Source organism: Acanthochromis polyacanthus, chromosome 16, assembly GCF_021347895.1.
Source record: "Acanthochromis polyacanthus isolate Apoly-LR-REF ecotype Palm Island chromosome 16, KAUST_Apoly_ChrSc, whole genome shotgun sequence".
NCBI classification, from domain to species: Eukaryota; Metazoa; Chordata; class Actinopteri; family Pomacentridae; genus Acanthochromis; species Acanthochromis polyacanthus.
In genome coordinates this window covers 855,560-999,738 of record NC_067128.1, presented here as the reverse complement: position 1 = coordinate 999,738, position 144,179 = coordinate 855,560, and the positions used below count along the sequence as shown (strand labels likewise).

The window sequence follows — 144,179 nt, the reverse complement described above, 5'->3', positions numbered from 1 at the left end:
ATACAAGTACAGAGAACATACATGTACAGAGAACATACAAGTACAGAGAACATACAAGTACAGAGAACTTACATGTACAGAGAACTTACATGTACAGAGAACATACATGTACAGAGAACATACATGTACAGAGAACATACAAGTACAGAGAACATACATGTACAGAGAACTTACATGTACAGAGAACATACAAGTACAGAGAACATACATGTGCAGAGAACTTACATGTACAGAGAACATACATGTACAGAGAACATACATGTACAGAGAACTTACATGTACAGAGAACATACAAGTACAGAGAACATACATGTGCAGAGAACATACATGTACAGAGAACATACAAGTACAGAGAACATACATGTACAGAGAACATACATGTACAGAGAACATACATGTACAGAGAACTTACATGTACAGAGAACTTACATGTACAGAGAACATACATGTACAGAGAACATACAAGTACAGAGAACATACATGTGCAGAGAACTTACATGTACAGAGAACATACAAGTACAGAGAACATACAAGTACAGAGAACATACATGTACAGAGAACATACATGTACAGAGAACATACAAGTACAGAGAACATACATGTACAGAGAACATACATGTACAGAGAACATACAAGTACAGAGAACATACATGTACAGAGAACATACATGTACAGAGAACATACATGTGCAGAGAACATACATGCACAGAGAACATACAAGTACAGAGAACATACATGTACAGAGAACATACATGTACAGAGAACATACAAGTACAGAGAACATACATGTACAGAGAACATACATGTACAGAGAACATACATGTGCAGAGAACATACATGCACAGAGAACATACATGTACAGAGAACATACATGTACAGAGAACATACATGTGCAGAGAACATACATGCACAGAGAACATACAAGTACAGAGAACATACATGTACAGAGAACATACATGTACAGAGAACATACATGTACAGAGAACATACATGTACAGTGCTGGTAAAACACAGTCACCACCTTGTACTCTTTAAATTTTTATTGATTATTGAAAATTAAATCATGGTCAACAAAATGTAGGTCAATCTATAATTGAGGGACTTCTGAAGTTCATGTTCTATATCTGCATACATTTTTATTAAAAGTAAAAAACTAATGTTTTTATGTTCATTATGATCACGTCTTTACAAATTAATAACTATTTATTATGGAAACAATCACTTATTAATAAAAAATGATTGAATATCACTAAAATATCAACTAAATAACATCTGAGTTCAACACCAACCACCTTCTAATGAGCTAAACAATAATAAAATGAGGTGATTCACAAATAGTTTGGACTGTGTTCTTTTATTAAGGTGAGATGACTCAAAAATTGTCCAAATTGATCCATAATTCCAGAAAATTAGTCCAGAATGACGTGAAATTTGTCCTAAATGACTCAGAAATGATCCCAAAGACACAAAAATGATCCGAAATAATGAGAAAAGGTCCAAGCTGACATAAAACTTGTTAAAAACAACAAGAAAACTGTCCAAAATTACTCAAAAATTGTCTATAATTGAGGGATTTCTTAAGTCCATGCATATATCTGCATACATTTTTATTAAAATTCAAAAAATAAATGTTTTTATGTTCATTAATATCATGTCTTTACAAATTCCATCATTATTTATTATGGGAACAATCATTTATTAATAAAATGACTGGATATCACTAAAATGTCAACTAAATAACGTCTGAATTTAATACCAGCCACCTTCTAATGAGCTAAACCATTTTTTAATGAAGATATTCTCTTATTCAGAGTTTTGATGATGGAAGTGGTCGGTCTAAAGTGTCCCTTCAGTGTTTGTTTGTGGTGAGATGTGGAGACTGTGAAGGCCGTAACATGTGATTTATACCATTTCTATCAAAGCATCCAGTGGCCCTGATGCCCTGTGGATGAGGAGACCAGGACAGAGATGTTTCATCAGAGACAGACTGAGGATTCACAGTGAGCCTTCACTCTGAGGGAACAAATGGACCCAAAGCACGTTTAAATCATCTGTTTAATGCACTGACAGCACAAATGTCTGGATTTCTGTCTTCATCCACATGAGAAAGATCCCCACAGTGCAGCAGTTTGCAGAAAACACACAAAAAATCCATAATCATCCATAAAAGCCTATCACCTCACAACAGGTGTGTTTTAAAGGTGGACTGTCAACAGGACAGCTGCATCAGTATCTGTACCCTACATGAAGCAGTAAACCAACCGGAGAACCAGAGGAAGTGGAACATGCAGACAGTGGAACATACGCCCCACAGAGGCTCCAAAAACCTGAGCGGTCCTCCAGCCCCCTCCAAGCGTATTTCTGTTCTGCTGCTGAATAATGGATGAGCCGCAGACACAGAGGAGAGACGTCCTCTGGTGACGGACTGCAGCTTTTGTTTTCACTAAAGCACCAGAGTTTTCTCAACACTTTCCTCCTTTGTGTCAGAAACACGCTAAAACACGCTGAAACAAAACCAGCCTGAAAAATCATCTCCTTAAAGTAATGCAACAATGAGCATTACACGCACTGTAAAAAATATTCAGTGGAATATGGGTCACAAAACAGAGCGTAGCTTAACATAAAAAAGAAACATGCCCAATTCATGGATGTGTGTTTGTGTAAAATAAACACACCGTTTTTACGTCATTTGAATGGTCTGAACATTAGTTTATACTCCTACAGTTGGAATCATGGATGTTTTATTTTTATTTTTAAGGTGATCTGAACTGGTTTCGCTAGATAGTAGGTAGGGACAGTGGGAGTCTCGTTCATCCATTAATGCGCGTCACTAATTAGATGACTTCATTGTTTTGAAGGACTCTGTACAATTGAGAGAGATGGCCGCCAGGCTCTCAATTGTACAGAGTCCTTCAAAAAAATCCTGGATCCAGATGGTGATCCGGATCACCTCCAAAATCTAATCAACTCTTACTTTTGCTCTTCTGGACATTCTGTAAAAATTTGGTGAAAATCCGTCCATGACTTTTTGAGTTATGCTGTTAACAGACAAACAGACAGACAGACAGACAGACAAACAGATGGCCTGGCAGAGGTCTGCGCTCTCTGAGTGCTTTTCTAGTTAAACAGTCGGATTCTCCTGGTCCGCAAAAGTTCTAAGTCAGCTGCTAGGCGCCAGCTCTTCTCAGAGCTTCAGTGGGACTCTGGAGGTTTAGAAACATCTCTGAGCTTTAGTTAATTCATCACATTGCTGTTTGAAATGAGAATCTGGATCAGATCTGTGCAGCTCTCACATCTTTACTGCGGCTTATAGATCCAATGATTCATCTCTTTCTTTTTGTTTGCCTTGTTTTGTCCAGACTCTACATGCAAAAGCAGAACTTGGTGTCTAGAAGATGTCCTTGATGTTCTATCTACAGTCTTGTACCAAACTCTTATTTACTGAGAGAAATTATTGATATCTTTCCATATTTACTCACACCGGTCATCCTTAGTCTTTTACAGCATGTTCTGTCTACAGGGATCTTTATCCTGCAGGAAAACTTAATTAATTCAGCTCCATTATAACCTATAAAAGTCTCATTCTTCCAGCCTTCAACTAAATATCGACTTAATTAATCTAAATGACTGATTTAAATTCAACTACTGACATGAAGTAACAGAAAACATTCTGCAGCTTCATTAATAAGCTGGAGTTTGGCTTTATTAGGATAAATTACATGTCTGTGTTCATTTGTTCGCAATAAATTAATTAACTAATCTAATCTTTGTCATGAATGTGGTAGATTATTAAGGTGTAGTTTTATTTTCTATCCAATGTTTATGGGAAAATAAATAATGTTTGCTACAACAGTTGCTTTAAAGCTAAAGAAAAAACACAACTTTTATAGTTTTCTGGTTTCTTTTATAATCAGAAAAACTAATGTTACCTTCATCAGTGAGTTCATTCCCCGTTCTTCTGGTCTTCTGTCCATCCATTCTTCATGACCAAACGCCTCCGGATGTTCAAACTTCATCGTGAAGTTGATGAGAAATGGTTTAATGGTGACTCTGTTTTACACGCAGACCTTATTAATGCCACCAAACTTCTCATTTTTCTCTAACATTGAAGTCTTTCTTGTTATGAGTTTAGTCTCCTGGTCTGAAAAATGAAACTAGTGTAAACCACCTTAATCCTGCATTCCTTCTAGCAGCCAGCAGGGGGCGACTCCTCTGGTTGTAACAGTCTATGAGAAAACAATTCTGCTTTTCACTTGATTTAACATTTCAGGAAACATTTTCCTGATGAGTTTACGGTCTCAATGACGAGGTTCATGTCTTTTTTACTTCAGCTTGACGTTCATTTAATAAATTATGGTCCCATTTAGAGGAAAATAGACTTTAAAAGATGTTTTAGGAAGTGGTGAGTGACTTCTTTTGGATCCATCCATCCATCTTTTACATTCCAGAGAATGTAGATTCTTATTTTACCAGAAGGTCAGATTTAGGCTCATACAGTTTAAAAGATCTGAAACTTTTAGTTGCATTTTAGTCAAATCTAAGTTTGTATTTTTATGCTTTGGTCTTGTGCTGATTAAACAAATTAAACTTCTTGTATCTTTAGAACTTCAGAGATGCTTGTTGGTGGATTTTTGTTGTCTTTGGTGGAAGCTGGGCTATTTCCACATTTACATGATTGGTTTTAAGTTAACTGGCTGCAGGCTTTAACATTTTACTCAGTGTACCAACAACAAAGGTATTTTTTTAGGCTTAGAAATGGAGACAACCAGAGTGTAAACAGAGGAGCCTGACTCATAATAAGACATGAAAACATGCTTAGTGATATTTTGGTCTAAAACACTGACATGATGCCAGATTCGTCATGCACTTTGGTTTTTCTGTATCTCCATCATCATGTTGTGAAAAGAGAGGCTGTTATTGATGTATGATTCATGCATGGGGGTGACTAATTACTGATTCACTTTAATAAAGACAGCAGCATGTAGAAATGAGCCCCCCAGCAGCTTCTATGTTTCATCATGTCCCTGTTAATATGAATAATGATCAATAAAAGCTAAATCTAATGTTAAATCTGTCCTGTGGTTTCACACTGTGGACCAAAATACTCTGAACCTGCTTTTATTCTGGACATGTGATGCTGCTGCTGCATCATTCAGTCCATCAGAAAAACACCTGAAGTCAACAAGTTAAAAGAAATAAACAGAATTATGGAAATCCATAGAAATGAATAATACCTTGGATAAATGCTGCAGTGTGGAAAAGAAAAGAATTCAGCAGTAAAGAACAAAAATGAGCTTGATTTTATGAAAATTATGTGAGTATATAAATATTATGAATCCTTCTGAATCTTTCTTTTATGCTGCAGCGTGTAAAAGGTTTGCTTGTTTTTGTTGTTTTTTCTACTTTTTGTCTGACAAAATATGACAAAAAACACGAGACAAGCGACAAGTTTGTCTCATGTTTTTGTTGTTTTGTGTCTCCTTTTTGTCTCGCTTGTGTTTTTTGTCGTATTTTTGTCATTTTATGTTTTGCTTTATTCGTTGTTTTGCGAATCGTTTTTGGTCGTTTTGGGTTTTTTTTGGTCTCGCTTGTGCTTGTCTATTTTTTGTTGTTTTGTTTCTTGCTTTTGTCATTTTTTGTCTTGGTTATCATGTATGTAATTCTTTGTCTAGTTTTTGTAACTTTTTGTCTAAATTTTTTAAGCTTTTTTATTATTTTGTAACTTTTTGTCTAATTATTTAAAACTTTTTTATTTTGTAACTTTTTGTCTAATTACTTAAAACTTTTTTTATCTTGTAACTTTTTGTCTAATTTATTAAAAACTTTTTTATTGTTTTGTAACTTTTTTGCCTAATTTATTAAATTTTTTTATCGTTTTGGAACTTTTTTGCCTAATTTTCTCTTTTTGTTTTGTTCTGTGTCGTTTGTCTTATTTTTGACGTTTTGTGTCTCATTTTTGTAATATTTTGTCTCATTTTTGTTATTTTGTGTCTTATTTGTGTCTAACTTTTGTCATTTTGATCATAAAGTAAATCCTCCATGGTTCAGTTCCAGGTGACTAAATGTTGTGTTCCTTTGTAGACACTCTGTGATCTGGAAGTTGTAATGTGGAAATGATAAACTGAGGATGAATGTTGATAAACTGAACTCATTTTTCTTCATAAATTTCAGGTTGTTCATGATGTATTGTACAAAGATAATTCCTTAAATGTGAACATTTTCAGAGAGTGTTTTTTTCCATTAAAACAAGGGAAACATTAGGAGTTATTAATAGGTTAATATAGAGAAAATTGGGACTTTGGGTGGACTTTCTGGGTGATAATCTCCGTGCACAGATGGCTAAAAGTGAGCTGTGTTTTCTGTAAATGTCTTTCTAGACTTTAGAGACATGAAATCCTCCGAGCAATAACGACAGACACGGCTAGGGTTTATTACTTTTAATCAATTCAGCTAGCTACAAAATGTCCACCACTTCACACACTGACAGGATACAGAGAGGGAGTCTTTAATATTACATGCGTTGAGGACATCAATCTCACAGTTGAACCTATTGTGTCATTCAGGTTTAGGTATTTAATCACCTTACTCTAACTACTCGACATTTTGGCGATTTGGTGTGCATAGCTCTAAAGTACAGAAGCAACAAAAAAACCCTTTTGTATGTATTTTTTTGTTCCAGAGTATAGTTATCATCGTTATTCAATAGTATCATTATTTTTACCAATAACAAACCACACGGGGAGAATAAACTTACAGATACAGTCTTCTTATAAAAGTAAGGTCTTTCAGAAATATGCGTCTTTGCTTTACATTGCAAACGTTTATTTTTTCAGAGCATCCAAAACCTATGATACAGTACACAACCAGTCCTCATCTCTCACCAGAGTCGACATCTTCATCACTGAACTGCATAATCATTTAGAAAACAGGTCTTTTTTTAGTGGGTTTTTTTTGCAATACAACCCCAAGTCCTCGTATTTTTTCAACTTCATCTCACTTTTTTGATCCCTTTTGCATTTATTGTACAACGAGATGGTCACAGTCGGTAAATATATCGAGACAGAAAGAGTGGCACTATTGCAAACTTGCAGGAGTATGGAACGATCAGCTGTGTCCTAATACTGAGCATGCGTTTTGTCAATTTGCTACTGCCATGTTATCATTTTTTATATATATTTTTCAGACAGGTTTTATTTATAAGACTAAAATCTACCATTTGTCATGCAGAGAACGCACAATTCACATCACTTGGAATGCAATGTCTAATACAGCTACAGAGAGTCTAGTTGCACATTGTCTAAACAGTAACTCAGTATGATTGCAATGAAGGAAAATGTACCAACGACTGCCCTTGTTCTGATTGTAAGTGCCCTTTGCAATCCCGTTCAGCGTACCGACAGCTTAGCAAACCTTCACTCGTGTTTTTCCATCAGTCTTCTCCCTTTTTTTAGTCGTGACAACACCAAAATAAGAAGGAGCATGACAGTAGCCTAAATGGAATGACACAGTTTTACTAAGACGATACTGAGATACTGGAAAGGAAAGAGAACCAAAACAAACAGCTTGTATAGCATTCCTATTATATACTTGTCATCCAGAGCAGTGTACTTTTAAAGATATATATATATATATATATATTATATATGATATATTATAATATATGATATATATATATATATTTTGATAAGGAGAATAAAAACTTCACAAGTGAGCTAGAGAGCCATCAAGTCAGCACTATATACAACCTTTGGAAAGAATGATATACGGAGTATAAGAAATCATCTTTTTACGAGGACAATCATCTTGAAAAAGCTCGACAGACGACACACAGAACAACATTTACAATGGGGAGGGGAGGTGATATGTGCATGTGTGCAAACCTAGAAGGTCAATACCATGATGAAAGCATGTCAGCGCCTGTCGATGTGTGGCGCGGGACGCCGGGACGATCACGCTCTGGGTTCAGGGCGTCTAGCCACTGCCCAGCATCTTTGTGGCGCGCTGGTTGGCCTCGTCAATCCTGGTCTTGTTGGAATCAGCCTGGAAGAGGGAGGAAAGGAAGCAGAGGACTGTTAGTTTGGCTGGATGGGACGGTGATTTCATCTTTTTATGGTGGGTAGTGACTTGGGCTGGCCCGAATAGTGGTTTCTGGTCTCCGGATATTCGGGCCCTATTAAAGACGAATATCCGGATATTCGTTGAACCCCGTAACGTCCGACGGGGGAGGAGGGTCTGTTTTGCACACTGCCTTCGTTTTGTCTTCAGTTAAACTGAAGAATTCCCAAACAGAGGAGGTCTTCAGCATCTTGTCTTGTGTTTATGCAACGAAGTGAAGCGTGACGTCAGAGTCTGCAGCAACCCGGCTATTCGGGTGGTGGTAAGAAACACGAATGGAGGAGCAGAGATGAGCCGAAGTGGGCCGAAGGCGGAGGGAAGACAGTAACGCCGAATATTCTCTCAGCCCGCTAACGTCTGACGGGGGGTGGGCCAAATATTCGGATACCAAAATCAACATCCGGATACCACCATCACGAACGAATATTTGGATATTCGGGTCCAGGCCTAGCAGTGACAAAGTGGAATCTAAGTCACAAATCATGGGCCACGGTCTAACACTGGACCGCGTTCAAACGGTAGAGATCTTCAAAGAATCCCCAGGAGAAGTCAGCATTCAGAGGCAGCAGGATTTATTGTTGACAGAAACCCAGGAGGAGTTCTTAGCAGTGATTAACACCCAAGAAAAAGCAGAGATACTGAGCTGTGCTTCTATTCTACTTTTCTAAATCTATTGGTCAGATCATGGCATCAGGTTACCACATTTCACCCCTACAGAAGACATCAGGTCATCATCAGGTCATGTTTTACAGACAACATGTTCAGACTTTGCCCTGTTATTTTGATTTCATGCATATTATTCCTTTATGTATTGTTATGTTTCTGGTACACCTCTTTTAAAAGTTCTATTGCTTTAAGTTCACACTGTTAGGGTTCTGAGTCCACCAAAAGGCTGCTAACTGAGCAAATCTGAAGAAACTCAAGAAGTGGTGTCTCTTATTGGAGAAGAGGTGAATTATGATGTCAGTGGTAAAAAACAATAAAGTTAATTGGAAATCTTGAGGTCTTTAATCTTTACTAATAATGGATTTTATTCCCCTCTGAAGTCAAAGCTGAGGTAAATGAAGTGTTTAATGCAGAATAAAAGTGAAACAGCTCTAAAATCAGCGTTTACCTTCTCCATGATCCTGTCGATCTGGCGGTTCTGGGTGTCGATCTCGTTGCCCATGTCCAGGGCCATGTGGCGCAGGTTACCGATGATGCCGCCCACCTGCTCCAGGTTCTCGTCCATCTCATTTTCCCGGGCATCGTCTGTTACCCTGAAGGCAGGAGGTTGAGATTTAAATACTGCAGCGTCTGCAGGAACACCGGGTCACCAACACGTTGCTGTTACCACCTGGAGGGAGACTCTGACGGCCAGATTTCACCTCTGATCCTCAGAGTCTGACCTCAGGCTCTGCTGCTTTAGTTTATTCTGTTAGCTGCTGCTCAGAACACTGACTGGAAGTGAACTGGAATGGGAAATATTTCAGACTGCAGTGACACCAGAGTATTTTAGACGATATTATCTGATACCCAGCATTAGTTCTGTTCAGCTTATGGAGCCCTTTAAGCTCCAGAGACAGTTTTGTGCTCAGTCTAGAAAACAGACAGAAATGCAGATCTTTCATTCTGAGTCAATCTGACCCGCAGGACGACACGAGGGTTAAAGAACTGAGGCGCCAACAAACTTCACCGCATCTGATGGGGAGCCCAAGACAATAGCTGTCAATAATCAGTTATTGCTCCAAAGCAACTGTAATCCAACATTCCTCATTTCAAACAAACAGTTCACCATGACCGGCTTCTTCAGTGGTCAAAACTGTTTTACCTTCCAGTGGCACACCTGCCCAGACAAACACTGGTTCCTGCTTAGAACGTAGCGCTCATTAGCTCCTAGCATACTGACACTTGGCCTGCATGACTAAAAAAGCAGACAGACTGACTTTTTGTTCTCTAGTTTGGGTCAGACTTGGTAAATGTTTCCATCCACATCTTTCACTTTCTACCAAACTAAGTTGGAACAGAGACGTTTCGTATTCCAAAAAGCTCCAGAGGACATGATAGCATTCCCACTGACAAATAAACAGATCACTGCTTCAAAGTCTAGACTTACTACATTTTCCAGAACTTTCAACCCCGTTACATTGTAGTCCTCTGCATAATGTAGTAACTTTTCTGTGCTAATTCACTAAACGGTTGACCTTATGAAAGAATACTTTGACATTTTTGGAAGTATTTTAGTTTAATTAGAAGACTGATGCCATGTTGGCACGCTGTATGGAACCAGGATCTGGTTTATTTATAAAATAATGGGTTAAATGGTGAGTCTATCTCAGTGTGAGAAATCTCGATGTTGACTTAAGCTGGACAAAAAAAGCAACTAAATTGTAAAAGCAGCAGGTTATTGCTTAAACTTCACATTTACTGGTAAATTAGGCATCATCCTACATTTGTGAACAAAGCAAATAAGCATATATTTTATTGGTACATGCGTTGGTGGTATAGTGGTTAGCATAGCTGCCTTCCAAGCAGTTGACCCAGGTTTAATTCCTGGCCAACGCAAAATTATTTAGGGGCCGGCTGAGTTTCTGATCAGAGGATCAAGGCTCTGTACAATTAGGATATGCGAAAACATCATCTTATAGTGCTGTAAGAATGTATTTGCGACAAATAAAGGCTTATTCTTGTGTTTTCATGGTTCCCTTACATAACAAACTGAAAGCTGTTTCCATTAAACTGTGCATCTAGTTTTATGTCTTCATTCTAAGGCCTCCAGGTTCCTTCTTCATGGTTTTAACAGACGACATCCCATCCCTCCTGTTCTGGCTTCCCTCCACCTGTTGGTTTTAGAATTGATTTCAAGATCTTACTGATCACTTTTAAAGCTCACCAGGGTCTAACCCCAGCTCCATCTATGATCTGTAGAGCCTGTATGATCCTCAGGTGGATCCTTCTGGTCGTTCCAAAGTCGAGGTTTAACTCTAAATCAGACCAAGCGTTTTCCATCAGAACCTCCACTTTGGAACCACCTGCAGAGTCTCTGTCTTCTTAAATCCACTTTTACAGATCTGCTTTTATGTGAAGTTTACTTTCAGCTTTACTTGGTTTCAGTGTTTTATTCTTTAGATGTTCTCTCTGGTTTTATTTGACTTTTAGCTGCCTGCTTCTTTGCTGTGATGTCGTCTCTCTAATTCTTTAATTCTCTAGTTTTTATACTTTTCATTTTAACCCTCAATCTTGTTCTTTAATTTTCAGACTTCCTAGTTCCTTTGTTGTTATGAGTGCTAATCTAGATAATTATTCATTTAATTTATTGTCATTTTTTACTATTTATTGTTACTGACTTGTCTCATACATCTTGTCTGATTGTCTGTGTTTCATGTTTTAACTGTAAAGCTCTTTTTGAACGCTGTTCTTAATAATAACACATTTTATTTGTGAGCGCCTGCCTCGACACACACTTTATGAGAGAAACAAACAATGTAAACTATGTAAATAAAGTTATCATCATTCTTATTCCTCGTACCTGCGGATGAAGCCTCCGCTGATGGCCATCTGTTCGCGTTCGTCCACCACGCGTGCCGGCTGGCTGGCCACCACCCCGTCCTGGTTGTTGCCCCAGGCCTTGCTGGCTCCGCTCTTCATCCTGGGAGAGACGGTTAGTCAGACACTTCACCTGACAGCTCATCGTTTACCTCAACCAGGCTGGCTTCCCGTTAGTCAAATCTACACACAGAGCCTTGGACTTGAGGCAGTGCAGCAGCATTTATAGACATTTATCAATCAGCTGACACAAAGGTGTTAATTGGTTTCATGCATCCAGCACAGAAATATATGGTGGGGACTAGACTAGGTCAAGCAAAGCATAGCAGGCATGGACTGGTTGGTAGACTGGGTTTAGTAGGTTCATTCACTAGTAAAGTGTGTGATGTTAAATAACATGCTGTTCAGAATCAGGCAGGCCTCGTATGTTGAGTCAACTTTGGTGTCGTCTAGATCTGCTGCAACATTTAGCATCTTTTCTCCAACCTACTGCTGCATTGTTTGCAGTGATAACCCCCCCCCACCCCACCCCACTCCAACAGTTACATGTTCCAGTGTGACAGAGAACAGAGAAGAGACAAAGCTTTTAGCAGACACACAACACAGAGTGAACAGGACCGTCACAGTGTTAGCAGGACGACGATCAATGCAGAGGACAAACTGCGACGAACAAAAGGAGACGAAACAAAACAAGAAACTGGAGGGAGTCGGTAGAGAGTAACACCTAGACCTGCTGTGGCACCCCAACCCAACCCTGGTGAACGATTTCTGCTTTCTAGTCAGTCTGAGATGCCAGGTAGCACCATGAACATCTAAATGTCCCTTCACTCCTCCTGTCAGATCCACCTTCAGCTCTGGGGAGCTAACAGCGACGTGGCATCTTTCTGTTTCCTCTCCTGAATCTTTACCCTCGTGTCGTCCTGCGGATTTTAAAGTTTGAAAATGTGGAAAAAATAATATATTTTCACACTGAATCATCTGATGTCCACATTTTCAACATTTTTGGGAAATCTTTGAACATTTTTTGGTGGAAAAACAGAAATGTTAAAAATGTTTCTTTAAGAACATTCACAAAAAATCAACCAAAATCCAGCGAATGTCGCTGGATTTTGGTTGATTTTTATGTGAATGTTGTTAAAGAAAATATTAGAAGTTTTACTGATAAATATGTAATGACTTTAGATATTTCTAGGATTTTTTTTGGGAAGATTTTTACTAATTTTTTGAAAATATTTTTAAGGATTTTCGTGCCAAATTTGGAGGATTTTTTAAATTACACTTTGAAGGGAAACTTTCAAGGAATTATTGGAATTTTCTACCTGAAAGTTTTGCAAACTTTCAGAAATTTGGGGAATATTTTTGCAGATTTTTGGGATTTTTTTCAGAGAAGGAAACAATATTTTTTGGTGCCCATTTCTGAAGACAACAGGAGGGTTAATGCACTTTGACAGCTTCCACCATCCTCAGTAATTCCTCATAAATCTGAGCAGATTTCTCCTTCGTCCACTCAGCAGCGCTCTGTCCTTCCTCTGCTGCTGTTCTGGAGTTTGTGTTTAACCTTGGAGAGCTGTGTGGATGTATTCTAGCTGTATCAGGATGGCGATGGCTCAGCCTCCTACACTGCTTTTATTAATAGAAACGGACTGAGGCGAGGCTTCGTTAGCATCCCTGCTGACACACACCAGCGTGGTAAACACACACTACCTTCGTCTTTTCTCTCTGAATCCGTTTCCTTCGTCTCTTCAGCTTTCTGTCTACCAACGGATATAATTCACGTCTCTAATCAGCTTTGCCGTGATTGAACCGTGATGATCTGATTAGATCCTTTGCACATCCAGACTCTCTTCATTCCTTGAGTTTGCTGCATTTGAGCGATCCACCAATCGCACAGGCAGACAGAATATGGAGGCATTAAGCTCCCAAAAAAGCCTGAAGTCAGCTAGTTCTGAGAGACAGCCTGCATGCTGAGGGGATTAGGGACTGCAGCTGACAGAAAACCCAACAAAAACATGTGCTTTGTCGTTCTGGAGTCCGTCTACGTGTGCGTTCACTTCCCAGCGGGCTATCATGCCCCTGTGTGATCAGGCTGACCTACATGTGAGCAGTTCCCCAGAGGAGAGGAAGCTCAGCAAGCAGCATCCAGAGCAGCATGAAGCTCATGGAGCACAGCGCTCTGCAGGAGAGGCGGCACTGCAGAGAAACTGCAGCAGAACCGCGGTGGGCCGGATCGCTGCACGGAGCCGTGTTCAGACAGGAGGAGCACGCTGTACATGCGCAGAGGCATGACGAGCCCCTTTTACACATCAAACACGGCTGCATCCCTGAACACGTCTCACTGCGCATGTGTCCTAACCCAGATTCCAGCGACGCCACAGAGCTCCGTGTTTCTGTCATCTTTGTTTTGCTGCGTTCACTGTCTTCCTTCCAGCCTTCACATCATGCAGCATTCTGCTTTTTCTCTCATCTTTATTTCTTCTTTTACTTCTTTTTGTCATGCAAAGACTTCGGTTTAAATATACATAAATATATTTTTATCTGTGTGCTTTTGGACTTCCAGTCTACAAAATGACTAAATTACATCTGAAATCCTCTCGGCTGTGTCCGATGGAACCATTTCTTTTTTTTTAAATCACATTTTGCTTTTCTTCTCCTTTCCTTACTTCAGCTAACATGCATGTTCTATCTCTGCAGGCTTTCGGACTTCATGCAGTCTATAAAATCCCCAAATTAGACCTGAAATCATCCTGGCAGGGTCATACAGAACCTTTTTCCTCTTTATTCTACCACTTGACAGTTTTTTCATGCAGCTTTTCCTTTTCCTGTCCCTTTCTGTCTTCTTTTCCATCTGTTCTCATGCAGTTAAATTATCTATTTTCTCTTTATTTCTGTGTGCTTTTGGACTTCATCCAGTGCATAAAATAACAAAATTAGGTCTAGAATCCTCCTGGCAGTGTCACATGGAATCTTTTCAGTGCTATAGCTCTTTTTAGTTTCCCTGTTTTCTGACTAACACATTTCTGACCATCTGCAGTCCCTAAAACATCTGTTTTGCAGAGTTGCTCACTTCAGCAGAAGCAGTCGTAAATGAAACACAGAAAAGATTTGTTCACCATCATCACCATCATCATCATCATCATCCTCTCCACTGTTAACATCAGCATCATGATCGTAGCATCATCACGTGTAGCACTGCTGTTATGAGTTGCATCGTCATGCATGCATGAGCATTCAGAAGGGTCATGCTCGCCACTCATTCCATGTGGTTGGCGCTCGGTGGTCTAAATACGGTGGAGGTGGTGGAGGGGAGGGAAGGTGGTGTTTACGGGGTTAAAGGGGGTAAAAGAAAATAAAAACAGAAGAAGGTCTGGTTGCCTGCAAAAAAGGTGAGGATCTAGTGGATGTTAGAGCGGTGCGGTGGTGTAGAGGTCATGCAGATGAGGAGAAGTGTCAAACAGTCCTGGACCAGGCTGGCCCAAAGCATTCTGGGACCCGAGATCAGCCGGACGTCGAACATTAAGATGATCTGAGTGCCAAGATGCTTCGGGAGCCCCAGCCCTGCTCTTTTAGCTGAATCTGAGAGGTTTTTGTAGATCTTGGGGAGGAAACGGCTGCAGTGAGAGCGTTGTAGAAGTCTCCAGCATCCAGGAGAATAAAACCCTCTTCAGAAGGAATCGATGCAATAAGAGGGACTTCTACAACAGCTCCACCCGCATGCACAGGACTCCCATTAGAAAGGTGTTTGGAGAAGTGGAAGCTCAGAGAATATTGCACTTGGAGAAGGGCACTTAGCAGAAGGGCATTAAGAGAGGCACTTATTGATGAACCGAGGCCGTGTGGAGGAGGAGGAGGAGGAGAGCGTACAGCATGTGGAGGACTGACTTTATGTTTGCACACGTCTGATTCACAGATACTTGAATCTGGGAAGTGGATTGTGAGAGTTTGTTGGACAGTTTGTACTTTGGAAGTGTTTTGATGAAACTTCTCAGACTGATGTGATGTTCAGTCATAGAAGGCACCATCAGAGCTATGTGTATGAATGCATTACCAGAATATTTAGGATGTTCTTTCATTAAAGTCGAACTGAAATTACATTAACAACATGTTTTTGCCATAAAAACATACTTTCCATAGCACATATCAGTGACTCTTGCCATTATTTTCTCCAAAAAGACTGAATACATGCATTTTTGGTTTGGACTGACAGTTGTGGTGCTGGCGAGCTGATTGGGGCAATAAATGTGGGCATGTGGGCAGTTAACCAGCTGGAGAAACAACATTATTACCAGCTGCCACGTCCCATTGATGCATATTACAGATTCATACGCCTTTTTTCCTAAATACTGGACGAACATACAGAAGCAGGGGTCGACTCTTTTTGTTATTTAGGGCCAACACTGACAGCAAGTAATGAGCTGCTGATATTTGGAGTCAGAATGTAGAAAAGGACAAACACAGAACATTACTGAATTTTATTTTTTACATTTATGGTTTTCTTAAATACTGAATATTGGATACAATAATCAGCAAGCTTGATAACTAGTCGACCCCTCATATAGGATTCATGCTGGTAGTTCATTTTTTACTGCTATAAATAGTGAATAATGCAGTTCTGATTAAACCAGGAGTGTCCAACATGAGGCCCGTGGTCCTAAAGTGGTCCTCCAGAGGGTCCAATCCGGTCCTCAAAGTGTAAAAATTACAGAGAAGACATTAACTGCAGATTGTAAATTAGTAAAACTATAAATTTAAAATCATTTCTAGACCATGACAAGTTGTTTGGATCATAAATACTGGATTGTTCTTTTGTCATTTTATGTCTCATTTTTATGTTTTGTCTTGCTATTGTTGTTTTTTGATTTTTTTGTCACATTTGTATCCTTTGTCCCATATTTTTGTCACTTTGTTTCTCGTTCTTGTCATTTTGTGTTTTTCTTTATTCGTTGTTTAGCGTAACGTTTTAGTCGTGTGTTTTTTTGTTTCACTTGTGTTGTTTGTCTATTTTGTTGTTGTTTGTCTTGTTTTTTGGCATTTTATTTCTTGCTTTCGTCATTTTGTGTCTCATTTATATTTTGTCTTTTTTTTCTCTGACTTTCCTCATTGTGATCCTCCAGTAAATCCTCCATGGTTCAGCTCCAGGTGACTAAATGTTGTGTTCCTTTGTAGACACTCTGTGATCTGGAAGTTGTGATGTGGAAATGATAAACTGAGGATGAATGTGGATGAAATTTTGTTAATTTATTTTTCTTCCTAAATTTCAGGTTGTTCATGATGTTTAGTAAAAAGATAATTCTTTAAATGTGAACATTTTTGCACTAAAATAAAGAATTGTGGTTCTTTACAGGTTCTGTGGTTTTACTGGTTTTACAGGAGATCAAACTGGACTGAATGTGGGACCTGGACTAAGATGAGTCTGACTTTCCTGGGTTAGATATTATTTACTGTCTTGTTTCTTGTACTGTGCTCAGTGACAATAAAGTTGATTTTATCACCACTTCTAAACCTCATCCTCTGCAGGATGTGAGGCTGAACACAGCAGTGAATGTGTGGGAGCTTCCTGTGATTCAGCAGCTCCTGAAATAACGTGAACAAAAAACAACATCTAGTGGGAATCGCTGCAAACCTGACGGGCAGCTGGTTAGCTTAGCTCGCTGGATTTAGCTTTGGAATACCAATTTAACAGCAGGATCGGTTCCCACAGGTGTCCAATGATGTGAAGGGACATTTTTAGCGTCCATCTTTGAAAATATTTTATTAGTTTTTCCTCACAACAACGGATGATTCAGATTTCAGTTCGACTTTAAGCGTATATGGTGTGTTAGAGGAGATCTGTGGTGATTTTAAAGCACATCATGTCCTCCTGTGTCCACCTCGTATGGATGAGAAAGAGTCAGGGTTAATTTAGATGTGCAGCAGAGCGGACTACTGGCTGATGGCCATCGTGATGTCACTTCTACCTCGGTTACTGTTTTTTTTTTTCATTTCTCAGGTATTTATCTCTGTATATATTTGAATGGCAGGCAGGCAGGCAGGCAAGCAGCACCTACTTGTTACATGGACAGGAGCAAAGACCACAGAATTTCCCTAGATCGTTCAAATTCTTTTCTGCATCCTTCATGTCCTTATTGATTTGGTCCATTCCCTCCTCGATGCGCTCCAGTTGCTCTGATTAAACACAAGTCATTTATCCCCCACAGAACGAAGCACGAGAAGAGAGAGAGAGAAGAAGAAAGAGGAGGAGAGGAAGAAGAAAGGCAAAGAGAGGACAAAGGAGAGAAGACAACAACTTCAGACACTATGACGAAAGAAAGTCAAACCAAAAAGAAAAATAAAAAGAGGAAAAACTGGACGCCACCACATATGTAAAGAACCTCTGGGGCACGTTGTCAGTACCTACTTGTTACATGGACATATGAAAAGCCCACAGCATTTCCCTAAATCTTTTAAATTTTTCTCGGCTTCCTTCATGTCTTGGTTGATATGGTTCATGCCATCTTCAACACGATCGAGTTGCTCTGGTCAGGACAAAGGGATGACAGTAGTGGAATGAATTTCATCGACTGGTTGACACAAATATGAGTTATGAAGAGCAGCAGCTGAACCAGTGCATCCATTCGGGGGGAGAAAACACAATTATGTGCACTTCAGGAGTTTTTGGGCAAGAAAACGGTTTAGAAAAGGCTCCAAAAATCAAATAATGACAGTGAACGTTATTTATCAGTCGACTCACTGAATCCAGCTGAAATGTTTGGAGGAACAGTGAAGAATTTTTGGAAATGACAGTTATGAGCAGATCAAAACCACTCTGATGTTGTTCTACTGCCAGCAGACACAAACTACATACAGAAGATGGATGCAGTGATGCTGGTCTTTTGAAACCAGACAATAATAAACGAAGAGCAGATCCACCTGAGGACGATGTGAGTCGTTCTATAGCAGCTATCTGTTTGTCACTTTCCCCTAAATGGGATCAAAATTAGCTAAACTAACATCATTTTGTATTCAAAGAGTCTTAAAATTGAAGATTGAGACCATAAACTCTTTTGGAAAATGTTTACTGAGGCAACAAATCAAGCGAGAATTACGGTTGTTTTCTTATTGACTTCTACACAATCTGACTTATTTTTGCAACAAGAGAAGTCGCCCCCTGCTGGCTGTTCTTCTACGCCCATCTTTTATGTATTTTTACAGCCAATTAGCTTAGCTTATGATAAAGACCAGAAATGACAGCAAACAGCTGTCCTTCTAGCGCTGCTTTAGCTTAGCTTAGCTTAGCTTAATCCTCCTATGATCTTCTGACTCAATTTAACGTCTCTAAATAAATGACATCGTTTTATTTCTCCTCATATTTAATGACTTTTTAATGGGGACAGCTGGGTAAACATTAGATTAACGTGATGATTTCAGTGCCCTGTTCACATGTTGTTCTTTGATTCTTTTAGCTCTAAATCATATCAGAAACAGTTGTAGTAGCTTTGGATTATTCTGAGGTCACCACAACGTGATTTTATAATCTTCAAAAAGCTTTAGGGACCTGATCTTTTTGAAACCATGTTAGCTTTTCCTGAACATAATCCCTGTTACTGTTCTTGATAACAGAAATAGTTTTTCATTGAATATTACAGAGAACAAAAACATGTATTTTGAAATAAAATAAAGACTTTAAAACATCATAAAGAGATCTCCAGTTTTCAGTCAGTCAGTGAGATGTTATTGTGATACCTGGTATCTGTTGTATGAGAGGAGTGAGAGGAGGGTTGTTCTGTTTAAAAGCAGTCAACAAAAAGCGATAAAGTTCCTGACATAAACTTGGGGAACAACTTTAATTCTAATAATTTTCTGGAGGTTGAAACTGCTGGAGTCAAACTGAGCTCAACAATTAATGATGTGAAAGTAAATAGGAGGGTTAAGATTTAGACTGGAAATAGGAGAAAACAACAAAATAATTCCTCTAAAACTACAAGTAATGATTTGAATTGTTCAGGTTTTATTCTGGTTTACAGAGTACGACTAGGGGGTTCCTCTATTTCAGTTTTAGCTCAAACATCAGGGTGGTATCCATCTGCCCATCTACCTTCAATACAAGAAAGCAAATATCTGCATCTCCTAAAACATTAAACTGTTCCCCTGATGGATCTTTGTGGTGTTTGCTAAGTGTCAGAGAAGTCTTTTCTTTTAAGTGTCACCAAAGCAAAGAAATGTGACTTGAAGCTGCTTCTTCTCGCTGTTCAGACGTCCATCTATTCCTATTAGTTAATGCTAATGTGAAGAATCCAACACGCTCTTTTGACCTTAAAGCTGCTATAAGAACCGTAACAGTTCAGCTACTGCACTGTAAAAAATGTTCTTAATGTTATGATGGTTAAAAACCGGTCAACTCTGATGTATTTTATTTAACATCAAATCACCATAAATAAGCAGAAAATGCGTCAATATGTTGAACAATACTGTGACTTTTGCATTTAATTCTTGAAAAGAATCCAGTTTTTCAGTTAAATGTACATATTGTTGTACTGGAAACGTGGCAATATGTATTTAACAAGTAACTTCTGCATGTTTGTGTTAATAACGGACTTAAACTTTAATATCTATGACAGCTACAATCTCAGTTTTTGCTAAAAACATATTTATTGTTATATACACTAAATGTTGTGCTGATGATGGAAAAATGCTGCAAATTCTATTTAATATGGTATTTTCAGGTAAATTTTAACGTTTTTAAAGGTTAAAACTCTTTTTTTACAGTAAAATATGGAAGAAAGCACATTTTTTAACCCTGAAATCAACAAAGATCAAAACATTTCTGTACACTAAATGTGGAAAATGTTCTGGCGACCACAGCTGCAGTTACTACTATAACTTTTTCTTTACAGTGTGGGATTATTCAGGTGTTTTAGAGCGTGTATATGAGTCTGTATCTGCAGATCAAAGCATGATGGGGGAGGTTTTACTGCCACCGTGGAGCCAATAAAAACCGTCCTCTTTAGCGGATGTTCTGTGTAACTGGAGTCTGACTGCTTCTGACTGCTTCTGGCTGGTTCTGACTGGTCGTGACTGGTTCTGGCTGGCTCTGGCTGGTTCTGGCTGGTTCTGACTGGTTCTGACTGGTTCTGGCTGGCTCTGGCTGGTTGTGGCTGGTTCTGGCTGGTTCTGGCTGGCTCTGGCTGGCTCTGGCTGGTTCTGGCTGGTTCTGACTGGTTCTGACTGGTTCTGGCTGGCTCTGGCTGGCTCTGGCTGGTTGTGGCTGGTTCTGGCTGGTTCTGACTGGTTCTGGCTGGCTCTGGCTGGTTCTGGCTGGTTCTGACTGGTTCTGGCTGGCTCTGGCTGGTTCTGGCTGGTTCTGACTGGTTCTGGCTGGCTCTGGCTGGTTCTGGCTGGTTCTGGCTGGTTCTGACTGGTTCTGGCTGGCTCTGGCTGGTTCTGGCTGGTTCTGACTGGTTCTGACTGGTTCTGGCTGGCTCTGGCTGGTTGTGGCTGGTTGTGGCTGTGAGCGTCTCTGTCATGCTGGTGGTGGATGGTGGGTCGGTGACAGCTCACAGAATTCCATCCTGATCGTGATTAAAGGCAGTACAGTGCAGGCAAAGTGTGAAGAGGGTGAGGCACGGTTAAATATGGAGCAGAAACTAGTTCATTGACTTCCTCTGGTTTGTAAAATCCCTGGTTTAGATGCATTTATGTTAAAATATACAACAATAAAGTGTTGGGTTAGTGCTGCTGTTACGGTGGAGCATAATTTACTCATTAAAGAAGGAATGTGAAGGAATAAATGCTCGGTTTGGGTTTGATTCGTCCTACTGGGGATGAGGGATGAACGGGCCGTCAGAGGAGGGATTGGTTTCCCTTTTTTAATTTACAACCACCGTGAAACAACGTGACGCTCCACAACGTAAATATTTCAATATGTTAAAGTTTGAAAATGTGGGAAAAAATATTATTTTCACTGTTAAACTTCTGATGTCCAAATTTTCAACAATTTTGGGAAATCTATGAAACTTTTTTGGTGGAAAAAAGAAAATGTCAGAAATGTTTCTTAAGAACATTCACAAAAAAATGAAACGAAATCCAGCAAATTTCACTGGATTCTGGTTGATTTTTATGTGAATGTTCTTAAAGAAAATATTAGAAGTTTTACTGATAAATATGGAATCACTTTAGATATTTTTATAATTTTTTGGAAGATTTTTACTAATTTTTTGAAAATATTTACAAGGAAAACTTTTAAGGTAAACTTTTAAGGGAATTATTGGAATTTTCTTCCTGAAAGTTTTGCAAATTTTCAGAAATTTGGGGAATTTTTTGCTGAATTTTTGGATTTTTTTTAGACAAGGAAACCATATTTTTTGGTGCCTGTAAATGAGAACAACAGGAGGGTTGAGGCTCATTTATAGCGTCTTCCTCATCAAAAAACTGCAGCTAACCAGGGATTGTACAAACCAGGACATGAGCTGAAAGACAAGTGGCTGAATATTTTGTCATTACCAGCTAAATCGATCGTTTGTTTTTATGTTTTACACCTGGTGGAAGAACTTCTTTAACTGTTCTCAGATCAGGAAAAGCTGAAGACTGGACGGCCAGATTGTAATAATTAACTCTCCTGTCATGTTGCAGGTCAAACTGACCCATTTTAACATAAAAACAAATCTAAAAAAAATAGTTTCATGTATTTTTTTTAGTGTGAAGCTTCTTCTGCTTGGCTCAATAAGTGTAATCAACATATAAAATGAAAACAGGGACAAAGCCTCAGTGTTTTAAATGCATTTAACCCATTTTAAAAAAGAAAAAAGTCATAATTGAATTGATAAGTCTGTCAATATTAAAAATTCAAGATGTAAAATAAAACTCTTAAAGCATCAATGTCATGTAAAACTACTCTATTTTATATGTACATTACTCTGATGTACATTAAAAAAGCTTTTTTTATGAAAAATTAGCAAATAATCTTCATGGAATCAGGATCTGTGAGGCGTAAAGAACTCCACTGCACTAAATGTTGACAGAAATGATCAGTAATGGAGTTAGTAATGAGATATAAACTATGTTTAATGGGTTTTTTTGGTTTTCTGACACTTTTGGATGATTAAACATGCCCTTTATTGGACATATTTATAGAGAAACTTCAGTAATTCTGGAGATTTTAACACCAACAGATCTGAGAACAGCTCAGAAATCAAACCTCCACCAGCCGCACTGATTATGCACTGATCTTTTTTGTTTTTTACAGCAGCGGCATTGAATAAACCATTAAATATCCTTCACAGCGTCTGTTAATATTTGGCACTTTTGAGATTCCTTGAAAATGAAATAAAGCTGCGAGCAAATTAAAAGCAGTTAGGCGAAAAAAAAGAAAAATGTTAGGAAAGAGAAGTTAAAGGAAGAAAGAAAAGTTCTCTAAAAATGAAACCCGTCACCAAACAAACAGAAGCATGCGTTAAATCAAAGCCCAAATACTCATTGAAAAAGTCTAAGGGGGGAAAATGAATTAGTTGGGAAATGCATTAAAATGAAAATAAGCAACTGCATGTGAAACAGTTCATCCATTCACAAGGATTTAACTTCTGCAATAACACTGCTGCTTTTATGTTCATTTCATCAGAATTTATGGCTTCTCCTAAACAATCTGTCATTAAACGTGGCGTCGCCTTACCTCCCTGCTCGTCCAGCATAACCAGAGTCCTGATGCCGGCATCTTTGCTCTATTCCACCGAAGACGAGCAGAAAGGAGGAAGAGGAAGAATAAAATGAAACAGAGGTTAGTAGAGAAGCCGTCATAAAGAACACCAACCGTCGTTAACAGTTTTCATTCAACATCTCGTTTGTTTAAATAAACTACACATCGTTTATCAGCCTCATGTCTGTTCTCTGTTTCATTAAAGAATTAAAGACGACATCAAAAGGCTGTTAAAGCTGCAGATGATTGATTCAAAGTTACAGAATCAGCAGGACATTTGTCACCATTTCTGGATAGTTTGAGATCTTTGTTCTTGCAGACAAACAGATGAGATTGATTTCAATCTGCTGCAGAAAAAATGGAATCAGTCTCCAGATAGATACTAAAGAATAGATTAGAAAGCTTTTTAATCCTGTCAGTGCAGACTTTGAACACTAAACTACACTCTCCTGCTTCATATTAAGCATGAAAATATAAGAGAACATTTATATTTTCACAGATAATCCTCAAATAAGTCCCAAAAATGTTGAATTATTTCATTATTTGCTATTTAAAATCAAAGCAGAGGTAGAGAATTACAAAAAAAAATAAGCTCTCCTGGCTCAAACTTCATATTTCGCACAAAGACATGAATGCTGTATACCTTTTTAACAAATTAATCCCAAGAATATTGAATTATATCACCATTTGCTTCATTTAACATCAAAGCAGACGTAGAGAATTTCAAAAAATGAATCTCTCCTGTCTGAAACTTCATATTTAGCACAAAAACAGAAGCGTACACAAATATATTTTCACAGATAATTCTCAAATTGACGTCAAGAATGCTGAATTATCTCATTGTTCTCTACTGAAAATCAAAGCAGATGCAGAGGAATCCAGATGTGCGGATGTAACTGTCCCGTTTTTGCATTTTAAACCCTCTGAGCTCCACTCTCAGCGTGTTTCTGTAGACTGAACCCTGCTGGCATCATCTGTTGATGCTGCTGCACCATCACATGAAATCATTTTCATCTCCACACCAGCAGCTGCTGATCAGAAGGTTCAGAGGTCATTTGGTCATTCCACCTTAAGGAGGAAACATCTAAACAGGAGATCAGAGCGATTCACGCTCATTAAAACCTTTAGATTTCCTTACAGAGTTAACAAAACATGAAGCCCAGCAGCCGTTTCTCTCCAGGTTTTACTTTAAATCGTCTCTGGCTGTGGAACATCTAAAGCTGTTAGTGGCTCATGTTCCGGGTTGGCTGGGATGGAAAGAGGAGGAACAGGACAGAAAGCGTCCTCCTCCTCTAAGATGAGGCACCTGGGCAGGATGATAGGCAGAATCAGATTACGGTGTGTCCACAGCATCGTTCCTCCTCAGCGGTTTGGGACTGAAACCACGCTGATGTTTGAGAGGCGAGGAGGGAGCAGGGCATAAATTATTCTGTAATTCAGTAAGCCGCTGTTCAGCAGAATCCCAGAGCAGCTGAGATGTGTCCCAGAGGAAGCCGGGAATAATCAGACATGATCCCAAACAGGACTGAAGACGAGTCACCGAGTCAGAACAAACGGTGGACGGAAAGGTTTCCATCCATCTGTATGAAGCCCTTTAGCCTCTGAGGAGGGATTACTACTGGAGCTGCAATTAGACGTCAACTTTTTACTGATTTCCAGCTATTTTAGTTTAGTTTAGCATGTTTTAAAACAGGTCAGCTTGTATTAACCCTCGTGTCGTCCTGCAGGTCAAACTGAGCCGTTTCACAGTGATGACCACATTTTCAACATTTTTAGGAAATTTTTGAACATTTTTTGGTGGGAAAAAAAAGAAATGTTCAAAAAAAAGTTTCTTAAGAACATTCACAAAAAATCAACCAAAATCCAGTGAACTTTGCTGGATTTTGGGTGATTTTTTTTTAGATTAGACTATAAAGTCTTTATTGTCCTAATTTAGGCTATTTAATTAGCAGCAGCAGTCAACAACCAGATTCAGCCAGAAAACAGTGCAGTACAACACACAGAAACATAGATAACTAGAAAAGCACTCAGAGAGCGCAGACCTCCACCAGGTCATCTGTTTGTCTGTGTGTGTGTGTGTGTGTGTGTGTGTGTGTGTGTGTGTGTGTGTGTGTGTGTGTGTGTGTGTGTGTGTGTGTGTGTGTGTGTCCGTTCATCTGTTAACAGCATAACTCAAAAAGTCATGGACGGATTTTTACAGGATGTCCGGAAGAGCAAAAGTAACAATTTTGTCCTTCGACCTTCAAAAAAATCCTGGATCCAGACGGTGATCCGGATCACCTCCAACATCTAATCGATTCTTACTCTTGCTCTTCCGGACATCCTGTAAAAATTTGGTGAAAATACGTCCATGACTTTTTGAGTTATGCTGTAAACAGACAAACAGACAGACACACACACACACACAGACAGACAAACTCCAGTGATTACATAACCCCTGGCGGAGGTAATTAATGCTATCAGATGAGTGATCATGACTGTAAATGAAGCCAAAGATACGAGCTGATGTAGAAACCCTACAGCTGAGGAACAAACGATCGGACTCGTCTGTTTCATGTTTTAACCGTTGAAGCTCTTTGTGAACGCCGTTCTTACAGCTGCTATAAATAAAGTTATCATTATTATATAGTCTGATTAGATCATATTACACTTTGCATAAATAAAGTTTGGATTGCAGAGCAGAAATCTTGCGTAATAACGTGAAATCATGTCTGCTATTTTTGCAGTGAAGCGTTTCCTCACCGAAGAGCTCAGACTCATTTTCATCTTACATAACCGCTGATCTGAGGTCAGTCCTCCATTTTCTCACCCTCTGATATTTCTAGACTAGCTGTCTCCATTCTGGGAGGTTTTTTAATAAGGCTTCTGTTTGCTCTGCCTCCTCTCCATCCATGAATGCTGCAGGGCGGTAAACCTCCTCCTCTGCCTGCAGGATGCTGACGATCGATGTGACCTTGAGAGCAGCTCGGCCGACACGCCCTCCTCTTCCTCCTCTTCCTTCCATCAGCGTCTCCTCGGCCGCTCTCACTTTATCACGGTATTATTTATCGGCATGAATGTTTCATGAGCAGATAAAGCCCTGCAGAGCGGGGGGGTGTTTCCAGTAATGTGCTGCTGTAACGTATCACTCAGTCAGCACTAATGGAAACCACAACAACGCTGCCTGGACTAAAGGTGAATCTTGGACTCTAAATCACATCAACACCTTCAGAAGCTGATGTAGAAGACGTGGTTCAGCCGATAAGTGGTCTGATATCAGCGAGCAGAGAACAATGAGGGGACAATGAACTCTAAACGCTGGACGCTACTAAACATCGAAGAATAGTTTGGCATCGTGGGAAATGTTTTTTTGTTGAGATTTATATAAAAATATCATGTCTGAGCATCAAACATGAAGCTCCAGTCAAACAGTTTACTTGATAAACACAAGAATCAGGAGAAAACAGCTCCAGGTTCAGTCTATAAGAGAGGGACTTCTGAAGTCCATGGGATGTACACCCCCTGTCCAAAGTTTTAGGACACTGTCTCATTCAAATAAAGTAGAACCTGTCCTCCTTTTGACAGGGGGTGTATTTCATCATATGGATGTGATCAGGGCAGGACTCTGATCATACATGTAAAGTTTCAGGCAGATTGGAGCATGTTCAGGGCATTTACACAGCATTTGAAATTTCATGGTGAAGGATCAAAATTCCAGAGGCCGCCACGGACACGCCCTTTGACTTTGGAAAAAGATTTTAATAACTTTGGATCGTTAAGGCCTCCTGTATGTACTGGCCCAATTTGAGGTGAATTGGAGTTTCCCCCTAGGAGGAGTTCGCTGTAGAAAACAATGAAAAATGGGAAAAATCTGACATTCAGCGCAGAATAGCTCACTTCCTGTTGGGTTTGGAATGTGGCTGTCACTGACTTTTTTGTTCAGCCTGATGTGCTGCATATGTGTACCACATTTGGTAGATACACCCCCTGTCAAAAGTTGTAGGACAGCTAAAATTCAGTGTTTTTTTCCCAAACTTAACCATGTGTATCTGATGCCTGAACCCGCCAAGGAGTGGAACAAACCCTACATTTCAAAATAAAACCGGTTCCTGCATGGAAATCCTGCTGCACATTCAGGACTCCTCACATGGACTTTAGGTTCTCTTTCAACCTGTTTCTTGCTTTGTCAAACTGTCAAACTACTTGAAGAAAACACACTCAAAATTTTAATAAGAATACAGTTTAGCTGTATAGGAACGTCATTTTTTTGGAGACAGGGTTGCAACTCTTGACAGCAAACAGAAGGACTACTGTCCAGCGGTTTGTTTCCTCGTTAGCAGAGCAGACAGAAAGCGTCCTCCTGTCTGCTTCTAGTTGTTCCTGGAACACTGTTTGTTGGTTTTAGCTGCTTCTTCTTACAAATCTAGGATGTAAATTAGGAAATAATAAAATGTGTTGACTGGGCGCTAATAAGATACTGAAGGACACAGAACACACTAAAGATGTTTTCCTTCAGTTTAAGTTGAATATTAAAGCTACTATTGATAGTTTGAACAAAATCTAAAACTAGAACCTGAATGCTTCGTTTGACAGAGAGCTGTTTGTAAATGCAGACTGTGGAGGACAGACTACAGATTTACTGCACAGCAAACATACATCCACACAACAACAAGCTTCTGATTCCTTCTCCGGTCCTCAGAAACAGCCTTTTGTCTTCCTGCTGCTGCAGCGTCACGCTTGCTGCTGCTTTTAATAATGAAGGCGTTGTGTGGAGAAACTGTCACGGTAATGACAGTAAAACATGAGAAATACTGTCCTGTAGCTGGTAGAATGTAGATGATGTCATCCATAGAGGAGGATTTATCTGTCAGACAGTCTGCTGGTTTCAACTTTAAGTTTGTGCATCAGCTCTTTGAGTTGGAGCCCGGATTGCTTAAAAATGGAAGTTTAAATAACAGTAACAAGATTAGAAAGCACAATCCAAATTAAACAGCCTCATAGTTGTAATATTTAACCTGCTAAAGGTGTGAACATGTCATATATTTCTGCAGAATTCTCACTCCTCAACTTCTTCTGCAGAACTCCGACTCAGACACAGAATGAAAGATCTTCAGCATCACTGCTTTAAGTTTAACTGTAAAAATGTTTGGACATTTTATGGAGAAAAACTGTCAGACCATGACAGTAAAAAGCTGTAAACTCTACAACAGTTTGATGAAGTTTATTTAGCACTGAATCACCGTAAATAAGTTCATAAGGTCGATTTTTTTTCTCTTGAAAAAACACATTTCCCGACTCCTGCACAGTTTTTAATGGAAACATGTTGTAATGTGTAGAACAATACTGTAATGCTGCAGTTAATTCTCAAACAGAATCCAGTTTGTCCAGTTAAATGTACAGAAACAGGCTGTAATATTTATAAGATATGGACATTTCTATATTTATTACGTGTAAAATTACACTTTGTTCCGCTCAAACTGATGCTTTAATACTTATGACAGCTTGAACCGCAGTTGTTGCTAAAAACACACGTTTAAAGTTAAATACACGAACTGTTGTGCTGATTACAGAAAAATGCTGTAATATTTTATTTGTTGTTTTAATGTAAATTTTAACATTTAATTATTTTTACAGAAAAACATGGAATGAAGCACGTATTTAACGCTAAAACCAACAAATATGGTTACATTTCTTTACTGTAAATGTAGAAAACGGCAGCGTTCTGCCACAGCTGCTGTGGTTCTTATAGTAAAAACAGCTTTCTTTCTTTTTTATTTTACAGTGAGTGTTGTGGGTTTTCTTACCTCCTCCACCAGCTGCAGCATACGACGAGTGCTCTCTAGTGACTGTGGAGGAAGAAAAGGACACATTAGTCTGCAGCTTTAATCATCCTGAAAACAAACATCTTCTCAGTTACACACTCAAGAAAAAAAAGCAGTAAACGTTCATTCAGCGGACAAAAACAGAGAATTAACGTCTCTGAGAAGTTTATTTTCACACAATCAGTCCACACACGTGTAACAGCATGAATTCTACCAAGAAAAATAACCAGATTCTAGTAATAAAAGGAAGCTTTGACGCCCTTCCTTCTCTGTGTCTATTATTAGCATTATTTTTTAAAGTTTAAACAAACAAAAACAAGCAGCATTAAAAAAAACAAACATAATAAACAAAACGGACACAAAAAATGATCCGAAATGAGGAGAAACGATCCAAACGGACACAAAACGTGTTGAAACTGAAAAGAAAACTGTCAAAAATGACTTGAAAATGATCCAAAATGATGGAAAATGAGCCCAGAATGACATGAAAGTGTATGATTTGGAATTATCCCAAAGTCAGAAATTGATCCAAAATGAGAGAAAAGATCCAAGCTGACATAAAATGTGTTTAAATTGACAAGAGAAGTGTCCAAAATGAATCGAAAATTGTCCAAGTCAATCTATTAGTGAGGGACTTCTGAAGTCCATGGATATATCTGCATACATTTTTATTAAAAGTAAAAAAACAAAAGTTTTTATGTTGAATGTGATCATGTCTTTACAGTTTCCATAATTATTTATTATAGAAAAAAATCAATTACTAATAAAAAATGACTGGATATCACTAAAATATCAACTAAATAACATCTGACTTTAACACCAGCCACCTTCTAATGAGCTAAACAAGAATAAAATGAGCTGAAATAGTTTGGAACAAAACAAACATAAACAGTCACATATCAGCTTTACGTCTCATGAATATCACAGATTTTTACAGATGTTCTGCATCACTAATGTGAACCAGAAAAACTTTACTGGGACGTACTTTACCCTGCTGATCCTATTCTAAAAAACATTCTGCACGTTCTGGCTTCCATGTTCTGTAAAATGACTCTGGCTGCTTCCATACAGCACGCTAAAATCAGTCTCAGCTGATGGTAGAAGACACTTATCTCCTGACAGACAGAGCTGTGGTGATTCTGGCAGAGATAATTTAATATTTTCAGTATCATCCGTCTATTATTAGCAGACATGCAGCTTCTCTCTGTTAGAAGTGTGAAGCTGCAGCGTCTGATCTCGGCTTTTTAAAGTGACACAGCTTCGCCTCGCTGCTCGTCCGGAGCGCTGATCACATCTGAGCAGCCATTTCTGACGTCTTTCTTCCTCCTCTGCTGCTTTTCAACTCATCTGGTTCTTTCTGCGTTCTTTCATCTCTCACTTTCTGCTTCATGTGACATCTTCTGTCTGCTCCGGCCTGTTTTCTCATCTCAGATGCTCTCTCCACATCTCAGGACCAAAACTCTTATTGCTGTCCGCCATTTTGTGCGTGCCCCTATGTTCATGTGTGTGTGTTTAATATTCTGCTCAGCTGTGCCGCTGTGAGTCATACGTGAAGCTGGAGGGGCGTGGGCTGATCTGCTCTGGGCCACGACGGAGACTTTTAGCTGCACACACACACACACACACCTTCACACTGTCACACACTAGCACACGCTCCACAAGCTAACACACATGCTAACACACATGCTAGCACACGCACACCCTGCTTTTTCTGTCCAGAACACGCTCATGAGTGACCACAACACACACTGCAGATGTTACGTAAAGCCACATGCACACAGACAACATGCAAACGTCGCCGGCCTGAGGCAGGAAGCAGCACGGTGCTGTGATTCCTGTTTACATGCATTAAAGACAACGTTCACTATGAAGCTGCTTTTAAAGTCTCAGTGTCAGAAAACTGATCCTCATTTTCTGTTTTATGCACATAATTAACTGCATATCGATCTATTTTTGTCCAAGATCAAGATAAAGATCCAGAGTTTTTGTCACATGTTCATGTAAGGGTCAGCGGTGCAGCAGTGAATGTGGGATAAATAAATATGAATTATAGTGTTAATAATATTAATTTTTAGCGTTCTTATACCGTTATATTTACACAAAGTCTGCTCTGCCTCCCAGCGGTTGTGTAGACCTCTCCTGTACCCCTACGTGCACTTTTATTTGCCCCATGGCGCCCTATAAATGTGTTTTTCCCGCCTTACTTCTGCCCTTTTCTTCATGTATTCAGAAGAAGAGGTAGGTGAGATTGTGCAGTTATAGTTTGTGTGTTTTAGTGTCATGTAGTCCCATTTCTTGGTCCACTTTCTGATCCTGATATGTGCACTGTTTGATCTCTGTAGGAGCCCAAGTTTATAAGACGGATGATGCATGTTTTTGTCTGCTGTAAAAGTAAGTGTTCTGTCTTGTACTGTACATTTACTGCAGGCCTATTGAATGTTTGCCGCCTTTTTATTCATGTATTTTGTAAGTTTTTTGCCTAGTGTAAAGGATAAAAAATAAACGGAGATCACCTCCAAAGAGACTTATGTCGGCTCATAACGTAGAAGGAAGCCGGCGGTTCCACTAAAGGATGAGCAGTGAAATGAAAAGGCTGAACAATAAGACATTATAAAAGATAAATCTGTAGAAAACATTACAACAGTGTCAGAGCTAATGAGGGCGGAATCTTAGACTAATGTGCAGCGTGTACGTGTGTGCACAGACCTACATGTGATGAACATATGTACACTGTAGAACAGAGGAGGTGTTACATTTCAGATCTATGAATGAAGTCACATCCCTGCAGCACATTTGCATAAACGCAGGCCGACATCTGAAGCATCGCTGCTCTCACCTCGTCGGCCAGCTGGTCGGCGCGTTGCTGCATGTCTGACAGCTCATTGCGCATGTCTGCGTCATCTGCCATGGCTGGATGTGGGGGGTGGAGAAGGTCTCCAACAGGGAAGAGAAGATCCTAGTGGGAATCCGGGGAGGGCTAGAAAAGAGAGAGAACGAACCGTTAGAGGAGATGATGCAGTGAAAACACGGATGATCTGAAGCTGTGATATCAGGAAGGAACATGCAGCCGTGAACACATCAGGATTCAAACCCTCAACACCAAACCTGCATCTCTGAGCAGCTGCTTCTAGACTAATGTGTTCTAGACCAGGAGAGTCAAACTCCTCATGGCTCCTTTGGTTTAGTGCAGAAATGTTCACATTTACGGAATTATATTTTTACTAAACAACCTGACATTTATCAAGAAAAATAAGAGAAATTTCAGCGATATTCATCCTCAGTTTATCATTTCCACATTACAACTTCCAGATCACTAAATGTTGTGTTCCTTTGTAGACACTCTGTCACCTGGAACTGAACCACAGAGGATTTACTTTATGATCAAAACGACAAAAGTCAGACCAAAACAAGACAAAACATTACAAAAATGAGATGCAAAACAACAAAAAAAGAGACAAAAAATTAGACAAAAAGCTACAAAGCAACAAAAAAATGGACAAATGACATAAGCGAGGCAAAAAAAAGCACAAAACGAAAAAACACGATGCATGAAAGAATGAACAAAGCAAAGCACAAAATGACAAAAATGAGACAAATTCTGTATAATGCAGCCCGAAACAAAAAAAGGAGACTAAAAATTACCAAAAATGGAGAAATGACAAAAATGAGACAAAAAACAACAAAACAAGACAAAATGTTACAAAAAAGAGACACAAAACAACAAAAGAACAATCTGTTATTTTACTTTCTGATCCAAACAACTTGTCATGGTCTAGAAATGATTTTAAATTTATAGTTTTACTAATTTACAATCTGCAGTTAATGTCTTCTCTGTAATTTTTACACTTTGAGGGCCGGATTGGACCCTCTGGAGGACCACTTTAGGACCACGGGCCTCATGTTGGACCCTCTGGAGGACCACTTTTGGACCACGGGCCTCATGTTGGACACCCCTGCTGTAGTACATCGATTAACCATGACACTTATGAGTCTTTAAAGACTGATTTGCATTTTCTAACTAACTGAATTCAACTCCAATTCATCACATAAACTGGTGTTTGTGGTTGAAGCTCACATCCATCCATCAACTCGTCCTTCATCAAGGTGATTCCTGCCTCCTGCATCATCATCATCATCATCTGCACAACAGCAGCCGCTAACAGCTACAAAACGGAAAATGTAATCCAGGGAGGCATGTCATGCAAAAATAAATGTATTTAGATGACGTTTATATTTCTAAAAGTCCCACAGTGACAGAGCAGAAGGTGTCCAGCAGGGACCTTCTGTGTGCTTCCTGCTGCAGGTGGAACAATGGAGGATTAAGAAGCTACAGCAGCAGCAGCATGCTCGGTTTGTTTGTTTGTTGGAGGATGAATGGAGCCTCAGACAGAAGAGGGATGGCTGGGATTTTGCAGGATTAGCCTCAGAGACACATAAACAGCCTGTTAGCCGTTTTTCTCCCCTCTGCAGGTCAGGAGAGGACGGAATCAAAGCGGCTGGACATCATCCCCACATGTAGGATTCCTGCTCTGAAGACCATCAGTCTGATGATAGGAGATTATCAGACGGATACCAGACCTCCTTAAATACCAGCAGATAAGTTGACTAATTCATTCAACCACATCAGAAATCAAATATAATTCCCTCCCACAGTTTTCTGGAGAAGCAGTAAATCCTGCTAGAACGATGGCCTTCACCGGCCGGGGGGGAAATAATGATGGACGACTGTTTATTCTGAAAAAAGACCACATGGATGCAGTTCAGTCTTCACTGAAATGACACTAAATTTAATGAAAAGCAGTCCTACTGAGAATCAACTGCAAACAGAAGCTCCACAAACACTCTTGTTGTTGTTTTGGAGCAAATAAAAACTCTTCTTTCCATCTTTTAGCTGCTTGTTTTGGTATAACGGCTCACAGTTTTACTGTTTCGGTTCATTGTGAACAGCAGCAGACACATGGTTCCATCAGTAAACTCCGTAAACCTGCTGCATACCTGCACAGAACCATACAGGAGAAGTTGAGCTGCAGTACTGCTGTGAACTGTTTCTGCTCTGGTGAAGGAAGTTCATCCTTTGACGATTCTATTCGAACTTTAAATTACACTTTTGGATTTCTGCAAAAGTGTAAAAATGACATCTACTACTTCTTTAGCCTTTAGTCTCAAACATCATGACATCCATTCTTTTTAAAGACTCTCTTCAGGGAGCAAATAACAAAAAAATAGATCCAATGACAAAATCGTGTTAAATCTGGGCAAAGCAAATAAATCAGATGGAAAAACTGGAAACTTCAGGCTGAGTTTGCTTTAAATGAAGGTGCAGTAATGCTGATCTAATTGAACCAGATCTAACTTAAAACAGTGGCAGTAATATTACTGTCAGCTTAATTTGGACAAACTTCATTCAGTGGAAGCATTTAAGCTAACCCAACAATCATCCCTTAATGCTCAGAAGATGAACAAATGAGCCAAATACAGTGAAACCTACAGAGTAAATGTTAAAACTAGTGCTGTCAAATGATCAAAAGTTTTAACCTGATTAATCATGATGATGATTAATCCGTGTTAACGCGTTCATTAATTCTAACTGAAACACATGGATCACTTCTAAAGGCAGAGCAGCAGGTTTACCTCAGAAAAAGTAAAGAAGAATCTCTAGAATCACAGTTTCTGACAATGAAAAAGCAAACTGACAGCAGATAAACCCTCTGGACCACTATGAGCAAAACAAATCCCAACACTGAAGCTTCAGGTAAATAATCCACAGAGTGAGAGTCTCAGACAGACGTCTCCACCCAGCCGGACCACTCTCATCCTGCTGATGGTGGACCAGTCTGTCTCAGAGGTCCTCTACGTTTGTCCAGAGACGTTCACAACATCTGCTGGTGTCACACTCAGCAGCAGGATATGAAGCTGTTTTATTACCAAACCATAGCCCACAGAGTCACTCACACCTCCCAGCGTTTAGACGGATCCATTCAGTCACAGACGTCCTCAGACCAGCAGCTGCATCCTAACGATGAACTTCAGAGGAGCTTTTCTATCTGAGCTGTATCTCTGCAGTCTCTGGCTTCACATCAGCGTCGGCCATGTTGGCTTACATAAAGCTCCCGGCGGTCAGCTCAGCTCAGCGTCTGAAGCAGAAACACTTCTTAGAGGGAAGAAAGGCCTTCTTCATCATCATCATCCTCATCCAGTCCGTCTGGTTACGTAACCAAATTCAGGCAATTAAGTTTAAAGCGTCCACGCTGACCTTTTACTTTACGTCTCAATTACAGCTTCACAGTTCAGCTCTGGAACCGGTCTGTCATCAATAAATCTCAAAGGCTGGCAGAGATGAGCTTCTGGGCTCAGTAGAGACGTTCTGCTGAGTTTCTTTTAGTACATTTTGGTATGACTTTGGATTCTATACCTGCTATATGCTCGTGGATCTGTCTACTGCCCATGCATATTTTCTATATTTGTGCATCTTAAACGGTATCTGGACTCATTAGGCTTCATAAAAACGGACTAATTCGAGCCAATGAGCACCAAATCTGACTTTTTCTCAGAATTCTAGCTAAAAATGTGGTGCTGTTTATGTCCGATTCCCTGCTGTGGAGCTTTAACGCCACGTTTTAGCCGCTGTTAGCATGTGGAGACGATCTGACGGCGTTAAAGAGCTTCAGACAGAAACCGTTCCACAGATCAGACCGGTGACCTGTGAGTTAGAGAAGCTGCTCTGTTAGCCATGAAACGGACAAATCTGTCTGGAGATTCCCTTCTGATTAGATGTTGGCCGCCACATCTGAGAGATGCTGAATTTTTAATTTACTCACAGAGAATCCTTTGGCTGTCAGCAGATTTGGAGGAGAAAGTCAAACTTCTGGCTGGTTTATTCAGCACAATGCATACGCTAAATAACTGAATCTACTGCAAGTTTACTGAGATTAGACAGAGTTTTATGTTTGAATAGGCCTGTTACTGTGGATTTATGCAGCTTTAACCCTGTAAAACTCACTGCTGCAGAAATATATCAGTTTTACTTTTATATATACATATATCATAAAGTAAATATGTGTTTGCTCATGTCTTCTATATTTGATTTATATTTTTTCTTTTTGCTCATTTTCTTCTATATTTGAGTTTACATATTATTATTTATAGTTACAATATTTCATTTTACTTTTTTGCTTTTTTTTTCTATATTTGGGTTTATATAATTTTTTGTTTATTCTATTTTTTGTTCATTTTTTCTATATGTGGGTTTATATAATATCATTATTTATATTTATATTATTTAGTTTTATTTTATTTTTGGCTCATTTTTTCTATATTTGGGTTTATATATATCATTTTTTATTTATTCTATTTTTGTTCATTTTTTTTCCTATATGTGGGTTTATATATTATCATTATTTATATGATTATTTTTATTTTATTTTTGGCTCATTTTTTCTATATTTGGGTTTATATATCTCATTTTTTGTTTATTTTAGTTTTTGCTCCTTTTTTTCTATATTTTGGTTTATATATTGTCATTATTTATATTATTTAGTTTTATTTTAGGCTCATTTTTTATATATGTGGTTTATATATTATCAGTATTTATGTTATTTAGTTTTAATTTTTTTCATTTTTTCTATATGTGGGTTTATATATTGTCATTATTTATATTATTTAGTTTTATTTTATTTTTGGCTCATTTTTTCCTATATTTGGGTCCTATAGGGTTAAACATCTCCAGGAACAGAGCAGGTTTCTAGTCTCTGGCACTAAAATTTGTAGAACATGTACAGCCTCTTGATCTAATTGTTTTTTTGTGTTGTTTCACAATCCAGCCGTAATCAGGAGCCGCCCACTTCTCATTCATGTTGTTTAGGGAACACTGCAGCATTCCTGTTCTACTCTGTGTAATCTTTCATCTCTACAGATAAATGTGCTGCATATTTCCCTCCATCTGCTGGTTTAAGCAGCGCTATAGAGGCCGAATCCCTTCTGTAATGAACAGAACGCTTCTTTCATTTCCACCAAACATCTGCTGCACAGGTGGCTCAGAAGGTCCCATCACCAACATCAGGACTGAAGAAAGATCACTCCTGTGTCCTCTGGCAGAGCGGCAACGCACACGGTTTCTACGAAAAGTAGAACTGCACAATGTAAGGAACAGAGAACAATGACGCCATCGACGTTTAGGCTGATTCAAGAAATTCTGTCCAGGTCTAAAATCTGCCAGGAAAATGAAGTCAGTTGATAAAAAACGAGAGCAGAAAAAGGAAAAGAAGAAGAAGAGAGACAGAAGCTGAGGCAGAACAGGAGTAAAGTTTGGACAGGCTTTCACTGATTCAGAAGGAAAATCATGTAAAAAGCAGCCACTTCAAGCATATTCTGCATGTCACTTTAGTGCATTTTAAGTTTTTTTAAGGTATGGTTTAATAAGCAAAAAGCCAGTAATAGTAATGAGCATTTTGGGGTTAAGGTCAGATGAAATGGTAAAAACTGCTTTCAGCCAATCTGCAGGAACTGACATGTTTTAAACGTGTTTTCATGAAGCCAGGCTGTAGAAAGAGGCTTCTAAAGTGGCTTTAAGTTGGCATTATTTCTATTTAATGACTAAAAAACAAAAGTGCATTAAACTCTGCTTTAGATGGAGATTTCCATTTCAAACTGGGATTCTTTTGGTTGTTTCTGCTTAAAATAAAAACTAAATTTGAGTGATAATAGAACTGAACTCTGTCAAACACTAATTTTCTAATTATCTATGCATTTTGTATTTTTTATTATGTGCTGAAAGACTGACCAATTTAACTGCAAAGTGCAATGATAATAAATCCATATTTTAGTCAGAAAACGATCCAGGAGCTTCTCTCTTTTGTCCTAAATGCTGCTGATCATCTGTTGCTCTGAGGAAAACAGAAATCCATCCAGAAATCATCTGCTGCCGCTTTAATCGAGTCGACACACACCTCCTTTACCACCTCCACCTCTCCATCCGGTGTTACTCTGATTCTGACATTTATGGCGGGAAACGGCAGCAGCGTCTCACCTGAAGTCAACAGGGAGGTAATAAAGAGCAGCTGGACAGGAGAGAAGGTATTAAAATGCTCTGAACACACAGGAACCCTTCAGGTACAGAGAATGTCCACGCTTTATGACTTCCACGTTGGCCTGAGGACCGAGGCAGAGGGAGGTTTACTGATTAGCAGCATGATTTAAATGATGACACAGGAGGAAAGGTGCAGCAAAACCTGATGTATGAGCCACTTACAGGAGGAAAACCAGCGTCTATCAGCAGGATTTGTAGAACATAATGTTGACTTTTTTCCTTTTTACAATGCACCGAAATACAAAAAAGGGGATTTAGTGTCCTTATTAGTCCAAACAGACCCTTTTAATGGGCTATGTTTGTCTCAGTTGTACACAAATCAAGTGTATCACCAGTAAATGCAGCACTTACAGCTCAAATTCTTCCTTTTTGCAGTGCAATTCTGTGCAAAAAGTGGATTTAGCATCATCATTGGTACAAAATAGAGTGTTTTTACTGCGTATTTTTGCTTCAGTTGCCTGAGAAACAAGCATATAGTCAGTAAAAGTAGAATCTAATGCAGATTTTTTCCCTTTCAACAATGCAACTGAACACAAAAAGTGGATTTACAGTCATTATTACTACAAAATAGACCTTTTAATGGCCTATTTTTGCCTCCGAATCACGCATATCATCAAAAAAACTAGAACATAATGCTGCAAATGTTCATTTTTTACAATGCATCTGAACACAAAAAGTGAATTTAGCGTCATTATTAGAGCAAACAGACCTTTTAATGGCCTATCTTTTGCACCAGTTATCTGTAGAGTTTTGTGGTTCTCATGGTGAGGGAAACAGCAGATCTTTGTCTTTTATTCTAATAGTTAGATTTGTGTGTCGGCTGCTATTATGAGCAATAACAACCACTAATACCTGCATTTACGTCCTGGACTACACAAACACATCTTCCATGAATGTTTAATGTCTGTTTCCAGCTCTCTGTCGCTGTGTTTTCTACCTGCACGGTGGCATCGCCATGGCAACAACAACAAAAAGATATGAAGATGCCCTTATTTCCATTTCCTGCCTGTTACCCCCAGCAGAGGCCATACTTCATCCCCTGTCCAATCACATTCCACCTGGAGGAGATCACCAGCTGCTCTGCATCGACACTCGCTCCTTCCTTTAATATCTCTCCTTTTTATTGCCTTTAGGCTTATTTCCTGGTGTAAAGTCAACCTGAATCAGTCACCACACGGCATGAAGCGTTCATCAGTAAAACTAGAATCTAATGCTGCAAATGTTTCTTTTTACAATGCAAATAAATCCAATCATTGAATTTAGTGTCTCTATACTGAGTCCAGTAATACTTCTTCTTTCCTTTTACAGCACTTTAAGCTGAAAATTTTCCCTTTTGCAATACAAGTCCGTACAAAAAGTGGATTTAGCATCATTACTAGTCCAACAGCGTGTTTTTATTTCATACGTTTGCTTCAGTTACATAAGAACTGAGCACATAATCAGTAAAGGTAGAATCTAATGCAGATTGTTTTTTTTTCTTTTTACAATGCAACTAAACACAAAAAGTGGACTTACAGTCAGTGTTAGTCCAAATTACACCGTTTTATGGCCTATTTTTGCCTCACAGCTGCTAATCCAACAAATTCAGTCACCAAACACACCCAGTCAATCACATCACCAGTAAATACACTGTAAGCTGAAATTCTTCCCTTCTGCAATGCAAAAAGTGGATTCAGTGTCATTATTAGTACAAAATAGAGCCTTTTATTGCATATTTTTGCCTCAGTTGCCTAAGAATCAAGAGCATCATCAGTAAATCTAGAAGCTAATGCTGCAAACGATGCTTTTATTGATGCAGCTATAATCCAGAAATTGAATTCCATGTCTCTAAACTGGGCCCTGTAGTATTTCTCCTTTCCTTTTACTGACTTTCTTCTTTGTCTTCCTTCTTTACTTGGTATAAAAACTAAACATGAATCGGATCACAGCTGCTAAACCACCAGATCCAGTCACCAAACACACCGACTCAGTCTGAAATTCTTCCCTTTTGCAGTGCAACTCCAGTGGATTTAGTGTCATTATTAATAGAAAATAGACCTTTTTCTGCCCCCCCTCCCCTTTTTTGCCTCAGTTGCCTCAAGTCTATCTTCAGTAAATGCAGCACTTAAAGTTAAAATTCTTCTTTATTTTTGCAATTCAACTTCATGGAAGAAGTGGATTTAGTGTCATTATTAGTGGAAATTAGACCCCTTTAATTGCGTGTTTTTGCCTCAGTGGCCTAAGAATTGAACATATCATCATCAAAAGTACAATATAATGCTGATTTTTTTTCATTTTTACAATGCAACTGAACACAAACAGTGGATTTAGTGTCATTATTAGTACATAATAGACATTTTCGTGGCCTGTTTCTTGCAGCAGTTGTCTGAGAAACAGGATGCTGCAGAGCTCTGTGGTTCTCGTGGTGAAGGAGACAACAGATCAGAACAGTTTTTTATTCTAATAGTTGATGTGCATGTGGGCTGCCATTTTGTTTGCTTTGCAGCATCTCCGCATCAAACATCTTTTCTCTTTCAACCACGGATCTGTCGTGGATGTGAGGGACTGAAAATAGCACGAAATAATTGCGAGGCATCAGTCAGACCATCGTTTTCTGCTCTGCTGCTCAAACTCAGCACGAGATGACACGAAGCTCAGATTGAAAATAAAATTAAGGCTGCAGTAAATGGATTTAAAGGTCATCTGTGGGCTGCATGCTTAACCAGTAGCCATCCAGATAAAAAGAGTGAAGCCCTTCTTTTGCTATCAAGAAGATTGCAGCGATGGAGTGGGAGTTTCTTTAGAGAAATTTCATTTGGCCGCAGATGAAATGTGAAATTCTATCGTCAGCAGCCATTTTGGGGCTGAGCAGAGCCGGGATTGTGCAGCAGACAATGCCGTTTTCTCTCTGAAAGCCTTTTTGTTCGGAGCTTCTCAGCACATTATTTCCGTGACAATAAGACGACGTTCCCCTTCCAGGAACAGCAGCTGTGATGTAACGTTACAGCTGCAGCTCAGGAGTTCAGCGACATCCCAGCGGCCCGCTCAGCACAGAACGGCATGCATTATTGACCCGAGGAGTCCGAGAGTCCATCACTTATTCATCCGGTCCCACCGTTAGCATCTCAAACACTGAGCTGCAGATAGAAGATAGCCGCTAAGAAGCTAATGTGCTATGAGCCGAGCGGAGCAGTGCAGACGAGCTGCAGGCAGTTTAAGGAGGAAATGATTAGCCAAATAATCACACATTTAATCTGTTTTTACAGCATTTTTAGTCAGAAGTGGAACTGGTTGGCGGGTGTTTAGTCACATGTTAATAAAAATCTCAGTGTGTTTTGGTTTTCTTTGTCCATTCAGGTGGTTTGGCCCTTGACCCTGCAAAAAAGCATCGGTGTCCAACATGAGGTCCGTGGTCCAAAAGTGGTCCTCCAGAGGGTCCAATCCAGTCCTCAAAGTGGAAAAATTACAGAGAAGACTTTAACTGCAGATTGTAAATTAGTAAAACTATAAATTTAAAATCATTTCTAGACCATGACAAGTTGTTTGGATCAGAAAGTAAAATACTGGATCTTCTTTGTTCTTTTGTTGTTTTGTGTCTCATCTTTGAAATACTTTGTCTTGTTTTTGTTGTTTTTGTTGCCTTTTTGTCTTTTTGTGTTTGCTTTATTCGTTGTTTTGTTTATCATTTGTGTCATTTTGCATTATTTGTCTCACTTGTGTTGTTTGTCGACTTTTTTGTTGTTTTTATTCTTGCTTTTGTCATTTTTGGCGTTTGTTCATTTCTTTGGCGCTTTGTAACCTTTTGTCAAATTTTTTGTTGTTTTGTGTCTCGTTTTTGTAACTTTTTGTCTTGCTTTTGTTGTTTCTTGTCTTGTTTTTGTCTGATTTGTCTTTTTGTTCATAAAGTAAATCCTCCATGGTTCAGGTCCAGGTGACTAAATGTTGTGTTCCTGTGTAGACACTCTGTGATCTGGAAGTTGTAATGTGGAAATGATAAACTGAGGATGAATGTTGATAAACTGAATTTATTTTTCTTGATAAATGTCACGTTGTTCATGATGTTTAGTAAAAAGATAATTCCTTAAATGTGAACATTTCTGCACTAAAACAAAGGAACCATTAGGAGTTGTGGTTATTTACAGGTTATTCTGCTGTGGTTTACTGGTTTCACTGGTTTTACTGTAGATCAGACTGGACTGCATGTAGAACCTGGACGAGAATGAGTTTGACATCTCTTATCTGCTTCCTGTTTGCAAACAGAGCTGCTGCTTCACCTTAGAGAGACAGTAAATGGGAGGTTTTACGTGGTGTTGATGGAGGAACTCTGCAGCAGTTTGAACATGAACATACAGGAGTCATTGTGTTGAAGTGAGCGGTTACTCTGGAAGAACAGCCTTTATGGCATTAGATGTGTGACTGGAATAGAAAGTGAGGAACCTTCCTGTCATTTAGCCTCAGACACTTAAAGAAAGCTTTAACTCAGATACTCAACAAAATGATGAGAAACTAATAAACTCCTGGTCCAAAACACAAAGTAGATTATCATAACCTTCCTCTGTGTGCAGCTCTGTGAACCCCTCAGGCAAGGAGCAAGTGTCTTATAGAATTTATTACATGTTGTATAACGAGCCCTGTAGGAAGCCCTGACACAGATCATGTTTGAATGTTTGCATTTCTCTACAGCAGGAGAGTCAGACTCTTCTTAGTCCAGGTTCTACATCCAGTCCAGTCTGATCTACAGTAAAACCAGTAAAACCAGTAAACCACAGCATAATAACCTTTAAATAACCACAACTCCTCATGGCTCCTTTGTTTTAGTGCAGAAATGTTCACATTTAAGGAATTATCTTTTTACTAAACATCATGAACAACCTGAAATTTATGAAGAAAAATGAATTCAGTTTCATCCACATTCATCCTCAGTTTATCATTTCCACATCACAGCTTCCAGATCACAGAGTGTCTACAAAGGAACACAACATTTAGTCACCTGGAACTGAATGAAATAGTATATTACTTTATAAAAACGACAAAAGAACAAAGAGCAATCTAATATTTTACTTTCTGATCCAAACAACTTGTCATGGTCTAGAAATGATTTTAAATTTATAGTTTAACTAATTTACAATCTGCAGTTAATGTCTTCTCTGTAATTTTTACACTTTGAGGGCCGGATTGGACCCTCTGGAGGACCACTTTTGGACCACGGGCCTCATGTTGGACACCCCTGAGATAGACTGAGGGTGATTTAGGTCCGACTGTAGCCTCCTGCATCCCTCTGAGCTGCTTCTTATCAGCTCTTTGGAAACAAATGCAGCGGAACAACAGAGGAAGTATCAGCTGAGGTGTTTATCTGAAGCTACAGAGGAAGGTGAGGACAGAGAAGGTCCACAAACATCAGATATGAATGAAAAAGAGGCTGAAACATATGAGCACTACTGATGTCCTTCAGCCTGTCTGGGTTTGGATTCATCCTTTCTCCACCCTCAGCCACACTTCTGACCACGTGGACAGAGCAGATGTGACGTTCTGGATGCTGCAGGGCCGTGGAGGACAACATCTGACGAGCCAAACATGACAGTAGAGCTGGAAAAAACAACTTCCCCATCAGAGAGGCTGTTTGCAGATGAACATATGAGCAGCGGTTCCAGCGTGGTTCTCTGCAGCCTGCTCTGAATCAGAAGCAGCAGCAGCCTCTCCTGTTTTACGACGTAATAAACGTCAGGGCGGCGGGATGCAGAGGCTCTCCGGGTGACGAATGCAGCAGATGTCCTTTTTATGTCTGCGTGTTTGATGGAATCCCAAGCAGGAAACATTTAATCTTGATGCGTTTTCGCAGCGCTGCAGCAGAATATCGGACCGGAACGTCCTCATTCACATGCAGGTCTCTCCTTTCTGGCACACGTTTGAGGATTATGACATAAAAACATACTGGGATTCTTTCCTGGAGTGCTGGGATGGAAACGTCACGGCCAGCAGTCTGGAATGATTCATGGTCAGACCACTTCAGCGTCATGTGATCCAATAAAAACACCAAACCACACCTCTGCTCCCATGACTGTCTGAGTCCCTCTGGAGCCATAAAATAATACAATCTAATAATAAATAAGCAGTCCAATCGATCACCCATATACACACTGAAAGTGTAAAAACTACAGAGAAGACATTAACTGAGGATTGTAAATTAGTAAAACTATAAACTTAAAATCATTTCTAGACCATGACAAGTTGTTTGGATCAGAAAGTAAAATACTGGATTGTTCTTTTGTTGTTCTGTCTCATTTTTGTGATATTTTGTCTGTTTTTGTCGTGTTTCCTTTATGTCTCGCTGTGTTTTTTGTCTTATTGTTGTCATTTTGTGTTTGCTTTATTCGTTGTTTTGTGTATTATTTGTGTCGCTTTGTATTATTTTGTCTCATTTTTATTGTTCGTTCATTTTTTTGTCGCTTTGTAACTTTTTTGGGAAGTTTTTGTCCCTTTTTGTTTTGTTTCATGCCATTTGTCTCTGTTGTTTTGTGTCTAATTTTTTTGTAATATTTTTGTCTTGTTTTTGTCTGACTTTTGTCGTTCTGATCCTCCAGTAAATCCTCCATGGTTCAGCTCCAGGTGACTAAATGTTGTGTTCCTTTGTAGACACACTGTGATCTAGAAGTTGTAATGAGGAAATGATAAACTGAGGATGGATGCTGATGAAACTGAACTTATTTTTCTTCATAAATTTCAGGTCGTTCATGATGTTTTTTAAAAAGATAATTTCTTAAATGTGAACATTTCTGCACTAGAACAAAGGAACCATTAGGAGTTGTGGTTATTTACAGGTTATTATGCTGTGGTTTTACTGGTTTTACTGGAGATCAGACTGGGCTGAATGTGGAACCTGGACTAAGATGAGTCTGACTCTCCTGCTGTAGATGGACATTAATGCCAACATATGATGAATTCATTCTAACTGGCACAACAGAAATATGATTTAACACAGACACTGAACATGATGCTAAAGTATTCTGCAAAGCGACAAACTGGCTCCAATAGACACCGTTCACTGTAAAGTATGCAGGGATGGTACTGTAATGCATTTTACTGCATAATGCAGCTAAACTGTGACAAATCTCTCATCTACGAACCTGACAGACGTCCCTTCCCATCAGGCTGTTTAGTGTAAAAGTGTTGCAGAGGCTAATGTGTGCTCGTCTGCACTGCAGCACCATAAATTACACAACCGACCGACCGACCGACCCACAGCAACAACAACCAGAAATCTCTGCTACGACAACCTGAAAGCTCTGCAACAACAACCAGAAAGCTCTGCTACGACAACCACAAAGCTCTGCTACGACAACCTGAAAGGTCTGCTACGACAACCACAAAGCTCTGCTACGACAACCACAAAGCTCTGCTACCACAACCTGAAAGGTCTGCTACGACAACCACAAAGCTCTGCAACAACAACCACAAAGCTCTGCTACGACAACCACAAAGCTCTGCTACCACAACCTGAAAGCTCTGCTACGACAACCTGAAAGCTCTGCTACCACAACCAGAAAGCTCTGCTACGACAACCACAAAGCTCTGCTACGACAACCAGAAAGCTCTGCTACCACAACCTGAAAGCTCTGCTACGACAACCAGAAAGTTCTGCTACGACAACCACAAAGCTCTGCTACGACAACCACAAAGCTCTGCTACCACAACCTGAAAGCTCTGCTACGACAACCTGAAAGCTCTGCTACGACAACCTGAAAGCTCTGCTACGACAACCAGAAAGCTCTGCTACGACAACCACAAAGCTCTGCTACGACAACCAGAAAGCTCTGCTACCACAACCTGAAAGCTCTGCTACGACAACCAGAAAGTTCTGCTACGACAACCACAAAGCTCTGCTACGACAACCACAAAGCTCTGCTACGACAACCACAAAGCTCTGCTACGACAACCTGAAAGGTCTGCTACGACAACCAGAAAGTTCTGCTACGACAACCACAAAGCTCTGCTACGACAACCACAAAGCTCTGCTACGACAACCAGAAAGCTCTGCTACCACAACCTGAAAGGTCTGCTACGACAACCAGAAAGCTCTGCTACGACAACCACAAAGCTCTGCTACCACAACCTGAAAGGTCTGCTACGACAACCACAAAGCTCTGCTACCACAACCTGAAAGGTCTGCTACGACAACCACAAAGCTCTGCTACGACAACCACAAAGCTCTGCTACCACAACCTGAAAGCTCTGCTACGACAACCTGAAAGCTCTGCTACGACAACCAGAAAGCTCTGCTACCACAACCTGAAAGCTCTGCTACCACAACCACAAAGCTCTGCTACGACAACCACAAAGCTCTGCTACGACAACCACAAAGCTCTGCTACGACAACCACAAAGCTCTGCTACGACAACCAGAAAGCTCTGCTACAACAACCAGAAAGCTCTGCTACGACAACCACAAAGCTCTGCTACGACAACCACAAAGCTCTGCTACGACAACCAGAAAGCTCTGCTACGACAACCAGAAAGCTCTGCTACGACAACCACAAAGCTCTGCTACGACAACCACAAAGCTCTGCTACGACAACCACAAAGCTCTGCTACGACAACCACAAAGCTCTGCTACGACAACCTGAAAGCTCTGCTACGACAACCACAAAGCTCTGCTACGACAACCACAAAGCTCTGCTACGACAACCACAAAGCTCTGCTACGACAACCACAAAGGTCTGCTACGACAACCTGAAAGCTCTGCTACGACAACCACAAAGCTCTGCTACGACAACCACAAAGCTCTGCTACGACAACCACAAAGCTCTGCTACGACAACCACAAAGCTCTGCTACGACAACCACAAAGCTCTGCTACGACAACCACAAAGCTCTGCTACAACAACCAGAAAGCTCTGCTACGACAACCAGAAAGCTCTGCTACGACAACCACAAAGCTCTGCTACGACAACCACAAAGCTCTGCTACGACAACCAGAAAGCTCTGCTACCACAACCTGAAAGCTCTGCTACGACAACCACAAAGCTCTGCTACGACAACCTGAAAGCTCTGCAACAACAACCAGAAAGCTCTGCTACGACAACCACAAAGCTCTGCTACGACAACCAGAAAGCTCTGCTACCACAACCTGAAAGCTCTGCTACGACAACCACAAAGCTCTGCTACGACAACCACAAAGCTCTGCTACGACAACCTGAAAGCTCTGCTACGACAACCAGAAAGCTCTGCTACGACAACCAGAAAGCTCTGCTACGACAACCAGAAAGCTCCGCTACGACAACCAGAAAGCTCCGCTACGACAACCACAAAGCTCTGCTACGACAACCACAAAGCTCTGCTACGACAACCACAAAGCTCTGCTACAACAACCACAAAGGTCTGCTACGACAACCACAAAGCTCTGCTACGACAACCAGAAAGCTCTGCTACGACAACCACAAAGCTCTGCTACGACAACCAGAAAGCTCTGCTACCACAACCTGAAAGCTCTGCTACGACAACCACAAAGCTCTGCTACGACAACCTGAAAGCTCTGCAACAACAACCAGAAAGCTCTGCTACGACAACCACAAAGCTCTGCTACGACAACCACAAAGCTCTGCTACGACAACCACAAAGCTCTGCTACGACAACCACAAAGCTCTGCTACGACAACCACAAAGGTCTGCTACGACAACCACAAAGGTCTGCTACGACAACCACAAAGCTCTGCTACGACAACCACAAAGCTCTGCTGCTCCTGGGTGGAAAGCGTCTCCACAGCGTCCTGTTTGCTCAGACTGATAGCGTTTATTGTCCTCCACCTGAACACACACGGCTCTGAGGGCGTATTCATGTTGACCCGAGCACGTTAATCGCTGACTTTACGCTCTGCTGGCTGAGGCGTAGGATTTCTATACATGCTCTTACTGTGGAGATGCAGGCTTTAGTGTGGCCGCTTTACAGCACAATGACACAGTAGAAGTCTGACGCTGCGGTGAAAACGATCCGTCTGAGGCCACAGATCAATGAGGAACTGAAACGCTTTGCTTCACGTCCTCCACACAGAGATGACTACACTCCAGAATATCAGCTTGTTGTAGTAAAATGTGACACCGACCGTTTATTCCTGGGTATATGTTGGTAAAGGCAGCTCAGATTTACAGCTACTGACCTCCAAAATACATACATATGAATCACTTTAACAGCAGCTCCTCACATATTTACGCTGCTTTCTCTCAGAGCAGAAACACTATTTCCATTTCTCCTGCTTCTTCTCCATCTCACTCCTGTCCCTCATTCCCTCCTTCTTCTAATCATTTTCTCTCATTAATCAACAGAATGATAATGGAGCAGCAAAGAGGACGGACGGCAGACAGATGACAGCCGAGTCGATCACAGATAACGTCTCAGAAACGTGGCCTTTAAAGGGTGAAACCGTGGAGGGTCTCAGTTCTGAAAGAAGCTTGAAAAAAGCATCATTGGGAGATAGTATTAAGTTTCTATGGCTGTCAGATCTGCTCTGTGAGGAGGTATGACTGAGGGAGGCTAAAATTAGAGCCTCTGTGAAAGGAGTTCTGACGAGTAAGTTACAAACATGCTGACAGCATGCTATTAAAAACATACAGGTGCTGTGTGAAAGTGAGAAAATCTGCTTAAAATTCATGAATCCGAGCTTCAGCACTGCGGCCTTCTCTCTCCATGTGCTGCTGAAGAGGCCATTTTGTTTCTCTGTTGTTGTTTACATGCAGAGGAAGTCAGAGCTGGTCCTTCAGGAGCTGACTGGACACTAAAACATCCATCCGGGCTCAGATTTCATTCTCCTGCAGCTCATATCTGACTCCTTTTTCACCTCCTGAACGCTGGCGCTCTTCCTCCTTCTTATTTTGGGGAATGAACTGATGTCTCACTAAAAATCTATGAATTTAGCATCATGTTAGCTTAGCTTAAACTGCAAACAGCTGTGAAGCTAAATAAAGAACATTTTATATCTGCATTTGTTTAATCTGCTGTTTCTGGTCATATCACATCTTTTCGGTTTGGCTTTAAGCCTCGTGTCGTCCTGCAGGGAAAATTTGGAAGTTTGAAAATGTGGGAAAAAAACACATTTTCACAGTGAACATTTCCACATTTTCGGGAAATTTTTGAACATTTTTTTGGTGTAAATAAAAAGAAATGTTAAAAAAAGAAGTTTTTTTAAAGAACATTCACAAAAAAAAATCAACCAAAATCCCTTAAAGAAACATGAGAAGTTTTACTGATAAATATAGAATCATGTTAGATATTTTTATTTTTTGAAAAAATTAGAAGAATTAGAAGAAGGAATTATTGAAATTTTCTTCCTGAAGGTTTTGCAAATTTTCAAAAATTTGGAGATTTTTTTGCTGAATTTTGGGATTTTTTCGAACAAGGAAACAATATTTGTTGGTGCCTGTAAATGAGGACAGCAGGAGGGTTAAACACCAAGGATATAAAGTGTTAATTAGCAGCTGGATTAGCCTGAAACTGAGCCTCCTTAGTTTAACCTGAGCTCTAATGTGAGTTAAATAATCTACTGACCAAACTCTCAAACAGAAAGCAATAAATACAACATTAGGGGAACTTTATTGGTCATTTGTCTGCAAATTATCTTCATTTAAAAATGTCCTCTCTCTCTGACTGCTGTGAAATACGATCTAATGTAAGAATGTCTAACATCTGAAACCATCATTTCTTCACAGCTACGTCCGTTTTTAAGACTCGGTAATGAAAGTGGAGGCAGCAGTGACTTTACACAGGAAGAAAATAAAAGATCTTTAAAGGCAGATAAACAAAAATACAACACAATCCCTCCTCCGGCTCTGAACAACAAAACCACAGCATCTCTGACCACCAAAGGGAACCGCTGGGCTCATCTCAGAGCTTCTAATGCGACGGCAGCACAGCGAGCTCTGCTGAATCAGTGAGGAGGGTTTCATCATGACGGAGACAAAACTACCGCAGTCGGCTTCCAGTTCCCAGTACAGAAGAGGAGGCTTTAAAAATGCCCTGGAGTGGAACTGTAGACATTCATGGACCTATTTATCTATCTAGCCTGGATCCAGAAGCTTTAGTGACGCTGTGTGTGATCAAATGATGAACATTCATGTGTAATTTCTACATGTACCAGAGCATGTGCTGTACTGGTGCTTTCTGCTGACGTTTGATCTGTGCAACATTTCCAGTCAGTCTAGAATCTGACATGTGCACTACTTGTGTATGTTTTGGTTTATTTTTGTACTAAATTCCTAATGTTTGGACTATTTCTGCTGCTGTAACGCTGCAAATATCCCTTTCCTCCTCTTATGAAACATTCCCCATGTGACAGAGCTTTAATTCTGACTCCTGCTGGTGCAAAAGAAGAAACAAAAAAACACTCAGAAGGTCTAATTAGGATCATAACCTATAACTGTGTCATTTCTTTTCAGATCAGAGTGGAGGGTTTCCTGTAGCGTGATGTTAACCCACGCGTCGTCCTGTGGGTCAAATTAACCCGTTTTTAAAAAAAACACATGTTCACAGTGAAACTTCTGATGTCCACAGTTTCAACATTTTCGGGAAATAATTGAACATTTTTCTGTGGGAAAAAAAAGAATTGTTTAAAAAATGTTTCTTTAAGAACCTTCACAAAAAAATCAATCAAAATCCAGAGAATTTCACTGGATTCTGGATGATTTTTATGTAAATGTTCTTAAAGAAAATATTAGAAGTTCTACTGAAATATATGCAATCAATTTATACATTTTTAGGATTATTTTCGGAAGATTTTTACTCATTTTTTGAAAATATTTACAAGAATTTTCTTGCTAAATTTGGGGGATTTTTGAAATAAAACTTTTCAGGGAATTTTTTAAGGAATTGTTGGAATTTTCTTCTTGAAGGTTTTGCAAATTTTCAGAAATTTGGGGATTTTTCTTGCAGAATTTTTGGATTTTTTTCAGACAAGGAAACCATATTTTTGGTGCCTGTAGAGAACAAGAGGGTTAATGTTCAGGTCAGACACCAGGGGAACAGCGGGGCCTTTTAGAGTCTTTAAACTCCATCGATTATCTCTGGAAGCTTTGGGTTACAGAAGCTGGAAGCTGCTGGACCTGGACCTGCACCAAAACACGCAATGCGCAGCCGGCCAGCCGGCCAGCAGCATCCATCAGAGCTCCATCTCCCCAGGACGACGTGGAGAGATGCCCCCATGGAAAGAACAATGACCGGGGTGTCTGAGAGGACCAATCAGCTGGCGGTGATGCTGCTGTGAGTCACCATTTATCCAGAAAGCAGCTCTTTGACAGTGCAGGCCCTCCACCCCTCCTCCACTGCAGTCCAAACAGCTGCAGAACGTAGCGGTCATGGAGGAGCATCCTCAGGGCTCCACTGGACCCACAGCCCACCAACCGCAGGACCAATCTGTTCTTTAAAGGCTAATAAAACTCACCAGGCTCTGCTGCATATAGCCCTTCTCTAACATCTCCCACTGCAGGGCTTCCAAACACCCAATCAGACCTCCAGTGACAGCAGCTGTCAGACCATCACCATGTGGACAATTCCAGGTGCGCCACAACATCCAGCATCTAATCTGCCGCATCATCAGACCTCAGGGAGAGCAGCAGCCTCTGGGTCTGTGTTTCTGCACCACAGGGTTCAGCTGCATCTCACAGGACGCTCTGAAAGCTTCAGTTCAGCACAAAAACAGCGTCATGTCCGCAGAAATCAGCGGAGATTTGCGACAAACGAAGGATTTTGGTCAGATTTTCAGCCTGAATGTGGAGAATAAGGAGACGACACGTGTTTGTGAGGCTAAGGTCCTGCATCAGTCACACGCTGCCGCACGTTTGCGCATGTGGAGCCCACTGTGCGCCACGCGTGACTGACAGACAGCGCGTGCGGGGCTCATTGACGGTTTGGTACGTTGCCACGGAGACGAGAGGATGGACGAGAGATGGATGATGGATGGATGGATGGATGAGGGATGGAGGAGAAGAGGGGGAGGAGGTGTCATAGTGCGGGTTTCACCACAGTCCTTCCCGGTGACTCTTCTCCCCCATCTCCTCCCCCCTCCTCCCATCATGCCTCCGTCATGTAAAAAAACATTCGACCTGTGATGCACAAATACTGCGTAAAAGGGAGAAAGGGAAAAGGCAGCGACGCATTCACGGATCATGCCTCACCCTCTCCTCCTCACCCTCTCCTCCCCCTCCTCCTGTTTATATCTGCTGCCCGCCTCCCTCCCCCCTCCCCCTTCCACCATGGCGCAGTTTACTATGAGGCTACGAGACATTCTCTCAATCAAACCACCGCAATCAGCCTCTTTCCAGAGCGGCAGGGAGGCTGTTTTCCTCCCTTTTCTCCCCCTCTCTCCCCCTCCACACATTGATTCATGCTTCATCATCTCGCTGCGACATCAGTCAGCTCAGACCAGGAGAAAAACAAGCCTCCTCCTCTGTAAAATGGCTGAATCTACTCCCAGACCAAAGCTGGGCTCAGAAGCACCATGAAATCCACATAAATGGGTTTTAACTTCACCTCCGAGCTGCTCCTTCCTGCTTCTCTGCTGCTGTCCGAGTCCTGGAGGCTGAAAACGCCCACTGACAATCTACGCATTCTAGCGCACCGCATCCATCCACTGCGCTGTGGAGGAGATTTATCACCCGGGAGGTCACGCATCCCCATCCTCACCCCTTTATTCCATCTCCCCCACAAATAAAGCTCCCAAATGACCACCCCAAACAACCAAACGTCGCATAAACACCTCCAGCTCCAATGCGCAAAAACGAGACCAAACGGATAAAAACGCGTAAAATGATTGAAAAACTGCAGGAATCCAGAAGGAGAGCGATCTTACCTGCGCCTGGTGTCGGTGCCCGCAGTCAGAATGGGAGGAAATGTGTGGTACACCAACAGCTAACCGATCCCAGCCTCTCTGTGTATGATGGGATGCTGCTGCAAAGGCACTGCTGCTGCTTCCTCCTCACTGCTGCTGCTTCACTGGAGGATGGAGGATGGAGGATGGATGGAGGGGGGGAGCTCTGGCAAAGATGGCGGACACTTGTGACGTCAGCAGCAGCTTTTAATAGATATCTGTCAGAGAGAGAGGGAGAGAGAGAGCGGGAGAGAGAGATACTTCAAACAAAGTCTTTATTATCAGGGCAGCTTCATGGATGAAGATCAGCGAGTGAATATTTCTGATTTTTTTCCCTTTGTGTGTTTCAGATCCCAGCTATAGATTTAACAGATCAGCTTTTCCGACATCAGTTCAGGGTATCTGGTTCATCTTGTCTGAATTCAGTGTTTTGCTGAGATTTCTGCAGCCTCATAGGTGTTACTTCACCATGGCAACAGAACATGAAGATAAAATGTGCACGTATTCCTGCCAAACTTGATCTGCAGAGTCACTGCTCGTGGTCGTTTCTGCTCAGAGAGAATGCTGTCATTTAAAATCAGATCATTCAGAGTGATGCACCATGTCAGTGCAGCATCATCTGCAAATATGCAAGCCTTTATTTTGAAATTCTTCCAGCCCAGGTCTCATTATGTAAGCAGATGTTTGTCTAATGAAGGTCTGACTCTGAAATGCTGCTAATAAATGTTTATTTTCTAGTCAGAGGAAACTTCTAGACACTCCTGTCCTTTTCCTACGTAGAAAACAGACGTGTAAGGTGGCATTTAGTCTGCACAATTGTGATCTTTTCCTCTCGTGAGGCCTGAGGTTTACTCTGCAGTCAGCTGGTTTTTCTGTGCATGTGTGGTTTCCTCTGGATGCTCCAGCAGGTTAATCAGTGATTCCACATCGACTGGAGATGTGACTTTCTGAGTGTTTCATAGTGCTGTGATGGACTGAATAAAGCAGGCCGAGCTGATGGAGAAATGGATGAAGAGGCCTTTTTGTCTACAGATCAGACTGCATGTTCCTAAACTGAGTTTAATCGACTTGCTGGAAGACTTCAGTGTCTCTGCATTAGAAAACCTTCAGACTGGGAGGATCTTTGAGTTAATAGAGGTCTAAAAGGTCGCTGGTTCTTTAGTGAGCAGAAAACTGGACTTCATGCTCATCAGAAGTAACCGTTCTCTGGTCTGAATGACCTTGAGGACAGTTTGAAGTTGAGTGTTGCTCTGCTGGATCCACCATCAGAGAAAAGCTTCAGAGTGTTGCAGAAAGATGGAAACAGAATTAGAATATTTAAAGGCCAGGTGTCCTGATTCTTCCATCCAAAGTCTTCATTAAGAAGGTTGGTGGTATTCACTTTTTGTTATCAAACCACATGAAGTGTTGATTATTTTAAGTCCAAAGCAGATCAATCCAACAATTAAAACTCCTGTTTCATTCATGCTTGCCCTGATAAAGTTATCAGGATGATATTTGTAACTTGTTGAGCCACAGACAGAGAAATACCTTAAATGTCTTCATGTTTTAATGGAACTATTTGACAGTAACACAAATATAGAATATTCTTTTGAAGCTTTTAACAGACAGCAGGTCATTTAAACAAACTGATATTAAGTTAAAGACACACTGGAAAACAAACCAAAAATAAAAACTATTTACTGTTAGTTTTCAGACTTTCACCGATAGTATCTGGTAAAATCACAAATATATATATATATATATATATGAATTTACATTTTAATTGTCAAGAAAATATGAAAAAACTCAACATAATGTCAGAAATCTTTCTTCTACAGCGTGTGACCATAAAGTGTTACGGTTTAACTGGATTAAATAAACAAAAACTGAATTATTTTACAGATATCTGCTGTGTATCAGGATTAACTAATGGTAAATACAGACTTTTACAGCTGTGGAAAACTCCTAATCACAGAAAAAAAAGGAAAAAACAAAACTTCAAGTAATGTCCACATGGAACATCAGCAAACGATCTAGAATGTTTTTACAATGTGGGATAATAAAATCAGACTATTTTCACTGAATTAAAAGCAGCTTAAATGACCGTACAATACTTTTCATTACTTTAATTATTTTGTGAACATTTCATAGATCTACTGTCATGACCGGAGCATTTAGAACTCATGCAGCAGGCAAACAGACAGGCAGGATGAAATGAGAAGAATTTATTAAACAATCAAATTAAATAATAAAGCACTCCAAAAGGGAGGCACAAGGGATAAACAGGGGAGGGCAAAAAGAACTACATTAAACTAAAGGCGACGTTGCTGGAACGTGGAAAGTGTAACTAAACTAAACAAAACTGAAGACGACGGCTTAGGGCCGTGATGAGCGCTAGGCTAAATAAATAACAGGGAGAGGGGAAAACTCACTGGAGTCCAGGAGGCGAATCGGGAGTCCAGGGGAAGATCAGGGCTGAGGGAGAAGACGGCGGAGACGGTGTGAGAGCTGAACAGGTGGGCGGAACAGAGCAGAGTCCAAACAACAGGGTGCGTGTGACGGTAGCAGAATGTAGCGATTGGCAGACGGAAAAATCCAAAGTCCAGAGAGCTGTGTGCTCGCGACAGGGTGAGGTAGGAATCTGGGCAAGACGAGACACGGGAGGTAAGTGGCAGGGATGTGGCAGGTCTGGAACAATGACGCAGCAAAGCAGTGCGGGACACGCCAAGCTTTATGCTGAGCTGATTTCGAGCTCATTGCTCACAGCTGTCTTTCTCCCCAGCTGCTCCTGATCAGCCCAATCAGCGCTGGCACTGGGGAATCATGACAGCACCCCCTCCTCAAGGTGCACCTCCCAGCACACACTGGACCCGTTCGGGTACTGGCGGGCGACCCCAGGGTCGGCAGGGATCTGGCAGGTGGGACCACTCCAGAGGCGGCCCGAGGGACGGGCGGGTTGGGCTCGGGTGGGTGGGGGGGGACAACGTTGGAGGACGGACCTGGGCTGGACAGGCTGGGACTGGACCAGGAGCAGGGAGCCAGGCCAACGGAGGTCCTCCGGCGGCCTGGCTGGGAACCGGCAGGTGGCCCGACAGGAACCTTCTGGGGGCCGGGCTGGGAAATGGCAGGTGGACCGACGGGGACCCTCCGGGGGCCGGGCTGGGAACCGGCAGCTGGATCGACGGGGACCCTCCGGGGGCCGGGCTGGGAACCGGCAGCTGGATCGACGGGGACCCTCCGGGGGCCAGACTGGAAACAGACGACGGCGGAACCCCTTCGGTGGTCGGCCCGGCGGCCGGACTGGAAACCGGCGACGGAGGGACCCCTCCAGGAGCGGAGCTGGAACTGGCGGCCCCTCCAGGGGCAGAGCGGGGGTCTGGACTGGGGACTGGACAACAGTTGGACTGGACTTGAGCTGGACGGAACTGGACTGGACCTGAACTGGACTGGGTTAGAACTGGACTGGATAGCGAGCTGGACTGGGAAACTAGCTGGACTGGGCTGGATTGGACTGAATAACTGGCTGGACAGGACAGGACAGGACAGGGACCACTAGCTGGGCTGGACTGGGCTGAAATTGAGCTGGACTTGAGTTGGACTGAATGGACTGGAGGGACAGGAGGGACTGACTGAACTGGAGGGACAAGAGGGATAGGAGGGACAAAAAAGGACTGGAGGAACAGGACTGGGGAGACTACTCCTGCAGGGGAACCACATGGTGTTGAGGTGGCCACAGCAGGGGGACCACTTGATGTTGAAGCGGCACAAAGTCTCTTCTGGGTTAGGGGAGAGGTGGTACACCTCCTCAAGGCTGCCGAGGAGGAGCTATGCTCCCATACAGCCTCAACAAGGGCACGGAGGAGGCGGGACGCCTCGACAAAGACACGGAGGAGGCGGGATGCCTCCTTAAGGCTGCCGAAGGAGCCTGTTGCTCCTTCAGAGCTGCAGTGAGAGCCTGTAGCCCCTCTGGCATTACAGTGAGAGAAGTGTTGATCTCTTCCACGGCCGCGGGGGGAGTATTGAGCTCCTCTAAGGCCGCGGGGAAGGCTTTAGGCCTCTTCAAGGCTACCGGGCCCGCGAGGGCCAAAAACGGGCCGATGGCCCCCTCAGAGACAGAAGACGGGCCGATGGGCCCCACAGGAACAGAAGACGGGAGTGAGGCGACATGGGGCCTCTCCTCAGCCGGAGGGAGTGAGGCGGCTCGGGGCCTCTCCTCAGTCGGAGGGAGTGAGGCGGCTCGGGGCCTCTCCTCAGTCGGAGGGAGTGAGGCGGCTCGGGGCCTCTCCTCAACCGGAGGGAGTGAGGCGGCTCGGGGCCTCTCCTCAACTGGAGGGAGTGAGGCGACACGGGGCCTCTCCTCAGCCGGAGGGAGTGAGGCGGCTCGGGGCCTCTCCTCAGAGGCGACTCCGACCTGCTTGGGAGTGGAGGGGGTGCAGAACCCCTCCAGAACAGGAACTGGGGAGCCATAGTGCTTCCTGGCACTGCGCCTATGGCGACCAGGCTTCTGCGCAGGAATAGCTAGAGGTTGCGGGTTAACGGAGCTGGGTTGACTACTGAGTGGAGTAGAAAAAAACTCAGGTGGCGTCTGACGGGTCGGGGGGGGGGGGGTGTCTACCAACTCGAAAACAAAATCTGGCAGCGAGCGGAGAAGTGTGAGTGGCTTCTGAGCTATTTCATCGAATGCCATAGCTGAGTAGTCTTTTCTTTGCAGAGGGCACGTCGCCCCCCTCCATAACCCATACAGACGGGCAAGGGAGTTTAGAAGGTCATTATATTCCTTAACGTCAGGGTCCTGTGGTGTAATGGGAGATTGGGGCCGACTAGAGGGGTCACTGTCTAGAAAAAATTCACACGCGTAAAAAATCCATAAAAAGTGGGTGGATGTAAGAGGCCAATGAGGCTCTTTAAGTCATGAATGAACAGTCGTTTCATAACAGCTCATCAGCAAAACATGACATGAAGACATTTTCTCAGTCAGTTAACGGCAGAAAAAGATGCTCTGACCTTGTATAGAAGCAGTTTCCTCAGTGGCAGCCCTGCAGTCATTTATCTGTCATTTTAAGCACATGTCTGCACGTTTAGTTCTCACAGCTCCAGATAGAACACGCTAAATGCTAACCACACCGAGGGTTCACATTTCTGATCAGTTACTGAGGAAACTCACAGACAGACGGACTGATGTCTTCCAGCTGATGGTCCGTGGGTCTGCAGCGTGGGAACGTCCCCCTCTGCCCCCCTCTGTCCTCCTCTGTCCCCCTCTGTCCTCCTCTGTCCCCCTCTGTCCCCCTCTGTCCCCCCTCAGTCCCCCTCAGTCCCCCTCTGTCCCCCTCTGCCCCCCCTCAGTCCTCCTCTGTCCCCCTCAGTCCTCCTCTGTCCCCCTCTGTCCCCCTCTGCCCCCCCTCAGTCCTCCTCTGTCCCCCTCTGTCCCCCTCTGCCCCCCTCTGTCCTCCTCTGCCCCCCCTCAGTCCCCCTCTGCCCCCCCTCAGTCCTCCTCTGCCCCCCTCTGCCCCCCCTCAGTCCTCCTCTGTCCCCCTCAGTCCTCCTCTGTCCCCCTCTGCCCCCCCTCAGTCCTCCTCTGTCCCCCTCTGTCCCCCTCTGCCCCCCTCTGTCCTCCTCTGCCCCCCCTCAGTCCTCCTCTGTCCCCTCTGCCCCCTCTGCCCCCCCTCTGCCCCCCTCTGTCCCCCCTCTGCCCCCCTCTGTCCTCCTCTGTCCCCCTCTGTCCTCCTCTGTCCCCTCTGTCCCCCTCTGTCCCCCCTCAGTCCCCCTCAGTCCCCCTCTGTCCCCCTCTGCCCCCCCTCAGTCCTCCTCTGTCCCCCTCAGTCCTCCTCTGTCCCCCTCTGTCCCCCTCTGCCCCCCCTCAGTCCTCCTCTGTCCCCCTCTGTCCCCCTCTGCCCCCCCTCTGTCCTCCTCTGCCCCCCTCAGTCCCCCTCTGCCCCCCCTCAGTCCTCCTCTGCCCCCCTCTGCCCCCCTCAGTCCTCCTCTGTCCCCCTCAGTCCTCCTCTGTCCCCCTCTGCCCCCCCTCAGTCCTCCTCTGTCCCCCTCTGTCCCCCTCTGCCCCCCTCTGTCCTCCTCTGCCCCCCCTCAGTCCTCCTCTGTCCCCCTCTGCCCCCCTCTGCCCCCCTCTGCCCCCCTCTGTCCCCCTCTGCCCCCCCTCTGTCCTCCTCTGCCCCCCCTCTGCCCCCCCTCTGTCCTCCTCTGCCCCCCTCTGTCCCCCTCTGTCCCCCCTCTGTCCCCCTCTGCCCCCCCTCAGTCCTCCTCTGTCCCCCTCTGTCCCCCTCTGCCCCCCTCTGTCCTCCTCTGCCCCCCCTCAGTCCCCCTCTGCCCCCCCTCAGTCCTCCTCTGCCCCCCTCTGCCCCCCCCTCAGTCCTCCTCTGTCCCCTCTGTCCCCCTCTGCCCCCCTCTGTCCCCCTCTGCCCCCCTCTGTCCCCCTCTGCCCCCCCTCTGTCCTCCTCTGCCCCCCTCAGTCCTCCTCTGCCCCCCTCTGCCCCCCTCTGCCCCCCTCTGCCCCCCCTCTGTCCTCCTCTGCCCCCCCTCTGCCCCCCTCTGTCCCCCCTCTGCCCCCCCTCTGTCCTCCTCTGCCCCCCCTCTGCCCCCCTCTGTCCTCCTCTGTCCCCCTCTGCCCCCCCTCAGTCCTCCTCTGTCCCCCTCAGTCCTCCTCTGTCCCCCTCAGTCCCCCTCTGCCCCCCCTCAGTCCTCCTCTGCCCCCCTCTGCCCCCCTCAGTCCTCCTCTGTCCCCCTCAGTCCTCCTCTGTCCCCCTCTGCCCCCCCTCAGTCCTCCTCTGTCCCCCTCTGTCCCCCTCTGCCCCCCTCTGCCCCCCCTCAGTCCTCCTCTGCCCCCCTCTGCCCCCCTCTGCCCCCCCTCTGTCCTCCTCTGCCCCCCCTCTGCCCCCCTCTGTCCCCCCTCTGTCCTCCTCTGCCCCCCCTCTGCCCCCCCTCTGCCCCCCTCTGTCCTCCTCTGCCCCCCCTCTGTCCCCCTCTGTCCCCCTCTGCCCCCCCTCTGTCCTCCTCTGTCCCCCTCTCTCTTCTTTTTGCTTCTTGGCACCAGAACAAATGTCTTCAATCGCTCTGAAGTGAACCTGTCTGCTAAATTAATGATAATAATAACTCTGCATGAAAAATCCATTTGGAGAGGAGAGCCAGAGGAGAGGAGACGGGGAGTGTGAGAGTGTGTGTGAGTGTGTGTGTGCAGCTACTCCCTGTGTGTCTCTGGAGGAAGGTTGGTGTGTTTACTGTGTGTTTACTGTGTGTTTATTCTGTTTACTGTGTGTTTATTGTGTGTTTACTGTGTGTTTACTCTGTTTACTGTGTGTTTATTGTGTGTTTATTCTGTTTACTGTGTGTTTATTCTGTTTACTCTGTGTTTACTCTCTGTATACTGTGTGTTTACTGTGTGTTTATTCTGTTTACTGTTTATTCTGTTTACTGTGTGTTTACTGTGTGTTTACTGTGTGTTTATTCTGTTTACTGTGTGTTTACTCTCTGTATACTGTGTGTTTACTGCATGTTTACTGTGTGTTTACTGCATGTTTACTGTGTGTTTACTGAGTGTTTATTCTGTTTACTGTGTGTTTACTGTGTGTTTACTGTATGTTTACTGTGTGTTTACTGCGTGTTTACTGCGTGTTTATTGAGGTGGCCTCAGATGTGTGTGTTGGTGTGGAGACAGTGAGGAGAATGAATCTACAGGTTCCTCGTTCAGTTGTTCTCCTGGAAAACAATAAAATCAGAGTGGAACAAAGCAGATTAAACACTGAAGGAAGAGCAGGATTGTGCTTGAAGAAGGATCAGGTTTCAGCCTGAGGTTCTCTGGAGGCCTGCAGAAGATCCACGACACGTCATTTATTTACTACAGACTCATTTCATTAAAGCGTAATGGTTCCAGTTACATTTAACGTATTAATGTCTGACGGTGTTGGCACAGGCAGACTAAAAACTTGATCCTAAACCACAGCTTGGGTTTAACTCACTCACCTACAGGACTGTAAAAAATTGATTGTAAATTTGACGGTGAAAATGTGTAAACTCTAAAACAGTTTGATCCACTTTGATACACTGAATGAATCAGTTAATCAGAAGAAAACTGTATTACTTTATACATTTTACTATTCTATCTAATATGTGTAGAACATTCAATACGATCATTTTTGCATTAATTTCTGGAGTTTTCACAGTGAAATCTATGAATTGGTAACGGAATCATGCCTTAATGTTTATAACAAGTAACATTTCTGCATTTATTTCATGTAAAAATGCAGTTTGTCCTGGCAAAATGTGCACTTTTATGTTAATAACGAACATCTGCTTTAATATCTAGCACAGCTCTACCCAGAACATCTGCATTATGACACAATGACGGCTGCTAAAATACACAGATTACATGTTGAATCCACTAACTTATGCTTTATTTTATGTATTTTCATGTAAACTTTCAAGAAAAATAAACATTTTTTGAAGGTTAAAACTTTGGTTTTACAGTAAGAACATTTTATTCATAAAATCAACAATATCAATACTTTTCTTTAAGTAAAAGAACAAATTGTTTTACCGTTATTTTACCGTAGCGTTCTGTCGACCGCAGCTGCTGGAATTTTACTGTAAAAACAACAGTTTTATTTTTAGAGTGTAAAACGTGTGACAACATGCAAGTATTGTCTGAAAGCTAAATAAAAGATTAAAGGAGTAAAAGAAACGAATACTGTAATTCCAGACTTCATTAATATTTTAGATCATTCCAGAACAGGAGCACATAAACATAAACCATCTCTCTTCCAGGTTTCTGCTAAATATTGATCAATAATGGGTACTGATTGTCTCATTTTATTCCATGTTTCTGTGTTGTTGCTAACCCTACTCTAATCCATGCTAATGTTAGCTTTCTCTCAGCAGTAGAAGCTAGATATTTAGCTAGCTGTTACTGCTGACCACTGATGGAAAACAGTCCAAAGAATGAGTCTGATCCTGATAATATGAGGTAGAGAGAGACATTCAATCAAGGCTGACAATGGATGAAAAGATGGAAAATAGAAGAGAGGACATAGATTTGATCTACACATTCTGTAGGAACACTGTTGGAGGATGGAAATGACTAAAACAAGACAGAAAATGACAAAAACGAGACAGAAAACAACAAAAACGACCGAAAATGACAAAAAGAAGACAGAAAACGACAAAATAAGATATAAAACCAAAAAATGAGACACAAAATGACACAAAAGAGACATAAAATGACAAGAACAAGACACGAGACAAAATGACAAAAACATCATCTACAGGTTGTGCTAACATGTTGTGGGACACGTTCCATGAATAATAATTATTTAAAATATTATGTTGATTAAAAAATGTTCCCACAGTTACAGAGACATGAATGAAAAAATAAAACCATAAATAGGAGATTTAAATTAGATTCTGTTTCATCAGAGATCCAGTTTGGTCATCAGAGGGTGGACGAGAGAAAAATGGGATTTTAGGGGAACTCCAGAATTATTTTGTATTTTAAAATGTTACAAACATTCTTTTCTTTTTAGATTTGGTCTCAGGACAAGAACATTTACACACTACCACATGTTTTAAAGATTATTATGTGGATTATTGGAGATTAAATGGTTGGGACGAAAAATATTCTCCAGTTCTAGGGAGAAGTTTAGAGGGAAAAATGACTGTTTGGTGAAGCTGAGAACAAGTCAAAGACATCTGAAATGTGGAAAGAGTTGGCTTAATCTATAATTACGTGCTGTATTATAAACGTTTCTTATATTACTTTATTACCAAATAAGCTAAATTTTCATCTTAAAAGTAAGTAAAGCTGTCAGATAAATGTGGTGGACTAGAAGGTAAAGAACGTAAGTCTAAACTGTGCTGGGAAATGAGACGCTCCACAACAATAAATAGCATTAAAACCAAAACCCTTCAGCTTCTGCCTTTGGGAGTTGTAGTCTTGACTCTACCTGTAATCCTGCTTTAACCCAGTAATAGATTACATTCTGTGCATTACAAGCCATTCATAGCTTCCAGTAAATATAAAATCAAACGTTAGTTCTGTGGTAAACTCCTGTCTTTGTTTTTCTGCATTTTTCATTCATTTCCTCTTTGATTTTAATAAATAAAAAAAGCATGAATGAGCTAAAAATAGTAGAAATGTCTTCCAATGACTCAGCAAATTCTTCCAGAAAAAAAAGAAAGAAACAGAAAGCACCTCTTCTTCCTCACAGAGATTTATTATTCAGACTGGATTCAGGTTAATCCAATTTTATGAGCTCTTCTGTTAACACCGAGGACGTTAGATTAATATTCTTATGTTTTTGTCTGACAGGGTTATCAGTCGTCTGAAGCGGGCATTGTCAGCTTATTTCCAGAAACATCCCCCTGGCACTGCTGCTGCTTATCTTCCACACTTCCATCCTCCTCAGAGCTGCTGCAGATCGAAGCTCCTGATAAAGACGGAGCGCTGCAGGTTCTCCACGTGCTCACCGTCGTTTAGCACCTGAATCTGATGCTGGGGGAAGAACTGCTGCTTTCCTCTCCAGCTGTGCTTTCTGGCTTTGAGTCCTACTCTGAATCTGGGCGGTGTTTGGGATGGAGGGTCAGAGAGGAGAAGATTAGCTGCAGCATTATCAGCCCAGCAGCAGACAAGCTCAGACACTCTGATCTCTCCTCTGACTGATTTCACTCTTAATTAAACTTCACGGAGGGAAGGAGGGAGAGAGGACGACGAGGGGGGAGCTGAGAAAGAGTGACGAGGCAAAAAAACAGAAACAATGGGAGCTGGATAGAAACAAAAAATAGAAGCATGAAAGGAGAGGAAGGTATGACAGAGAGGAGGGGAGGAGAGACGGACCATACGTGATCATATTTATTTATGTCCATGTGTGTGAGGAGAATGAGGGCAGGGTGAGGGCTGGGTGAGGAATGGGTGAAGGATGGAGCTGCTCGGTGTGGGGAGGAGGGAGGACGATGCAGCAGCAACAGTCCTGCTGTGACTCAGCACTAAAATCTGCCTTTCTCTCTCCCTTCAAATATCAGCCCTTAGTCATCGCAGCAAACACACCATCAGACTGTTTCTCATCAGAGCTCGTCACAACCGTACGTCCATCCGGCCGCCGTGTGCAGGAATGTTCCATCTGATCACGTTCTGCATGTGAATTTAAAAGCTTTAGATGGTTTGTTGAAATCCACTCTTGCAAATCTTTAAGTCCATGTAAGACATTTAACCACCTCTTTCATTCTTCACATAAAGGAGTCAGATGATGGATTTCATCTGAACACTTTCTACCAACGCTGCATTTATGTGACAGCTTCATTTACTGTTCTTTCAAAAATCCAGCCTTTAAAATAATTAAATTTGCTGCTACAGAGTGAACTGCCAAGAAAGGCACAAAAAATAAACCCTCACTGTCCTCACAGCACCTTTAAGGATCTAAACATTTTGCTCACAGCTAAATTTTCATTCATATTTTGTGTGAATCTTTGCACTATTAAATGCAGACAAACTGTAGGATTCATGCGCTAAATGTGCTACAAGTGACACCTCTGAAATGCTAGCAAGAGATTAATGGCTGTATTGGAAGAAGTGTTCATATCACTGAGCTAAAATCTGCAAAAGTCGAAATATTTTGTTCTTGCTTTTAAAATTTTGATAAAGTATGAAAGTACTAATAAAAAACTTAGCTTGACCTAAGTGAAATTAAATATTTAGACTAGCAGATCTGTATCATAATATAATTTACATACATTACACATAATATAATAGTATATGATGGGATGTGGGGGTCTGACCACTAGCAGAGCTGTGGAGAAATGTTTGTAGGACTGATGCCCCGTTTTACTTCAATTCTGCACATTCCTTCTATTACACTTCAGCTGCAACAATTAATCACTAAATTAATCAGTTGTCAACTAATGAATTAATAAGCAACTATTTAGATAACTGATTAGTCGTTCTATTTTAAAGTAAAAGGAAGTCTGGATTCTCAGATTCAAGCTTCTGAAATGAGAATATGTTAGCTTTTTTTTTTACTCCATTACGACAGTAAACTAAACATCTTTGGGACAAAACGAGACATTTCAGGACATCAATTTTGGTTTTGGAAAACACTAATTGATGTTTTTCATCATTTTCTGACCAAATCGACTGTTCAGGAAATGAATCAACATATTCCCCGACAATGCAAACATCATTCTTTCATTAATCAGCAGTTAGTGGCGCTAACGTGTCGACAAACACTGAAAGAAGATCAGACTTTACTGTAAACAATGCAGGATTTTAAATAAAAAATAAGCTGTAAAAATCCTTTTTTATGTGCCATGTGTTCTGTTACATGTACACAGCATGCTTTGGCAAGAAAAACAAAGTCAAATTAAATGAAGAATTAAAACTAGATGTCAGTGTAGTTCCTAATACTGCAGCTTATTTAGGACACAAACGATACATGAAATGCAAATTACAGGTTTTAAAGATCTTAATCTGCAGTTTTTGTATATATAAATATTCACTATATTTAGCATTGATAAATAAATGCAATGCAGCAAACAGCATCACATTCTTCCTGCGGTTTAGTAAAGTAGAAATTTACAGTTCATGTTACTGTACTTTGCCCTACTACCAGCGAGTCTTTCTGCACCTAAATGTTTAATCTGATAATGGTTTCTGTCTCTCTCTGGGCTCCAGCGCTGCGTTTCGCCTCTCGCTGCGTCTACCTGCAGGCCTGTTGTGTTGTTTTGTCTCTAAAGAGGCGCTGAGCTGTGAGGATAAAGAATAGCTCTGAGTCGCATTCAGCCCACTGGGGAGAGCGATATTCAATCTGATAATTGAGGTATTGATAGATGGCGAGTGAGTGGCGACATTGATGAGTGTGGGACTGAAGGTCTTGTATCCGATGGTGAGGATGGTTGTCGGAGAGAATCGATCGGCATCGACCTGCAGCTCTACACCTCAACGGCCTCTCTGTCTTTTCTCTCCTTGGCTTTTCTATTTTCTCTGTTTGCTCCCTGACTTTCTCCTTCCATGTTTTCATTTCTCTCATTGGGTCAATTTGAACCTTTTCCTCTCTTCTTTTCTGTCTCCCTTCAGGTTTTCGTTGCTGAAGCATGAAGTCAGACTCACAGAGTTCGGTTGGATTTTAGAAACACAGCAGCTGAGTGCAGCAGAGCAGATAAGAACAGGACAGAACCAAAAAACACATGATGCAACATGAGCTTACGTAAGTCATCACGTCTCCTAATCTAATGCAATAAAACGACACCAATCCTGACCAGTGTCACACAAAGTAACACGGCGTAAAGCACCGTAACACAACTCAAGGTGATGCAACAACCCAGCAGAGAGGAGAAGGAAACAACCAGGACAGACGTGGTGAGAGTGCACTGGCCCAGAAGCTAACGTCCCTCCTGGCTAGCTCACAGGAAGTGGCACATTACTGCCGACTGAACTCAGGATGAGCGCACTCCCATATGTGCATGTGTGCGTATAGAAAGCTGCACGGAAATGTGAGTTTGTGAACATTTGAACAGCTGACGCTGCCCTGCTGCATGACTGGGGCTCAGATGCCCAGCGAGCAGAGAAACTATCAGGATGAAGGAAATAAGACGTTTCAGAGAACTCGTTCTAACTCCACAAATAAAAACACGCCACCATTCTGACCGTCTCAGAGTCTGATGTAGAATTACCTTCATGATGCCTCAAAGTGCAGAAATACAAGCAGTAGGAAGCAGACCTGTTCAACATGGCACAGTTTTAAGCTAAGAGTAAGACATAGATGGAGGTAGTAAGAGAAATGCTCTTTGCTGACGACAGTGCTCTAGTTGCACACAGTGCGAAAGATACACAATCTTTGGTGGAGAAATTTGCAAGAGCAGCAAGCCAATTCAGCCTCAAAGTGAACATCAAGAGGACAGAGTGCCTTTATCAACCACCAGAGTTCCAGTTATCAGCATCTCTACCAGAAGAGATCAGCATCGGCACAGAGCCACCGGTCAAGTGCAAAACCTTCAAGTATCTAGGGAGCACTGTTTCAGAGAATGCTAAGCTGGAGGATGAAACATCTCAGAATGGGAAGAACGAGCGCTGTGCTTGGAAACTTTAGGGAGAGACTCTGGAACAATCGACCTGTGTCTGTCCATGTGAAATGCAACGTGTACAGTTCTGGCTACTCTACTGTATGGGGCTGAAACTTGGACTGTCTACAGAGTGCAGATGAAGAGACTCCACACATACATGATGAGACACCTAAATGAACATCTCATGGAGAGACAAGATGACCAACAGAGAAGTGTTGAAACAAGCTGGTCTACCATCAGTGGAGGACATGCTAATACAGATGAAACAGACGGCTAGGACATGTTGAGACGATGGTCTGGTGAGTTCATTAATCAGTACGTCCTTTCAGCCTGCATTTCTATTGGTTAGTTGGTTGTCGTAGGTCCAGCAGCATCACACTGAGATGATCACAGTCAGAATATATGACAGTCAGGATTTTATGGCAGCTTGTCTTTGGTCGCCATGGCAACAGCCGTCCTTGAACCTGTCTCACAGTGAGATGTAGGACCACCAATTTAGAGACAAGACCAAAGATATTTAGCTTGGAAAATCCAAACTGAATCTCCATGTAATCTCCTATCTCCATGTTAGGAGATACAGGAGAATCAGTTTGGCATTGGGCGAATTGAATCGCGTTTCCCTCCCGGGAAAGTTTGGTACGACCAATCATAGCACGGGAGGCGGGAGTTAATGCTGCGTCATCTTCAGCGCCTGGATTACCCATAAAACACCTGCACACCTCCCGTAACCAAACACAAACATTAAAGTTATTCCTAACACCGCTAATCGTTCTAAGGAGTCTTTTGTTGCGTAGCCTTTTCAAAAGTAAGTGTTGTACCTGAGAGTACCCCATGTATTCGCAGATTTTTGTGACAAAAACAGCAGTAATCATTCACCGCGACGCTTTCACGGCTGCATGCCATTGTTGTTTGGACTACATGGACTTCAAGGTCGATTTGTTTGTGCGTCACATCCGTGTTACGCTGATTGGTTCTTTCTCGTTCAAGCTGCATCCGTTAGCCCCTCCTTTTTGAAATTGTCTCCTATCATCACAATGCCAGACTGCCTTTATTTGTATTTATATTAATACATAAATAAAGTCAGTCTGGATTTTCCAGGCAAACAGATATCTCCACCATTCTCTCAGCGTTGGTATCTCTGGTCGAGGATGCCTGAAAACCACACAGTGTGTCGAGGCTTTAAGAGCCCAAAGTATGGACTAGGCTATCAAACTCTCCAGATTTCAATGTTAATCGAGCATCTGTAGGAACAAGTCTAAGGATTGTGAACCAGATCCCACAGGACACCACAGGAGGTTCCATACCCCAAAGGATCAGAGCTGTCTGGGTGAGACAAAGGGACCTATACGACATCAGGAGGTGGTTGTAATGTTCTGACTCAGTGTTTTTCCTTATACTTTCAACTTCTCCATCTCATCACCTCCCTCTCTTGTTCCTCTTTCCTTCTCCTCGCTGTGCAGTAACATCCTCAGCTCTCCTCCTCCATGTCTCTTCCTTCCTCTTCATCTTGTAAAACTCCCCCAGGGTACGGATCAACACTCCCGTCCCCCGGCTCCCCTTCCCCTTTAATCTCATCCTCCTCCTCCCCTCTCTTTCTTCTCGACTCCCCCTTTCATCCCCTCTCCCATCCCCAATGCGTCAGGCGTTTCCCAGCATCCATGTTTTAAGGGTCAGCGGAGTCCGTGTCCTGGTTGGTCAGTCCCATCACGTCTGTCACTGCTACCATGTTCACGTAGGCGTGTTTGTCTTCACATGTTGTGTAACTGTCCCTGTGGACAGAAAGCTCCGTCGCTGTCTTAGCGTACATTCTGTGTGTGTGTGTGTGCATGCAAATGTTTCACCTCAGCAGATCGACAGCTCGCTCTCAGTGTCTTGCACCTGCCTGTTGCTATGGAAACTGGGTATCCTCTGTGCGTCACCTGTGCCCATGTTTGGTCTGGTTTCCTGCTCCTTTCCATCAGCTTCCCTCTCCCTCGTCATAATTTACTGTCTCTCTTCTTCCCTCTCTGTGGTCCAAACACCGTTACAGCTCTGGACACGAGCCGCAGCATTCAGCCTTCTGTTAACCAAATGAATTAGGAGCGTTTGTATAAGCGATACACTAATTCAAGCTACACACGCACAAATACCACAAGAAATACAACATGAAACACAGTGAAACACCAGGATCACAGTGAAACTCGCTGCACCGTGTGACTCTGTGGCACCCTAAAACAGAATTAGTGCCGCTTTGATCAGCGTCTGTTTACAGCTCCGGTAGATGTGTGGCTCTTCATGAATCAGCAATGAGAAGCAGCGTGGCTCAGACCAAAAGCAGAGTGATTATTCATCATCAGACCCTGACCGGCACAATACGGCACTGACAGTAGAGGGCAGCTATACGAGCTCTGTCCTCTCCAACACTAGTGCTGATGCTCAGACTGCAAAACACACAAACAAACACAAACAAACAAACAAACAAACAAACACACACACACACACACACACACACACACACACACACACACACACACACACTTTGTACTTCTATCTTAGTGAGGACATCCATAGGTGTAATGCATTTCCTAGAGCCTTACCCTAACCTTAACCATCACAGCTGATTGCCTAACCCTAACCCTTACCCTAACCCTAACCAAACCTCAATTCATACATGTTCTCTAAAAACAAGTCTTCACCCTCAAACATGGCTGTTTCAAAGTGAGGACCGGCCAAAATGTCCTCACTTTGTGAAAATGTCCTCACTTTGAAAACTCATCTGTGTAGTAAAGTTAGATATTTTATTTGCTGCATAAAATGGCTTAGATATAACTCTTTACCTTCTCCCTCTACACTGCAACCTGCAGCTGGAGCACACCAGCTCACCTACGAATGAGCAGGAGTAGTTAGATGTGAAAGGTCTGACACTATTTTTAACCCTGTAAAACCTACTGTTGCAGAAATACTATATCTGTTTTATCTGTTTTATTAAGTATGTAGATACAGAGATAAAGGTAGAGAGACAGACATACAATTTTTTTTGCTTTATTTAATCTTTTTTAAATTTTACTTTATTTCTAGCTCTTTTTCTCCTATATTCGGGTCTTACAGGGTTAAACATTATCATCGCTCAGTCATAGTGTTATTCCATCAAGCTTCATTTTCTTATGGACAGAGAAGAAAGAAACAGCCAGACTGGCTCAGTCCAGGGTTAAAATAATCCACCAACTAAATTTTTTGTAATTTATACATGAAATGTTTGTATTTTTCTGCACAAAAAAACCTAAATGTAAAAAAAAGGGTTGCATAACTGCTTATTTGCACTTTAGCTGAACATCACTGTAACATGAGTCATTTTTACACATCAGTTAACACTAATCAGATGTAATGTCAATTCTAATCCAATGAACCATCCTCCTCTGTCAAGTGTTGCACCATGATGAGCCTTTTTGGGGATTATCTAAATCTAATGTACCAAAAACTGTTTTGTTAACAAATTAATCTCAGTTAACTGCTCTTGCAAAATGTTAGCAGTGATTACATTTCTTAGAACACAGACAAGAGGAGGTGTAGTATCAGAAAGTCCTTAACTGTGTAATGACATGAGTGGTTTCTGATCGAATGCCCTGATCACTGGGGCAACTTCATTTACGAGCGCCTTCAGAAACAAAAACAGATCTGTGTTGTGTAGTTTATGATGCGATGATGACCTGTCCCTGTTCAACCACAGTGAGAGCTGTGTCCTCATACTCAGCACAAAGTCAGACTGGTTTCCAGCGGGTGTTGGACTCCTCCAGGGCTGTCCCTGGTCTCTGATCCTGTTTGTGGTCTTCATGGATCTCAAGGATCGGCCGGGGTGAGGACGGTGTCCGGTTTGGGGACCTCAGGATCACATCTCTGCTTTTTGCAGATGATGTGGTTCTGTTGGCTTCATCAGACCTTCAGCAGCACTGGAGCAGTTTGCAGCCGAGTATGAAACAGTGGAGATGTGGCTCAGCACTTCTAAGTCTGAGGTCATGGTTCTCTGGTGGAAATCAGTGGATTGATCTCTCTGGGTTGGGAGGAGTTGCTTCCCCAAGTGAAGGAGTTCAAGTATCTCAGGATCTTGATAAGAAAATGGAGCTAGAGATGGACAGGAGGATTGGTGCAGTGTCAGCAGTAATGAAGGCGTTGAACTGAACCATCGTGGTGAAGAGGGAGCTGAGGCTCGAGGAGAAGATCTCAGTTTACCATCCATCTACGTTCCAACCCTCACCTATGGTCATGAGCTCTGGGTAGAGACCCAAAGAATGAGATCATGGATAGAAGCGTCTGAAATGAGCTTCCTCTGTAGGGTGTCTGGACTCAGCCTTAGAGATAGGAGGAGTAGATCAGACATCTGGAGGGAGCTCAGAGTAGATCTGCTGATCCTTCACCTCTGAAGGAACCAGTGGAGGTGGTTTGGACATCTGATCCAGATCCTCCAGGGAGACTTCCTTTGGAGGTTTTCTGAACACGTCCTCCTGGAAGGAGACCCTGTGGCAGAACCAGAACCCTCTTGAGGTATTATACATCTCATCTGGGCTGGGAATGCCTCAGGATCCTTCAGGAAGAGCTGGAAAGTGTTGCTGGGAGAAGAAACATCTGGAATGACCTGCTTCATCTGCTGCCTCCATGACTCGACACCAGATAAGAGGAAGAAGATGGATGGTTGGTAAAAATGAAGGCTTATTTCAGGTTAGAAGATCACCACCATGATGGCTACAATAATAAACACAATGATTAGGGGCATATGTGGCCATGTTTTGTTGAAAAAAAGTCTCTAAAATGGAAACAGTGATCTTCCATGACCTGTCCATCCACCCCGACCTCCTCCTGCTTTAGAACATCACTAGACTTGAAATATGAACACATTTTGCTTATTGAACAACTGTCTCTCAGACAGAAACTTTGATGAACACAGTAAAAGAATGAAGCATAACAATGACAGTATTTAAAGTGGATCATTAAATCTGGCCAATTATCCCCAGGATGTTTAATTATGCCGGTATCAGCATCCCTCCTACTCCACTCTGCACCCCAACAAACTGCTTTGCAAACAAACTCCACAAAAAATAAGTTTTGTGCAATTGTGCTAAGTTACTGCCTGGCAGACGCTGATGCAGCTAATAAGGAAAAGAGTTGGCCGGCCGTGCCGTGTCTGCTCTCTGCAACAACTCCCAGACTAACCCAGCCAAGGTTGCCAGGTTGGTTCTGGACTGTGGGGCGCCAGGTATCAGAAAGCAGGGGAGAAAAGGAGGATGAGGATGGAAAGAGACGGAGAGTCAAGCAAAGACAGACAGATGAGACGACAGAGAGAGCGATGGGGTCTATCAGCGAGAAGTCAGAGGGGGAGGAACGAAAGCCTCCACTGCAGTGAAACTACCCCAGACCAGGCCGACCTCCTCCCCTTCCTCCTCCTCATCGATTCAGTAGCGCAGCAGCAGCAGCATAACAAAACTCTTCCAAGATAAAAAAAAAAGAAAGTCTCAGCTTTGGGCTCTGCAGTGGCTGGAAAACACCCCTCTCTCCTCCTCATCACCACCTCCAGCTCATATATTCGGAAAACAGCACCTCCTCTGTGCTTCCACATGCAGCAATGACAGGGCAATTTTTTATTTTTTTGGTTTTACAAGACACCCTTTCTCCACCTCTCTCCGTACGAACACCACCCAGCTGAATCCCTACACCTTACAGCGAGTGAAAACAAAGCGTTGACCTACAATAACCCCATGCACCGCCTCACTCATCTTCCTCCTCCAACTCCCCTCATCACCCGCCGGCTGCTCGGGAACAAAACCTCCACCTGCTTTTGTCTCTCCTCCACCTTCTCGCTTGATAAAATCAGGAACACGTATGGATATTCAGGGCTTGTTTGGTGTTCAGGTAATTGTTTTCTCTCTGCTCTTCTGGCTACAACAAACTGCAGCGTATGGCTGCATCGTTAGCATGCAGAGAGAATACGCTGTCGCTGATTTAAGGGAAATAACGCAAAGGAGAAGCTTAGTCAGAAGGGACAAAAATTCTTCATTAGACTCTGATATTTTACTACCGGGGTGTCAACATGAACAACATGAAATTTATGAGGAAAAATAAGTTAAATTTCATCAACATTCCTCCTCAGTTTATCATTTCCACATTACAACTTCCAGATCACAGAGTGTCTACAAAGGACAACATTTAGTCACCTGGACCTGAACCACAGAGGATTTTACTTTATGATCAAAACGACAAGTCAGACAAAAAAAGGCAAAAAACAAGAAAAACAAGACAAAGTATTGCAAAAATGAGAAAAAAATATACAAAAATATACAAAGAATTACACAAATGACAAGACAAACAATGAGAACACAGAGAAATAAAATGACAAAAATAAGACAAAAAACAAGCGAGACAGAAAACAAATTGACAAAAAATGAGAAAAGACAAATAATTTTGACAAAAAAAGCTACAAAGCAACAAAAAAATGGACAAGCAAGACAAAAAAATACAAAACGACAAACAATACAATGAAAAAAGCAAAACAAAGTGACAAAGATAAGACAAAAACACACAGAAAAAACAACAAAACCATGAGACAAGTGACAAAAGTCAGACAAAAAAAAAGACCAAATATTGGTGGTTGATCAGAACAACTTGTCATGGTCTTGAAATGATTTTAAATTTATAGTTTTACTAATTTACAATCTGCAGTTAATGTCTTCTCTGTAATTTTTCCACTTTGAGGACCGGATTGGACCCTCTGGAGGACCACTTTTGGACCACGGGCCTCATGTTGGACCCTCTGGAGGACCACTTTTGGACCACGGGCCTCATGTTGGACCCTCTGGAGGACCACTTTTGGACCACGGGCCTCATGTTGGACACCTCTGGTTTACAAGATAAATACATAAGGATAAGTCTTTCTGCAAAATAATCCATTCCTAATCTGAGTTTGTTTTTTGCTCTTCTAATGAAATGAATGTTTCTCTGATGGTACGATTCTGCAGGGATTTCAGAATAATCGGAGTTCTACTAAAAGTCCTGACTTGAAGCATGAGTGGCAGCAGTTTCTTCACGTCCCCCTCCTCTTTTATGTAACATTCATCTGCATTATTTAGAGACTTATCAGAAAGCCCCGGCGACAATTCCTTACATAACATTCATATTTTATGATCGTATTTTCCGGTTGAAGTTTGATTAAAATGCACCTTCTGCTCAGGAATCCGACTGCTGAGGAGGTCTTCATCAGCGGGGAGTCTACAAATGTGAGACTGAGCCCATCTCTCCTTTAAAGGACCGGAGGAGACAGTTTGGGAGGCTGCAGATGATACTGCAGTATGAAGACAGAGCCAAATGCAACGGCATAACAGCAGCGTTTAAAGTTTCCTCTACTGCAGGGGAGTCAAATCATTCTAGTTCAGGTTCCACGTGCAGCCCAGTTCCATCTCCAGTGGACCGGACCAGTTTTTACTTTATGGTCAAAATGACACAAGTCAGATAAAAAGAAAGACAAAAAACAAGACAAAATATTGTGAAAAGGAGACACAAAACGACAAAAAAAAAAGGGACGCCAAAAGCCAGAAAAAAACAATAAAATCTTAGAAAAAATTTGACAAACAACATGAAAGAAAACAAAGACAAAAAAGTCACAAAAAAGAAACAAAAATTGATAAACGACAAAAACGAGAAAAAAAACACAAAGTGACAAAAATGGCCCACAAAACAAGGAATGCTTTTAGAATCACACAAATCCCTTTTTCATTCATATAATATCACATAAAATATTGATCAGTGCTGCTTTAAACCAGGAAACGTCTTAGGGACTGGAGAGACGCAAAAATGGGAGAAAACTGGGGGTTTTTTCTTTAATCAAATATTAACTTTGCTCTTTTCACTGCAATATAACATTATTCAAATTAATATCACTCCTATGAAAGCCTCTGGATGTTAGCTGGGCCTCCATTCCACTTCTGCTTCTACCGCAAAAACAACTTCAGGTTCTAATTAGAAACAGCAACAACATGCATTTCCACGTTTTTGATTAATATCACAGATTATTTGGTCTCTCTGGAGATGAGCTTTGAAATGAGGCTCTCTGTGACATTATTTATGCTGTATTTGAACTATTACATGTTCTGCACAAAGATAAAGCAGATCAGCCTGAAACCATTTCAGGATTCTGCAAAACGAAGCAGAAGATTCTATTATTCTAACGGCCCCCCTTTGGTTTCCATGATCACTGCCAGGAACAGAGGAGCTGTTTTTAGGGCACAGAAAACTGAAGCCAGTGAAGAAAAGCACATGATTTGTCACGTATCCCTGATAGAAGCAGTAGAATCGCAGGGAAAAGCTGAGGATTTAATGCAGATAACTGGAATGTGTGTTTAAAATCTCATGAAGGTGATTCTATGAGGCTGTTCTGGGTTTCAGTTATGAAGTCACTGAATGGTAGAATAGATAAAGATAATCTGAAATATGTTTACTGATCCGTAAACGCTGCAGCTGTGATCCGTCCTGAGGTATTCATTCTATCGGTTTTTGGGCTCTTTCTGCTTATGCGAGGCCAGACCCACCCAGCGTTACTGGTCTCACTATGAAATTCAAATCAATATCCACATAATAAAAGTTCCAGGCCTGCAGCAAATTGGAATCTATAGCTTAGAAAGCTGAAGAGATCTATGGCAGCTGCACTAATGAATGAAGAATCACTGCAACACGAGCACAGCGGACGATTCAGCCACTCAGTGAACCTGTACAGGTCAGACACACACACACACACACACACACACACACACACACACACACACACACACACACACACACACACACACACACACACACACACACACACACACACACACACACACACACACACACACACACACACACACACACACACACACACACACACACACACACACACACACACACACACACACACACACACACACACACACACACACACACACACACACACACACACGTCAGACTAGTGTGAAACTTGACTAATCAATAATAGATGGTGAACCAGCATCTGGACAAAGCCGGCATTATTCCACTAAGCAGAGTTTTTAAACCACTGCTGTGTTTACAGCTGGATCAGGATAAAAAGGAGGAAGTCTATGGGATATATCTGCACACAGTTTTATTAAAAGTAAAAAAATAATAATGTTTTTATGTTCATTATGATCATGTCTTTACAAATTCCATCATTATTTATTATGGAAACAATCACTTAATAAAAAATGACTGGATATCACTAAAATGTCAACAATGATACACAAAGTCCCACAATTATATATTGATCCATCCAGAACGACTTGAAAATGATCCATAATTACAGGAAACTAATCCAGAACGACATGAAATTTGTCCATATATATAGACAAAGAATAAAAAAAGCAAAAAATACTGCTAGTTTTTGTCATTCCTGCGTGGTTCAGAGCTGCAGGCAGAAACCAGCTGAATGATGTCTGAACGTCTGTCTGCTTCCTCCACTAACCGATGTAATTATTAGATGACATGCATGTGTGAGCACATCTGTGTGATGCTGTAGCATGCAGCGCTAATACCACGCTCTATAACGGGGTAAACAGAGATAATATAATCTGTGTTTGGTCCCAGAGGGATGTTTGGAAGTGAAGGCTTGGAGTGCTGAGTAAGGAGATGGAGACTGCAGTGGAGCTGGATGCTGCTGATCCCAGATCAGACTGAGACTCAGCACAGAGGAGGAGAGGGAGAGGAGAGGAGAGGAGAGGAGAGGAGAAGAGAGGAAGAGGAGAGGAGAGGAGGGAGAGGGAGAGGAGGGAGAGGGAGAGGGAGAGGGAGAGGGAGAGGAGAGGAGAGGAGAGGAGAGGAGAGGAGAGGAGAGGAGAGGAGAGGAGAGGAGAGGAGAGGAGAGGAGAGGAGAGGAGAGGAGAGGAGAGGAGAGGAGAGGAGAGGAGAGGAGAGGAGAGGAGAGGAGAGGAGACTGAAACTGCAGAAAATCAGAACCACTGCTGGCATGTTGGTCACAATCCTCCACAGACTCCATGCAGGAAAATGTGAATGAGTCGTCATAAATAAAATGATGTGAGGAGTTTACACACCACATGAACACACACACATACCACATGAACACACACACCACATGAACACACACACACACTCTGCAGGACCGTGCACGCCAGAGCAACGCCCTGACAGACGAACTGCGTCACGACCCTCCATCCCCACCGGCAGCTTGTTTACTCCTCTAACCTGTGAGCCACTGATGGTGCTAGAAAAGCCCTCTCCTCCTCCTCCTCCCCCTCCTCCGCCTCCATCCCTCCCTCCCATCCTCTGAGTCACCCTCTCCTCCTCCTCCTCCTCCTCATCATCATAAATGTCTGTGATGCTTCTTCTCTTTATTCCTCTTCCTGTAAATCATCATGTGTGTTTTCCCGCCTCCTCTTGGCTCTCCCTGGTCTAATCCCCCCCCCCTTCTCTCCTCAGCAGTATTCTGACTGTATATTTAAACTACCCCTGTGTTACTGTGAACCCCCTAAGCTCAGAGCTCCTACCCCTCCACCCTCTGCCTGTATATCACATTATATAACTGCGTCCCTGTGGACCTTCAGGACGCTGCAATCTAATTTTATCTGCCGATGGTGGTGATGGGAGCGCCTCGATGCGACATTTAACGCACAAAACAACGTCCTCTTCCTGAGATTATTCCCCATAAACACCATCCACAGCAGAAATATGACCCAAATACTGTTCGGCTGCAGAATTAACGAGACACTGAAGGCAGAGCTGAAACATCTGAGCGTCTTAAAATAATAATAATAATAATGTGATGAATACAGAGTTAGCAGATTCTAACTGAGGACAGTAAACACACATGGGGGCCATTTTGATGCTTTTCTGAGTGAGAAACAACAGCTCCCTACAAGTTTTATCTTCTTTCTGAACCCCTGCATTGCCAAATTAGCCAAACAGCGCCACATGCTGGTCATGAAGAGGAACTGCACCTGAGGAGAAGGAAGTTCTCTGCAGTTAAAATGTTCCAGCAGAGAAACCAAAAGGAACGATCACAGGGGAGCTGACTGAGAACAGGTCTGACATTCTTCTTAGAGAAAATCTAGTTTTTTACCCTGTTAACACGTCAATATGACGTTTTTAAGACATTTCCACCTAAAAACTGCAGCTCAACAGAAAAAAAATTCAGGCATTCTGGCAAAAAGAAAAAATAAATCCTTAATTTCTGTATTTTCCTGCTCAGAAACAGTTTGAAGCTTAAACATTTGGGGCTTAATGAGTGCATTGAGTAATGCAGAGCAGTTTTATAGAATCTGAACAGAGCTGTGGGAGAGCTGGTGTGCTCCAACTGCCATGAGGAGAGGAAGATCAGCAGTTAGAGTCTGAAGAGTTATCTGTGAAGAAAGAAAGAGAGAAGGAAGATCAACTACAGACGGAAAGACGCAGAGGTAGAAATAAAGGCAAAGACAGAAACAAAAGAAGACAGGTCAAAAGAAAAGACAAAAAGAGAGACAGAAAGACAAAGAGACAGAATGAAAGAAAGAAACTCAGACAGAAACAGAGAAAAACACTCAGTACAGTAATTAACCGATCTCTGTCTCCTGTCATTTCAACCAGACTCTGAATGTCTCTAACTGCAGGTGGGACAGACGGACAGACAGGACTAACTTCCTGTCCTCTGCTCAGAGAGTCCCAGCCCGTTACTGTTAGATGAGGTAGTTAACTTCCACAGTCATGAGATTCTACACAGCAAGACTGAAAGTACAGCAGCCATTCATTCTATACTTATGTGCAGAAATCCTCACGCATCATCCAGTGTTTTACGATATTTAACAGATAAACATCCCTGCTGAACACTGAGGATTTACAGTAATGAAAGGTGCACCCGTTATTTCTATGGATTCACTCATTTCATCCTTTTAAACTGTATGGCTTTATGGTTTGTAACTTAGCATCATGAAATGATACCATGTGTGTCCTCTGAAACTAAACATGATGCCAGTCAATGCTAATGAAAACATTAAAGTCCCAAAACTGATCAGATATCCATAACCGTTATCGGTGTCCAGGTCTATGATTCAGAGTGTGGTGTCCGTCTCTGCCTGACCTTCCTCCAGCCTAGTCTGTCTGCTTGGTCAGCTCCAGGATCTTCCTCTGGATGTTGCGGCTGAAGGGCATCAGCAGATCATCCAGGTCCACCTCCAGGGAGAAGTCCTGCTTCCGTCTGTCTATCTGAGACATCAGCTGCTGGGTGGAGGGCGGCTTCCCCCAGACCTGAGACACAAAATATAAGAGGAGGGAAGGTTTGGACTGAACTGGTTCACTGACATCTGGAACTGTTAGTGGTGAAAGGTTTACAGCTTTGCTACGTAAAAATGATCAAAATGCGTTTCCCATGTAGTCTCAGTCAGTGCAGTAGTTCTAGAAGAGAGATTTATTGACAACAACTTGCCGTTTTTGGCACAAAGGTGATGTCCACGGTGTTGGTCCTCCCTGTAGTGATCCTTGTGTTCTGCAGGATGACACCCTTTGATTCTTTCTGCTCTGGCAGTGGGAGTCCTGCTGGAGCTGTTGATGCCTCGGCGTGAACTGAACCTCCTGCAGAAAAACCCTGTAGGGACCACCAACGTTTACTGATCCAGATACTTCAGATAAAAGCAAAGATTTGTAGGTGTACGATGCATGAAGGCTGCAAAAACATCAACAATAACACACTTAATTAGGATTCTGTCTTTAAAGGATTTGCAGATTAAAATCAGTTTCTAATTTTTCAGTAACTCCTAGTAGAGACAGAAGCACAGCATCACTTATTAAAATTACAGAGTTTTACTTTGTACAATTAAAATCTGGTTCTTCTGAACTTAAAAATGGAAAAAATAAATTCACAATATCCATCATCTATTATCTATACACCGCTTAATCCTCATGAGGGTCATGGGGGGGCGGAGTCTATCCCAGCTGACTAAGGGTGAAGACTGGAGGCACCTGGACAGGTAACAGTCTATCACAGGGCTACACACAGAGACAAACATTCACACCTACAGACAGTTTAGAATCACCAGTTAACCTCAGCATGTTTGTGGACTGTGGGAGGAAGCTGGAGAACCTGGAGAAAAGCCACACATGTGCAGGAGAACACGGAGACTCCATGCAGGAAGGCCGGGATGAGAACCAGGGATCTTGTAGCTTCAAGTAGCTGCACTGATGCACAAAATGCCACGCTATAAAACAGACTGGCTGAGCTGGATGTTACTTTTGTGGCCTGCAGATGAACCCATCCAGATACTTACAGCTTCATTAAGGTGCTGCAGCGTCTCTCCTGTTTGGACTGAAGACTCTGCAGCTGTAGATTATCTGGGCCTTTAGGTGCATCTATTCCAGCATGTCCTCATTTCAACCATCTCCTACTTTAAAGGTTAAAAACAGTGAAACTCTGAGTGGCTCTATTGTCTGGTGGACCTGTGCTAATTCTATGAGAGAACACTGAATGGATTTACAGGTTTAAGTTTTGCATGTCTTTGCATGTAAATTTAAGCCTTTCCAATCGTTCTGTTTGTGCTCATTTAATACATGTGTGGTCACTATCAGCTACAACAGTAAAGACATATTATTAGATAACATTAAGCCGACATGTAAATCTATTCAGCAACTTCACAGAGAGGAAGAAAAGCATGTTCCAATGAAAACTGTTACTGGTTCAGTCCAATAGAGCTGGATTAAAGATGATCAGTGAGCTTCTGGTTAAAAAGTCTAATCTACATTCTGTCTCTCGTTGTTAACCAACTCCATTTGATTGTAGATGTGCACAGGTTGACTACAGGACTAATTATTCCACTGGACTTCTGGCTTAGAGCCATCAGTAAATAGATTCATGCATTATTTACAGTGACTGATCAGTTTCTAAGTCACAGTAGATGGAAGTTTAACGGGCTTTTCCTTTAGCAAGGAGTGAATCCTGTGGTTCTGTTCAGGGTTATTGTCTTATATCGTCAACAGCTGGAGGTGAAACAGTCGACCAGATCGCCTCCTCAAGTATTATAAAACATGCTCAGTTGCAGATGTTTGCAGTTTGTTCCATCTGATCCACTTCCTCCTGCTGGAGCTACACTGAATTATCAATATTTCTGAGTCATTTCCACCACCAGCTTCTTTCACAGCCTTAATAACTAAATCAATGCGTTTTGGAGGATGGTGACCTCCTGACGGGAAAAGCAAAATGAAACAGCAGCAGGGTCCAGATAGAGCAGAACATCTGGAGTGATCTGCTTTCAGGAGCCAGATCCCTCATAGGGTCAAGTTTCCCTCACGCTAGAAGGAAAACCAAGATTAAAAATACTGTGAGTGGTTCAGTTCTACTGCCGTATCCTCATGGTGGATCTAAAGCCTTCTGTTCCTCAAGAAATTAGTTTATAACTTCAGAAAAACGAAGGAATAAAGCTTTACTGTATTTCAGTCAACAGTCAATCGACATGAACATTTCTTTTTCACACAAACGAGGAAAGCAGGAAAAGTTGGAGCCCAGAAAGCTTTATTTTGTTCTCAGAAGGTTTGAATGGAGTTACTTCTTTACCTTCACTTTAGCAGGTTTAGTTTGTGGACTTTTGCCCCCCTTCCCCTTCCCTGGATCCTTGGGTTTGGGCAGAGAATTCATCCTATCTTTGACCAGGTCGATGACTCTGGAGTCTCCAAAAGCTCTGGCCACATCCAGACAGTTATGTCCTGCAGGGGAACCAAATACGACGAGTCACATCAGAGCAGAAACAACGCTTCAGTGATTTAAACCTCAGGAACACTTTGCACATCTAATCTATGATGACAAAGCCAAAGTTTCAGCATGACTCCCACATTGCAGCTAGACCTTCATCAGGCTCAAGGATTAGTACAAAGAAGCCGTCTGAAACAGGGAGTGGTCTGACACCACCTCCACTGAACGTACTCCACAGATCACAGGTACAGGACATAAGTAGGTGAATCTGCAGTTGAAGAAATACCCAAAAACTCACAGCTCTATGGGACAGCATTACAACCAGCAAAGGGGAGAAGTGATCAACAATGACTAAAGATGACAGCAACACATTCCCTGGAGACCTTCCTCAGTCCAGTATGCATCTGAAGCTTTAAATACTTCAGTCCAACCTTTGCTGGTCTCTGCATTCACTCTGGCCCCTGCCTTGATGAGGAAGTCCACACAGGCGGGTTTGGAGCTTTCTATGGCCCTCATTAGTGGTGTTCCTCCACCGATGGCTACAGCATCCACAGCGGCTCCGGCCTTCACCAGGAGCTCCATCAGTTCCACGTCTCCGGTGTAAGCAGCGTGATGGAGGGGCGTCCACAGGAACCCATCAGACACGTTCACATCAGCCCTAAAAGGGAAGAGGCTTTATTATGCTGAAAAGAAGTCTGAGCAATGGAGAACTTTTTAAATTCAAGTCTCAAAATACCATTTCAGAACAAGGTATCTTTGACTTTATGGGAATTCTTTGGTTTCCTGGTTGGATTTTGTGATCTACTGGCTTTACATATGGAATTGTAGCTGTTAAAACTTATTATTACACATCTGAGAACAATAAGATGGACTGAACACGGTCCCTGCTGATACCCCGCAATGAAACCATATCAGCTGTAAAATCCTGTCCTGAACAGTTTTCAAGTGTCTGAATGCGTATTTTATAATGTAAAGAAAATAAATCTAAACACATTTTGTGAACGCTGTATACCAGTACTACAAGCTGACAGCTTTATCTCTTTATTTTTTAGCTTGAAACACATTTTAAGAACAATGTTTTTGTTGTAACGTAACTTAGGATGGAAATTTTGTTTTCAACTCACACCATATGGTTTCAAATGCATTAAAAGATGAATAACTGTTACAAAATCAAATCCTTTTGGCCATTTAGAGTCTGCAATACGTTCAACAATAGCTGTGACATATTTGCAATCAAACACCATTTCTCTACAGAGTAAGTTGATTTTGCAGCAGATAGTTTAACTTGATCTACTATTGCCCAAGTGATTGAATGATGTAATGAACCGTTAGTGTTTGGATCTCTTTGATATCAGCTGATCCTCACCGACTGCTTCTAGTTTTCCAGCATCATGTTAGAACTGCCGGCACTAATGCAAACCAAATATTTCCTGCAGCCACAGGTTTAGCTCATAAATGCTGAATCAGCTTTGACTGTAAAAGCACAAATCAGCTGAAATGAAAACTCAGAAACAAGACCTGAGGGTTCTCACCCGCGGCTGAGGAGGAACTGGGCGACCTCGTAGTTTCCACTGGAGCAGGCGACCATCAGCGGCGTCTTGTAGTGCTGATCGTGAACGTCCACAGGAACCCCGTGGCTGAAGGCCAGGTCCAGGGACTCCAGATCTCCACTCTTCACGCAGTAGCTGATACTGACGTAGACCTTCTCTGGTTTCTCCATGTACCACCCGGAGTCGTTCATTATGGGATGTGCTGGTGGGTGGTCGGGGTTGAACCTCCTGATGTCTGAGGGGTTGTGGTAGGTCTCGATCATGAAGGGAGGAGGACCTCCGTCCAGTCGCCGCGGCATGACCTCCAGTGGCTGGGTGCAAATGGGCAAGGGCAGGACAAATTTACCCTTCTTTTTACCCTTCTTCTTACCTCCTTTACCTCCCTTTTCACCCTTTTTCTTTTTAGGCATATAGGAGGAGAGAAGGAACGGTTTCTTTACGTACTTCACACCTTTGAGGAAGTCGTTAATGCTGATGTCCCCGTCTCTTCCCTTTTCATGGGCTGAGACCACAGTATGAAGCTGTTCCAGTTCAACCGGAGCCTGTAGCTCCTCCAACACAGAAATAAACTTCTCTTTGTCGACAGAGTCCCCTTCGTCAGTGAAGGCTTGACATAATTCGAAGGCGTATTCGTGGGACCAGTCATGGAGGGTCAGCGCCCAGACGTCTGACATGAGGTTGACACCGCTGGACTTGTTGCCTTTCCCCTGTCGCTTCTCTGCTTTCCGGAGCTCCTTGGCTGCTGCTTTGTGACCGGACTCTTTGGCAATCTGACGTGGCAGCAGACCTTCCTGGTTCTTCAGCTTCGGGTTACAACCTGCACACGGAGGAGTTTCATGAACAATATAAACATGTGGTAGTATTACCCGCTTTAATCTGGGACTGTGTTTGCAGCTGCACATCGTTCTCTGTGATTTAATTTCCAGGGTCTACATGTATCACAATAGAGATATAAGCTTACAGTATATAAATACAAAAGGGTGAGTTTTGGTCCTGGAACAGCAGGCCGTAAGGACATCAGGAGTCGTAACTGCTAAGCTATCTCAGCCTCATCAACGGGAAAAGAAAACAATGTGAAATTCAGTGTTGTGTTCGTTTCTCTCACTGTAGTCTGACTCACTGAAAGACTGCAGGGAAAATCCAACTTACATTTCTGACACACATTTTGTGCAGTTTTATCCTTCCACTATCAATGTTTTGGATTTTAATATCATCAAAGAAAGGAACAATATAATCTCCAAGGTACCAACTGACACACTGACAATGCCAACTTTTTTTAAGTAATTTTTTGGCTTTATTTGACAGGTTAGTAGAGAGGCAGACAGGGAAGCAGGGAGAAGAATGGAAGGAAGACCTGCAGCAAAGAGCTGTGAGCTGGAATCGAACCCAAGCCACCGGGTGGGGGACTATAGCCCGTTTAGGTTTATCTGGGCACCTAAAAATGGTTCTGTTTGACAGGTTTGGATTGAGCACTGAGCCAGGTCGGCTTGGTTCCTTCGGGTAGTTGGCCCTTTTAATGATAAACTAACCAGAGTGTTTCCTGCCCTGTAGCAGAATGATACTAAGGTGTAGTCAGACTCTTACAGTACCTCTCTGTGCCAGGAACTTGCAGCAGTTAGCGCTGCCGGTGGCAGCAGCGTAGTGTAACGGTGTGCAGCTATCCAGATTGATCACTCCCAGGTCTGCTGAGTACGCAGACAGAACCCGAATCACCTGCAGGAACCCAAACACCACAGAAGAACACAGCAGAGTCCTAAAGGTAAAGTTCTGTCTACACCAGCTGGCAGATAATTACAATCAAATGAGTCGTTCAGACCTTAAATAATGCAAAATGCAAACGTCTTTTCCATTTTCATACCATAATCACATAAATATGTAATCTAGCTATCATTTGATTATATGAGAGTGACTGAGCAGCTATTTGACCTCAAAGAAGCCCCCCATGGCGGCATAGTGAGCTGCTGTGAGACGCTTCCCGTCCAGGGCGTTGGGGTTTCCTCCTTTCTTCAGGATGGCTCTAACCAGCTGCAGGGATCCGGCTCTGGCTGCTGCCATTAATGCCGTGACACCAGTATTCTGAGAACAGAATAAAGAAAAGAGCATGAGGAGCTGCAGATAGAACAGAGCTATCAGTTCCCACATTCTCCTCTAAACACTGATCCCGGTTCTTCTTCACATCTATTTCTTTACCTGATCAGCTGCATTGGGGTCTGCTCCACCGTCCAGCAGGGTCAGACACAACGGCTCGCACTCCTCGGCTTTTTCACATGACAGCTGGAAGACATGAATCCCGTTTGATGACACATTGTTGACGTCCGCCTGGCACTTCAGCGCCACCTGCAGGCAGTGGGAGTGGCGCTTGGTGGGGTAGATGCAGTAGAACAGTACACCTGGGTCACACGAGAGGAGGGCATGAAGGGTACAGAAGTTTAGCAAAACTTAACGAAAATGGAGAGACGGTGCCTAAAACCAGTGACCTCTAGCTGACTGCAGGAGTTTAAAATCTTTACAGATTGTATCACACACCTCTGGAGAAACTTCATGGATGCTCCCTCTAACCTCAGAGATACACAACAACATTTGAGAATAAGAGTGCATTACACAATACAGGACATTATTATTAAGGCATCAGAGGGAGCAGCCAGGGTTCCACCTCACATGATTTAGAGAAGGAAACGGATAAAAACTAAACAGACTTTGGAGCAACAACCTGCTGTAATGATAACCCCATGCAGTGAGAATAAACCAGAACAAACAGGAAAACGGTGGGGAAGATGCGGTCACAACAGTTTGTCTTTTTCTAGAGATGAGATTTTAACAATCCATTTTCATATCTGTAGCTAACGTTAACTTCAAAGGCTAAAAGGTTTAGCATTGTTTGGCAACAGGATCCACTTTTCTGAACACTGACAAAGTAATCATCCAGATTTTAATTCCTAAATGTCAGTCATTAGATATTGTCAGTGTGGCCCAAGTAATCCTTGAGACTGGATCAGTAAAGCCCTCACATTACCAATAATCTGAGTCAAACATCAGCTCAGACCAAGATTCCAGAAAAGATTTCTCTTTGTGGGTCAATCTATAACTGAGGGACTTTAAAGTCCATGGGATATATCTGCATACATTTTTATCAAAATTTAAAAAAACAAACTCATTTTTTTTATGTTCATTATGATCGTGTCTTTAAAAGTTCCATATTTATTTATTACGGAAAAATAAAATGACTGGATATCACAAAAATATCAACTAAATAACGTCTGAATTTAACACCAACCACCTTCTAATGAGCTAAACAATAATAAAATGAGCTGATTCACAAATAGTTTGGATTGTGTTCTTTTATTAAGTTGAGATAATCAGGACAGATATTTATTTTTTGACAGTATATCGAATTTTATTTGGAAAATAACAAAATAAATCACTTCCCACTAAGTTCCCCGTTCCAAAAACACCTCTCCAGGAAGTGTGTTAATTCCAGATCACATGACCTGCTCCACATGATGTCATTTCCTCCTGAAGAAAAGACTGGAAGACTCCAAGGCTTTCTGACTTATTTAATATAAAGCAGTCAATAGGTTTACTACAGTATCTTTAGAAATAACTTTACATTTTACTCAGTTGTATATATAATATTTAGAAGAATCTTTCTCTAAAATGCAACGTGGTGTTTGGTTACAGGCGGCCATGTTGGTTTTAGGCCTGAAAACAGCAAAAATGTTGACTATGATGCAAAAAGTCCTGCAGTTATACAGTATATTGAACCATGTATTGTCAGTAGAGGTCAACTGAAGGCAAAGCTCTAATCTGAGCATCCCAGCTCCAAACCTTTGTAGTCTGTCTCATCCCTCATTTCCTTTTACTCCCCACTAACAGAAAACATGCAACCATATCCCTAAATAAGAAATATTTAGCAGTGAACTCACCGTGTTTGCCAGTTTTATGTCTGTGCGTGTTCCTGTAACCGGCCATGAAGGACATTCACGGTTCTCATATGGATGCATTTCTTACTTCGACTCATCATGGAAAGTCTCCCCCCCCACAGTTACACACATTCTCTATTGATCATTCATCCAAACCTTCCAGTTCAACCACATTCTGACCTGCATGAGACGAACCGTTTCACTTTCCCCACTCAGATTAATCCCGTGTACGAATCAAAGCGGTGCCACGGGCTGGTTAACATGTAGGTCAGTGCTACAGATCATACGATCACGCGTGTGCGTATTGAAGCTAGGCCTGCAGGGGAAAGGCTCGGCTCAGAGAACTGAGACCCGGCCCAGCAGGTCCTTGGGGAGATCAGGGTGATATCAGGTTACCCAGCATGCTTCACTGAGAGGATCACCATTAGGACTTGATCTGTAATTAGACGTATCCGTGCACACACACTGTGTTTAAATTATACCAAGCATGTGCGGTATTCATGCATGAGCACACACAGATATAGCTCTGCTCTTTCCTTCCTCTCTCTGAAGAGGGCCTGTTCCAGTAATTGACACTCTGTAATTGATGTAATTATCAGTGCAGGTCTGCAAAGGTCCTGGAGAAGAACTCTGGGCTCTCTGATTGGTTGTCCGGGATACTGACTCCTCATCAATATCTAAACAAGCAGCATGCATTTTCATGAGTTGAAAGATAAGGAACGGCATTCAGCGGCTCTAACTGGAGATGGAAATACCTCTATTAGGGAAATCGACACTTCAAGTTGGATAGAGAAGACATTAGTGGAAGCTAAGCTCTTCCATCACCTTGCACACGTAGAGCAATTTAAGTTACAGAACAAAGGCATTCTAGATCCATCCCTTTACACCAGTGGTAACCAACATGCAGCCCGCGGGCCAAAAGCGGTCCTCCAGAGGGTCCAACCCGCCCTCAAAGAGTAAAAACTCTGGCCACTGCAGATGCTCCACAGCCTGACATGTTTGGAGCTGCTCACCTTTTCCTTCAGCGTCCAGCAGCATCACGTTGGCCTGGTTCTTGGCCAGCAGAACCACGATGGCGGCGTTGCCCAGCTCAGCGGCTAACATCATCGGGGTTTGGCCCTTCTTGTCCTGGATGTTGGGATTTGCTCCATGAGAGAGGAGAAAGTCAACAAGGTCTGTGCAGAGAAGAGAAACATTCAGAGATTATTACTTTAAGTTGATGTAAATTTTATGAACTGCTTCATTTGTGACTGGTTTGAAAAATCATAACTCAGATAACGTGGAGAGTTATAGGTTTCAATTAAATACACCGTGGAATTAATAATATTTAGCTTTCTACCCTCTCAGTCCTAGCTTCGGCACTCATGATTCCTCAACATTACTGCAGGCACTGATGCTCTAGAAACTCAACAGAAAACATTTATTTTGCTATCATATTGCCATTTTCTATGAGTCTGGAAGCTAACGCAGATCTTTCTAGTCATTATTTTCTATATTCAAGAAAAGAAATGTGACCAATCAGATGCCCAGGTAGCAGACTATTTGAGTTAAAACCCGTCATATAATCTGGAAGATGTCCATCACCGTGGTCGTTGGTTGAAACGGCGACGTGCAGCGCCCCTTTGCCGTCCCGTGGCTCGGTGAGGTTGATGAGGTTCTTCACTCCGACGTTGATCATCTTCTCCATCTGCGGTTTGTCTCCTTCATGGACGTACTGCAGCAGGCGGTAGATCTGGAGGACCTGCAGGCGGCCCTGAGCTTCTCTGCAGCTCATGGTGGGTCAGAGTGAGGCTGATGGAGAAAAACAGGAGACTTACACCGTCTGGACAAAGGAGGAGTGGAGCTGCTTTTCCTTGGAATCATAAAACTCATTGTGTATTGAAATTACATATTTAGAAGTATTTTAACATGAAAACAATCCCTTCCTGAGCACACCAGCTCACCTATAAATATGCTCAAACACTGTCAAACTACTTTGGCAATTCAGCCCAAGAGGCTAGAAGCAGAAGCTGATTCTGTAAAAACAATGACAGTGAAACTAACAGGGTTGGTTTTCTGTTTGTTCTGTTTTACATATGAAACCCTCGATGTCTATCTATATTTTTGTAACATCAATCAGTAATTTAAGGCTGGAAATGCTCAGCCATGGTATTCACCGCTTATTTCACTCATAATGCATCTTCAAGAATATAAAAACCACCATATTGAAACGAGAACAGGGTAAAAACTTGACGTTTGAAATCGAGGGAGTCTCTAAAAACATGGAAATTATACCAGTAGGTCATGTCAAATTATCACTAATGTTAAAAAAGTCACTTTAACAACTGTCTACAAACATATCGTAGTGAGGACAGTGGAAATACTCTTCATAATGTTTTATCACCAACCACATTCAGTGAGGTTCCCCTCTGAGAAGCAGTGCAGCACATTTTAAGCTAAATCTATCATTCTGTTCATGTTGCCACAGCGTAGGTCTGAGGAAATAATGCATATAAGCCCCCAACAGCAAAAGAAAGAAAGAAAGAAACTTTTAGGAAAAACATTCACTCACAGAAGCAACAATACCTCATTTTCCTTCTGGGTTTCAAACACAGATGGCAGGTGGAGGTGTGAGGAGGACAAACATTATGCTGGAAATAAGAGGCTGAATGTTTAGTTTTTTAACAAACAGCCAAAAGTAAAAGAACAGGTTTAAAACCCTGTAGCTTTTTTTTTTTTTTTTAAACCCTGTAGCTGTCTGCAGGGCTGCTTTGTGTTCTGAGCTCACTTCCTTCCAGCACTGGAAGAGGGCGTGTCATTCCAATTCAAACTGGCCAATCAGCATTAAAGGCATTAGAGGAGATTTAATTTCCTACGACTTTGAACGTAGCATGCGCACATCCAACCTCTCCCTCACCCCCCTCTAACCTCCCCCCTCTTAACATTTACGAAGAAACGCCCCCCTCCAGAAACTTGCGTAGGACTCGTGAAGTTGCCTACAGCCGCAGTATAATCAATAATCAATAATACATTGTACTTGTCCAGAAGGAATTTAGCAACCAAGGCATCTGTCTTTAGGTCCGTTTGTTGCTTGAGCTGACGCCATCGCCCAAATGACTCGCCAATAATCACTTTTGTTTTTGCATTCTCTTGTCTTTTATTTTCTCTGACCTCAAAAAATTCCTTTCTTTTACGGCTGGGTCCCCCTGGATCTTTATCTGCCATTATGTAAAAAAAGATGAGCAAAACAAGTCTCCAGCTAACTACGAAGCTATACCAAAGCAACACATACAGAAAACACGTAAGTCCAAGGCGTACGTAATCTACGTAACTAGGCCTGAGCCGGAAGATTTTTGATTGACAGGAAAGGGAGCAAACCAAACGCCTCGGTCCGAGCGCGTTGATTGGCTGAGGTTTTTCAGGTCCTGCCATGTCCACAGTTATTTTTTTTATTCTTTTAGAGACCATACATACAAGTCCACTAAAGGTCAGTATATTCATTTTATGTGAATCAGACAAATTAAACAACAAAAACATCCTCCATAATGCCTTTAACCTGTCATTTAGTCGCATTCGAGCACACACCTACTGAGTTAGCCAATAGCAGAGCTGCTCCTCAGGTGTGGCTCTGCTTTAGGTGAAGTCTTTAAAGCTTTGTGTCTTTAATCAGACAGATAAAGTGAACTTTAAGAAGCACAGTGTTGTCTGGAGCCACAGACTGAAAAACTAAAAAGTCCACATGAAACAGAACGGAGGGATTTACGTCCACTTAGTCAGGTACAGAAAGTTTTGAAACATGAGCTGAAATACATCTGAGATACTAAATCCTACAAGTTTATGAATTAATTACCATGAATGAATCAATAATTTACAGTAAAGATGCCTCGTTTACATGTAAAGAGGAAAGTTATCAAATAAAACACTCAGTGGACAGAGGAGTGGATCATTCTAAAGCAACACTCAAGATATTTTATAAAGACTCGATTTAAATACAGGTCTATAACAGATATCATCACCAAACCTCTCCAGCTGATTATTTACAGTATGACACATTTTTTTATATTATAAGTCTTCTAGAAAGGTCATTTTTTAGATATGCAGTAATGTATTATGTACAGTATCCAACTACAGTCAGTAAAATCCTGTAATATCAATTAAATGATTCAAAACTGCATCATCTCTCAGTTACTGCAAACTTTAACAAGCCAAGTGTTTCCTCATAAATAATTAAAAACAAAGACTGTTGAAAATGGAGGAATGAAAGGAGAAGCTCCAGACAGTGAAGTTAAGTCACCTGTGATCACTAAAACCAAAAGCAGTAAATCATGTCTGCTCACAGAATGAAAGCTGATCTCCAGGAGAAGGAACATTTGAAAGCAGCAGAACGCCTCAGAGCCTGGCTGTGTTAGATTCCATCATTTTAGACTGTTACCAGGAATATAATATATCAGTATTTATGGAAGAATCTCTGCAGCACACATCCAGAGCAGATCGTCTATAGATCGGTGTGATATTGTTGTCTAAATGCGATGACGTTGCTAAAAGACGGATTCCCGTACGCCAAACATCACATAACTGCTGTAATTTGTGTGGGTTCTTTGTTTTGTTGTTTTAACTTGGCCAAGGAACAAGGTGGAGTTACAGGAATCCGTCTGTCAGCAACATTCTGAATTCGCTGGATTCTGGTTGATTTTTTTCCCTGAATGTTCTTAAAAATAGAACTTTTACCGATATATTTGGAATCACTTTAGATGTTTTTAGGATTTTTTGGAAGCTATTTATTCATTTTTTGAAAATATTTACAATTTTATTTTTTTAATTGGTTTAATTCCTTGCCAAATTTGGGGATTAATAAAAAGCACCTTTCAGGGAAACTTTAAAGGAATTTTCTTCCTGAAGATTTTGCAAATTATTTATAAATTTGGGGGATTTTTTGCTGAATGTTTGGAGTTTTTTCAGACAAAGGAACAATATTATGTACTCTCCTAATATGATGAAATCAAGTCATTTTGATGCATCAAGAACATTTCAGTCACCTTTTGGCAAGTGGAAACTGCCTTTCATGTATTTTAAACAGTTTGAACTGGTTCTAGTCTGAGCAGCTAAAATGAAGAAGAAATGAAGAAATCTGCATTCTGTCACATTCTGCAGTTACAAACCTGTAGAAAGTAGAAGAAAAGACATTTAACATGTTCCAAATGACACAGAGGCATTAAAGGCAGATATAACCCTCTCATCCCTCCTCCTACCGGCAGCAGCTCCGGTTCCTCCGGTCACTTCGTCTCTCCGGTGTCCCGGTTTGGCTCGGTGGAGAACTTTAACTCTCGTGGCCGTTTTTCGGTAACATCCCACCGAGCAGAGTCCCGTTCACACCGAGGGTTTTACTTCACCTTAAAGCTCAACTTTTCACAAGGAAACAGACTCTGCTCCGTGGCAACGGGGCTCCATGGCAACAGCACGCGTGGGAATCCCGGAGAGGACGTCCGGTGCTGCGTTCAGGCGCCGCTGGGAGGCTCGGAAATATCATCCTAACCTAAACCCTCAAGAAAAAAAAACTCTGAAAGTCCAGCATTCAAAGGTTCTTTAAAGTCACTAACTTCTTTTAAATCACTTCTTAAACCCATTTTTACAGATGTGCTTTTACGTGTTTCATGTTAATTTGTAGCTTTACTTAGTTTTAGTCTTTTATTCTGTCCTGTTTATTTCAGATGCTCTCTCTGGTGTTTTGGTACTAAGAAAATATCCCCCACCCCGTTACACCAGCAGCAGTTACCGTTAACACAAGGTAGGATGATCCATGCTTTATGTTGTTTATGTCTAATTTATTTTGTCATTTTTAATCTTTTTGTTGTTTTCTGTCTAATTTCTTTTGTCTAACTTTTCTAGTTGTTTGGATCCATGCCTTCACATCGTTTCATTCTGACCATCTGAAAGTCGCAGCTCAAACTGACCAGGAACCTTTTTCCAATCTTCTGTTGTCCAGTATTGGTGAGTCTGTGTGAATTGAAATCTCAGTTTCCTGTTCTTAGCTGAAAGGAACCCAGTGTTCTGCTGTAGAACATCTTCCAGGTTGTTGTCCTTCAGAGATTGTATTCTGCATTCCTTTGGAATTTTTTGAGTTTCTGTGTCTTTCTATCATCTCCAAACAGTCTACCCACTCTGACCTTCACATCAACCAGCTGCTGTCTGGTTGTTCTATCTTTTTACCGTTCTCTCTAAACCCTGGAGATGGTTGTTGGTGGAAATCCCAGTAGATCAGCAGCTTCTGAAACACTCAGGCCAATAACCATGCCACGTTTAAAGTCACTTGAATCCTCTTTGTTCCCCATTCTGATGCTCAGTTTGAGCTTCAGGAATGTGATTGGCTGATTAGATATCTGAACAGGTGTACCTAACGAAGCGGCTGGTGAGTGTAATTGTTAGTGATTGTTTAGTTCGTAAAAAAATAATAATCTGAAAACAGTGAGAAATAGCATTATGAGTTTCCCATTTTCTATGAGTTGATTCATTTGTTTAGTTTGTGAAATAAAATAAAAAGATATTTCCTCCCAAGAAAAAGATTTCAGATAAAGTACATCAGATTTATTCCTAAATAAATCTACTTCTCTACATTTGACTATTAAAGTCATTCTCTTTTCCTTAAACCAGGGGTGTCCAACATGAGGCCCGTGGTCCAAAAGTGGTCCTCCAGAGGCTCCAATCCGGTCCTCAAAGAGTAAAAATTACAGAGAAGACATTAACTGCAGATTGTAAATTAGTAAAACTATAAATTTAAAATCATTTCTAGATCATGACAAGTTGATTGGATCAGAAAGTAAAATACTGGATTGTTCTTTGTTTTGTGTGTCATTTTATGTCTCATTGTTGTAATGTTTTGTCTTTTTTTTGTCTTTTTTTGTCTGACTTTTGTCGTCTGTCTCATTTTTTGTCGTGTTATTTTTCCTTTTTGTCTCGCTTGTGTTTTCTCAGTTCTTATTTTTGTCATTTGGCGTTTCGCTTTTTTTGTTGTGTTGTGTATCATTTGTGTCGTTTTGTGTTATTTTGTCTTGTGTGTGGTTGTTTTTTGGTCATTTTGTTTCTCGCTTTTGTCATTGTTGTTGTCGTTTGTGTTATTTTTGCCATTTTTTGTCTCGTTTTTGTTGTTTGCACATTTTTTTTGTTGCTTTGTAACTTTTTGTCCAGTTATTGCTCCAATTTTTTGTTTTGTTTTGTGTCGTATGTCTCATTTTTGTTGTTTTGTGCCTCATTTTTGTAATATTTTGCCTTGTTTTTGTCTTTTTTTGGTCTGACTTTTGTCATTTTGATCATACAGTAAAATCCTCCATGGTTCAGTTCCAGGTGACTAAATGTTGTGTTCCTTTGTAGACACTCTGTGATCTGAAAGTTGTAATGTGGAAATGATAAACTGAGGATGAATGTTGATGAAACTGAATTTATTTGTCTTCATAAATTTCAGGTTGTTTGTGATGTTTTTTAAAAAGATAATTTCTTAAATGTGAACATTTTTGCACTAAAACAAAGGAACCAGTAGGAGTTGTGGTTATTTACAGGTTATCATGCTGTGGTTTTACTGGTTTTACTGGAGATCAGACTGGGATGAATGTGGAACCTGGACTAAGATGAGTTTCACTCTGATTTTAAGGATTCTTTCTAAACGTTTTCCATCGTGAACACAAGGTGTCACTGCAGCGCCACACTACAAACGACTGTTCAGTTATCTCCTTCAGCTAAATTTAGCTTTCTGCAGTCCAAAGAAAGAGATGAGAGGGGTTCAAGTGGGAGCCAGAAACAAAAGTCGACCCAGCTGTGTGTATTTGTGGAGGCCAAAAGGTGCCAGATTAAATAAAAACAGACTGAAGGGTGTTTATAAAGAACTGGAGTGGAGTCGCTCTTTTAATAAAAGATCCAGATGAAAGAGAGACGTGTTAAACTGGGTATCTGTACTGAGGCACACATGTGGCACAAACATACAAAATATATACAGTACCTGGCCGGTGAAGTGGTAACTCATAAAAATCTTATAACTGCTGAAAAATATTTACAATCCGTCGAGGTTACACGATGCATATATAATTACAGATGAGGACGAACATGAGCTTCCTGCAGAGAGAAGATCTGCACAGAGAGGAAAGAAAGGAAACATAGTATTAAGCCTTAATGTGAATATAATGCCATAAAACGTTTCTGTAAAGAACATGTACAAACAGCGTAAAAGCCCTCCAGAGGTGGGATCTGAAGAACAGGGATAAAAACAGGGATAAAGGCACTTTGTTCTTTGTGTCTGTGGGCATTAAAAACTCCTCTCTCAGATGGAACGATGGTAACAGCTTCATAACTCAGATTAGATGTCCCTTATTAGGACACAGGAAAAATCCCCCTCCTCCCCTCGTGTTCATGTCCTAAAATGGGCTTATTGTTTCGCTGTTGTATGATTTATAAAATGCTGCGGTTTCTCCACTGAACTGTCAGTGACTTCATTTGTGCATTTCCTCCTAAAGAACAGTGGTTTGGACCGCGGCCCCTCCGCCTACGTCAGTCTGCTTTCCTTTTCTTTTCCAAGACAACTGGCATTCAGCGCCGTGTTTCTGGGAATTCTGCTTGTGGTCACAATGAAACTGAAGAAAAAAAACTGTGTAATAACCTCTGAACATTTGATACGCTGTGGGTGGAGGACACACACAAACAGCAGAAAAGCACAGCCCACATCCTCAATCTTTATCACTTCACCCTCGTGTCGTCCTGCAGGTCAATTTTAAAGTTTAAAATGTGGAGAGAAAAAAAATCAGTCAAACTTCTGATGTCCACATTTTGAACATTTTGAACATTTTTTGTGGAAAACAGAAATGCTAAAAATGTTTCTTAAGAACATTCACATAAAAAACAACCTAAATCCTGTGAATTTTGCTGGATTTTGGTTGATTTTTAAGTGAATGTTCTTAAAGAAAATCTTAGAAGTTTTACTGATATATATGGAATCACTTTAGATATTTTTAGGATTTTTTGGAAGATTTCTTCTCACTTTTTGAAAATATTTACAAAGGACATTTCTAAGGAATTATTTGAATCTACTTCCTGAAGGTTTTGTACATTTCAAGAAATTTGGGGATTTTTTTGCTGAATTTCTGGATTTTTTTCAGACAAGGAAACAGTATTTTTGGTGCCTGTAAATGAGGACAACAGGAGGGTTAAACCAGAAAGACCTGAAGCTGTGCTGCTGGAATCAGTAAAGAATTCAGGTTTAGAACACAGAAACGTTTAAACGTAGAGGAGAAAACTCTCCTCTTTGCACCAAAAGTTTTCCTTAAAGCTGCGAAACACAAAACAAATGACCGAGGTTGAAATGTTTTTCTTGTGATACAGTAAAACAGAATTCTTTTTGCTGAATGAATCCAGTTCCATTACATCCCTCTGTCTCTCAGAATCCAACAGACCAATCAGAAGCTCCCGAGCCGACAGATCGGCGTCCAATCAGTCGCCCTCGTACAGCAGCGCCCCGCTGAACATGGTGAGCGGTTCGGTGGAGTAGGCCAGCTTCCCGGTGACCAGGTCGATGCAGACGGTGTCTCCGGCCTCCATGTGCAGGATGATGTTGAAGACGGCCAGCGCTCCGGGGATCTGCTTCACCTCCGCCATCGGCTTCTCCAGGCCTTCAGGCTGGTAGCCGGCCGAGTCCACCCGGGCGATGCCGTTGTTGGACTTGGACAGCACCGCCTCGATCTTCATGTTTTTGTGACCCGTCAGGATGCCGCTGAAGAAGTATTTCCCGCTCACTGGAGCCGTGAAATAACCTGGAAGGAGAAAGGTGAGGTTAGAAAGCTGCAGCTGATGAGTTGCTGAAGGTAAATTCAGTTTCATCCACATTCATCCTCAGTTTATCATTTCCACATTACAACTTCCAGATCACAGAGTGCCTACAAAGGAACACAACATTTAGTCACCTGGACCTGAACCATGGAGGATTTACTACAGAAAAGACAAAAAACAACAACAACAAGACAAAATATTCCAAAAATGACACACAAAACAACAAAAGTGAGACATAAAATGACAAGAAATTAGACAGACAGCACAAAACGAAACCAAAAAAGAGAAAAAAGTTAGATAAAAAAGTTACAACGCAACAAAAAAATGTACAAACGACGCAGGCAAGACTAAAAAGGACAAAAGCATGAAATGAAACCACAAAAACGAAACACAGAACAATGACGAAAGTAAAACAACATGACGAAAATGAGACAAACAACACAAGTCAGACAAAACAGAGAATAAACAAAAAACAAGACAAAATATTACAAAAATGAGACACAAAACGACAAAAGAGAAAAAAATGGCAAAAAAATGAAGCAAATGACACGAAACAAACAAACAAAGGGACAAAAAACTGACAAAAAAGTTACAAAGCGACAAAAAAATGTGTAGACATTTATATTTATAATACTGTGAGTGCATTATGCCAACAATACTTCAGTAGCATTCTTAATGTCAGGAAGTATTTTTAACCAGTTGTGTTTCTTCTATGACCAGTAAAAGACGTTCACACTCATTCCACCGCTGGTTTGATAGGACACAGAAGTTTGGATTCCTGGCTACATGGTTACAAAGTACTTAGTGCTTAATATACAGTTATTTTTTGTGCAAAACCTTTTAACTAAAGTGAGAAAATATCATGTTTGTAAAGCGGGTAAACAAATGATTTAAATTGAAATAACAGAAGCCTATAATGTTTTAGATGGGCTTGTAATTTGGTCACCTGTCTGTGGATTGTAGGCGTTGTTCTCGTTGACGAAGACGTGGTTGAACACGATGGTTCCCGTTCCTCTCATGGGGCGAGTCAGTGCAGCAGAGAAAGAAAGGCGAGGAACGTCGGCGTCGGAGCCGGCAGGACCTGATGACAGAGCAGGAGTCATTACGAAGCAGAGATCAGAGAGGAACGAGAGCTTTCATCTGCTGTTTAGTGAGAGCAACACGTACCCTGTTCACCTCGGAGACCTGGAACATGAAGGAGAACACAGTTAATCATCCACTGTTTGTGCAGTTTGTTTTTTATTCTTATCACACTGATATGAAAAGAGAAGGATCAAAGGCACTCCTTCTAAATATATAAATGTTATTTTCTGCAGCAGAGGTTGTTGTTTTTACCTGGGGGTCCTATCGGTCCCTGCCTGCCATCTCTGCCTGGAGGTCCCACCCTTCCTTGGGGTCCCACGGGGCCCTGGGGTCCCCGTTCGCCTCTTTCTCCGCGGGGCCCCGGTAGACCAGGTGGACCTACAGAAGAGGAATGTTTGGTGAGATAGCACAGCTGGGAAACACCCTCTTTAGCAGGAATATTATCCCCTCAGAGGAATCTAAAAACATGCACAAAAAGCCAAGAAAGCCGAGACTTTTAACCCGCTGTGACTTGGCATGTTTACTAGAGCTCATCCCTCAGACAGACTGCAGACAGTACAGCCTCTTAAGTGGATTCTTTTCCTGGATTCCTTCTTTGCTTTATTTCTCCCCTCATCCTCCCGTCATCTAAGTGTTATCTGTTGACCAAAAGTCAGATCCCTCCATATTCTGGGACTCACCCGTGAAGTCCTGCTCTGTGAAATAGTGGAACTCCTTGACCAGGTCCACCACTGAAGAGTTCAGCCTGTGTATCCTGGAGTGGACGTTCTCCAGCTGGACGTTCTGGATGTTCTCGATAGCATCTCCTTGAGACGTAACGGTGACGTTGAGTCCATTAACGCAGGTCCAGAGGCCAGACACGTGTCGGTTGAGGCCGTCCTTGATCCTCTCCAGGCTGTCTGAGAGCGAGTCGAAGCGATCACACACTCCCTCCAGCTTGGACAGCCTTCGATCCAGACCGTCGCTCGACCGCCGGCACTCGCCAACCTCCGTCATGAAATTACTCCTGATTATTTGGATCTCGTTGCCCAAACCGCCGAATCGAAGCTTGGAGTCATCGACGTGATCCGTCAGCTTCTTCTGCAAGTCGTTCACCTTGAAGAGAATTATAAACTGGTTAATGTGTGTGTTCTGGCTGAGTTTCATTTAACAGCATTCTATAAATATACTTTCCCCTCTTCGTTATAATTTATTTTCCGACTATATCTCACACAGCATATTATCTAAGTCATGTCTGTCAAATATTTGTGATGTGGTTAAATATTTTCTTAGCTCTAATATTATTATGTGAAAACACAGCAGAACATGATGCATGTTTGACAATGTTTTCACAGCACATGAAGAAAAGTTATGTTTCTAGATGTACAGTTTAATAAAACAACACACAGATCATCATTACCACCATGTTTTCTGTTTAATTCCAAGTAGCAAGGTTAAGCAGTTCCCAACCTTGGGCTTGGGACCCCCACACTGGATGCAAGATAAATCTGAAGGGTCACGAGGGGTGGAAATGCAGATTTATGCTGGATAGCTTAAAAACAATTCTTAAATTTGTCTTGATTCTACAGCTGGCATGGCAGGTGGTTGGTCATCTTGTCATAATGGGGCGGCGTGGCTCAGTGGGTAGAGTGGCCATCTTGCAATTGGATGGTTGCCGGTTCGATCCTCGGCCCATCGAGCTCATGTCTAGGTGTCCCTGAGCAAGACACCGAACCCCTAATTGCTCCTGGTGGGTCGTGGTTAGCGCCTTGCATGGCAGCTTCCGCCATCAGTGTGTGAATGGGTGAATGTGACGTATCATGTAAAGCTTTGGATAAAAGCGCTTTATAAATACAGACCATTTACCATAATGCAACATTCAGCTAAGAAGTCTTAGTTACCGGCGTTTGTGTTGAAGTTTACTTTGGAGTGTAACATTACATCCAACATTAACCGGACCAAGCAAACACCACTACAGCAGCGATGCTACCCAATGCCAGTCTCAGTGCAACCTGCCACATTGTTAAATCTGCTCAGGAATCACTCAAGGAACTTAACGGAGAGCCCAAGGTGTTGACCCAACCTCCAAACTGAGCATCTGCAGAATGCATTTAAACAAGCCTACACTGTAAGGCCTCATCCCACGACATACAGAACACACTGGATGGACCGATTTGCCAGGGCCAAACACCACAGGAAACCCAAAGAGGTCCCATGTCCATGCCTTGATGAGTCACACTGGTTTTGGCTGCAGGAGGAGGATCTACTAATATCAGGCAGCTGGTTTTCATATCAGTTACCGTCACTGTAAACATTTTAGCCTATTAATGTCAGCACAGAGACAGAAATGTGGCCAAAGAGTTGTGTTATTGCGAAATACAGAAGAGTCCATGAACTCCTGGATTTGCCCCAAACACTCATATCTACTTAGTGTTTTTTTAATAAATCTGGTACGAGACCTTTTGGATGAACTCAGCTTGCTTCCAACAAAGATTACTGAGTCATAAAGGTCCAATATACAGTAATAGACTCACAATAATCAAGTTCCTTTACAACTAAACTGAATTCTCATTGATCATTTGAAAATAAAATTCTAATCAAAAGGTGAGACTATGGCATAGCAGGAAAGACTTCCAGATCTAAAGTCCACATAAGGACACAGGAAGTGAGGATGGAGTCATAAGTCTACATTGGCACTTTCACTTTGGTTTCGTTTTCAGTCACTGTTTACCTTCATTTACACTTTCTGTTTGGTTAAGTTTAAGAAAACATGACGCTTAGCCAATAACTGCACCTTAGATGCCTGGTCAGGATCAGGAAAATATCACTGTTTGGGTTGAAACACGGCCCCTTCCCCACACGCTGGAAGCCTATCCTTCATTTTCTAGTCCCATCCTATCTAATATTAAGAAGCAAACATGTTTCCTTTAAAAGCAGTTTACTCGTCGTCTCCATCATCACACCGTCTTACCTCAGAGATGATGTCGTCCTTGGTGTTTGTCAGATCGGTCAGGGTGTCCCCATGTGTCTGTACGGTTCTTCCCAGACCCTTCAGAGTGTTATTGATAGAGTTAAACGTGACCATAACTCTACCCAGCTCTCCCTGGATGGACTTCAGATCTCCTCCTAACCTTCCATTGTGGACAGAATGACCATCCAGATGTTTCTTCAGATCATTTATGTTGGTCCTACACTGTCCCGTACACTCCTCTACCTCCTCTCTGAGACGTCCCACCTCCTCCTGAAGGGTGGAGCAGACCTGAGAGCAGACGGTTTCCCCTGAGTCCACTTTCCGTCTCAGGTCCGTCAGTTCGGTCTGACACCTGCTCAGTCCGGTCATGGTGGTGGTGTTCAGCAAGCGCAAGTCGTCCTGTATAGTCCTGCAAACGAAACAGTCCTCCAAGTCACGACCCAACAGCTCAACCTCTGTGACGATCCGGTTGAACTTCTCACCGTCCTTCCCCGTCACCGCTATGATCTTCTTCACGTCATCCGTCAGGTCAAAGACTCGGTCCATCAGCGAGTCTCCTGACACCGACAGATCGTTCAGTTTAGTGTTAAACTTCTGGATCTCTTCTTGGTTGGATATTACCCTCCACTCCAGGGTTTTCACAGTCTCATCTGTGGACGGGCCTTTTCCATTACGCCCACAGGTCTCGTTGCACATTTTGGTGGTCGATGTTAACTGTGTGTCGAGGAAGGTTGTGATGTTCTCCAGCTGGTTCAAACGTCGGCTGTGATCCCTCACCGTGTCTCCAAGAACAGACACGTCTAGCTCGATCTTCCCGATCTTGAAGCCGTTGTCGTCCAGCCGGCTGAGGACGCTGTTTCGTAGCTGGGTGATGTCTCTCTGTACCGTGTCCTTCATGTTGTTTCCGGTGTTGGTGCACCTCTGCTCCACCTTCCTCATCGTGTTGTTCATCCTCTTCTCCAGGTCTCTCAGCCTGCTGTTGAAGCGGTCCTCCGTCACCCGTCCCTTCCCTCCACCCGTCCCAGCTAGCTCCTTGTCCAGCCGTCCTTTGATGGTGTCACATTTGTTGGCGGTGGTGGTGACTCGGACGTCCACCTCGGTCAGCCTCTTCTCCAGCTCGGTGACGGTGTTGCAGCAGGCCTGGGAACGCTCGCTTTCCCTGCGAGAGATGTCTAAGCTCTGCCTGAGGTGCTGGTCCATGGAGCTGATCAGCTTCTCCAGGGCTCTGATCCTGTCCCGGTCCTCCTGCTGCTGCCGCCTCAGATCCTCCACACCGGCCTGCAGGGAAAAGGCAGGAGGATTTTAGTTTGGTAAGATAAAACAAGACAGAACCTTTTTAATCCCAGGGGATTTTGTTGGGCCGGATATTGCTTTGAAAACAAAATGGCTATGAGAGAGAGAAGAAGAAGCAAGAAGACACAAGAACAATACATAACTGAAATAATAATCAGTGAACTGATATAGGACTAGAACACAAAAATAAGAAGTTCTACTAGAAAGTAAAGTAATATTATACATGATAATGAAATATTACACGTTACATCGATGTGGTGGACCTTAAATGGCTGTGGATCATGTAACGGGGGCTGTGTGGGGTGGTGGGGGGTCTTTTTATGTGTCTGAACCCAGAGGCTGACACCAGAACACATGGCAAATAAAAGCTGAATTTATACAAATAAATCTGTTTTGTGTTAAATCCTGACTCTGTGGCTGCTCTCGCTGCTGTTTTCCTCCTTTAATCTTTCTTTTGCTGCCTGATTATGAGCTTTTTTTATGCTCTAATGGTTTTAGTTTGAATATTTGTTTGCTGAGTGGTTTATGTTGGAGTGCTGCTCCTGCCTGCATGAGGTCGTCATGTTTTATGGCTTCAGGCAGCAGAAATCACTACAGAAGCCACACAGGGAGAAAGGCATGCTAATTTAGCAGCTAAACAAAGCATTAGCGCTCCTTTCTGAAGGTTTCTGCCATGCTGATGTGATTGTTGCTTCACCTGGCAGGAGGAGCAGGACAGAGACACTCTCCTCTCCAGCTCCGTCAGGATCTCCTCCTTCATGGTGTTCAGCTGGTTTCCTCCTCCTCCTCCATCTCCTCTCACCGCTCCGTCCAGCTCGTTGCCTCCTCCGTTCACCAGGTGGTTGTTGATGTTGAGCAGAGTCTGATCGTGGACCTGAACAACCAACAAACTCACATTACTGCACATGAATATGATTCTAGACATCTACACCGTGATAAATAACTGCAGAGATGGAGCCAGATTCTACCGGCAGTGTACAGTTTGTCCAGAATACAGTTCAAGACGGTAAAACTGGATGTTCTTTAAGTGTTAATGGCCGACTACTGTAAAAATGAAAGCTGATAACTGAACCAAACATGTTGCACAACACTTCACACCACACCGCTTAGACCAGCAATTTTATTTACACAGCCAGGAATGTTAAGAACTTTTAGTCCTTTATTAAGATATTACAATTTATTTTTCCTTATTGGCATTAAAAATATTCTTGAAAATATTTATCCCTTTATTAAAATATTAGAAATTTGTATGTATTTATTTGTTTGTTTGTTTACAATGGGAATATTATTGATTATTTCTATCCTATTATTAAATGAGAACTTTTAATTATTTTTTGCATTAAGAATATTATTGTTAACTTTTATCTCTTTATTGAATATTAATTAATTTGACGTTAAGAATATAAGTCATAGTGTTTATCCCTTCATTAAGACATTAGAATTTTTATTTATTTGTTAATTTATTTATTTATTCCCTTGTTTAGGAATATTATTTTTTCATCCCATTATTGAGTTTTTTTTATTTTTTTGCATTAAGAAAATTCTTCACAATATTTATCTTTTTAAGATATTTGTTTATTTATTTATTTATATTAGTAGTAATATTGATTATTTCTATCCCATTATTAAATGAGAACCTTTAATTATTTTTTGCATTAAGAATATTATTGATAAATTTTATCCCTTTATTAAAATGTTATATTTTAGTTATTTCAAATATTAGTCATAGCATTTATCCCTTTATCAAGATATTAGTTTTTTTAATTAAGAACATTTTTTCCATGGTTTTTAAAATATTTTAATATACTGCAGCTTGTCATATATTTCTAAATTATCCAAAAAAATTACCTTACTTTATACTTTATCCTTTTACTGGTTTATTTCTTTAAAAATGTTAAAACAAAGTCATTAGATCTCAGTTCTGGATTAAAAAAAGGCTGTTTAATGGTCTGAAATTCACTGTTTTTATATTTTTTTTCAAAATAAATGCTGTAATTTTCATAAAACTACAATAAATGTTGATTCCAGTGACAACATTAAATAAATACAGAATATTAATATTAAACAGTGAGCCATAATTTTCTACTGTACGCCGATTTAATCAGTTATAAAGCAATTTACACTGTGAAGAAATACAGTTCAATTTAACGTGTTTTATGGAGAAATGTGTCGGTTGTGGACAGTTCTGGATCACCTGTGTCCTGTTGTAAAGGTGGTCCAGTTTGGTCTGGATGCTGTTGATGGTTTCCGTCATGTGAGGCTGAGCTGAATCTGCAGGAACGATGGCTCCATTCAGCCCAGGTCTGAACAAAAAGGTGAATATTAATGAAACTACAGCATCAAGGAGGAATTATTGAGAGGCCGAATGTTGTGGAGAGGAAAGTGTTGTTTGGACAGCAGAAGAGGACTGATTCTGTTTGAGTACAGATAAATCTGTGTCTTAATATGTGAATAAACATCAGAGCTGCTCTCAGTAAACGAGCCGCTGCAGGAAACACAGAAAACAGAACATGATCTACAGCCTGCAGGAAAAGAAAACCAGTTTCTTGAACCTCTTTAAACAGAACTTTAGCCTGCAGGTGAATGTACTCCAGGAAATACAGCATGATGGACTGAAACAGGTTTCCTTACAGCCGCTGGTTGATGCCCTGGATGGTGGTCTGCATGGTGTGCAGGTCTTTGCTCAGACCTCGGATGGTCTCCTCCAGCTGTCGGATCTTCTCCTGGTCACCTGGACCAAAGAAAAAAACGAGAAGAAGCTGGAGTTTAATTCTAAAATGGTACATTTACTGTTTGAAAAATGCAAACTCAACCAAGCATTGGACCTTTATAACGTACAGACAGAGTTACTTTTTCCTCCATCAGCTTCCAGAGTGTGAACAGTGCTGCTATTTTCAGCTGAAATATTTCTGTATTTTTTACTAGAAAACATCCACAACACGTTAAGGCTCCATTTGGAAAAGTTTATGTTATATTTTTCCAAGCATAAATCAGAGCTAACAACAAAGTCTGAAGACAATTTAGTTGTTATTTGCTGATGCTGCCAGAACTGTCAGGTCTGGTCTGATCAAACTAAAACCGCTCCGTCCTGACAGAGCAGAAAACACGACTTCTGGAGACTCGCTTTCCCAACAAACATGTAAATGTTCAGTGTGCTGCCCCAGGGCTGCTGTTGTTGTTCTCAGTAGGTGAACAGTGGCTAAAAGTGATTGAAACAATCGAGTGTTAAACTCAGTAAGTCATAGCTCAGAATGTTCCCCAGATGTTCGCCTTCATCGTTTCTTATTTAGTCATTAATGCTTAATATTACAGAGATGTTCTAACCTCATCCATCCTAGAATTTTCTGAACTAAAACCAACCAGCAAGAATTTTTTTTTTGTCCAAAGACAGAACATTTTACTGATGTTCTGAGCAGAACATTTTTCAGTCAGTTCCTAAAATGTTCTCCTTAAAAAGGTAGACGTTCTACAAACATTTGGTAAAAACACTGTTAGACTGTTCTACTGTAAATGAACTGTTGCACTGAGAACGTTCCTCCTTTGTCATGTAACGCTGCTGAACGCTGTAGGAACATTTTATAGATCCTACAGCGTGTTCTGTCAGCAACATGCTCAGAACATTGCAGGTTGCACATTTGTTCATGTCTGTACAGGAAGGTCTTATAAAGAACGTTCTGTCATCTGAGGTCTCACAATCGTCTTGAGAACATTGCTCAGATGTTGCATTGAGAACGTTCCTCCCTATCACGTATCATTGTGGAACGTTGTGGGAACATTTGATAGATTCTTCAGGATATTACAACCAGAACGCTCATAAAGTCTCATAAAGAACATTCTGCTGTCTGACATCTCCATAACGTTTTCTAGACCTTTTTCTGAATTCACACTGAGAACATGATTCCTTTGTTACAGAAGAACGTTCTATGATGTGGTCCCTCAACTAAAAGGTTCTACCTGAGGCCTAAATAACACCTGGAGAACATTTTTTGGTTTTGGTTTCAGAATGTTCCTCCTTTGTCATCAGCCTCCTTTTTATTAAAATATTCTTTGAGCATTTGATTAAAAAGATTTTTGCTTTAAATGTTCCATCTGAAACCATTCTTTGCTGATCTGACCTTCAGGTTATTTTACTTTAAACTAAAGTTTACTTTTATGTTTCTTCTGGCTGAGCCTGTGGAGCTTCCTGATGTCTGTTTTTACTGACTGATCACACTTGTTGTTGTTTTAATATAAATTCTTGATCCTGTGATTAATTTAGCATACATTTGATTCATTTTGTTCAGTGAGTTGGTGTCTGGTTCTCAGGCTGCTCTGTTGGTCAGACTTCCCTTGGAAAAGAGCTCATTGTATCTCACTGTGACCGACCTGGTAAATAAAGGCTAAAATAAAAAATAAATTAAAAATAAAACAATACTTTGGGAATAAAACGGCCACTGCAGATCCAGGTGAGACGCCGCCTGCTGTGCGTTGTTGTTCCTCATTTCTGGTGAAGCTGCAGCTGGAGTTTCCAGACCAGCTTCAGGAACAGAACCGACTCGTTGTCATTTAACTTTGACAGCAGTGCAGTAAAAATGCAAACCTTTAACTGAGTTTTACAGATTTGACTTTGTCCTGCTGATGGGAACAGGGAGACTTCTTCTATTTCAGAATTCTTCAGATTGTTCCTTTTGGCCCTGCAGCAGTGGAGCTGTCACTGATTCAGTTCTGGGATGTTTTTTCAGGTGGAACCCTTGAAAAATAGACGAGGTCTTAAGTGCTGGAGCTGTTTACAGTAACGTAACTGTAGCTTTTAAAAGTTCTCATTTTCAGGGGCATTCACTCAGTCATTCTGAAAACGCTCACAGGATCCATGTGGGAAACATTCAGATGTTAGGTGGAAAAACCTAAAGCCTCCCTCCACCTCCTCCTCCTCCTCCCTGTCCTCCACCTCTACCTTCTCCTCCCTGCTGCCCTCCACCTCTACCTTCTCCTCCCTGCCCTCCACCTCTACCTTCTCCTCTCTGTCCTCCACCTCTACCTTCTCCTCCCTGCTGTCCTCCACCTCTACCTTCTCCTCCCTGCTGTCCTCCACCTCTACCTTCTCCTCCCTGCTGCCCTCCACCTCTACCTTCTCCTCCCTGCCCTCCACCTCTACCTTCTCCTCTCTGTCCTCCACCTCTACCTTCTCCTCTCTGTCCTCCACCTCTACCTTCTCCTCTCTGTCCTCCACCTCTACCTTCTCCTCCCTGCTGTCCTCCACCTCTACCTTCTCCTCCCTGCTGTCCACCACCTCTACCTTCTCCTCCCTGCTGTCCTCCACCTCTACCTTCTCCTCCCTGCTGTCCTCCACCTCTACCTTCTCCTCCCTGCTGCCCTCCACCTCTACCTTCTCCTCCCTGCCCTCCACCTCTACCTTCTCCTCTCTGTCCTCCACCTCTACCTTCTCCTCTCTGTCCTCCACCTCTACCTTCTCCTCTCTGTCCTCCACCTCTACCTTCTCCTCCCTGCTGTCCTCCACCTCTACCTTCTCCTCCCTGCTGCCCTCCACCTCTACCTTCTCCTCCCTGCCCTCCACCTCTACCTTCTCCTCCCTGCTGTCCTCCACCTCTACCTTCTCCTCCCTGCCCTCCACCTCTACCTTCTCCTCCCTGCCCTCCACCTCTACCTTCTCCTCTCTGTCCTCCACCTCTACCTTCTCCTCCCTGTCCTCCACCTCTACCTTCTCCTCCCTGCTGCCCTCCACCTCTACCTTCTCCTCCCTGCCCTCCACCTCTACCTTCTCCTCCCTGCTGTCCACCACCTCTACCTTCTCCTCCCTGCTGTCCTCCACCTCTACCTTCTCCTCCCTGCTGTCCTCCACCTCTACCTTCTCCTCCCTGCTGCCCTCCACCTCTACCTTCTCCTCTCTGTCCTCCACCTCTACCTTCTCCTCTCTGTCCTCCACCTCTACCTTCTCCTCTCTGTCCTCCACCTCTACCTTCTCCTCCCTGCTGTCCTCCACCTCTACCTTCTCCTCCCTGCTGTCCTCCACCTCTACCTTCTCCTCCCTGTCCTCCACCTCTACCTTCTCCTCTCTGTCCTCCACCTCTACCTTCTCCTCCCTGCTGTCCTCCACCTCTACCTTCTCCTCCCTGTCCTCCACCTCTACCTTCTCCTCCCTGCTGTCCTCCACCTCTACCTTCTCCTCCCTGCTGCCCTCCACCTCTACCTTCTCCTCCCTGCTGTCCTCCACCTCTACCTTCTCCTCCCTGTCCTCCACCTCTACCTTCTCCTCCCTGCTGCCCTCCACCTCTACCTTCTCCTCCCTGCTGTCCTCCACCTCTACCTTCTCCTCCCTGTCCTCCACCTCTACCTTCTCCTCCCTGCTGTCCTCCACCTCTACCTTCTCCTCCCTGCTGCCCTCCACCTCTACCTTCTCCTCTCTGTCCTCCACCTCTACCTTCTCCTCCCTGCTGTCCTCCACCTCTACCTTCTCCTCCCTGTCCTCCACCTCTACCTTCTCCTCCCTGCTGTCCTCCACCTCCACCTTCTCCTCCCTGCTGCCCTCCACCTCTACCTTCTCCTCTCTGTCCTCCACCTCTACCTTCTCCTCCCTGCTGCCCTCCACCTCTACCTTCTCCTCCCTGTCCTCCACCTCCACCTTCTCCTCCCTGCTGCCCTCCACCTCTACCTTCTCCTCTCTGTCCTCCACCTCCACCTTCTCCTCCCTGCTGCCCTCCACCTCTACCTTCTACTCCCTGCTGTCCTCCACCTCTACCTTCTCCTCCCTGCTGTCCTCCACCTCTACCTTCTCCTCCCTGCTGCCCTCCACCTCTACCTTCTCCTCCCTGCTGCCCTCCACCTCTACCTTCTCCTCCCTGTCCTCCACCTCCACCTTCTCCTCCCTGCTGCCCTCCACCTCTACCTTCTCCTCCCTGCCCTCCACCTCTACCTTCTCCTCTCTGTCCTCCACCTCTACCTTCTCCTCCCTGCTGTCCTCCACCTCTACCTTCTCCTCCCTGCTGCCCTCCACCTCCACCTTCTCCTCCCTGCTGCCCTCCACCTCCACCTTCTCCTCCCTGCTGTCCTCCACCTCTACCTTCTCCTCCCTGCTGTCCTCCACCTCTACCTTCTCCTCCCTGCTGTCCTCCACCTCTACCTTCTCCTCCCTGCTGTCCTCCACCTCTACCTTCTCCTCCCTGCTGCCCTCCACCTCTACCTTCTCCTCCCTGCCCTCCACCTCTACCTTCTCCTCCCTGCCCTCCACCTCTACCTTCTCCTCTCTGTCCTCCACCTCTACCTTCTCCTCTCTGTCCTCCACCTCTACCTTCTCCTCTCTGTCCTCCACCTCTACCTTCTCCTCCCTGCTGTCCTCCACCTCTACCTTCTCCTCCCTGCTGTCCTCCACCTCTACCTTCTCCTCCCTGTCCTCCACCTCTACCTTCTCCTCTCTGTCCTCCACCTCTACCTTCTCCTCCCTGCTGTCCTCCACCTCTACCTTCTCCTCCCTGTCCTCCACCTCTACCTTCTCCTCCCTGCTGTCCTCCACCTCTACCTTCTCCTCCCTGCTGCCCTCCACCTCTACCTTCTCCTCCCTGTCCTCCACCTCTACCTTCTCCTCCCTGCTGCCCTCCACCTCTACCTTCTCCTCCCTGCTGCCCTCCACCTCTACCTTCTCCTCCCTGTCCTCCACCTCTACCTTCTCCTCCCTGCTGTCCTCCACCTCTACCTTCTCCTCCCTGCTGCCCTCCACCTCTACCTTCTCCTCCCTGCTGCCCTCCACCTCTACCTTCTCCTCCCTGTCCTCCACCTCCACCTTCTCCTCCCTGCTGCCCTCCACCTCTACCTTCTCCTCTCTGTCCTCCACCTCTACCTTCTCCTCCCTGCTGTCCTCCACCTCTACCTTCTCCTCCCTGCTGCCCTCCACCTCTACCTTCTCCTCCCTGCTGCCCTCCACCTCTACCTTCTCCTCCCTGCCCTCCACCTCTACCTTCTCCTCTCTGTCCTCCACCTCTACCTTCTCCTCCCTGCTGTCCTCCACCTCTACCTTCTCCTCCCTGCTGCCCTCCACCTCTACCTTCTCCTCCCTGCTGCCCTCCACCTCCACCTTCTCCTCCCTGCTGCCCTCCACCTCCACCTTCTCCTCCCTGCTGTCCTCCACCTCTACCTTCTCCTCCCTGCTGTCCTCCACCTCTACCTTCTCCTCCCTGCTGTCCTCCACCTCTACCTTCTCCTCCCTGCTGCCCTCCACCTCTACCTTCTCCTCCCTGCTGCCCTCCACCTCCACCTTCTCCTCCCTGCTGCCCTCCACCTCTACCTTCTCCTCCCTGCCCTCCACCTCTACCTTCTCCTCTCTGTCCTCCACCTCTACCTTCTCCTCCCTGTCCTCCACCTCTACCTTCTCCTCTCTGTCCTCCACCTCTACCTTCTCCTCCCTGTCCTCCACCTCTACCTTCTCCTCCCTGTCCTCCACCTCTACCTTCTCCTCCTCCTCGCTGTCCTCCGTCGGGGATGTTTCCGGTCTGGGTGACTCGAGGTCGTCCTCCGTTGACCTGAGTGTCCGGCGTCCCCTGGGGCCCATTGTGGCAGTCCTCCCCTGAGTAACCATGGCAACACTTCCACTCCATTTCCGTCACCATCTTGTAGGCGACCTTATACCTCGGCCGCCGGTAGGTCCGGTAGCTGAGGGGGAGAACAGGAGATTTGAGAAAGGTCACCGAGGTTTCCATCTGAACTGACAGGAAGTGGATTTCTAGGATGAAACACTGAGACCTGACTTTTACTCCAGTAAAAAGTATGTTTGTCCTTCTGTGAATTTGTGAGTCTGTCTGTGCGAAACATTACTCACAAAACGGAGAAAATGTAGTAATAAAACATTTACAAAGTAGGGGAAAGTAATCACTTTAATATCGTCATACTTGGATTAGCTGTGCTACGTGCTAACATGCTAATGTCCTTCTCAGCCTGTTAGCTTGCTAACATTAGCATTTACCTAAAATACAGCCAGCTGTGGCCAGGTTCAGCTTCACAGAGCTACCAGTCTGACCAGAGTCTCTAAATCCTGTTGATTTGTGTCTGGAAACTCCAGCTGCCTCGTTTCATTTAACGACATTTAAACATTTAAAATGTGACCCTGATAACCGAGTGAATGAACTCACGATCAACACGAGTTCATCAGAGGCCCGGACCGTTTACAGATCATCCTCTGATGATGGATAGGATTAGCAGTACTCTGTAAACTTTAAATGTTATTTCTGTGCCATTTTCCGTAAGAAATCCGCTGCACTTAGCCGGTGCTAAATCTGGACCTCATGCTCACAGATGATTCATCAGAAGAATGTACGACTGTTTTACTTGGAACGCTGCTGCAGATTAATCCTGGATGTGTCCTTCAGACTCCCTGTTACAGTAACAAAGCAATAAACAGAGCAGAGCCGGCCAGTAAAGGTTTAAAGCAGCCTCACCGGCGTGTTAACGAGCGCTGACTGTGGCTGTTCAGCAGCTTTCTACATCTCTGTAGGTACAGCAGAGCCTTTTCTGTGCCATAAAAAAGACTTCATCTTCCAGCTCACTGCTCCGAGAGCGTGAGAAAAGGAGGAAAAACAAGAGCAGAGGCCTGGAGAAGCTAGGCAAAGTTAGAGGAAGATAGCATAAGAAGAAGAAAAGCTTGTTTTTACAGGACAGAAGAGGAGACTGTGGTGCCTGGAAACCGGCTGGCTTCATTCTTAGCATAGCCCAGGTTTAGCCGAGGCCTCTGGCAGCCGGAGGATCAGGAGCCAGGACACGGTCAGAGAGAAGCTTCAGACGAGAGAAAACATCAGGAACCCACGACTAATGCAACATTCACATTTGGAAAAATCATTCAGGCAGCTCCAGTTATGATAAATGTGTCCTATATTAGCTACAGAGGATATTCTGGAGCGTGAGACATCAGCACTGAGATGAACCTCAGATAAGAGCTGTGATCAGGCTGCAGGATGCTCTGGATACAAAGAAAATGAAACCAGCTGATGAAGGAGGCAGAAATGATGGATGGAATAAAGGAATGAGAGGACAAGAGGTGAGACTGAACACAGATTAAACCCTCAAAGGAAATGAGGAGGAAACACTCACGCCACTCGAGGACACTGTCCCCATGTGCAGCGCTGGTAGTCTGGTTTGATGTACGTCTCCACGCCGTCCTCCATCACACAGCTGACGGTACGAGTCACCACGTAGGCACACCAGTTCCTGCACAACCACAGGCAGAAGGAAGGAAAATGAATAACTTGTGTGATCGCTGTCAGTTTACAACAAGGACAAGTGAACACTACATCAGCTGATTGTGATCCTACTACAAATCCACCTCTGAGGACTTATCAGGACTTATCCATCAGAAATGATCCAAGGAACAGCTGATAAAACTGTGGGGGTGTTTCTCAGTCCCATCAGTTCATCCTCATCACAACAATCCTGTTGTCTGTGGAGATTCTCAGTCGTCCAGGTCATGATGATCGTAGAAGCTTCAGTAGAAATCAACTGGACGTCTCTGTAGGTTCTAGAAGATGTTCCACCTCTCATTAAAGGTAGAACATCTTCTAGAACCTACAGAGACGTCCAGTTGAACGATCCTGCTGTTTCTCTACACAACCTCCAGTTTTCTTTCCTCTAAAATTCATGATTTCTGATCATCATTAACTAATAAACAATATAAGGTTGGACAAACAATATTGGTTGGACATATATAGTGCCATATGGGGAATGAGCAGCCTTGGAGGAGGACTGTGCTCTCTGAGTGCTTTTCCTTTTGTTTTTCCAGTGCAGAAGTCCTTTTCCTCACTACAAACTCTGGCTCTGTTCTTTGTTTCTCCACAAAAATAGGAAAGATTTGCAGAAATAACAATCAAACATATGGTGAGTTGTTGATAGTGAGGCTCCGCTGTGGGTTTCCAGATCGATATCTCAAACCCCGGAGTGGATTATTATTCTGTACAACACTCCAGAGAAATCAGTGCAAATGTCAGATCTGTTCAGGATAACTGCACCGTCTCAACAATGGCTGCCATTGTACCACTTCTCCGAGTCCACGCCAAGCGACACAAACACACGAACGCACAAATCATTGTGGTGTTTTTACTGCATATGCCACAGCCCCTCAATGTATGATGATCGCTTCTATCGCTTTTCAGATGGATTCAATTTCATGTTTATCTTCAGAAATTTGAGATTTGTGTCAAAACAGAGACTTGCATTTTCAGCATGACCCTCTGGGTTTGTTCTCTCTGCAAATATTGAGGATTTTATGGATTGTAATCAGTTTGAAAGATGATAGATGAAATTCAGTGTTGTCATTTTGGACAAAAATGCATTCTGAGGTTCTTCTGACATCAATAAACCTGATGGAGATGAGACTTTATGTGGTAATTTAAGGTGTTTTCAGTTCAAAAGTCTCTCTACAGGGACAGCAACAACAATTGGAGTCAGAAAAAACAAAGCAAAAATAGCTGTAGGTCAGCATTAAAACAGAGGAAACAGATCCCTGCTAATACATCCAGCAGACAAAGAGCTTCCCATTTCTCTAAATCTGACACACATACCACCACATTTACTGACTTTTTTTTTAGTTTTGTAGATGCTTCACCTTCAGTATCTTCCTCCAGAACATTCTGAAGCTCGACTCATTTTTATCCTTTGGGTAATTAAGGTTTTTAATTACGTTGTATTTTACCTCCGCTGGTCGTGTTTCAGTCATTCATTAGTTTGAAATAACTCTTAATGGTTTAATTATGCTGCTCGTTTTATATTGTAGTGTTTTTATTGTCCTTCTTACTCCAGTCTGTGTGTGTGTGTGTTCCCACATCTTTTATTTTCTTCCTCAGTCGTGTTGTAAGTCAGACCTCCATGCGTCAAAGTTGAAGTCCATTAGCTCGCTGTTCACTTTGGCTTTTGTGCTAGCAAAAAGTTTAGCCAAAAGGCCGATCCAGGGGGCAAATTTCTGTGTTTAGTTTGAGTCAAAAATGAGCGTTAAAATGTTTCATGTAAAGAACATTTGTCTTGGAGAGCTGCAGGGAGGAGTTCACATATTTCCTGAATATCTCCAAGTCCAATATAATATTTACTTGTTAGGTTACTTTCATGACAACAATAACGGTCTTTATTTTTGGAAGGAGCTTAATGCTGTTTGTTTGACTTTACTTCACTAGTTTATCTGGTTTGCATTGCAAATTTAGTATTTATTAGTTTGAATTAGTTTTTACTATTCGTCAAATTTGAAATATCAGAATTTTACCGTTATTAAAGTTATTATTATTGTTTAGTTTTCTAATTCTGACTTAAACCTGGATTTATTGAGTTTGTGAACTACATATGTTGATGCAATGAACCTGTTTGTAACATAGTGCTTTTTTTGTTTGTTTGTTTGTTTGTTTTTCACATTCAGCAGACACACAGCAACATTTCTATTCATTTGGAGTCATGTTTCTATTTTCATCTGGTTGGAAGTGAATTTTTCCCTTTTTAGCTCCTAAAAGCTTCAGAGGTACATGCTACAGATTTTTCACTCCTCGGGTTTCAGTGACGTTGATTATAGCAGCTTTTAGCTTAATTCAGGTTTAATCCTGACTTAATCTGAACTAAAACGTTGATTCTAAAGTTAGCGGTGCGTGGATTAAAGCTGTCCAACGTTAGCAAACACAACAAAAACGTCTCCAAAGACGTGCTTTTAAAGTCAAAGTCAAAGGGACAGACTCCTCAGTGTGACCTCCTCCATATCTCTGCTGATAGCTGCACACAGACCTCCTTCAGTCGCGCTCTATCATCGTTTCCATATTACCCACAATCCTCGTCTCTGCTGGTCATTACGGCCAATTAGTGTCACTCCCAGCTCCGTCTATGAAGGTTTATGGATAGAAGCTGGAGTGTACAACGAGTTCCTTCATGGTGGAGTCAGTCCTCAGCTTTCTGTCTTCATGTCTGTCAGTCTGTCTCTTTCTTATTTTCTGTCTTCATGTCTGTCAGTCTGTCTCTTTCTTATTTTCTGTCTTTACGTCTGTCAGTCTGTCTCTCTTATTTTCTGTCTTCATGTCTGTCAGTCTGTCTCTTTTTTATTTTCTGTCTTTACGTCTGTCAGTCTGTCTCTTTCTTATTTTCTGTCTTCATATCTGTCAGTCTGTCTCTTTCTTATTTTCTGTCTTTACGTCTGTCAGTCTGTCTCTTTCTTATTTTCTGTCTTCACGTCTGTCAGTCTGTCTCTTTTTTATTTTCTGTCTTTACGTCTGTCAGTCTGTCTCTTTCTTATTTTCTGTCTTCACGTCTGTCAGTCTGTCTCTTTCTTATTTTCTGTCTTCATATCTGTCAGTCTGTCTCTTTCTTATTTTCTGTCTTCATATCTGTCAGTCTGTCTCTTTCTTATTTTCTGTCTTTACGTCTGTCAGTCTGTCTCTTTTTTATTTTCTGTCTTCACGTCTGTCAGTCTGTCTCTTTCTTATTTTCTGTCTTCATATCTGTCAGTCTGTCTCTTTCTTATTTTCTGTCTTTACGTCTGTCAGTCTGTCTCTTTTTTATTTTCTGTCTTTACGTCTGTCAGTCTGTCTCTTTCTTATTTTCTGTCTTCATGTCTGTCAGTCTGTCTCTTTTTTATTTTCTGTCTTTACGTCTGTCAGTCTGTCTCTCTTATTTTCTGTCTTCATGTCTGTCAGTCTGTCTCTTTTTTATTTTCTGTCTTTACGTCTGTCAGTCTGTCTCTTTCTTATTTTCTGTCTTTACGTCTGTCAGTCTGTCTCTCTTATTTTCTGTCTTCATGTCTGTCAGTCTGTCCCTTTTTTATTTTCTGTCTTTACGTCTGTCAGTCTGTCTCTCTTATTTTCTGTCTTCATGTCTGTCAGTCTGTCTCTTTTTTATTTTCTGTCTTTACGTCTGTCAGTCTGTCTCTTTCTTATTTTCTGTCTTCATGTCTGTCAGTCTGTCTCTTTTTTATTTTCTGTCTTCACGTCTGTCAGTCTGTCTCTTTCTTGATTTCTGTCTTCACGTCTGTCGCTTTACATCCTTCCTTTGCTATTCTTTTTATGTCTTTCCTCCTCACACCTGCGTCTCTCCCTGGTTATCATCTCTAACCTTTCTCCCACTCCGACCACGACTCCCCCCTTCATTCCAGAGCTTTCCTCTCCGACACGAAGAGTTTATCGCGGTCTGACCCTCCCTGAACCTCCTCCTGATCTGCTGCTGCTGGACGTGGGAAACAGAACGACTCTAATTAGCTGCAGATTTATGTCAACGTACACAAGCAGCGTTTAACTGGAAGATTTAAATACATACATGCTAAAAACACAAACATACACATATATGTATACACACATACACATGTAAACTATTTCTGCTTGGATGTGAGAAATTCCTGTCGTCATTCTGACACATTGGACATGGATGAGATTTAGCTAGAGAAAGTTAGAGGATTCTGTTTGTTTCATCAAAAATGTTTATGTTTAAACCCATCTAGAACAGATACCGGATTTATTTTTACTGCCAGTCCTCTGTAATGGTTGAGTTATTAAGAAAGGTATAAAATTATGAAAATAGCACAAAAATAAAGTCTGATGTCTGAATCAAACCTTTAAAATAGATTTGTACTGTATAATTTGACGGTATTTCTTCCTTTATTTCCAGGTCGAGCTAATTTATACTACATTTCAGAAGAAAATGCGGCACTTTTTTTTACCTGAATACATATATTTGGTGGTCATAGTTTCTATTTATTTTGTAGATTAATTTATCTGCATAATCAACATGTCTTATCGTTATATATTTGCAGTATCAGTATAGTCCCATAAAATGAGTCACTTTAAACTCACGTTCTAAACTTATTTTGATCAGTAAATAATGTTTAAATAAGCATGATTCTTCCATTTAGCCATAAAATCCACATCAGAGCCGATAATTACACAGTAAAACAGAGCTGGAATGATTGTAATAAATGTGATTCTTGATAAAGTTCTGACCTTACCACTGCAGCTGTGTGGCCTTGACCTTAACCGCTGGGTGGAAGAGTTACTAGATAAGACAGAACGTATCATCAGAGTCCCAGATTCATGGGAAAAGGACGAATTTATGGATCACAGATGGAGTACAGAAACTTTTCAGCTTATTTGGTGCACCACAAAACTACAACATTTAACCTGGTACTGTGTAGAACCTTCTAGTGTTTCTGTGGCTTCAGGAGCTTCTGTGGGTTCTCTGGGGTGTGGACTCATGAACTGGGCTTGCTCAGTGCATAAGTCTGATAAAAATGTAAACAAAGCCGTTCCATGCATCACGATATCCATCAGTTCTTCATAAAATCATGAATACCGACGACTTTCATGCATGTATGAATCATTTTACTAGAAGATAACAGAACATGTTGACCTGTTTTTACATCTTCACCCATGTTGGTCGGTGTTTCTGTTCCCAGCGTTTTATTCTGTCTAATTTCACTTCCATGGAGACGCTTTCCTTTTCTTCCAAGCATCAGAAGAGTCTGACTTATGCTGGGAGCCATAATGAAGGTAAAAAGTTAGTGAATGCAGCACAATCCAAGATGGAGTACAACCAGAGAATGGAAACAAAGACGTCTGATAGCACCGTGTGACGACGTATTCATCCGCTCTGCTCATCAACTAGTTCCATGTAACCAGTTCTGATGTAACGATGAAACGCTGTAGACTGAGGACGTCATAAACCGAGGACCTGCTGTATGATGGTACTTCAATAACGACCTCATCCAGACACAAAGGGTGTAACTCCCTTCTGGGGGAATAACTGTACACTAGAGATTCTTATATCACTGTCCAGAAAAACTCCAATGTTTGGCATCATTTCAGTTAAATTAAATTTAGTTTTAGTTATATTGTTTAAACTGACAACATATGTTATCTCAGAGCGCCTAACATAGTAAGGTACAGATATAGCAGAGAACCCAACAATCCAAAGCTGTGTTTGGATTTCCTGTGAGCGAGCAGTCAGCGACGGAAGGAACCAAAAAAAACTAAAAACAAGGAGGGAAAAACTGAGACAGAACCAGGCTCAGGGAAGGCAGATATCTACTTGGACTGGCTGAGGTGGGAGTGAGGATGGGGGGGGATAGCAGGACAGCAGCACAGGTGGTTCTGAACTGTTGCTCTATGCATATTATTCTCTGTGTCCACCAGATGTGTTTTTCCTGAATGTAAATGGAGCACATCTGAAAATCTCCCTCTTGGTGTTCGTGTCCTTGAGGCCACTAGTTGGTGTTCAACTCCTGCTTCCTTCTTCTCCAACTATCCTGTCGCTGATTGGACAAACAACTCGGAAGCTGTCTGCTCCTGGATTTACAGCCGGACCAACACGGCGGCTTGGTCACAAACTTTCTCTTTTATTACGAAAACAGTTCAGAGAGAAGTATTTCTGAAAGCATCTGAGCAGCAGCTGAATCTGTCCTGGTTTAGTTCATGATGGCGAGTTTAGACGTTTGACCAAAGCTTGGCGATGCGTCGGACCTCCTCATGCCACATCGAATTTGTATAAACTTTGCATTGACGTTAAAGGAGACTATGCTGAAAGATGCAGTCTGTGACTAACAGTCTTCCTCCTGTGGTGTTTCCTGGTAAATCCCCACACATGGATGCCAGGACCAGAGGTTCTCCAGCAGAACGTTGCACTGTAACGACATGACTAATCTAACTCACGTCACCTGTCTGTGGTTTTAATGTTGGGGCTGATGTGTTGGTTGGACATCATGCTGCCTTGAGCTAATTTGAAGTTCTGGAGGGATTCAGCTCAAACATACGTGAATCTCATTTGGCTGAAATCATCCAGCATTCATCCATCCTCCACAGATCTGTGGTTCTTCCGTGTGATTCGTTCCTCCAGCTATGCCGCTGACTTGCATGACGTTCTGCTGTTCTGTGGTTTGTTCTGTTGTGTTTTATGTGTTCATCAGAACTTTAAAAACTAAGAGTCGGCTGCCGTCGCTGCTTCCAAACACAACTTCTCTCCTTCCAGAGTCCTGCGGTTCCTTATTGCATTATGCTGGTTATCGTCTTCTGCTCTTGGTTTGCTTTGTCGTGTACGTTGGACCTTTTTGAGTAATTGGAATTGAACATCTCCATCAGGACCCACAGAGGAGAGGAGGGAACATGTCTGATAAATCCTCACAGCTGTGGTTCCACTGAGTTGTTTTTGTCACCATGCTGCCCATCTATTCTGTTGACTTACGGACCGTCAGTGTCGCAGACGGCAGATAAACCAAACCCCATCTGGTCTGATGGAGAACAGGCGCTGCGTCTCGGATAAATCAAACTCTTGTTTTTCTCCACTGAGCAGACACAGATGTGTACATGTACATTCAGAACACTTACTGTACTCAGCCCTCCCTCTGGCTCCATTCTACGTCTTTCCATGATGGGATTTTCACATGAGAGAAGTCTTTATATTAGAGGATGACTAAGTGTGGCTGTAAAGCTGAAGACGTGTGTGTTTGTGCCCTTTATGGAAAACCAGAGGGGTAGTTTAGGTTTGTCCCTGCATGGACGACACCTTCAGAACGTTTAGAGCTCCAAACTCTCTTTTTCTTTCTCTAATCAGCATGAAGTTAAGCATTCCTAACAGTAATCCATAAAGTTCCATTAATCCAGCCGCTCAGATGAAAGTCCAACAACTAGACCGGGCATTCTTTCCATGAGTGTAAAATACAATTAGAAGCACACGCACACATCATTTACACACACTTAAAGCCATGCATTTACAGCAGACTCACACACAAGCATTATATGTCCAAATACTGAATCCAACCTGCTCATTTTAACATGAAACCACAAACATGTCAGCTCACTGTGTAACAGGCTCTTTAACCCTCCTGTTGTCCTCATTTACTTGCATGTGTGTGTGTGTGATGTGTGTTTCAATAGGAGCTAATCTCCTGCTTCCTTCATGATATCAGCTCCACAGGAAACACTGCAAACACACATCGCTGAATATTTATAACTACAGCATCCAGAGAGTTTGTGAGAAAGAAGCAGATAAACGCAGAAACGTGAGGCTGGAGAACAATACTTTCCTCACATTTCAAGTCAGTGTTTAAGCTCTGAAAGGTCACAGACTGAATGGTGTTAAAACCTGCAGAGTACAGTAGATTTATGTGAAATTCTCAGTATGTAGGCTGAATGTCTGCATGGTTTAGAAAAGCTGGAGGAAGCTGTGATTTGAAGCTTCTTAGAAGGAGGGAAAGGCAGTGAAGGCAGATTTGGTTTCATTCTTCGGTAAAACCAAAACCTTATTAATAGCATGTTTCTAAACGCCATATTTCAGGTTTTTACGAGTGGAAAGAAATCAGGAATGAATGCAGCCCTGTCCGGACGCCTCAGCATCACATTTGAACACGTCAGTTACCTTATAGTGTATTTCTCAGCATGCAGGGGGGTTCAGTACACCTATAAATCTGTAAATGTCAGAAAACGATGCTATGAGTCTGTGGCTAAATGTTCTCTAAAGGAATCGTCATGATGGCTGCTTTTCACGTCTTTAACACGTGTTTAAAGTTGTAAGGGCTTGAAGCCAAATATTATCCAAGTAGTTTTGGTTTCATAGTTTAACCAGATAACGAGTGAAAAACATTATTTTTAAAAAAAATGGCCAATCTCTGGGCTTCAGTGTAAATTTATTGATTATCGTGGCTTTAAGGTGGAATAAAATGGAAAACTATGAGTTAAAAGGTTCTAAAGTTGGATGTATAGAAGGAAATGTGCATTCAAGCAAAGAAATAGCAGCAAAACCTATAGACAGAGTTTTTTTCCCCCATTTCTGCCATAAAGGACCGTAAACATGCATGTTAATTACCAGCCGCACCCTTTGCTTGTCTCCAGCAGACAGAAACATGCAAACTGTGTCTTCATTACGAGCAGCAGAACTTCCATCGTCTTATTTTTTTTTATTTATGGAGCCGTAACTCAGCGTGAATGGAGCTCCTGCACCTGTCTGAGCGTCGCTTTATTCCCCAGTAAACTTCACCTCCTTATAAACAGCAGACAGACGCTAGCAGACATCTCTAACCCTGTCACACCAGCTTCTTTTAGTTCACGTGCCCCGCACAGAGGAATTGTGGGTAATGCTGGAAAATTCAGCGACATCGTGGATAAATGGGAGGAAGAGAGAAAAAGAGGTTTAAGGCTCTAACAAAGAAATCACTTCTTCACCTTTTGTCTGGGGATCTTTCACTGAGCTTCAAGGGGAAGGTTTGGACAGCGAATGAATGAGGGGATGGAGGGAGGCGTGTCTCAGCGTTTGAACTGTGACCCAGAGGTCAAGCACCCCTATGACGGCCTTGTAAAGATATCCCCCTGAACACACAACCACAGCCCACAGACCACTGCACACACTCCAGTGCACTCCTTCAAGCCTGAGCGATCACACCAACACACACAAACGGCAGACACACAAACGGCAGACACACAAACGGCAGACACACAAACGGCAGACACACAAACAGCAGACACACAAACAGCAGACACACAAACAGCAGACACACAAACACACACAAACAGCAGACACACAAACGGCAGACACACAAACGGCAGACACACCAACACACACAAACAGCAGACACACAAACAGCAGACACACAAACAGCAGACACACCAACACACACAAACAGCAGACACACAAACAGCAGACACACAAACAGCAGACACACAAACGGCAGACACACAAACAGCAGACACACAAACAGCAGACACACAAACAGCAGACACACAAACAGCAGACACACTAACTCCTGCAGGCTCTCATCCTAAAATGCAGTTTTACTCTGGTTTTCCCTCTGGCCCTGATCCAGCATCAAAGGTCCAGCGCCACTGTGTAAACCTCTCTCTGATTGTTTAGCCCCACGGTCACCAAGATATACAGAGAATGTGCACGATTCCAGCGTATTTGCTTTAGCATTACTGCTCACATGTCAGCGGTCTGAGGTCTGTGGGGGTGGGCTTTCTTTTTGTGTGGTTCACTTGAACTTTAGCCATTTATGGAGACGTGTGGGTTTGAAACAGAAGCCTTCAAATCACAGCTGCCCAGAATAGGCAGATTATCAGACAGGTGAAATGTGTTGTCCTTTCATTTATTCTTTGACTTTTCAGTCTCTGTTGAATGCAATCCAAGACTCTACATCAGGGGTGTCAAACTCATTCTAGTCTGGGTTCTACATTCATCCCAGTCTGATCTCCAGTGATCTGGACCAGTAAAACCACAGCATGATAACCTGTAAATAACCACAACTCCTAATGGTTCCTTTGTTTTAGTGCAAAAATGTTCACATTTAAGGAATTATCTATTCACTAAACATCATGAACAACCTGAAATTTATGAAGAAAAATGAACTAAATTTCATCCACATTCATCCTTAGTTTATCATTTCCACATTACAACTTCCAGATCACAGAGTGTCTACAAAGGAACACAACATTTAGTGACCTGGACCTGAACCATGGAGGATTTTACTGCATGATCAAAATGACAAAAGTCAGACAAAATAAACAACAAAAAAAGACAAAATATTACAAAAATGACAAAAAAAATTAGATAAACTACACTAAACAAAACAGGGACCAAAAATTAGACAAAAAGTTACAAAACAACAAAAAAATGGATAAACAATACAAGCAAAAAAAGTTACACAAATGACATAAATGAGACAAAAAATGACAAAAGCAAGAAATAAAACAATTAAAAATCGACAAAATATACAAGCGAGAGAAAAAAAAAGAGTAACAAAATGACAAAAACATGAGAAAAGTCAGATAAAAAAACAACAAAAACAAGACAAAATGTTACAAAAATGAGACACAAAACAACAAAAGAACAATAGTATTTTACTTGTCATGATCAGGAAATTAATTTTTACTAATTTACAATCTGCAGTTAATGTCTTCTCTGTAATTTTTACACTTTGAGGACCGGATTGGACCCTCTGGAGAACCACTTTTGGACCACGGGCCTCATGTTGGACACCCCTGCTGTATAATGTTCTGTAGGTTCATCTGCACAACGTACAGAAGACTTTGTCAGTGCTGGAAACTACGGTAATTAGCCTACAATGACTGCGTCTGTTAAGAATCCCTTTTCCCACATTTGCATTACCATATGTAAGGAGATTCTGTTTCTGACCTAATTAACAGAAAGCAGAAAAATCACACAGATAAAGTGAGTCTGGACGCTTTCCAAGCTTTGGTCCAGAGGAGGACAATCCTGTTCCAGTCTAATTGCCTGGCTGCATGTTAACTATGCAGCTGCTATGAACCAGGGCATTGTGGGAAACATACAGTTCTCTAAAAGGTGCCTCTTAAGATTTAGATGCTCAGAAACAAGAACGGGAGCCTTCAGTCATGCTTAGAGGCTGAACGCTGGACCTGACAGTGAAGGATCCAACCAAACACCAACCACCTTCCAATGAGCTGAACAATAATAAAATGAGCTGATTCAGAAAGTTTGGATTGTGTTCTTTTAATTAAGCTGAGATGACTTGTCCAGAATGACTCAAAAATGGTTCACAATGACTTGAAAATGATCCATAATTATGGGATATTATTTCAGAATGACCTGAAATTTGTCCTAGATGACTTGAAAATTGTCTTAAATGACCCAAAATTGTCAAAAATGACTCATAAATCACCCAAAATTACTTGAAAATTGTGTAAAACGACTGAAAAGTGATCCATAATTATGGGATATTATTTCAGAATGACATGAAAGTTTTCCTGAATGACTCAAATTATATCAAAGACACAAAAATGATCCAAAATGATGTGAAAAGGTCCAAGCTGACATAGAACTGGTTGAAATTCAAAAGAAAATTGTCCAAAATCACTTGAAAATTGTTCAAAATCCACCACCACATCATCAAAACAACAAATGAAGAAGCTTTCTTCAGAGAAATGGCGTTTATTCCTCCAGCAGAGCTCCAGAGAATCCCTGCTGAGGACCACATGATGGCCCTGAACCTCACAAAGAGACGTTATGCTGGTTTTTCCTTTAATTTGTCACCTATCACCTTGTGTTTGTGTGTTTAATATGTACGTCCTCCTGCTGCATGACCAACCAACCCACCGACTGATGGGTGCTAAAGCTGCATGTCTGAGTGAAATGCTAACATTCTCATAATGAAAGCGCTAACATGTCGATGCTAAGCAGCAATCCTATGTAACATGGCCATTAAGTGTTAGCATGCTAGCATGCTAACATTTGCTATTTAGTTTTAAGTACTTTATCAAAAACGAAAGAATTGGACAAGTGAAAAACTGGATCAGATGTTGTTAATATGAAATGTTCAATGATTTCACCCTGTTTACTGGTCAAGGATTGTCTCCCTGCAGGTCATTTGTTCTACAATGAGCTGATTCCCACTGCAGGAGCTTCCAGACCATTCCAGGCCAAACCAAACCATTCCATGTGTTCTGACCGCAGGAATCATCCCTGAAGAACTTTTTTAGAGACAAGTTTTGTGGAGAAAGTATCTCTTCTGGACAAGGTATTTGTGAGCGACTGAAAAAGATGACAGCACCGTGTTCTCAGTCTTCTCCTTTCTAAAATCAGCAGCAGCATCTCCATATGGGCTAACACTATTCCTCTACTGTTCCTTTTCCTCCATGCTCATGTTGCATCCAGTAGCTGCTATTTGTTGTTGTTTTAGTGCACCAAGAATCAATGTTGAGGTCAAAGCTGTTCAACCAAACGCTGTAATGGAGAATAAAAAGCCAGAAAGGACCGAATCCTGGAAACATTCGGACCATCTCATGCTAGCCAAGCGTTCCTGCTGCTGATATTACTGGAATAACAACAGTAGATAGTCAGACTAATACAGGAAATAGAAATCCATACCAAATATAAATGTGCCAAGGCAGAACGAAGACCTTAACTGAGGGCAAATTTCCATCAAACATATCACTGGCACTAACGAGGCTTCAGTCCTCAGACAGGTGCCTTAAATGTCCTATAGAGCGGTTTCAGTCCAACATAAAGACTTTCTGTAGTGAGTTTCAACAGTCTGCCCCACAGATGCTGACAGATTTCACCCCAAACCACAGAATTCAACCACAGCGCTGTCCAACAGGGAAAATCCATCCAGGATGCTGAGATGTTCCAGTGTGGATCAGCTGGCTGCTGTTAGCGTCCACAGAGCCCAGAAACAGAGCTGCTATCAGCATCAGAGCAGACAGACGGAATCCAGCCACAGCCACTGTTTATTATTACACTTCTAGATGAAGTTTATTCAACAAAATATTCTCTTACCCGAGAATCTAGAGTCGAAGGGCATGAATTATTTATAGAAAGCATGATTTACAGTCTTAAGGGTCAGCAGATAACCGCAGGACTTTTTAGTGATATCCACTCATTTTTCATTAATCAGTGGTTGTTTCCATAATAAATAATGATGGATTGTGTGGGGAGCATCACGCTTATGCAACGATCCAACACAACACAAAGTCCAGTTCTGCTGCAGTGGAGCCATCATCATGAGAAGATACAGCCAGTCACTGTCTGTCCAAACTCCATTCACAAAGTTATACCTGTCTGTGAACGTCGACATTTCATCACATTCCTCCTGACAGCTGAGGAGGTTTGAACTCTGAATGTTGGCAGGAAGAGAAGCATCAGTGGAAGCAGACAAAGTGAGGAGTCGCTCACAAAACTTTTTATCTTCATGTTTGATTCATTTTTTCCTTGTGATCCTTTAATGTTGCTGCCAGATGACGGCAGAACAAAGAAAGCCCTGTCGTTTAATTACAAACGATGCTGAACAAATCTCTATGACTGATATTTCCGCTGGCCATGAGAAAATGAAAAATGAAAAATATGCAACAACAACTTGGGTCGCTGCGTGCATTTTTATCTCCTTTAACCCTCCTGTTGTCCTCATTTACAGGCACCAAAAAAACAAAATTCAGCAAAAAAATTCCCCAAATTTCTGAAAATTTGCAAAATCTTCAGGAAGAAAATTCCAATAATTCCTTAAAAGTTTCTCTTAAAAGTTTTATTTAAAAAAAAATCCCCCAAATGTGGCAAGAAAATTCTTGTAAATATTTTCAAAAAATGAGTAAAATTCCTCCCAAAAACTCTAAAATATCTAAGGTGATTCCATATTTATCAGAAAAACTTCTGATATTTACTTGAAGAACATTCACATAAAAATCAACCAAAATCCAGAGAAATTCTCTGGATTTTGGTTGATTTTTATGTGAATGTTTGTACAGAAAAAATTTTTACATCTTTTTTTCCACCAAAAAATGTTCAAAGATTTCCCAAAATATTGAAAATGTGGACATCAGAAGTTTCACTGTGAAAATGCATTATTTTTTCCACATTTTCAAACTTTAAACCGGATCAGCCAAGACGACACAAGCGCTAAAGAAGCAGCTTAATGTGTGGGTTTAAGGATATTTTCTTGCTGCATCGCTGATTTTTGTAGTAATGAAGCATTCTACTGAATATTTCCTACAAAAGTGAAAAGAGGACAAGTCCTTTAAAACAGACAAATAATCGATCTCCTTTTAAGCAATAACAGCGTTTCAATCACAGCTCACATCTAAACCGAGTCTTCTCTGAAGTTAGAGGAGATGAAGATATTTGGACAAGAGGAATGACCGACTGCCAAAATATCCTCCACAGCTTCTGAAGAGGACATCCGATGAATCCAGAAGGGATTCAAAAAAAGAAACACGCAGAAACACCTGTGAGAGAGAAAGAACCAGTTCAACAGCAAGACGAGCAGCTGACAGCTTTAGACTGGAGTGAGAGAGAGTTCAGGTAAACCGGTTAAAGCTGAGGAAGGCAGAAGTCTGGAACAGCAAAGAAAAGATAAACCTGGGATATGGACATGAAACCAGACAGTCCTGCTCCTGCATGCTTTCTACTGATATTATTATAGTGGGATAGTTTCATTATTTGCAGCAGAAATGATCCCAAACTTTGGACACGTTTCTCCATTTTTCTCTCTGCACCAACACAGTGAAGCTGTATTGTTCTACCAGAGCTGATTTAAAGCCATCAAGATTCCTCAAGTTTCTCCACTAATCACTTCCAGAGTAATCGATTCTCTGAACCGCTTCAGCCCAAATATTCATGCGATTCAAATACAGAGAAGATCACATCCATTTGTCTGAGTCCAAAAACGGCTGCCAGACATCATCATCTGCTGGTTTATCAGGAATTCCTTCAGATCTGGAGCTTCAGTGGCTGAATAGGAGTCTGTGTTCATGGTGTCTGTATGGAGAAGCCCAGCGCTAATTTAAAGAGTAGAAGAAGATTCAAGCGTTCCTCAGAACTGTTTAAGTCACAAAAACTCAAATGTTAGAAGCAATCAACTGAAAAAGGAGAGGAAAGCCTGAAACTGTTGGTGGACTTATCAAACTGAATCTCATTTTAGAGATGATGAAGTAACACAGGGGTGTCCACCATGAGGCCCGTGGTCAAAAGTGGTCCTCCAGAGGGTCCAACATGAGGCCCGTGGTCCAAAAGTGGTCCTCCAGAGGGTCCAACATGAGGCCCGTGGTCCAAAAGTGGTCCTCCAGAGGGTCCAACATGAGGCCCGTGGTCCAAAAGTGGTCCTTCAGAGGGTCCAATCCGGCCCTCAAAGTGTAAAAATTACAGAGAAGACATTAACTGCAGATTGTAAATTAGTAAAACTATAAATTTAAAATCATTTCTAGACCATGACAAGTTGTTTGGATCAGAAAGTAAAATACTAGATTGTTCTTTGTTCTTTGTTGTTTTGTGTCTCATTTTTGTTGGTTTTTGTCTTGTTTTGTTGTTTGTTGTCTTTTTCTGACTTTTGTCATTTTGATCATGCAGTAAATCCTCCATGGTTCAGGTCCAGGTGACTAAATGTTGTGTTCCTTTGTAGACACTCTGTGATCTGGAAGTTGTGATGTGGAAATGATAAACTGAGGATGAATGCTGAGGAAATTGAACCCTTTTTTCTTCAGAAATTTCAGGTTGTTCATGATGTTTTGTACAAACATGGTTCATTAATATTTCAGAATGAACATGTTTGCACTAAAACAAAGGAACCATTGTGGTTATTTATAGGTTAGTATGCTGTGGTTTTACTGGTTTTACTGGAGATCAGACTGGACTGAATGTGGAACCTGAACAAAGATGAGTTTGACTCTCTGCTCTAAAGGAACATCTGGAAACTGGAGATGTGACCTTCTGAAGCTCGATGGACCAAATGCATGGAAGTTAAAGGAGACTGAGCTGAAAATAATGCGAGAACAATCTCCTTCCTTTTTGTCCTGTCGCTGTCTGCAGCGTTTGACGTGACGTTCAGCCGACACTTTGGCAGCAGATGTGTCAAACCGCTCTGATCCCCTCCTACGCTTCATTCAATGGCCTCCACCGCTGCTGGAATACTTCACACGTGTCAAAACAGATCAATTGAGTTCAAACAGATGTCAGAGGGGCAGACCTCATCGCCACGGGCCGGTGCATTCTTCTCCCCGAGTGTGTCGCAGGCCAGCCATGCAGACTCCCTCCAGCCTCCAGCTTTTAAAGACCCAGGCCTCCTCCTCTTCCCGTCAGTCTGCCTTTTCTCTCGTCACGTCGCCCCTCTGGCCTTTTCATTCTCTCCTGTCACGCTGCTCTCACTCCACATATTCTGCTTTTTCTTAGCTGCTTCCTCTGGTCCACATTTAAGGAATTATCTTTTTCCAAAACATCATGAACAACCCCAAATTTGTTAAGAAAAATAAGTTCATTTTCATCCACATTCATCCTCAGTTTTATCATTTCCTCATTACAACTTCCAGATCACAGAGTGTCTACAAAGGAACACAACATTTAGTCACCTGGAGCTGAACCATGGAGGATTTTACTGCATGATCAATATGAGGAAGAAAAAGACAAAAACAAGTCAAAATATCACAAATACGACAAGCAATATGGAGAAAATGAGACACAAAAGGACAAAAAATGAGACAAACGACACGAAACAAAAAAACAGACAAAAAGTTACAAAGCGACAAAAAATGCACAAATGGACAAAAATGAGGCAAAAACAAGCGAGACAAAAAGAAACACAAAATGACAAAAAACTGAAATGAAATGACAGGTCAGACATAAAACAAGACAAAATATCACAAAAACAAGGCACAAAACGACAAAAGTGAGAAACAAAATGACCAAAAATGAGACAAACGACACAAAGCAAAACACAAAAGAGACAAAAAACTTACAAAGTGACAAAAAAATGGACAAGAAACACAGATGAGATTTTTTTCAAAAGAAAGAAAACGACAAAAATGCTGGACTAAGCAACGAAAAATGCAAAACATGACAAAAATATGACAAGCCAGACAAAAGGAAACACAACACAAGAAAACATGAAGCAAACAACAAAAGTCAGACAAAAAAACAACAAAAACATGAAACAAACAACAAAAGTCAGACAAAAAACAAACAACAAAAGTCAGACAAAAAACAACAAAAACAAGACAAAATATTACAAAAATGAGACACAAAACGACAAAAGAACAATCCAGTATTTTACTTTATGATCCAAACAACTTGTCATGATCTAGAAATGATTTTAAATTTATAGTTTTACTAATTTATAATCTGCAGTTAATGTCTTCTCTGTAATTTTTACACTTTGAGGACCGGATTGGACCCTCTGGAGGACCACTTTAGGACCACGGGCCTCATGGTGGACACCCCTGATCAGTCAGATCTTTCTCCTCGTGTCCTCCTTCCCTATCTGTCTGCATTTCTTCACTCCCAGTAGCTCCAGCTTCATGGTACACCAGCAGAGTCCATATTTCATCATCCAGGCAGTAGCAGCTCTGATGTGGAGAAACCTCATAGAACACACACACACACACACACACACACACACACACACACACACACACACACACACACACACACACACACACACACACACACACTAAGGCAAAACACATGCAGGCATCCAGCAGCGCAGCAACACATGCGAGAAATCTGTCATTCATTTCACACACACACGCAACATCAGCGCTCATCCAAACTGGCAGAACTTCCTTTAACAAGCAACCAAACAAGAACAGAGGTGATGTCGTCCACTAACGGACCCTCAGGCAGGGATCAGTTACATGCTAGTAACACGCTATGGGGCTGCAGCAGTAAAAACATACAGGCTTGGTCCACTGATAACAGCTTCATGTGTGGAGACCTGGTGGACCCCAAAACATCTGAACCAGGGCTGTCCAACAGGAGTGCTCTCCAGAGGGTCCAGGTCTCATTTTTGGAAATATTTTGTTCTGTTTTTGTCGTTTCGTTTCCTTTTTGTCTCATTTTGTCATTTTGTGTTTGCTTTATTGTTTTGTTTCTCGCTTTTGTCATGTTGGTCTTTTTGTGTTTGTTGTGTAATTTTGTTTCATTTTGTCGCTTGTCCATTTTTTGGTGCTTCGTACTTTTTGTAAATTTTTGTCATTTTTTCGTCCGATTCTGTCGTGTCTCATTTTTGTTGTGTGTCATTTTTGCAATATTTTGTCTTGTTTTTGTTTTTTGCTGATTTTGTTGTCTTGTGTTTTTTTGTTGTTTGTTTCTCGTTTTTGTTGTTTTGTGTTTCCTTTCTGTCTCGCTTGTGTTTTTGTCTTATTTTTGTCATTTTGTGTTTCCTTTATTTGTTGTTTGGGCATCAGTTTTGTCATGTTGTGTTTTTCTCGCTAGTCTATTTTTTGTCATTTTGTCTTTTTTGTTGTTTGATCATAAACTACAACACAGTAGACATATTAGTCATTATTAATAGGTATATCATGCTTGTGGTTTTACTGGTTTCACTGGTTACTGGAGATCAGGATGGATGACTGTAAAACCTGGACTAGAGGAGTCTGACATCTCTGATCTAAATAGTTTCCTTCAGTCCCATAAAACAGGAGGTGGAGTGTGTGTTGGAAACAACCTTCGGCATCATTCAACATGAAAATTAGAGGATAAATGACGCTGTTTTCTGTCTGTGGGATGAATGTTGTTTGGAGTCCAGCATCCCTGCAGCTCGTCACTCCCCACAGCAGCCGTTTAAATCCACTGGATGCTCTGAGGCAGGATGATGAATCCCTCCTGCCGGCCCACACCGAGGGCCTCCTGAAAACTTCTCACTGGAGGCTCTGGAACAGTAAATATCTGTGATCCCTGTAAGCCCTGTCCAGCTCTGGGCCCCTTGAATCATCACACCCCCACCCATCACTCCCACGCTGAGCTCCCACTGAGTAACACACCTACTCACCAATAAGACACTTCCTGTGAAAATGGGAATCCAGTCCATGTGTACTTCTAGAAGCACTTTTCAGCTGATATTTTGACATTTTTGTGTCTGAAACAAACACGGAGAGCATCACAGACCAGAGTGGGAAGCTGTCATGGGAGGATTTTCAATCCTACTTTAGGCAAAAATGTCAGAAAAACAGTGAAAATAGCTCCAATATAATCAAAAAAGACATCTTGACAGTGTATTTTTTTGTCTATGTGTTCAGAAAGAATAAAAGGTTAGAGATATATAAATAGAGAAAAACAATCAAATGTGATCAGTAACTGTTGACTGATAAACTGAATTTTAATGTTATATTTTGGCTTTGGAACGGCCCTGATAGGGACCTCGAACCTTACTTTGAGAACCACAAAACAGCAGCAGCTTATTAAATAAACCTGGTCATCATTTACCTTAAAATAAACAGTTTTCCAGTGGACGTTTGGAGCTGCATCTTATTTCGTTAATCTATTACAGAATCCACCTTTGCGACTTTTACGCACGACTTTTACGCACAGCTGATCCCCTCTAATGCCGCCTTACCTGTGTCTGCTGGCTGCTCTGTGACCCGTCTGGATAGTAGTGGACTCCGCGTATCCGAGACCCGAACAAACCCGGGCTGACACGAAGGCAAGCAGGTAGAATAAAAGCTCCATCGTGAAATCCAAACGTGCGTTAGAAACGCGTGAATGTCATTTAGGGTCCAAAGTTTTCTGCGGCCGTTTGTTTACGTTCAGTGACGCGCCGTGGGTGAGGAAAGGTGCAGATCCATGACTTCACAGCGCGAAAAAGTCCCGCGGAGTCCAATCAATGCATTTCAGACGGTCAAACTGCGCGGTGCTGGAGACTGACTGCTGCCGAGGAACGAAGGAACGAGCAAGAAAGTTTCCTGTCAGAGCTCCAGGAGTCGTCATGCCAACTCAGGGTCTCTCTCTGCATATACACCTCCCTCTCTCTCTCTCTCTCTCTATCATTTTTTCTATGTCCCTTCAAGACTAAATACATTGAACTGAAACCATCTACTTGGCTCTGAAATCCATTTTTCCCAAAGCAAAATTACATTGAAATCACTAAAAAAAAACCTTCCAAGTCTGAAGTTCACAAGCAGGTGGAGTTTCTCACAATAAGTTCCATTTAAACTCTCATACATGGTAAACAGTCCATTACATTTAGATAATAATGTAGAATATCTCCTGAAAAAGTGAATCTAGTGAAAGAGCTTTGGTCTGCAGACAACTCATGTTTGATTCTGAACAGCAAATGATAAAACTACAATTTTAAAAAAGCAATAGGAGGGGAAAAAAGAGAAACTGAACGATCAGCACTGGTACTAGCAGCCTTTAAAACAGTGTGGGAAACCCCCATTTTGACTCAGCTGTGATTAATCAGAAATTAGAATCACCTGGAGATAAACTGTCCGGTGCCCACATGACATGGATTAGCCAATAAATGAGGACTTTAATGTTTTAAAAAGCCGCATGTTGTTCCCTGTTCCTTCTAAGGCCATAAGGCCATCTCCAGGACCTTAGCATCCCTGTTCCATCCAGTGTTGTAATGTTATGAAGAGTCTGCTGAGCATGGAACTGTCAAGAACCTGGCTGGATGTGGAGGGAAGAGGAAAAGTGATGAGAGAAGTCTTTGAAAGTTGGTCTGAACTGTGGAAAAAACATCCAAAGACCTGAAGGCTGACCTGGAAGCATCACGTAGCGCACGCCAAACACTAAAGCAAGCAGGACTTCATGGTGAAGGCAGAGGAAGGAACCACTGAAGAAGAAGGAACCACTGATGAAGAAGGAACCACTGAAGAAGAAGGAACCACTGAGAAGAAGGAACCGCTGATGAAGAAGGAACCGCTGATGAAGAAGGAACCCCCTGAAAGAAGAAGCGACCGCTGATCGAAGAGGAACCACTGATGAAGAAGGAACCCCTGGAAGAAGAAGTGAACCACTGAAGAGAAGGAACCGCTGAATCGAAGAAGGGAACCGCTGATGAAGAAGGAAACCCCTGAAAGGAAGAAGGAACCGCTGATGCAAGAAGGAACCGCTGATGAAAAGGAACCCCTGAAGAAGAAGGAACCCCCTGAAGAAGAGGAACCGCTGATTGAAGAAGGAACCCCTGAAGAAGAAGGAACACGCTGAAGAAGAAGGAACCACTGATCTTTTTGGACCAACCACGATCCTTCTGGAAAATGTTTTGTGGACAGATGAAACAAAATGGAGTTACAAAATATAAGATGAAAAATAATCTGTTTGTTGCATTACTTTGGACATCCATTAAAGATGTGATCACATGAATTTGGTTCATTTCCATATTATTTCTGAAGATATTTACAGTATGCAAAAAACTGAAAGGTGACCAGGACTGTACATTTCAGTGGCTACAGCTTTACCCTCCTGTTTCCTCATTTACAGCCACCAAAAATATTGTTTCCTTGTCTGGAAAAAATCCAAAAATTCTGCAAAAAAATTCCCCAATTTTGAAAATTTACAAAATCTTCAGGAAGAAAATTCCCATAATTCCTTAAAAGTTTCCTTAAAGTTTATTGAAAAAAGAAAGATATCCCCCAGATTTGGCAAGAAAATCTTGTAATTTTTTTTCCAAAAATGAGTAAAAGTCTTCCAAAAAAATCCTAAAAATATGTAAAGGATTCATATATATCAGTAAAAACTTCTAATATTTTCTTAAGGACATTCATGAAAACAATCGACCCAAAATCCAGTAACATTCGCTGGATTTGTCGATTTTTACGTGAAAACATGTTTAACATTTCTTTTTTTCCACCAAAAAACGTTCAAAATTTCCCAGAAATGTTGAAATGTGGACATCAGAAGTTTCACTGTGAAAATATATATTATTTTCCACATTTTCAAATTTTAAACCGGCCAATTTGATCTGCAGGACGACACAAGGGTTAACTGCTGCATTTATCTGGCAATTAAAAAACGTGACGTCCCGTTTGTGAATGAGTGAGTAATGATGGTCAGTCGTCATCGCTGTAATTAGTCTGTCTGCTCGGTTTCCTTTCTGATTAGTGCGTGCAGATTCCAATCTCACAAGTGGATGACAGCTCCCTGGGACACAGATCACAGCACGTAGTAGCAAACCCTTATCCGTCTGGATAAGGAGGCATGTTTAAAGGTGAGACTGATGCTGTTTTACTTCACGGAGCCAAGAGAAGTTTGATTCCTCCACTCTGATCCACGCTTGGGAACTCCATTTCCTGCTATCATCTGTGTCCCAATAGCTCATGTGCCAAAAAAGGTTAGAATAAGATCTTCACCAATCTGTTTCCTTTGTAAACAACACAGCACTCAGAGTCTGTTTAAATTCCACACGGCTCCAATAAATTTCCCTGTTACAGTTATAAACCACGTTCACTAACACTTAATGGGACTCCAGTCTTCTGCTTCATGGGATCAAAAGGGAACTTTTTTTCCAGTTTTTCTCCTCATGTTCACTTTCTTCTTCTTCATGACCAAACTTCTGTGAAGAACCTTGGAGGGGGTTGTTTTGCTGGTTAGTTCTAAGTTTTCACATTAAAAGTGCACATCTCCTCTTCTCCCACAGAGGAATGCTCAGCTCAGCAGTCCTCCCATCGGCCACTAATGAGATCAGCTCTCCCAGCTGTTCTGTCACAGACGCTACGACTCCCAGCGTTGAGGCCGATTCATGCTTTCCACTACATGTCTGCAGAGACCTGTGACGGAAATTCTGTCGTCTGCAGGGTCTGTGCTGACGTCAGGGGGCAGGAAGAGATTTGTGACGTCGCAGACTGTCAGCACTGCAAACAAACTGACTGAACAGGTGTCTGGAAGATAAATGGGGCTGAAAACAGACGCTGGTGGAAGCTCTGGAAAAGTCCAACACAAAGCTGACAGAAGAGCTCGCGGGTGGCAAATAACAGGATCATCACTTTACAAGAAGACGTGGAGAGAGTAAAGGAGGAGCTGGAGTCCAGGAAGGCATTAAGAAGCCACTTGGCAGCAGATGGACAGCTCTGAGTGAAACACACAAGCAGCTCAAAGAGGAAACCTCATCAGGGGGCATAGAATCAGTCATACAGCCAACTGTAGCTAACTCTTTCCACTGTTCTGAATAATTCCACTGAGAAGGAACCATGAGCCAAACTGTAATATCCCAACATATCCTGTAAAAGGTTTAAGGCTCTCAGAAACATCTTCTCACATCAGGTGAAGAAACCCAACAGATCCAAACCATGTCAGAGGTCAGTGCATGTCCAGTGTGAGCGGCTGCACATCAGACCAAAGCAGAACTAAAACTGTGTAATAGAACCTCATGTTCATCTGCTTTCAATGCCCACATTGGTCCTCCATGAGCTGATCTTATTCTCTCCACATCTAAAGTTTTCTCGTTCCATATGATGTTCATTTCATCATCTCCACATGGACCGGTCTGTGAACATCCCCGTGGATCCCAGCGGCAATTCTCTACAAAGACGACGTGCAGAACATGTAGATTCAACCCACTGCACACGTATGGAAGGAAGTCTACCAAGACAAGAAAAACGGAACAATAACAGCAGCTACATGCCCAAGATTCAACATATTATTCTCCATTGTGCTCTCTTGGACTTGAATCAAACAATAAAATAAAATGAACACCAATCAAATAGGAAACCAACAACAGCAACAATAGATAAAGGACAAAAATAGGATAAACACGAGTGCTAAAAAGAATGAGTAAAGAACGGACAACCCATGGTATAATCCAGTGTTCAGAGCAGACCAAAACCCACGACGTGCCACAAAAATGATGTTAAACAGAACAACATGACGTGAACATGAGTGACATGGATCACATGTTGGCCTAACAAACCCTGGAAGAGCTAAAGGTCCAGTGTTTGAAGCTGAGGGGTTTTATTTGCATGAAATCACCTAAAAATGTGAATAATAGTGTTTTTGTTGGTCTTGAATTCCACCAGGTTGTAACACCGTTGATGAACCAACCAGACATGAGTTCTAGGAGGACCTTCAGACGGTTTTATTGTGAGAAACGTTATTCTGTTGGTTGTAATTTGCATCCTTACAACTAAATGCCACTAATTCCTGTACACTGGACTTCTAAAGTTCCTCTGCAGTCCTTCATTAAACCCCAAAATCAGCGCTGTGTTTTACCTCTGTTCTCTTGTCTATATGAAAATAATCCCTCCTACTTTAAAATGTTGACTTCTTTTAGAATGTGCACATCTATGAAGCTGCCTCCATTTCCAACCACTGCTCAGCACACCAGCTCACCTACACTCTGATCAAACACCATGAATCCCATTCTACACCATACTTAGACATAGTAGAGTTCAGCTATTCATGTTTGATCTGGAAACCTGCCTGATTGGTTCCTTGTTGTTCCTTAAAAAAACCCAGAAATCTTAATCCGTGTTCCTGAGACAACCCAGTCTCACATCAATTGTGACATAGTCACGTTTGTCCACAATGCAAAACGTTACAATCTCACAATTTTGGCCTGAAAATTGTGAGATGCTCACGTTTTTTCCCGCAATTCTTTTCTATGGGTCTGACGAAGGGTCATGTGACTGCTTGCTGCAGGCTTCTCAAATGAAAACATGGCGGCTATCCTTTTATTTTCGTGAAAAATGCATTATTTTAAGATAGTTTGGACAGAAAAAAACATTTGATGACATTTTTAGCGAGAAATATATATAACACTTTCACATTATCCATTCAGTTATTGGAAATGATCTTGGTTTGGTTTGTTTTTACGCTGAATTTCACTTCACGGCATTAAATTGTGACAGTGTCACATTTTGTGCGTTATGTTGGTTGATTAGGACGCTGCCAAAAACGAAAACAAGCGGTGTGCTATTTTTGTATTGTTGCATTGTGTAATTTTTGACTTGTAAATCATTTATGTAACGCTTGGTGATTACTGCTAGTTACTGAGATGTCTTCCCCGGCCTTTCATTAGTGACGCGCTTCGCTCCCTTGTTAACAAGTTGCATTTCAATGATCCACAAGTCGCTCGTTGTCAATGCAAAACAACCGTATTTATTCCATGAACGTGCTTTTGTTTATTTGTTGAGCTCATCCATACACCAGTCAGCGCACAGCGATCTAAAAACTTTATTCCTGCCACAACAAGATCCCCCTCTCTTTCTTTAGCCCGTGGAAGCGTCCATAGCAACCACCATAGCAACGGTGGGAAAGGTAACAATTCCACTCCGAGACGTGAAAGATTCATCGTAATAACAAACCAGAGATCATACACAAGAACTGAACGAATATTGTGAAATTAAAATGTATATTTTTTGGTGTCGCTGTAATGCCTGAGGCTTTGCTGCTGTCCGCTTTCTGACCGTGGTCGGCAAAATACAGGGGAGAACGACGTGCAGAACCTGCTGCACCTTTCTTCTTCGGTGGTGTCTGTGTAAAACAATGTCCAACATGCAAACAGCACACCTAGCGCCATGAAGCACAAAATGCAGGTGTAAATCAATGACATCTTACAATTACAATGTCCTGTCTTTTAACTAATAAAGACACATATATAAAGAACTTTACATCAGTTTGTTTGTTTGTTTGTTTTATTAAGATCCCCTATTAGCTTTTGCAAAGCAGCAGCTATTCTTCCTGGAGTCTTCATAATTTCATTTGTGACAACACCAAAAAGCAACATGTACACAAAATACATACAAATCAAATTACAAATACATAAACAATACATACAAAATACACGTATACAATACAAATAACATACATATACAAAACCTGTACTAACCAAAAGCATACAACACATAATACTCCCACCTTGAATTATAAAAATAAACTTTTCTTCTTCAAAGATACCATGACCTAACAGTAATAATTAAAGAATAATCTACCTCAGAAACCAACCATAACATAAATCACATAAACAGTGACATTACAGTCACTACATTTAAGTTTAAGATTTAATTTAATGAATGATTGTATTTTACAAATTTCTATTCCCAAGCAACCCACTAAATTAATAACTAAAATTTTGTGCTACATAATGCTCTTTTAGTTTAATTTTAAAGTTTTCAATATTCCCCATTTTTGAGAAAATCCGGATGTTATCACTCGCTCCCGAAAAAAGCATCATTTTTTAAAAAATATTTTGGATTTCGATTAATTAGACAATGAACAAATTGACGTAATTTCCTGGTGGGTGTGTTTATGCAGCCTATTAAACACTTTTTCCCCATGAAATAAAGTACAATCCATACATCATGGTTCAGTGTACATTGTTTGTTTTGTTCACTGACATAGTGCAATAAAGTTTTGTTTTTTAAACCATCCAGTACCGTAATGAATATTGAATGAATATGGCATCTTGCTTACATCTCTAATTAAGGAGCAAGAAATTTACTGACGTTGATTTATGATTCAAGACAAGCAGAGGACACACTGTGTGCACCTTTAATGTCCAAAAGGCCAATTAAGGTCAAAATCTCACAGATTCTTTGACCGATTTGGACCAACCTGCACATGTTTGATATTGGGTCCTAAAGCAATACTGGTGTACGTTTTCAGACCACTAGGACCTACAACGGCAAAATAGGAGCAAAGAAGACACTGGAACAGGGGCCTTTGTTAAAATGAATGAGAAACAGTGCTAGAACATCAATCAAAGTGCACCAAAGTGCATAAAGTCATAGAACAGGGTGTGCTGAATGCTCTGGGAGCAAGTCTGCAGTGAAAACACCTTTGAAGGGGTCAAGGGTCACTAAATCTGAAGACTTCAAATGAAGGAGACATTTTGTGCAACATATCAAGTATCATAAAAGTCATTCCCAGTGGAATTCAAGTCTGATATTGTGTGGGACTATTCAGAGCAGTCACATGAAGCACTGTATCTGTTTTCAAGGGTCGAGCTCCATGGGAACCTGCTTTTTTCAGCAGTGAGGCCTGCTAGTAGTGATGAAGCCTGAGGCCTTCAAACATGTAAAAATCATTCCTGCTCGGTCATTTCTGGGTCTAGTGACACCAAATCGGACACGCTCCTACTAGACCACCTCCTGACCTTGCATATTTTTTTTCAGAGAGTTAGCTCAAAAGGGGCCCGACCACGGTCCTGTTTCTGACTCTACGGTTAACCCTTTCATGTCCAAATGCTTCAAAACGGGCTAAAAAGGTCAAAATCTCGCACAATCCTTAACCAATTTGGACCAAACTGCACAAGTTCTAGATATAGAGGCTAATGTGAATGCTCATGCACGTTTCAGACCTCCAGGGGCCCTGAAGAAGGAATGAGGGCCAAAAAAAACCAAAGTGCATTTTTTCAGTTCTCTATACTTCTATCCATGGTTGTGCTGTTTTCATAGAGGCACACAACTTTATATTGCAGTAAAAACAATGAGCCCAGGGGGATTTAAAATACGACTGGAGCAACTAGAAACTACTTCAGGGAGTTAATGACACACCAGCATAGCAACACAACTACAGCAACAACAAATACCACAACATCTACAGAGAAAATATCATTATTGCTCTCCTCATTATTACGAAATATACAGACTCTTTATATATAAGGAACCATAAACACGCTAAAGACACAATAAAGTAGCCAAAAAAAGGTAATGAATAAAGTTTCACACAAACAGACATAAGTTTTGTGTGTGTGGGCAAAGTGTTCTTTTCAGAGTCAGTCAGTGCAGCACAGTGAGGTGCACCAAAGAAATTAATGATAAAATGATGACTAAATGCTGAGATGTTATGATGAATAAAACAAAGATTTTTCAGTGATGGAATATTCTTTTCCACTTGTACAATGACTGCAAGGAAATTGTGCTGCAACCAAACAGCAAACTCTTTGAATGAACAATAAAGGCAACATGGAAATGCAGAAAATTACAGTTTGTCAAACGTCTGCTTGAAGCTGCTTCAAAAACGAGTTAATCTCTATGGATCCCTGCGTTAAAATGTCCAAGTTTACAGCAGTCTTTTTTGCTCCTGTTTTGCCGTTGTAGGTCCTGGTGGTCTGAAACCGTACACCAGTATTTCTTTAGGACCCAATATCAAGCATGTGCAGGCTGGTCCAAATCGGTAAAAGAATCTGTGAGATTTTGACCTTAATTGGCCTTTTGGACTTTAAAGGGGCACACTTCCAAACTTCAACATGGTACCATCTGGCCCCCTGTTGATCTAGGAGGCTGATATTGTGTATACCGACTCACAGGGGGCCCTAGTACTTGTGGTTAAATTTTGTCCCGTTCGGGTAAAAAATGAGGGTGAGGGTCAAATTCCACTGGCAGAAGGCTCTCAGGGTCAATAAGTCTAACAAGACCTGATTTTCCAACATGAACACTTGGTCAGATTTTTCTAGTGGGACCCTGGGGCTGATCTTTTACTATGTTATACTAGGCTATATTTGGAGCTGAACTGTGGTGGTTTGGAGTCTCTATGACCTTCCTGTGACCCCTGGCGCAGGGTCAAAATGTCACATTTTTGGACATTGAAGCACCATAAATTAGTAATTTTTGCATCAAATGAGCTGAAACTTTTAGGGGTGATTTAAGTGACCTTGGTGAACAATTGATTTGAAGCACAAGTCTCTAGGTCATTCCTGGAGCTACTTCCGGTTTGGGAGGGGCTAGCAAAACAGTTCCAGTGGATTTAGATTTTAAATGTTTTAGAGGTACCAGATCCCAGGTTTCAGCTCTCTGAGTGTTACAGAAGAGAAATGAGAGCAAAAGAGGGACAACTATTGAAAAACGTGTTTTTTTGGCCATCATTCCTTCTTCAGGGCCCCTGGAGGTCTGAAACGTGCATGAGCATTCACATTAGCCTCTATATCTAGAACCTGTGCAGTTTGGTCCAAATTGGTTAAGGAATGTGTGAGATTTTGACCTTTTTAGCCCGTTTTGAAGCATTTGGACATGAAAGGGTTAACCGTAGAGTCAGAAACAGGACCGTGGTCGGGCCCCTTTTGAGCTAACTCTCTGAAAAAAAAATGCAAGGTCAGGACGTGGTCTAGTAGGAGCGTGTCCGATTTGGTGTCACTAGACCCAAAAATGACCGAGCAGGAATGATTTTTACATGTTTGAAGGCCTCAGGCTTCATCACTACTAGCGGGCCTCACTGCTGAAAAAAGCAGGTTCCCATGGAGCTCGACCCTTGAAAACAGGTACGGTGCTTCATGTGACTGCTCTGAATAGTCCCACACAATATCAGACTTGAATTCCACTGGGAATGACTTTTATGATACTTGATATGTTGCACAAAATGTCTCCTTCATTTGAAGTCTTCAGATTTAGTGACCCTTGACCCCTTCAAAGGTGTTTTCACTGCAGACTTGCTCCCAGAGCATTCAGCACACCCTGTTCTATGACTTTATGCACTTTGGTGCACTTTGATTGATGTTCTCACACTGTTTCTCATTCATTTTAACAAAGGCCCCTGTTCCAGTGTCTTCTTTGCTCTTATTTTGCCGTTGTAGGTCCTGGTGGTCTGAAAACGTACACCAGTATTGCTTTAGGACCCAATATCAAACATGTGCAGGTTGGTCCAAATCGGTCAAAGAATCTGTGAGATTTTGACCTTAATTGGCCTTTTGGACATTAAAGGTGCACACAGTGTGTCCTCTGCTTGTCTTGAATCATAAATCAACGTCAGTAAATTTCTTGCTCCTTAATTAGAGATGTAAGCAAGATGCCATATTCATTCAATATTCATTACGGTACTGGATGGTTTAAAAAACAAAACTTTATTGCACTATGTCAGTGAACAAAACAAACAATGTACACTGAACCATGATGTATGGATTGTACTTTATTTCATGGGGAAAAAAGTATTTAATAGGCTGCATAAACACACCCACCAGGAAATTACGTCAATTTGTTCATTGTCTAATTAATCGAAATCCAAAATATTTTTTAAAAAATGATGCTTTTTTCGGGAGCGAGTGATAACATCTGGATTTTCTCAAAAATGGGGAATATTGAAAACTTTAAAATTAAACTAAAAGAGCATTATGTAGCACAAAATTTTAGTTATTAGTTTAGTGGGTTGCTTGGGAATAGAAATTTGTAAAACACAATCATTCATTAAATTAAATCTTAAACATAAATGTAGTGACTGTAATGTCACTGTTTATGTGATTTATGTTATGGTTGGTTTCTGAGGTAGATTATTCTTTAATTATTACTGTTAGGTCATGGTATCTTTGAAGAAGAAAAGTTTATTTTTATAATTTAAGGTGGGAGTATTATGTGTTGTATGCTTTTGGTTAGTACAGGTTTTGTATATGTATGTTATTTGTATTGTATACGTGTATTTTTGTATGTATTGTTTATGTATTTTGTAATTTGATTTGTATGTATTTTGTGTACATGTTGCTTTTTGGTGTTGTCACAAATGAAATTATGAAGACTCCAGGAAGAATAGCTGCTGCTTTGCAAAAGCTGATAGGGGATCTTAATAAAACAAACAAACAAACAAACTGATGTAAAGTTCTTTATATATGTGTCTTTATTAGTTAAAAGACAGGACATTGTAATTGTAAGATGTCATTGATTTACACCTGCATTTTGTGCTTCATGGCGCTAGGTGTGCTGTTTGCATGTTGGACATTGTTTTACACAGACACCACCGAAGAAGAAAGGTGCAGCAGGTTCTGCACGTCGTTCTCCCCTGTGTTTTGCCGACCACGGTCAGAAAGCGGACAGCAGCAAAGCCTCAGGCATTACAGCGACACCAAAAAATATACATTTTAATTTCACAATATTCGTTCAGTTCTTGTGTATGATCTCTGGTTTGTTATTACGATGAATCTTTCACGTCTCGGAGTGGAATTGTTACCTTTCCCACCGTTGCTATGGTGGTTGCTATGGACGCTTCCACGGGCTAAAGAAAGAGAGGGGGATCTTGTTGTGGGCAGGAATAAAGTTTTTAGATCGCTGTGCGCTGACTGGTGTATGGATGAGCTCAACAAATAAACAAAAGCACGTTCATGGAAATAAATACGGTTGTTTGCATTGACAACGAGCGACTTGTGGATCATTGAAATGCAACTTGTTAACAAGGGAGCGAATCGCGTCAACTAATGAAAGGCCGGGGAAGACATCTCAGTAACTAGCAGTAATCACCAAGCGTTACATAAATGATTTAACAAGTCAAAAAATTACACAATGGAACAATACAAAAATAAACACACCGCTTGTTTTCGTTTTTGGCAGCGTCCTACTCAACCAGCATAACGCACAAAATGTGACACTGTCACAATTTAATGCCGTGAAGTGAAATTCAGCGTAAAAACAAACCAAACCACAGATCATTTCCAATAACTGAATGGATAATGTGAAAGTGTTATATATATTTCTCGCTAAAAATGTCATCAAAATGTTTTTTTCTGTCCAAACTATCTTAAAATAATGCATTTTCCACGGAAAATAAAAGGAATAGCCGCCATGTTTTCATTTTGAGAAGCCTGCAGCAAGCAGTCACATGACCCTTCGTCAGACCCATAGAAAAGAATTGCGGGAAAAAACGTGAGCATCTCACAATTTTCAGGCCAAAATTGTGAGATTGTAACGTTTTGCATTGTGGACAAACGTGACTATGTCACAATTTGATGTGAGACTGGGTTGCCTGAGACGCTGCAGTTTGTGGATGGAAACGCTCAGCCATGGAGGTGTCAGTTTATTCTGCTAATGATA

General features: G+C 42.0%; 3 protein-coding genes and 1 non-coding gene across 5 annotated transcripts; 1 reads left to right on the top strand and 3 right to left on the bottom strand.

The window, feature by feature from the left end:
- Positions 1–6,422: 6,422 nt before the first annotated feature.
- snap25a (synaptosome associated protein 25a) lies at positions 6,423–53,171 on the bottom strand. Of its 2 annotated transcripts, none has more exons than XM_022204848.2 (8): positions 52,999–53,171; positions 31,943–32,083; positions 29,089–29,130; positions 23,282–23,330; positions 18,035–18,152; positions 11,624–11,743; positions 9,230–9,374; positions 6,423–8,040 (listed from the first exon to the last, which is right to left on the bottom strand). In XM_022204848.2, exons 2-8 carry the CDS (start codon positions 32,012–32,014, stop codon positions 7,972–7,974), a joined length of 615 nt encoding a protein of 204 aa, XP_022060540.1. In that variant the 5' UTR covers positions 32,015–32,083; positions 52,999–53,171; the 3' UTR covers positions 6,423–7,971. The 2 variants fall into 2 exon arrangements, with proteins under 2 accessions (XP_022060540.1, XP_022060539.1); XM_022204847.2 differs by lacking the exon at positions 18,035–18,152 and adding an exon at positions 17,685–17,802 and having other exon boundaries at positions 52,999–53,165.
- On the top strand, positions 10,588–10,659 carry trnag-ucc (transfer RNA glycine (anticodon UCC)). The gene has a single exon. It is a non-coding gene; the product is annotated as a tRNA-Gly (tRNA).
- Positions 53,172–76,882: 23,711 nt separating the features above from the next.
- On the bottom strand, positions 76,883–92,645 carry ankef1a (ankyrin repeat and EF-hand domain containing 1a). Its single transcript, XM_051936585.1, has 11 exons — positions 92,432–92,645; positions 88,788–88,994; positions 88,217–88,378; positions 85,474–85,673; positions 85,210–85,359; positions 84,873–84,996; positions 83,266–84,100; positions 82,165–82,391; positions 81,599–81,747; positions 79,481–79,639; positions 76,883–79,302 (listed from the first exon to the last, which is right to left on the bottom strand). The coding sequence occupies exons 2-11, from the start codon at positions 88,975–88,977 to the stop codon at positions 79,147–79,149; spliced, it is 2,352 nt and encodes a 783-aa protein (XP_051792545.1). The 5' UTR covers positions 88,978–88,994; positions 92,432–92,645; the 3' UTR covers positions 76,883–79,146.
- A 2,400-nt stretch (positions 92,646–95,045) lies between these two features.
- Positions 95,046–132,441, bottom strand: emilin1a (elastin microfibril interfacer 1a). The gene is made up of 12 exons (XM_051936562.1): positions 132,071–132,441; positions 112,384–112,500; positions 110,750–110,952; positions 104,944–105,043; positions 104,507–104,615; positions 103,010–103,186; positions 101,020–102,297; positions 98,750–99,164; positions 98,322–98,447; positions 98,154–98,171; positions 97,933–98,067; positions 95,046–96,970 (listed from the first exon to the last, which is right to left on the bottom strand). Exons 1-12 carry the CDS (start codon positions 132,181–132,183, stop codon positions 96,651–96,653), a joined length of 3,111 nt encoding a protein of 1,036 aa, XP_051792522.1. The 5' UTR covers positions 132,184–132,441; the 3' UTR covers positions 95,046–96,650.
- Positions 132,442–144,179: the final 11,738 nt, after the last annotated feature.

Bases quoted from the DNA above. Each gene is read 5' to 3' on its own strand.
- emilin1a (XM_051936562.1), bottom strand. From the start codon at position 132,183: ATGGAGCTTTTATTCTACCTGCTTGCCTTCGTGTCAGCCCGGGTTTGT. The intron at 110,953-112,383 runs GTGAGTGTTTCC...TCTCCCCCTCAG, and splicing joins GGACAGTGTCCTCGAGTGGC to CTACCGGACCTACCGGCGGC. The intron at 98,448-98,749 runs GTGAGTCCCAGA...CCTCTTCTGTAG, and splicing joins CACAGAGCAGGACTTCACGG to GTCCACCTGGTCTACCGGGG.
- snap25a (XM_022204848.2), bottom strand. From the start codon at position 32,014: ATGGCAGATGACGCAGACATGCGCAATGAGCTGTCAGACATGCAGCAA. The intron at 11,744-18,034 runs GTAGGTACTGAC...CGTCTCTCCCAG, and splicing joins TTCATATGTCCATGTAACAA to GATGAAGAGCGGAGCCAGCA. The intron at 8,041-9,229 runs GTAAACGCTGAT...TCCCTCTTCCAG, and splicing joins TCGACAGGATCATGGAGAAG to GCTGATTCCAACAAGACCAG.
- ankef1a (XM_051936585.1), bottom strand. From the start codon at position 88,977: ATGAGCTGCAGAGAAGCTCAGGGCCGCCTGCAGGTCCTCCAGATCTAC. The intron at 84,997-85,209 runs GTCAAATAGCTG...GGGTTCCTGCAG, and splicing joins CCATGGGGGGCTTCTTTGAG to GTGATTCGGGTTCTGTCTGC. The intron at 84,101-84,872 runs GTACTGTAAGAG...CTCCGTGTGCAG, and splicing joins CAAGTTCCTGGCACAGAGAG to GTTGTAACCCGAAGCTGAAG.